The sequence below is a fragment of the Salvia splendens genome, chromosome 16 (genome assembly GCF_004379255.2).
Source record: "Salvia splendens isolate huo1 chromosome 16, SspV2, whole genome shotgun sequence".
Lineage (NCBI taxonomy): Eukaryota > Viridiplantae > Streptophyta > Magnoliopsida > Lamiales > Lamiaceae > Salvia > Salvia splendens.
Genome location: NC_056047.1, coordinates 20,382,435 through 20,526,613, shown reverse-complemented (window position 1 = coordinate 20,526,613; position 144,179 = coordinate 20,382,435). Strand labels below are relative to the sequence as shown.

General features: G+C 38.8%; 10 protein-coding genes, 1 long non-coding RNA gene and 1 pseudogene across 19 annotated transcripts; 5 read left to right on the top strand and 7 right to left on the bottom strand.

Moving 5' to 3' along the window:
• Positions 1–18,024: 18,024 nt before the first annotated feature.
• Positions 18,025–20,462, bottom strand: LOC121771984. The gene is made up of 2 exons (XR_006044230.1): positions 19,122–20,462; positions 18,025–18,314 (listed from the first exon to the last, which is right to left on the bottom strand). It is a non-coding gene; the product is annotated as an uncharacterized LOC121771984 (long non-coding RNA).
• Positions 20,463–22,905: 2,443 nt separating this feature from the next.
• Positions 22,906–26,782, top strand: LOC121772536 (ABC transporter F family member 5-like). Its single transcript, XM_042169672.1, has 9 exons — positions 22,906–23,939; positions 24,689–25,030; positions 25,148–25,288; positions 25,393–25,572; positions 25,666–25,821; positions 25,930–26,031; positions 26,123–26,251; positions 26,341–26,445; positions 26,524–26,782. The coding sequence occupies exons 1-9, from the start codon at positions 23,028–23,030 to the stop codon at positions 26,617–26,619; spliced, it is 2,163 nt and encodes a 720-aa protein (XP_042025606.1). The 5' UTR covers positions 22,906–23,027; the 3' UTR covers positions 26,620–26,782.
• Positions 26,783–28,270: 1,488 nt separating this feature from the next.
• On the bottom strand, positions 28,271–29,777 carry LOC121771152 (probable WRKY transcription factor 51). Its single transcript, XM_042167938.1, has 3 exons — positions 29,460–29,777; positions 29,200–29,340; positions 28,271–28,591 (listed from the first exon to the last, which is right to left on the bottom strand). Exons 1-3 carry the CDS (start codon positions 29,705–29,707, stop codon positions 28,432–28,434), a joined length of 549 nt encoding a protein of 182 aa, XP_042023872.1. The 5' UTR covers positions 29,708–29,777; the 3' UTR covers positions 28,271–28,431.
• Positions 29,778–33,589: 3,812 nt separating this feature from the next.
• LOC121772231 (protein SLOW GREEN 1, chloroplastic-like) lies at positions 33,590–36,124 on the top strand. The gene is made up of 4 exons (XM_042169246.1): positions 33,590–34,325; positions 34,985–35,131; positions 35,327–35,407; positions 35,762–36,124. Exons 1-4 carry the CDS (start codon positions 33,648–33,650, stop codon positions 35,927–35,929), a joined length of 1,074 nt encoding a protein of 357 aa, XP_042025180.1. The 5' UTR covers positions 33,590–33,647; the 3' UTR covers positions 35,930–36,124.
• A 1,263-nt stretch (positions 36,125–37,387) lies between these two features.
• On the top strand, positions 37,388–46,084 carry LOC121770731 (putative pentatricopeptide repeat-containing protein At5g08310, mitochondrial). Of its 7 annotated transcripts, none has more exons than XM_042167492.1 (10): positions 37,388–37,557; positions 38,577–38,676; positions 39,369–39,458; positions 39,633–39,667; positions 39,824–39,919; positions 40,842–43,094; positions 43,218–44,082; positions 44,683–45,117; positions 45,493–45,588; positions 45,682–46,084. In XM_042167492.1, the coding sequence occupies exons 4-7, from the start codon at positions 39,635–39,637 to the stop codon at positions 43,242–43,244; spliced, it is 2,409 nt and encodes an 802-aa protein (XP_042023426.1). In that variant the 5' UTR covers positions 37,388–37,557; positions 38,577–38,676; positions 39,369–39,458; positions 39,633–39,634; the 3' UTR covers positions 43,245–44,082; positions 44,683–45,117; positions 45,493–45,588; positions 45,682–46,084. The 7 variants fall into 7 exon arrangements, with proteins under 7 accessions (XP_042023426.1, XP_042023425.1, XP_042023431.1 ...); XM_042167491.1 differs by adding an exon at positions 39,096–39,160 and having other exon boundaries at positions 43,218–45,117; XM_042167497.1 differs by adding an exon at positions 39,096–39,160 and having other exon boundaries at positions 39,810–39,919; positions 43,218–45,117.
• A 2,386-nt stretch (positions 46,085–48,470) lies between these two features.
• LOC121770937 (tRNA(His) guanylyltransferase 2-like) lies at positions 48,471–52,311 on the bottom strand. Its single transcript, XM_042167713.1, has 14 exons — positions 52,218–52,311; positions 51,764–51,922; positions 51,563–51,694; positions 51,442–51,486; positions 50,985–51,154; positions 50,754–50,839; positions 50,544–50,654; positions 50,082–50,341; positions 49,866–49,997; positions 49,746–49,790; positions 49,489–49,658; positions 49,244–49,329; positions 48,911–49,024; positions 48,471–48,823 (listed from the first exon to the last, which is right to left on the bottom strand). Exons 2-14 carry the CDS (start codon positions 51,865–51,867, stop codon positions 48,641–48,643), a joined length of 1,638 nt encoding a protein of 545 aa, XP_042023647.1. The 5' UTR covers positions 51,868–51,922; positions 52,218–52,311; the 3' UTR covers positions 48,471–48,640.
• Positions 52,312–53,943: 1,632 nt separating this feature from the next.
• LOC121771149 (glucan endo-1,3-beta-glucosidase 8-like) lies at positions 53,944–56,006 on the bottom strand. Its single transcript, XM_042167935.1, has 2 exons — positions 55,575–56,006; positions 53,944–55,109 (listed from the first exon to the last, which is right to left on the bottom strand). Exons 1-2 carry the CDS (start codon positions 55,910–55,912, stop codon positions 54,014–54,016), a joined length of 1,434 nt encoding a protein of 477 aa, XP_042023869.1. The 5' UTR covers positions 55,913–56,006; the 3' UTR covers positions 53,944–54,013.
• Positions 56,007–58,921: 2,915 nt separating this feature from the next.
• LOC121770616 lies at positions 58,922–62,642 on the top strand (annotated as a pseudogene).
• Positions 62,643–62,922: 280 nt separating this feature from the next.
• On the bottom strand, positions 62,923–80,973 carry LOC121771783. Of its 3 annotated transcripts, none has more exons than XM_042168662.1 (26): positions 80,814–80,973; positions 80,162–80,349; positions 77,948–80,062; positions 77,226–77,301; positions 76,866–76,988; positions 75,578–75,833; positions 75,033–75,506; positions 74,773–74,958; positions 74,157–74,447; positions 72,570–73,214; positions 71,888–72,272; positions 71,646–71,788; positions 71,166–71,336; positions 70,737–70,949; positions 69,383–69,937; positions 69,226–69,285; positions 68,774–69,096; positions 68,007–68,430; positions 67,180–67,650; positions 66,950–67,066; positions 66,579–66,700; positions 65,757–66,462; positions 65,160–65,414; positions 64,682–64,864; positions 64,129–64,470; positions 62,923–64,040 (listed from the first exon to the last, which is right to left on the bottom strand). In XM_042168662.1, exons 2-26 carry the CDS (start codon positions 80,340–80,342, stop codon positions 63,291–63,293), a joined length of 9,567 nt encoding a protein of 3,188 aa, XP_042024596.1. In that variant the 5' UTR covers positions 80,343–80,349; positions 80,814–80,973; the 3' UTR covers positions 62,923–63,290. The 3 variants fall into 3 exon arrangements, with proteins under 3 accessions (XP_042024596.1, XP_042024594.1, XP_042024597.1); XM_042168660.1 differs by lacking the exon at positions 80,814–80,973 and adding an exon at positions 80,777–80,793; XM_042168663.1 differs by lacking the exons at positions 77,226–77,301; positions 77,948–80,062; positions 80,162–80,349; positions 80,814–80,973 and adding an exon at positions 77,069–77,160.
• A 10,226-nt stretch (positions 80,974–91,199) lies between these two features.
• Positions 91,200–92,408, top strand: LOC121770327 (putative ETHYLENE INSENSITIVE 3-like 4 protein). The gene has a single exon (XM_042167076.1). It carries the CDS (start codon positions 91,200–91,202, stop codon positions 92,406–92,408), a length of 1,209 nt encoding a protein of 402 aa, XP_042023010.1.
• Positions 92,409–93,814: 1,406 nt separating this feature from the next.
• LOC121770325 (glutathione S-transferase T3-like) lies at positions 93,815–95,721 on the bottom strand. Its single transcript, XM_042167075.1, has 2 exons — positions 94,901–95,721; positions 93,815–93,896 (listed from the first exon to the last, which is right to left on the bottom strand). The coding sequence occupies exons 1-2, from the start codon at positions 95,719–95,721 to the stop codon at positions 93,815–93,817; spliced, it is 903 nt and encodes a 300-aa protein (XP_042023009.1).
• A 20,711-nt stretch (positions 95,722–116,432) lies between these two features.
• Positions 116,433–119,128, bottom strand: LOC121771317. Its single transcript, XM_042168099.1, has 3 exons — positions 119,049–119,128; positions 116,782–117,624; positions 116,433–116,674 (listed from the first exon to the last, which is right to left on the bottom strand). Exons 1-3 carry the CDS (start codon positions 119,062–119,064, stop codon positions 116,646–116,648), a joined length of 888 nt encoding a protein of 295 aa, XP_042024033.1. The 5' UTR covers positions 119,065–119,128; the 3' UTR covers positions 116,433–116,645.
• Positions 119,129–144,179: the final 25,051 nt, after the last annotated feature.

Below are 144,179 nucleotides of genomic sequence, written 5' to 3'. Positions count from 1 at the left end.
TTCTATATTCTGTTTTACTTTGGTTTCTGATGTTGGTGTTGGTTTACTGATTTCAGATGCTTTTCGCAATTGACTGTTGAATTGGAGTTGAGATTGGTTGAATCTGAGTTTGTTTGTTGAGGAATTGTTTGAATCGGAGTTGAAGGAGATGGATCTGAATGTGGTTGAGATTGGATCGGTTGGATCCGAAGTGGATTGCGAGTTAGAGTTGTGGATCTGATACGTGGTGATTTGAATTTGCATGATTATGGCTATTTTTACTGTTGCTTTCGATTACTCGACCCAGTAATTTTAGATCTGATGATATTCTGCTTAATCGTAATGTTTGATGTCCGATTTGAAGTTGCTCTGTTTTGATGCTCTGTTTCGTTCAAGTTCATTTTTATTTGTTGAAGAAGATGAAGATCATTGGTAATTAGAGTCTAGATTCGTCGTTTGTCTGCTTTTGCAGCTTTATTTGTCGCAGTATCTAAATTGGGAATCTGTCCCACTGCCTTTTCATGCTCTTTTGTCTAACCATTTTGGGAAACTTTTTACTTGACCTAGTAGTTTGATAAACCGACTGTAGTCAATTTCAAATTCTCAGATCATGAACATGTTTGTGTTTCTCTGTTCTTAGGTCTAGTACTTGAAGTGTTTTTAATTCTCGTGACCCAGTAGTTTAAATTTCTCGACCCACTTGTTGCGTTGCAGCAGCCAACCCTTCCCAAAACCGTCCAAATGAATGCTAACTCATCCGTCCTCGTGGGATCGATCATTTGCTTCTCTATACTAGCCAATAGTGTAGTGGGTTCAGGTTTTGAAGCGGAAAAGTGTGTGTCCCACGACCAAATTCTAAAGGTTCCACGATCTCCTAGACCTTGTGATCTAGCAAATCCTCTGGGCCTAGGGGTTTGTGATATATCAAGTGCACAATACACTCTTAAAACTGTTTACTTTCAAGTACTGTTGGACATGGTCTTAATATCTTGTAACAATCAATGTTCTCTCCCCTTTCACAAGAAGCAATCCGACCTTCTTCTCAATTACTACTAAGCTGAACTCCCAGACGGTGGTAAGTCCCCATTTCTCTCTGTGTTGTTAAAACTCTTAAATCTTATCTCATATCGACTTGGTGATGATCCTAGATCATCAATATAAGTATGGATAAGAGCACTCACAATGGAGGGCCGATGGAGGGGCCTTCCCCACCGGCCTCCATCGCCCCACCACTGCGGCGGAAAGGCCATCGATCGGCCACCTCCCCTCTCCCCCAAAAGGCCAATGTATCGGCCTTGGCCAATCCAAATGGGGCGTCGATCGGCCCTCCATTGTGGTGAGAGGGCTGACGATTGGCGCTATAATCTTCCTTTTTTTTTGGCAGAAACAGAAAGATAGAGAGAGAGGAAGAAACGCTGGAGGAAGAAGAAAAAAAAGGGGGTTGTTGAGGAAGATTAAGAAAATGGAACTCTATACCCTTATTTATATTTAAACTATAAATTAGTGGGCCAATAATTTTATTAAATTAATGGACTATATTTGAGATAGCCTAATTTTGGTTTTCATTTAACTAATTAATAAGTTTCACATATTTGAGATAAATTAAAATTTATTTCATGTACTATAATTTTACATTTTAATTTAATTAAGTTAATAACATATTAAATATAGAAGTGCTAAAAAATTAAAACAAAATAATAATGACGTGGAAAGGGAAGGGCCCTATGGGAGGGCCTTTCCATTGTGGGAAGATAGGTCCTTTCATATGATGTTGTGGAAATAATAAAAAAAAAAAGGGCCCAACCATTGCTAATGCTCCTAGCTCATCAATATAAGTATGGAAAACCTCACCCCCCCCCCTCCTTAGAGCATCTCCAACAAGGAAAGGTAAATGAAATAGGTATTTTATCTATTTACCTTCTCATAAAGTGGAATATACACTTCCAAAAAATAACACACTCCAAAGAAAAAAGGTATATTGGAATGTAAATCATTTTTTAAAAATAAAATAATAGTATAAAATGCATTAAAAGACATAAAGTGTAATGCCTTCTCAAATACATTTCCCCTTGGAGAATGATTTTTCATGAAAAGAAGGTAAATATGGTAGTTATAAGATTATACCTCTCCAATGATAGAGAGGTAAAGATACCTCTTCAAAATGAGAAAATGTATAATACCTTCTCAAATACCTCTCCCCTTGGAGAATGATATTTCATGGGAAAATGGTAAATATGGTAGTTATATGACTTTACCTCTTCATTTACCTCTCCCCTTGGAGATGCTCTTATAAGACCTTTTAAGAGCATCTCCAAGGATAGAAGGTATATAGAAAAGGTATATCATGTTACCTTCTTAAAAAGTGAAATATGCTTATCTAAAAAGTAACATATTCCAAAGGGAAAGGTATATGGAAAGGTATATTATTTTTAAAAATAATATAATAGTACAAAATGCATTAAAAACATAAAGGTAATACCTTCTCAAATACCTTTCCCAGGGGATAATGATTTTTCAGTAAAAGAAGACAAATATGGTAGTTATAAGATTTTACCTCTCCATTGATGGGGAAGTAAAGATCTCTTCAAAATGGGAAAATGTATAACACCTTCTCAAAATACATCTTCCCTTGGAGAATGATTTTTCATGAAAAAAGGTTAATATGGTAGTTATATTAGTTTACCTCTCCATTTACCTCTCCCCTTGGAGTTGTTCTAAAGGGTGAGTGGCTCATTTTTAATACGATGTCAGAGCGGGTCCAAGTTGATGATGAATTTTATCATTTTATCTTTTCTCTTGCCTACCAACGTGATAGAAGTCCGATGTGTCATTCCTTCCCACATGTGAGAGGGCGTGTTAAAAACTCTTAAATCTTGTTCCTCTTCGACTTATCCTAACTCTTCTATATAAATATGGATAACCCTCCTCTTATAAAGCTTTTTAAGTAGTGAGTGGCCATTATTCATAATTTTTTATGTGAATTTAATTGTTAACTATTTTGTCTTGAAACTCATTATCTTACATTTTTTTGTAAATTTATTTTCGAATTGCTTGGTATTGACTTTGTTCAATTAGATTAACTCATTGTCGAGGGTAGTGTCATGTCCGAGTCTAGGCATTGAAGGCATATGTAGGTGAACAAAGTAGGTTCCTAATTTGTACCAATGTTTATCGCAATCTTTTGCTATAATATGACCTTTATTTATTATATGTTGTTTCTAGGTGGTGAATTTGTATCTTGGACGGTACTGAAGGGGTACAGGTGAGCATGATCATAGAAGTTGGACTGACCGGGAAGAGGACACAGAAGTGATCACATTGAATTAAGGACCTCGTTGCTCATAGCTGGAAGTCTGACAATAGATTTCGAACCGAGTATCTTAGAAAGTTTGATGATGCTATGAAATAACAACTACCATCCTCTGACATCAAGATCAATCCACATATCATTTCGAAGATCATTGTGTGGAAAAAATCTTGCTCGTCATTGGTTGGTATTCTCAAGCGGAGCGGAGTTGGATTCAATATGAAGGGTGACTGAAAGATAGACTGTGATGACGATCAATAAGATCAGATTGTGAAGGTAACCTACCGACGATGCTATATGGGAGCATTGTTTGTAGTCTTCTTCTATTTTTCAATGTAGAATAGGTGTATCACGAGCTCAATTGAAAAAAAATGCTATGAAATTTCTAATGGCTTATCTTACCAACAAGTAGAAGAGTGTGGATGAAACACGCTTGTCGTTAGTGTGAGTGTGTGTATAATAAACTTCTAGATCGAGCTGTCAAGTCCAATGAATCCACTAAACACTAGGTCTAGGAACTCCCCCTAGCTCAAGTGGTTGAGAAGGGTGGCAAGGATATGGCACCTTCCTGGAGGTCTTGAGTTCGACTCCTGGATGGCGCGACTTTGGGATTAATTTCCCTATGGGCCTGTTCAAGGTTGTTTCCTTGGGGCTTGGCAAGCTTTCGAGCCTGGACGCGTCTGAGGGTGGCAGGTAGTCTACCGGGGCTGAACTCGTCGGAGGGAGTGCAGTCTACGAGCCAACATTGGCTAGTTCACGCCTGAACCCGTCGGAGGGAAGCTAAAGTATTCGAGCCACGAGGGGCTGTGGCGGGCTAGTTCGCTTGCTGAATGTATCTCGAACTCCTATGTATGAAAAAAAAAAGAACTCAAGGCGACGCGGAAGACTCTGTCGATGGACACACAAACTTTCGCATTCAAAGATCCCTCAACCCGTTATACTATAGACTAGTATAGAGAAGCAAGGGGTCGATCCCACGAAGATGGACACGTAAGAAAGCATCTAGAGATTTTTGGTTAGAAAACGGCTGCTACCACGCAAACTTGGGTTGAGATATAACTACTTCTAGACCTAAGCACGAAATTAAACACTAGACCTAGTAAAATGTAAACAGCGTGCAGACATCGAACATCCTTAGATCTAAGTAATTTTAAACTTACTTCCTAGACCAAGCAAACAATTACCAACTATAGCTAAACAGAACGCAAATAGAAGTGGCAACCAAAATCAACTCCATAGTTCCCGATTCACCCAGATCTACTTCGATCAACACCAGATTCTAACGATTCCACCCAAACTCAGCAACCAACACGAAACTCAAACATCCAACTCAGTAATCACAACAAACTCAAAATAATGAACATCCATAACCAAAACTCAACAGCAGCTCAAATACGGAAAATAGAAATTGCATAAACTACAGAAATTTAACCGAAAATAGAACCGAGCTTCTAACGACGAAGCTCGGTGAAATCCTCAGCAGTCACTAAAATAAAAACGGGAAATTGTTTCTTCGCCCTCTGCAAGGACGGTATTACGCCACAAATGTCGAGAATTAGAAAGCAACAGTGACGGCAAACGTAACCCCCTTCGAAACTCCGAAAATCCCCTAAGTATGCAGAAGTGTGTGAGCTAAGAACCAGAGGCCTAAGTGTCAAAAGTCCCCGAGCATTGCATGCTCTCTTCCTTATATAGATGCGGTAGGATCTTCTAGAAACCTTCACAGAAATCTCCCTTCTGCCCTTCAGTTTCACGATCCCTCCATCTAGTCATTTTCCTCCAAATTTGCTCACTTATTCGCCGTATTTGCATGGTCCTTGTAATTCATCTTCTTTGTTCCTCGACCTGGCAAATTCTTCTGCACACTTGGCTTAAAACATGTGTTAGACCCTATAATTGTATTAATTCAACCCCTAGACCTATGCATGAAATTAGCCTTATCAAATTGCTCACACTTAAACCATGCTTGTCCTCAAGAATGAAAGACAAGAAAAAAGATATAAGGCGAATTTCGATGCACAGTTCCCATGAACGACTCTACAAACAAGACACGAACAAAACACAAACTACTAGACCTAGACATACTACAGACTCACAAAGAGAAAACAAACTTTTAAAGAAAACACAGAGAAAACACAAAGGCATGAACTAGCTTCAACTTTTAAGCAGCCGTCCCCACAAGTTTAAGGTCTATCTGATTCGTCTACAATCTCCAAATCCTCCCTTTTCCTTCTTCTACCTAATCGGTCTGTCAGTTCGTCAAGATAGCCTATTGATTTCCCACTTGTTAGATTCACTCGATCACTCATTCCTCACTAGGGATGTTAGGATCGAATCACTTTTAAGTCAATGTTACACCACTGATGCGTCGGGTTATGAGAGTTTCTCCTTTCTATAATTCTCCTTTCTCTTTAAATTCCTGGGTCAGATTACTATTGCTTCCTGCCCTTAGGTAATTTTTTTTTCTTTTTCTATTCCCCCATTTTTATATTTTCCCCTGGACTTCGTCCAGCTTATACCTCTGAATTCTGTTTATTTAATTCCTCCTCTGGACTTCGTCCAGCTTATACCTACTTTTCCTGAACTTCGTCCAGCTTATACCTCCAGAACCCAATTTTTATTTTTCTCCTTACGACTCTTCTCCCTAAGCATCAAGTGGTGGCCCCTTTTATACAAGTTAGCTCACAATGTATAGGCTTATAACTCACATTTATGGTGGCGCTTCACAACTAGGTCATCTAAGGCAGCCTCTATCGTCCTTACTTCATTCAAACCTAATTCAGCTTATTAAGGAAAAAGGCCTCAAAGTTGATATGCATCCTATCTTCAATTGCTCTCACTAAGGGGATCTTGCCTTATTATATTCACTGGCTCATGCGTCACACATAAAGAAACTAAACCTGAACTAAAGACACCTAATCACATAAGAACACAACTATACGACTCCCTCCCCCTCCCACTTCACTCAAGCTTGTCCCCAAGCAATTCCTGTGAAGGGGGGAAACAGGGAAGAACAAACAAAACACAACAAAACATAAAAAAAACATCAAGAACAACAAACGTGAAAAAAAAACAAACACACTTCTCACACTTAGACCGAGCACCGGGCTAAGTGGGAGAAAGTACAACAGAAGAACAACCAAAACATGCCAGAAAAGAAACACAAATTTCTCACACTTAGATCAAAAATTGGGCTAAGTGGAAGAAGACATATTCACAGGCAAATATATACAAAATATGGCATGCTGGGAAAAAGAACATATATAAACGAAATGAAAGAAGAAAGGAAAAATAGAAAAGTAAAAGTTACTTGTTCATGGGGGATTCAATTCGGAGTCTGGCACCCGCGGGAGCCAGACTTGGGCGTTACGTAGGGTCGGGTCACCTTTGCTTTCTTCCTTGCCGGCGAATCCGGCTTCTCTGTCACGTCCTCACTCGGTTGCTTGGTAAATGTCCTCTTCACAATTAAGGTCTTTGATGCCGACGGGGCTAGCAGGGGTTTAGACGCGGGCGGAGGATGCTGGGGAGGTTCACTTCCTTGCCCTGTCTGGGTGGACACCTTGCTGGGTCCAGTAGGCAGTTTCGCCTGGGGCTCGGAGAAGTTCTCTTTCATCCATTTTGACATCATCATCATTAACTGGACAGCCTCCTTCATCTGACCGTTGTGAGCCGACGACTTCCCCACCAATTCAGTCACACGATCCCGTACCATCTCTTCTCTGACCATCCTGATTTCTGACCTCATCCATCCCACCTCCTTTCTCATCTCCTCAACTTCAATCTTGGCTGTGGACTCGACAACTTTCGGTTCTCGCTTGACCTGGGGTTCCACTCGGCCGACTTCGTAGAAACACACCTCCTTCTCGTGCTTGTACAACAACCCCTTGTTAAAAAAGTAGTCAACGTTGAAGATTTCGGGAGGCTCACACATAACCACCTCAGGGGCCGATTTGGCGATCTTCATTATCGTGTTTCGCTGAAGATAAGCCCCTAAAAGGTGACACGTGTACATGTGTCGGGAAGGGTTGGCGGTCATTTGATGGCATGCCTGGGCTAACAAGTAGCCTAAATGCACCCGTACTCCCTTAGCCATGCACCAAGTAAAGTATAAATCCGCTGTTGTCAAGGCCGAGTTGGCAGTCCCCGTGAGATTGAAGATGATGAAGGTCTGAGCAAATCGAAGTATGCGATTCTCTATATGAAACCCTTTTTAAATACTTGTCTTAAACTGTCCCACCTTCGGGTGGGTGATGAACTACCAAGCTGATTGCGGTTTGAACCCAGGCGTAAATTTCGGCGCTCCAACCATCCGATCATTCCATTGCCCCTCATCATCCTCCGTACGCGTAAACAGTCCCATTCAGAGGGACCATTCGCGGATACTCATTTCGTGCTCTTTGGTGAACAGACGGAAGGTGATGGAATCGGCGTCCAAGTCAGTGGTTGATTTCAAACGGAATGTAGAAAAGAACTCTCGTGCCAGTGCCGCCGGGACCTCCACAGAACTATGCTACAACAACCAATCGAACCCGATGGCGTCAATGAACTGCCGGAATTCTTCATCAGAACCTATCTCTTTTAACTCCTCGGGATCATATCGTTTGCCAGACTTGGCGAGCTTACCCGGGCCACTCCGTTCTTTGTAGGTCGCCGCCTGTTTGGGGTCATCAAACTTCCGCATCGAGCCAAGTAAACCCTTCGTAATCCATACCTCCGCAGGTTCGAAATTTAGTTCTTCATCCTGCTCCTCTTCAGATTCACTAGACGAAGGAGGGTCGGTAGGTTCCTTGGTGAAGGGAACTTTAGTTGGGGCTGGGAGCGAAGCTGCCTCAGACTTGCTTCCTGAGATAGGCTTGGCCTTCTTGACCCGGGAAGCAGCGGCTTGCTTTCCCTTCCTCTTCCGCTCGGCTGCCAGACGGCGTTCCTCCTCGGCACTCTCCTCTTCTCCAGGTCTAGGAGAGTTTCCCTTCTCAGCTGTTGTGGTTGCTGGACCCAGCACTTCCCTTGCAGTTTGCTGGTCGGAGTCATCAATTTCGTCCAACAAGCTCCGACGAGCTTGTCTCCTGGATTCCCGTCTGTCCAACGGTGAATCCGTCCCCTCCGGGACATCTGTCAGATCCACAATGAGATTAACCTCGTCCTCAACGGGTTCGTGTACTTCTTCAGTAATAGGGGCATCTACCTCCCCAGACAACCCAGGGGTTGCCCCCTCAATATAAATAGGGGTTTCCCCCTCAGCAACCTCCTTCTCAGAAATTAGGGCATCGCCGCCCGCCATCCTTTCCGGGGTTCTCCCCCCAACAAATTCTTTAGAAATACAAGGGGTCGCCCCCTCCAACTCACCAACAGGGGTTTCCCCCTCAACCTTATCAGTCGGGGTTTCCCCCTCCAAAACTTCACCAGAAATAACAGGGGTCTCCCCCTCAACCTTATCAGTCGGGGTTTCCCCCTCCAAAACTTCACCAGAAATAATAAGGGTCTCCCCCTCAACCTTATCAGTCGGGGTTTCCCCCTCAGACAACCCAGCAACAGAAACAGGGGTTTCCTCCTCAAGATCACCAACAGCAGAAACAATAGGGGTTTCCCCCTCAACAACCGTCATCTGTTTCATCTCCGCAACTAGATCTGTCCCTTGTTCCTGCTCTTCTCCCACCGCGACTTCTTTTTCCGGTTCGCCAGTAAACGGGTCGACTTCTGCATGTACGGTAGATGGTCGGCAAATCGTATCCTCTGGAACTTGCGGTTGTCGTGGTGGATGTCGATGTGGCGGGCGTGGCCTTCCCCATCATTGTCGTGAGCAGGGCGAAAGCTTTCATTGCCTCCTCCGGACCGCCAAATTTCTGCATCAATTCTGCCATGAAAGTCGCCGCGTTGGAATCGGTAGATCCGGCGGTGCTTCCTGCATTTGATGTGTTCTCCATTGCCTGAATCTGAAAATTCCTCAAAAACTTAGAAAGAATTTACGGGTTAGGGTTAATGAATGTTAGGTATCGCGAGAGAGAAAAATTGGGGATTTTTTTGTTTTGTGAGAGAGAGAATTTGCTTTTAGAAGAAATAAGCGTATGGGACGAAAGAAGTAAAAATGGGTAAGGGCGCGTACGGTTTTGCAGACGGTTGCAGGCGTGATGTAGGCAACCGTTCGCCTTCCCATAAAGTAATACTTGAATTTCAAAACTGTACCACTTCCCTCCCAACCTAAGTTTCTCTGCCCCATGTAAATGCCACTCTCAGGCAAAAACAAACGAAAATGAAACGCCAGACTCCCAGGTCAAGGATTCAAAACGTGACAAAACAATTTCCCTAAGGAGTCTGGTGATTCGAAAATATTTTTGGAAGATTAATTTTTTCTCTTTGTTTAGTTTTTTTTTCTTTTATAAAAATAGCTGAATATTTACACTTTCAATTGAGCACTCTCTAGATTCTCTGGTTCAGTGAAAAGATAAGAAAAGAAATATTCCAATTTACCTGACCCAGGAATTCATCGAGAGTATCCCCCCAGACCAATTAAGCGATAATAGGGTGTGCGCGTAGTGGCACTTCCTCCACTACACTCAACTCAGAATTATCCCTAAAAATCTTCACCTAATGACCATTAACAACAAAAGGAGTAGGTTTAAGGCACTGCCCTGGATCTCCACAGCTCCGTTTGCTCGAAGACTCACGATAGTGTAAGGCCCAACCCATTTGGACTTCAGTTTCTCGGGCATCAGCTTGAGCCTGGATTGAAATAGGAGAACTTTCTGCCCCACTTGTAGTTCCTTGACCCGGAGATTTTTGTCATGCCAAAGCTTAGTCTTCTCCTTATACCACATCGCAGATTCATAAGACTCAAGCCTTAGTTCCTCCAGCTCCTGAAGCTGCAGTTTCCTCTCTTCCTCACAAGCCTGAGGGTTCATGTTAATCTCCTTGACCGCCCAGTATGCTCTATGCTCCACTCCTACGGGCAGATGGCACATCTTGCTAAAACCTAATCTATAGGGTGACATTCCGATAGGCGTTTTGTATGTTGTCCGGTAGGCCCACAATGCATCTCCTAGCCTCTTACTCCAGTCCTTCCTTGACGGATTCACCGTCTTCTCCAATATCGCCTTTATCTCCCTGTTGGAGATCTCGGCCTGTCCATTAGACCGAGGATGATACGGGGTAGAAAGCCTATGGTGGACCCCGTATTTCCTCATCAGAGCCTCTATTGTCCTATTACGGAAGTGCGTCCCTTGGTCAGAAATAATTGCACGCGGCACTCCGAATCTATTGAAGATGTTGGCTCTAAGGAACTTGGCCACTTCTTTGGCCTCACAAGACGTGGTGGCCTTTGCTTCTATCCACTTCGAAACATAATCTATAGCCACAAGTATATAAGTATTCCCATATGAAGATGGAAATGGACCCATAAAAATCCATTCCCCAAACGTCGAAAATCTCGCAAACAATTACTGGGAATTGCAGCATTTCATCTCTCTTCAAAATTCCTCCCGTCTGTTGGCATCTTTCACAGTTTTGGCAGAATTCGAAGGCATCCTAGTGTAACGTAGGCCAATAAAAGCCATTATCTAACACCTTCCTTGTTGTTTTCCTCGGTCCAAAGTGACCTCCACACGCTAGGGCATGGCAATGATTAAGCACATCTTTCTGCTCCCATTCTGGAATACACCTCCTAATTACTTGGTCGACTCCCATTCACCATAAATATAGGTCGTCCCAAAAATAATACTTGGCTTCGCTTTTCAGTTTCATCTTCTGTGCCCGGGTGATTGATTGAGAGCTTGGTACCTCTCCAGTGACCAAGTAGTTTGCTAGGTCTGCGAACCAAGGTTCAGTGTTTAGATGGCATTTTCCTTTCTCAGAATCTCCTGGACCTGTTGTTGCCATCACCATTTCCCAACAGATGGGTCTAGGAAATGTTCCTATACAGTACAAATGCTCCTCCGGGAATGCATCAGGTATAGCTTCATCAGTCTCTCCTTGGAAAATCCTGCTCAAGTGATCAGCTACTTTGTTTTTTGTCCCCTTTTTGTCTCTGACTTCCCAATCAAATTCCTGCAATAGCAACACCCAACGGATTAATCTTGGCTTGGATTCTTTCTTCGCCAGCAAGTACTTGATAGCTGCGTGGTCAGTGAAGACTATCACCCTCGACCCCAGTAAGTACGGGCGAAACTTCTCAAACGAGTATACTACCGCCAGCATTTCCTTCTCTATGGTGTCATAATTCTTCTGGGCCTGATTGAGTGTTTTTTATGCATAAAAAATCACATAGCTTTTCCCATCAATTCTTTGACCCAGCACTGCCCCCACTGCGTAATCGCTTGCATCGCACATTATTTCAAATGGTAAACTCCAGTCAGGCGCCCTGATAATAGGGGCTGAGACTAGTTTATCCTTCAGTAGCTGAAAAGCTTCCTTGCACCCCTCGTCGAAAACGAAGTCAACTTTATTATGCGACAAATGGGTGAGTGGTTGGGCAATCCTCGCAAAATCTTTAATGAATCTTCTGTAGAAACCCGCATGACCTAGGAATCCTCTAACTTCTTTCTGATTTGTCGGGTAAGGTAATTTTGAGATCACATCAACCTTCGCTTGGTCTACCTGTATACCCCTCTCTGAAACTACATGCCCTATGACAATTCCTTCAGGGACCATAAAGTGGCATTTTTTAAAATTTAGAACCAAATGCTTTTCCTGGCACCTCCTCAACACTACATCCAAACTTGCTAGACAGGAGTCAAAAGAATTCCCATACACAGTGAAATCATCCATGAAAATCTCGATGCAATCCTCCAATAAATCCGAGAAGATACTCATCATGCACCGTTGAAAAGTTCTCGGTGCATTACACAGCCGAAACGGCATCCTTCTATAAGCATACGTTCCGAAGGGACACGTACATGTAGTCTTCTCTTGGTCCTCGGGATCCACGTAGATTTGAAAGTATCCACTGTACCCGTCAAGGAAACAGAAGTATTGTTTGCCTGTCAAACGCTCCAGCATCTAATCAATAAAAGGTAAGGGAAAATGATCTTTCCTTGTCGCTTCATTCAACTTTCTATAATCGCTGCACATCCTCCACCCAGTAACTAGTCGAGTGGGCACCAGCTCGTTCTTGTCATTCTTGACAACCTGTATTCTTGACTTTTTTGGTACCTTATGGACTGGACTAACCCATTCGTTGTCGGGTATGGAGTAAATGATTCCCAGCGAAAGCAGCTTCAAAACTTCCTTCAAAACTTCCTCTATCGTGTTCGGATTTAGCTTGCGTTGTGGATCTCTACATGCCTTCGCACCTTTCTCAAGCCTAATGTGGTGCATGCAAAGATCAGGATTGATTCCCACTAGGTCGGAGAGAGTCCATCCTATAGCCTTCTTGTTTCTTCTGATCACATTCAGCAATTTCTCCTCCTGTTCTTTGGTCAAGTTGTTGTTAATGCTAACGGGAAAAGTCTCATTCTCTTCTAGATAAGCATACTTGAGGCCTGGTGGGAGCACTTTCAGTTCTTTCTTCAGGGTACTTGCCTCCTGGGGCTAGGGATTTTTCTCTGTTCCATCAGGTATCATTTCTTTCCCTGACCTAGAAGAAGCCTCCATGCTCGCCACATGGGGTGTCTTCCTTGACTTAGCTACTCCTGGATTTTTACAAAATTCCAAGATTGCTTTAGCCAGCTCTTCATCTCATAATTCACTTATGTCCATTGTTTCACATCATCCAGCCACTTCTCTGTCGATAGAGTAACTCATCTCCGAATTTTCAATCTGTTCCTGCATCAATTCTGTCTCAAGATATTCCTGGACAAGGGGGTTAATAAGCTGGGTACAAGAAATCTTGCACTCTAACTATCACATTCTCAAGCACTCCTTCAGGGCAAACACACGACCTATCCGCTAGCTGGATTACCACTTTTGTATCTACCATACTTACTCCTACCAGTTTCTTATAAATGGAAAACGGTAACACATTTATTGATGCCCCTAAATCACACATTGCATGCTCAATTTGTACATCACCAATGGAAATGGGTAAGGTGAACATACCTGGGTCAGTACATTTTGAAGGCATCCTTCATTTTTGAATCACTGCGGATATGTTCTCGCCTATCAGGATCTTCCCACTGGGTCCTGTCTTCCCAGCTATAAATTCCTTAATGAACTTGCTAAATACTGGTAACTTCAAGGCTTATAAGAATGGCAAATTAATCTCCAGCTTCCCAAAGATGTCCATGAAGTCTACCGGTTCTTCCTTCTTTTTCCTAGCTTCCCCTCAATGTGGGAACGGTTTCATTTGTTTCTCTGCACCCGTAGAACCTCCAGCTGAAAACTCATCCGTTCCTTTTCTCGCTACCACATTCTCTACTTCCGGCTCTGGGTCTAGGAAAAATGGCTCAGCCACACTAGGTAAAGGTTTCTCCAAATCACCTTCCTGAAGGTCATCTATATTCCTAGAACCCCCTACTTCCAAATTCTCGAACTCAGGAGTTAGATCCTTCCTTACATTGTCCTTCACGGAAGGCGTTTCTTCCTCCTTCCTCATCGCTGGACCTTCATATCTTCGCCCAGATCGTAAAGTGATCTGACTGATGTTAGCTCTGTCTGGCAGCCTTACTGAGGCAGGGATCTTCCCTTCATTTCCTCGCATCTCGCTCAAGGATGTAGCGATCTGGGACATTTGCTTTGCCAACATATCCATTGCTGCCTTCTGTTCTAATTGAGCATCCTGAAGCTTATGCACCACGTCATTGTTGGACTGCAAGTTGTTCTGCATATGCAGTTGAGAACTGACTAAATCATGTACCATATCATCTAGATTCCTTGGTGGTTTAGGATTAGACTGTCCTGCACTTGGTCCTGGACCCAGATGTGGACCACTTCCTTGATTCTGGCGGAAGTTTTCTTGACCTCCTGAATTGTTGTTATACTGATTTCCCGGCCCTTGATTCCCCTGGTAGGTAGGTTGGGGATTTTGATAATTCCCGGTGTAATTCCTTTGATGTGGCGGCACATAAGAGTTCCTCTGATTTTGATTCATGTTCCCCCAATTAGAGTGATCTCCCTGGTTCCGGTTGTTCCAGCCATTTTGCCCCTCCTGATTTCTCCCAGACCAATTAGTCTGTCTTTCTGGTTGATGCGTCAACTGAGTGTTCTGTTGTGGAGGTGGCTGGTTCGGATCGTTGTCATACCATCTAAAATTGGGATGGTTTCTCCACGGTGCAGCCCTCTGTCTTCCTGGGTTCCAACTTCCATCTGGGTTCCAACTTCCCATCGCATTAGCCTGGGCCTGGTAATCTCCTTCGTGAGGATCATAATACTGTTGTGTAGGAATTTCTCCTGGACCTGGAGATTTATCCTTCACTTGTGCAGCTGGCAGAGTGGTTTTCTCTATTGCATTCAACAATGCTTTCTCGAGCCTATCTATTCTTGCCTCGACTCTCTCGTCATCCTGCTCCCTCAGGGCATTTGCTGATCCTCTCCTCATAACAATTATCGGGCTGTCGTATGCCTTTTTAGCATCTATCAACTTTCCCAGAATCTCTCTTGCCTCGCTACCCCTCTTCTTCGTAAAATCTCCTCCGCTCGAGGAGTTCATCAAATCCTTCGACTCGGGGTTTGCTCCTTCATAGAACAAATAGTAAATCTCTGCCTCGATCATTCTGTGATTCGGGCAGGCGTCCAGCAAACCCTTGAATCGTGACCAATATTTGCTCAACGACTCGTCGTAATCCTGCTTGCACTCCACTATCTCCTTCTTCAGAGCATTTGTCTTGTTGGAGGTGATGAAATAATCTAGGAACTCCAATTTAAAGTCCCTCCATGTGCGGATAGAATCTTGGGGTAACCTCAATAACCACGTGTTGGCTTCCCCCTTCAAGGTAAAAGGAACCGCGCGCAGGCGATAGTCCTCCTCCGTTGCATCATTTGGGCTCTTCTGAATGCTACACAATTTGCTGAATTCATTTAAGAACTCGTATGGGCACTCATTCCTACGCCTAGAGAATGTTGGCAGAATGTCGAGCACATTCGTCTTGATCTCAATGGCCCTCTGGCGCGGATTCATCACTATAGCTTGGGCTGGCTCGCCATCAAGATGGGCCGTGAGCGAACCAATCTCCGGATCTGGATCGACCACATGTGCCATGTCTCCTATTTCTGCCTCTTCTGTATCTGTCTCTGAAGATGATTTGGGATCCTCCCTTCCTGACGAACTCCAACTCTCGTCGCTTTCTGAACCAAACGAAAATGGATCTCCCGTTGATAAACCCGATCTGGTGGTGACCGTAGATGCTGTTTTCTTGACTTGCCAAATAAACTGCTCGTTCCTCCACTCAGATGAGTCACCACAGTGTCCAAACCGCGAGTCTTTGCTCATAAACTGAAAACAAAGGAAAAGAAAGAAAAATTAAGAACTATGTACACCAAAATTCTCTAAACACAATCACAAATTACGCCTTCCATCCCCGGCAACGGCGCCATTTGAAACACGCTTGTCGTTAGTGTGAGTGTGTGTATAATAAACTTCTAGATCGAGCTGCCAAGTCCAATGAATCCACTAAACACTAGGTCTAGGAACTCAAGGCGACGCGGAAGACTCTGTCGATGGACACACAAACTCTCGCGTTCAAAGATCCCTCAACCCGTTATACTATAGACTAGTATAGAGAAGCAAGGAGTCGATCCCACGAAGATGGACACGTAAGAAAGCATCTAGATATTTTTGGTTAGAAAACGGTTGCTGCCACGCAAACTTGGGTTGAGATATAACTACTTCTAGACCTAAGCACGAAATTAAACACTAGACCTAGTAAACTATAAACAGCATGCAGACATCGAACATCCTTAGATCTACGTAATTTTAAACTTATTTCCTAGACCAAGCAAACAATTACCAACTATAGCTAAACAGAACGCAAATAGAAGTGGGGACCAACTTCCAGAAATATCAAGTACGGAAGAAAAGCTGCAACTAACAAACTAAGAACCTAACTAACAATGACATACATAACTTCAACTAAATCAAACATGAAGATGAAGAAAACAGAGCACATACCGGGATTCGAACAAAATGTAAAAATTCGGACGTCGGAAACTTGCAAACAACCGGAAATAAAACAGATCTACGTATACTAGGCGGAATGAAATGAAAACACGAAAGCTAGGCATAAATCTCAATCACTCTTCAGATCCAACATCGGAAACTCAATCCACTCCGGATCCAAGCAAACCGAACCCAACAGCAACCAAAATCAACTCCATAGTTCCCGATTCACCCAGATCTACTTCGATCAACACCAGATTCCAACGATTCCACCCAAACTCAGCAACCAACACGAAACTCAAACATCCAACTCAGTAATCACAACAAACTCAAAATAATGAACATCCATAACCAAAACTCAACAGCAGCTCAAATACGGAAAATAGAAATTGCATAAACTACGGAAATTTAACCGAAAACAGAGCCGAGCTTCGAACGACGAAGCTCGGTGATATCCTCAGCAGTCACTAAAATAAAAACGGGAAATTGTTTCTTCGCCCTCTGCAAGGACGGTATTACACCACAAATGTCGAGAATTAGAAAGCAACAGTGACGGCAAACGTAACCCCTTTCGAAACTCCGAAAATCCCCTAAGTATGCAGAAGTGTGTGAGCTAAGAAACAGAGGCCTAAGTGCCAAAAGTCCCCGAGCATTGCATGCTCTCTTCCTTATATAGATGCGGTAGGATCTTCTAGAAACCTTCGCAGAAATCTCCATTCTGCCCTTCAATTTCACGATCCCTCCGTCTAGTCATTTTCCTCCAAATTTGTTCACTTATTCGCCGTATTTGCATGGTCCTTGTAATTCATCTTCTTTGTTCCTCGACCTGGCGAATTCTTCTGCACATCTGGCTTAAAACATGTGTTAGACCCTATAATTGTATTAATTCAACCCATAGACCTATGCATGAAATTAGCCTTATCAGTAGAAGTTGACAACACTCGAACAACGCTGACCAACGGAACCAAACATTCACAAACTCAAAAAAAAGTCAACATCGATACCGCTTCTGTTACATACACTAATGTATATCCCAATCTGAAATAGAGATGTATCATGCATCGTAATAGAATCATACTATGAAATTTATAAGACCATCTTCAGCCATACAACAAATCTTTTTTTTTATGTAAAAAACTACTCTAATCATAGTTCAAACTCATTTATGCATTTTTCAACATAATAACACCAAAATATATGGAAATGTACTTTAAACAGCCCCAAATCTTCTTCTCTAATCATACTGCACACTACCTCTTCTATCACTGTTGTTCAACTTTAAATAGCCCCAAAACAAAAAAGATCTTTGAAAGGACAACCAAGAGGTAAAAAAGTAATTGCATGAGTATTAATTGATATTTAAACTCCATACAGATACATAATCGTAGACATTTTCACTAAAAAAACCATATGATTACAAAGAATTGACTCAAACTACACTACAACAATCTAAAAGTTACATAGAAATAAAGGAAGTACAACTTTTTTATCATCATAATGATATCACTTCCTCGTCATAGTTTAACGTGATTATCATTTGTTTTCTATAATTAGCTGTGACGCCCCGGAATTTCGTTCATTTCTTTCGAGATAAATCGAATTTATTAGCTTAATTAAATTTCGTTTAGAAGGCGTGTGAACGAAGAATTTCTGTTATAATTTCCGACTTTGGAATAAATTAAGAACTGTTGTTGGGGTAAATTGAAGTGCAAGGAAATTTTACTTCAATAATAAGAGGGGAGGAGATCTTTATAAAAAAATGCTTAGAGGAAAATTTAAATACAAAGTAGTACATGCCTCGATTTCCACACAGTGAGAACAAAATAACAACTCACCCTACTCTAAACTTTGAGAGGAGCTAACATCAAACTAGTAGCTAAATTGGGACTTGGTCAAAAGCTACTCAAAGTCTAATGCTTAAACAATTGCTAAACTTAGTAATGAAACAAAGTAAGTGATGTAGCAAGATTCCCCTCTTCTCTTCCTCCATATCTTCTCGATTTCCACCTACAATGAGACACCAATAAGGGTATCAAATTTTTGGCACATAAGAAAGGGAAAAGAAGACTCAAGCTCAATTAAGGAAGTAGGAGTAATAGGCAAAATAGAACAGCCAAGAGGCTGCAGTGTTGGCTGTGAGATCAGCCACGATTGTCCCATCCTAACTTTGCATCAATTGGGAATCAAACCAAGCTGCCACAAAGTAAGGGAACTCAACCACAAGCCAAAAAGAATGGAAGAATGGAGTCCCCTTTATCGAGGCTCAAGGAGCCAGCCAAGAGAGGGAATCTATTTCCCAGAATTTCACCAAATAGGCAACAACAATTGGATTAACACATAGTAGAGATAAGCTAGCAGTCCCAAAATAGGAGACTTTGCCCCCAAGTTTCAAACACAAGAAGCCAAGGCATTGGCTTATAAATACCGCCGTCCCCCTTCCCCACTCCACATCCACATTCTGTCAAATTTGCACAAGGCAAGGAGTGCGACGGAGTGAGGAGTGAGGAGCGGTGGCGTGAGGCGGTGGCAGTAAGAGGATAAACCGAGAGGATTCATCGAACTGAGGTAAACCCCATAACTACAACCTTTCGCATCATGTAGATCAACCACAACACATAGCCATGAACATAGAAGCTCAGTAGGATCCACCACGATAACAAGAGCAAGCATCTTAGATGGAGTCTCATCAACGAAAGTAACGGAACAACTAGGAAAAAAAATCCCAACATAGTAACCACATACCAATACTTTCGATCAGACAGAGAACTACATAATAAGAGTTTAACTTGGATCTTGAACATAGCTACTGCCCACCTTTTGAAACATAGTGTATGCCAAGTAGTAAAAGAGAACTTAGCTTGGCAAGGGAGGGCAGCGGAGCTCTTGTCGCTCGAACCGAAGGCGGCGAAGCCAACGGGCAAGCCGCTGCCACGACGGCGATGGGCGGAGACCCGTCGGTCGGAGAATGATGTCAGAGGAGGCGGCACTGTCAGGAACGGCAGCGCACGGCGGCGGCGCTAAAGGCCGAGAGAGTGGCCGAAGCTGCTGCGAATCGACGAAGGGAGCGGAGCGGCGTGACAGCCGCATGCACTTGCGCAACGGCTACGCCCTAAGGGCCTGACCGAGTGACGCGACGGACGGCGGCGCGAAGTAGAGGTCTGACGAGAGAATGGCACGGGGCCCCGATGGCGACGGCGGAGGAGCCACGTGTTCCCGGAGAGAGAGCACGCGCCGCCAGGGACGACGGCATCAGGCAGCGATGCCGTGGCAGAGGCGACGCCTCCTTTCCGCCAATTATTTCGCCAGAATGAAAGGGAGGCCACTCTGGGCGCGAGTTCGCCGGAGAGAAGGGGCGAAGGCGGCGACTTCTCCGGAGAAGCCGTGAGGAAACCGCCGCTGATCCTGAAGCTAGGGATTCATTTTCAGAATTGGGAATCAGAATGAGACAGAGGGAGGCACGATGAAGGGAGTATAATTAGTAGGCTGAAATTAAATGATTTGGGCCCAGAAGTGAATAAAAGAAAAAGAGAAAGAGGATGGGCTGAATTTTTTTGGCAGTTGGGCCACCTAATTAATTGAAGTAGTAAGGCTGCCCAATACTTTAAGGAAATGGTTGGGCCGAGATTTTAGTTGTTGGACTTAGAAAATTAATTATGTTTGGATGGAATTAATTTAAGAATCGAGTTGGAGCTTGATTAATTAATTCCCGAATAATTTATTAAGATTCCGAAGATGGAAAGTGAGGAAGTGGGAGACGCGAAGGGCCGACCGGCGTCGCCCCGCGACGCCATGGGCGGCCTTAAGAAAAATCCTATAAAAGCCGAGACTAAGACGTAGGTGCTATCCTATAGGATGCATGCATTCTTTTTCAGAAAAATAGTTCAAGTACTAATTAGCGTGCTACGCTATTTATTTTCAAAGGATAAATTGCACAAGGGCAAGTGAGGCCAAAGCGAGTAATTGAGTTGAGGAATAAGCATAACATGTGGGCTTTCTTTTAATATCCATCACTATAGTGTGGATATAAAGCAAATATTTTGAAGTTATGAAATATCAACCTTTCTCAAAAATAGAGATGTGATTTATTTTAAAGTTGTTGTCATGCCATAAAATGTTTGTTTTCGAGACATGTCTGTGAGGGCTATATGCCGAGAGTTTGGCGATGCCAAAACAAATTTGGGTAACGAATTCGGTTCCCAATAGGACAGCAAATCCTATTCGGAATTTCGTGCGCGAGCGCTGTGAGCCATCCTAGAGAGGTTGGCCGGCGAGGGTGCTTGTTGAAGGTGGCCACCTTCACGGCACACTGGATTCTCAGACATGGAGGAATATATCAAGAACTTAGACTGCAGTCGGACTTTTAAGATCACAAAAGAATTTAGTATGCTCGGGCCTTTTAAGAAAACCCTCGTGTGATATTGTTGATGGATGACAACTTATATTTGTATGTTTTGTTTTCGGCACGTGTCCACTGAGTACTCCTGTACTCAGCCCTCTATGTATTTATAAATGTGCACGTTGAACGTCAAGAGGAAGGAATATTGATCGGAGTCGATGCTATTAAATAATCAAGTGGATTTCTCTACGATTCGTGTCTTCATACACGAAGTCGTTTAGTAAGGACCTATTCCGCTGTACTTTTGTCAAGTGAGAATTTCAAAGTCTCACCTTCGAACTCTGATTTAGTTGATATGATGAATCATTCTAATTTGAGATCTTGTAATCAAATACTTGGCTTCTAATTTGTGGTATCAATTGATTGGCCTTTCGGCAAGTCCCTTGAGTTCTTTCCTCGTTTCGTTAATTCCGCTTATTAGTAACGGATTTTCCCATTTTTACTATCATTAGCAAAGGACGGTCGTGACAGTAGCATATCAAAGTTTATACATTGCGAACATTATACTATTTCCAGTTTATCATCAAACCCCAACATATTATTTATTACATAGTTGAACTTTACTCATAGTAATGCCATAATTATGTACCCTATAGTCTATAGCTATAAGATTAATCGGTTTTAAGCTACAATAGAAATCCAAATGAAGAAAAAAATGGAAATAACTATGATAAGATTATTATTGTCTTCACACAAAAGAACAAATTTAAATGGTGTCCATATCTTAACTAGTCTTCTTTCTCATGCACACCATACAAATCTATGCAGGGAAAATAGGAATAGATATCTCTTTACAAATGTTATTCTTAACTTCATTGTAGCATTGTGTTGAAAATTAATACTCATTCCCTTTCATTATAAATGAGATAGTTCTTTGAGTACCTGATTTAAAAAAATAGTACTCCCTCCGTCTTATGGTAGAAGTCACACTTGAGAAATGACACGGAAATTTTAGGAGATGTTATTTTGTGTGTTAAGTGGTGAGAGAAAATATAATTTTATAATTGATGTGAGGATGAACTTTTTTCAAAAGAGAAAATGTGACATCTTTTATGGGACAAACTAAAAAGGAAAGTGTGACATCTAATATGAGACGGAGGGAGTAGTATTTTAAAAATTAAGTGAAGAAAAAATAAAGTATGAAAGTGACTAAAATAAATAAGTACAAAACAGTAAAGTAATAAAAAATAAAATAGAGAAATAAAAAAATACTATAAGAGAAAATAATTATATTGTTTTTTCTAATAAATGAAATAAATCATTTTAAATAGAACATCCCAAATAAAATGAAAAATAAGGGGCAAAAGAAATGGACGAAATATTACATTTATATCAATTCACTCGCATAAATAACAATTCTACACTATGTCAAACATATCGGCTAGACAAATAAATAAACTACAATTGTCATCGATATTCATACAAAATGAATATTACACATATAATGTGTGACGCAAAATAGAAGTGTATATACTCATCTCTCTAAATATACGAGTGGTTGAAGCACCATACACGAATTTCTTCGTAGACGTGGCAAGAAAATGTGAGGTTGCAATCTCAATTTGGTTTTACACCACAAAAAAACTTTTATCTATAATCTTCATCATCCACATAATTTTGCCAAGCCCCAAAATTTGTCTTTTGCAGCATCCCTCCCCTCCGAATAGATATATAAATTTATTCTTCAAGAAAATTCGAATTTCCCCACATTTTTTTGGATGGAGTATTTTTTGGGCAAAAAATTGTATACAAAATTATCATTAGTTTGATTCAATAAATAATTACTCATGCTCTAGATGACTTACAATCTTATCCATGAGTGTAAAAAATATTTGATCCAACTGATTAAGCTTTATATTATCGTCTTACGAAATGTGATCAATTGCTAACTCTCTTAAGTGGCTAACTCATTAACATAATCTATTACCAATAGCAAAATAATGACATTAAAATATCAACACATACTTTTGTTGACATTTTAATATCATCATGTTGTCATTTGTAATATACTGTGTTGATGAGTTAACAGACTTAACAAATTAAAAAATTAGCAATATAGCACAACCCATTATCTCATAATATTAATTAATAGTACTATTATTGTATTTTCTTCACCAAATTTTTTTATCAAATCTTCTATTTATGAAAGGACATTTTTACCCCTAATTGAAAACATCTTCTTTAACACGTCTTCAATTCCGCAGAGCAGAGAAAGAGGGCGTTTCGCGGCAGAGTGAAAAACGCAGCTTTCTCTTTCCTAAAACTCTCTCCAACACTAATTATATCATAATTCACACTCTCAGTTACAATTTAGAGAGCGAGAAATGGATTTAGCATCAAAGCTCCAATTTTTAGACCTCCGGTCGACTTTCCTCGCCGGCGCAGCGCCGCTCTCCCACTCCTTCCCGGCGGCCCTCCGCCCCTTCCATTGCTCCTCAACCACCACCATCACCGCCGCTGCTTCCTCCTCAATCAAAGCCACCGCAATCAGCCCTAACAATCACTTCAAAACCCCCCTCCGAATTTCCCCCAAATTCCAAGCCATCGCCACCGAAGCATCCACCTCCGCCAAAACCCTCGAGGAGGAGAAGGCAGATATAGAATCCCTTTTATCAGAAAACAACCCCGACGCCTCCGAGATCAGCTACAAGCGTGGCGGGAACAAGAATTCCACCGGCGCCTCCTCAATTTCCTCCGGCGTTAGGTTAGAAAACGTCAGCAAGAGCTACAAGGGCGTCACCGTGTTGAAAGATATTAATTGGGAGGTGAAAAAGGGGGAGAAAGTGGGGCTAGTGGGCGTTAATGGCGCGGGGAAAACGACCCAGATGAGGATTATAGCGGGCTTGGAGGAGCCCGATTCGGGCAATGTGATTAAGGCGAAGAGCAACATGAAAATTGCCTTCTTGAGCCAGGAATTCGAGGTGGTGTCGACGAGGACGGTGAAAGAGGAGTTCTTGAGCGCTTTCAAGGAGGAAATGGAGGTTGCGGAGAGGCTGGAGAAGGTGCAGAAGGCGATAGAGAAGTCTGTGGACGATTTGGAGCTGATGGGGAGGCTTTTAGATGAGTTTGATTTGCTGCAGAGGAGGGCACAAGCTGTGAATTTGGATGAGGTGGATGTGAAGATCAGTAAGCTGATGCCTGATCTCGGGTTTTCGCCTGAAGATGGGGACCGGCTTGTGGCTTCTTTTAGCGGTGGTTGGCAGATGAGGATGTCACTGGGGAAGATTCTGTTGCAGGTATAAAACAAGATTGTTGGTTTGATTGTTTGTTGTTGGGGATATATAGGTTCTGAAATGATTGTTTATTTCGTTGATTGTAATTACAGGTTTATATTTTTTGAGGGTTGATGGTTTGCTGCGTTGGTTTTAGCTAGTTCGAAGAATATGCTGCGGGTGTAGATGAATTGTTGATTTGATTGATTGTAGTTTAGGATTTGTAAGTTTTGAAATGTTATGCTTTGATTGTGTTGGTTTAAAAGGCTTTAAGCTAGTTCAAAGATTCTACTGCAGTTTTGATTGTTTAAACTTGAGTATTTATATGTTTTGAATATCGATGTTTTGGTTGTGTTTCTTTTAGATAGTTCAAAGATTCTGCTGCAGGTGTAATTGAATTGTTAATAGTAAGTGTGATTATTCATATTCGAGGGATTATAGGTTTTGATTTCTTGATGCTTTGATGTGTTGGTTTTAGCTTGTTTTTAAAAATTTTGCTGCAGGTGTAAATGAAACTTTGATATGATTGTTTGTAGTTGAAGATTTTACAGGTTTAATATGTTGATGGTTTGATGTATTGGTTCTAACTAGTGCTTTCTATCTACCTATGAATTTATTTGAGCTGTCACAACAATGTGTTGTGCTTCTAATTACTATCTTTTCTCATTTGAAACTATTGGTGCGAGATCGTGAGTGTTGGTCGATTGTGTATTACTATTTGTTGTGGTTTTGAAATTGTACTTTTGTGATCATATGCGATTGTGATGTTGCAGGATCCGGATTTGTTACTTCTGGATGAACCGACAAATCACCTTGATCTTGACACAATCGAGTGGCTAGAGGGCTATCTGAATAAGCAAGACGTGCCAATGGTCATCATATCCCACGATAGGGCTTTCCTCGACCAGTTATGTACGAAGATTGTGGAAACCGATATGGGAGTTTCCAGAACATTCGAAGGAAGCTACTCAGACTACATCATCGCCAAGGCAGCGTGGGTTGAAACTCAGCTTGCAGCATGGGAGAAACGACAAAAGGAAATTGAGCACACAAAGGACCTTATAAGTAGGTTGAATGCTGGAGCAAATGCTGGTCGTGCTTCTACCGCTGAAAAGGTCACTCTTTGATGTGTTTGTACATAATGAACTTTCTGCTGAAACTCGAATTAAAAGTTTTATTTTATGTCTTTATCATATTTCTCACAATGCTGTTTGAAATCCATGTGTCAACAGAAGCTGGAAAAACTACAGGATGAGGAACAAGTCGAGAAACCATTCATTCGGAAGCAAATGAAGATTAGGTTCCCAGAGCGTGGAAGAAGTGGTCGTTCTGTCGTGACAGTAAAAGGTCTTGACTTTGGTTTTGAGAACGAGGTAATTAACTTACTTGATATGAAATGAAAGTGCTTATTATCTGTTGATTATGGAACATCGTCTTGAACTTTTGAACATATTTTATTTATAATTGCTGCCACCAGGTGTTGTTCAAGAACGCAAATCTAACGATTGAACGGGGAGAAAAGATCGCGATTCTTGGCCCTAACGGGTGTGGAAAAAGTACGCTACTTAAACTGATTATGGGCATGGAATCACCGGATGGAGGGGAGGTTCTGATTGGTGAACACAACGTGTTACCAAATTATTTCGAGCAGAATCAGGTTTGCAACCTGCTCGGCTTGAATCTGCATTACTCATTTTTATCGTCTCCTGACTTTTGTTTGGCTAATTGGAGATGTCCGTTTTGATTTAAGGCGGAAGCGCTTGATTTGGACAAAACCGTGCTGGAAACTGTTGCTGAAGTTGCAGAGGATTGGAGGCTTGACGACGTAAAGGGTCTACTCGGCCGTTATAACTTCAAGGCGGACATGCTCGACCGAAAGGTCTCATTTCTGAGTGGTGGTGAGAAGGTAAGAAGCTTGTTCACACTCTTCTATCACATATTTTGATTTGTTATAGTGTTTGAATGCTCTGTTTAGTTACTATAGTAGTCATTGCACGTTTTCCTTGTATTGCAGGCTCGCCTCGCCTTCTGCAAGTTCATGGTGCAACCGTCAACTCTGCTTGTTTTGGATGAGCCGACCAATCATTTGGATATACCTACAAAGGAGATGCTCGAGGTGTGGCTCCTCGAGCATCTTTTTCAGTTCGCAGTCCTTTCCATCTTCGAGTTTCTCTAGCTTAAATTTTTTTTTGTGTGTGTTTTAATAGGAGGCAATAAACGAGTATGAAGGCACGGTGATCACAGTTTCGCACGACAGATACTTCATAAAGCAGATTGTGAATCGAGTCTTAGAAGTCAAAGACGGGACCCTACAAGACTATGCAGGAGACTACAATGTGAGTCCCGGTTTAGATCTTTCGTTTCTTCATTTTCTAATTCGTACGAATGAAACGAGATCTAATACAACGTTCTTGATAACCAACAGTATTATTTGGAGAAGAATCTCGAAGCGAGAGAGAGGGAGCTTGAACGAGAGGCGGAGATTGAGGAGAAGTCACCGAAGGCAAAAGCTAAATCCAAGATGTCTAAGGTATGAGAGTTTGGCATGATCTCGGTCGAGACTTGTTCGACATTGTCCTAACACGCTTTTATGTTGTTGGCTGCCTAGGCGGAGAAGGAAGTTCGTAAGAAGCAGAAGATGCAGGCGTTCCAAGCTGCGAAACAGAAATCGAAAGGTACCAAGAATTCTAAGAGATGGAAGTGAAGACAAGCCTCACTAGATTCTTGAATCTGAATTGCATTTGTATATATGCAATACATAGAATAGGTCCATTGATTAGCGATTATTGGAATGAAAGAAAATTTTTATTGTCGGACGGACCAAAATAGTAAAAAAATACCCTTATCGTGGGACGAATGGCGCATTATTTTTTATGTTTTGTTATTTTTCTTTCTTTTGTTTTATAACTTTTTAAAATAAATTTATAGTACACCTTGTGGTTTTGTTTTTACTTCAAACACAACTGATAGCAACACCAAGTCACTCTCCTTCTACTATAGCCACAAAATCAACAACATATGCATTCTCAATTAAAAACTCTATAGGAACAAAATCTAAATTAGGGAAATGTCTCCTCCAATTCACTGACCTCACTACTACGCATTCATCAAGAAACAAGCAAAATCTCCATGAATGAAGGCATCTTTTTTTATGAAATTGGGACTTCTAGATTCCAACCAAAAAACCCAATTGACAGAGGGAACAAATTCAACATTGCAAAATCCCAATATGATTTAGATTTTTGACTATAAATAATACCCCTAATATTTGTTTCAATATATGTGTTTTCACATTTGTAAAGAATAAATCAAACAAATTTAATGATATTTAATATTCCCTTCTTCCACAATTTAAATTTTCATGTTGACTCTGTCTCTGCGAGTTTTAAGTTAATGGGACGCGGATTGCACTTTTATATAGTTTCATAATAAAATATGAATAAATGAATTAGTGGATAGTGGGTTCCACTTACCAATAATGAAAGTAAATGCGACTTTAAATTGTAAACGGACCTAAATGACAAATGTGGATATTATTTCATGGATAGATGAAATATAAAATTGATAAAGTAAGATAGTTAGAGAGAAAACATGGATGATTTATTATTACTAAAACATTAGATTCACTTCATAAAAGAGAAATGTTACTATAATAGATATTCCGTAGAAATTAATTTTAGGGATAATCCAAAAAAAAACTAGTACCTTCGATATAATACGTTCACACTACAAAATACTTATTTTATAGGGACAAAAATGCAATAACTTACGTTGGAAAATTTTAAAAATAACTATTGTATAATTTAGAACGCAAAAGAAAGTGTTTCTAAATGAAGAACAAATTAATTTAATCTTTTTGTTTTTTTAGGATGCTTCTATTTGCGTTCTCTAATTTTAGTTTGGACACTAACAATAGCGACACTTTTTGAAGCATTGGTGGTATATTTAGAAACACAAATTAGCATCCTTAATTGTATTAAAATGTCTTGAACGGTTTTTTTTAGTGTTTGTACAAATATTACCACCAAAAAATATATATTAGGAAAAGAAAAGATAATGAAAATAATATTAGTGGATAGTGTGGTCTACATTATAGTAGTATTTGGTGAGCTTAAATATTTATAAAGTTTACCATTTTAGTAGACAAATTTAAAAAAATAGTTCATATTTTTAAAGGAAGGATGAAGTAATAACCGGATCTTAATTGAATAACTTATGGATTGTAAATTCCCGTACCATGTAACCTATTGAAATGTTATTTAAATTCATGTGATTAATCAAAGTTTCTCATTAACGACGAATAAATAGTTGGTGGGACTTGATTTCGATACATCAAATGGAATGAATCTATTTTTAAAAGCAAGTGGGCAAACAAAATTACATAGAAAATATATATAGGGATCTCAATTAGCATATATACGTTTTAAACAGATGCACAAAGTATTGGAGAGAATCACATTATTGCACATACAGTTACATCCAAATTGGAAGGAGAAACATAGTTTTATTTGTAAAATCAAAGAGAAAGTGATTGTGGATTGCAATAAAGCACACAAGTAGGGCTCTCATGATTGTGCACTCCTTCATAAGTTGTTATCACGTAGCTTGAATCATTTCCATCTCTTTCTACCCTTTTCTTCACACTGCATTCTCCATTTGAACATTTGAAGTAATTCCTGTTGTTAATTCATCATATCACTTGCTACTGCATATCAACACAATTAACTTGCACTATACATATGGTATTTTTGTTTCTTATATTTCATAATTATATTAGCACTAATTTTCTATCATGTAAATATGTACTAATGTGTATGTATATATGTAACAATAATTTACTTTGTTTTTATGTATTTATATAAACTTGCTATACATACAAAAAACTCAAGTTTTTTTTCTTTGAAAGTTGAAACTATACAAAAAGACAGTTGATCACAAGTTAAACAGATCTTTAAAAGGAAGCTAATTAAGGAAGCGACAAAGATCATATTAAACTGATAATTGGCAAAAGATCATATTAAACTGATAATTGGCAAAAGATCATATTAAACTATTTGCAGATATCTAATAAAATTTACTATAAAAGGTTTTATGTCTCTTCTTTGACAATTATCACTATAAAATATGCACATATCGAAACATATATTCATGAGATATTGTTGCATTAATATGAGAAATTGATTTTAATAATTTGTCTCAACTAAGAAAAATAGGGTAAGAGAATAGAGAAATTAAATTTGATCAAATATAGCCAAGAGATTTGATCATAAAATACTGATTATACCTCAAATTAGGACTGCTCTTGACCCTTTTCTTCCCATATTTTCTCCATTTAAATCCATCATCCATGATTTCAAGCTTTGATTTGGTCCTAAATGCAACCCTATAATCTTGTTTTTCCGTGTTGTACTTCCTCACTATTCTTCTACAATACATGAAATTAACCAAAATAAGTACAATTAAACAAACAAACAAATTAATTTACACATATCCACCCAAGGTAATTTCAAGAAAACTAAAGAAAAGTGAAGGGATTGAACTTGCTTGTTTCCCATTGAGCTCGAAGATTCATCGTGAACACTGTTCGCTACATTATCCAAAACACTATTGTTCGGAGAGAGAGATCTCTCCTCCGACATGAGGTAATCGGAAACATCTTTGAAATACAAGGCGTCATCGGCTTGGTAGTGAAAGATCTCCCTATCAAAATTAGGGTTAGGGTTAGGGTTTGGAGGTTTTTGAAATTGAGGATTAACATTTAGTATGGAATCAAAGTTGAAGTTGAAGGACATGTTGATGATCAGAAAATTGAGCTTGTGGAAAATGTAGCGTTTCCATTCGTTTTTATAAATACAATTTCTGGAATTTGTTTGTTTGCAATTTTTGTATTTTTGATTGCGTGAAGAAGCTTCATGGACCCTTTCCTAGAGGCATACAATGAAGGTGCTCCAAAGCTAGGTGGCACTAGCTGAGTGGTGTAGATGACGTCATTGGATGACATCAGCATTATCACTAATTGGATGGCGATGGAAGAATTAATAGGACCTAGAATTTCTTTAATTTATCAAGTCACTACATAGGAGTATTATTTATCCAAATAGTCCTAATTAGCCCAATTTAAGTGGCTAAGTTAGGACATAAGTAAAACTCTCTCCTTGTAGTATTGTATGAGTATTTTTTTCACGTGAAGCCATAGTAATCTTATTTAGTTTGTATATGGTATAGTACCTTAATTAAAACAGCATAGAGTTAATAACGGAAATGAAAAATATTAGTGGTTGTTACTTAAAATCGACTTTTTTTCTCTCCTACAACAATCTCAAAATTTTGAGACCGATTTAAATTATCTTTTAAAAAAAATGTATTAAATTAACGACATTCTAATTGCATATGATCATATGAAGAATTTGAACATATTTGGTTGCATGATCATATATTTCGAAAATCTTTAAAATATCAGCATATAAATAAGTCTATGTTACGCAAAATATCAGTAATAACGATATACTATAACTATCTTAGCTTTAATAGACAATTCTACTATTTTTTAAAAAAATAATTGGAAAATATTGTCACATAATATGCTTAAACACGAATAGATAATAAATCTAATGAATATTAATTTTGGTTCTTAGTTTTCATTTTAGATATAATTTTGGCTTGATTATAACTCCATAATCATAATTCTCAAGGATAAGTTGCTCGTAGTGAATTGTTAGATGTTTTGTAGGAGAATGAATTTCATTCTACATTAAAATACAGAAATGTGAATTTAAATGTATATATATAGTACTCCTTTCGTCCCTCAAGAATATGCACTCTTTCCTTTTTAAGTTCGTCCCACAAGAATATGCACTTTCTAATTTTAGAAAGTCTTTTCTCTCTAATGAGGTGGGACTCATTCTTCACTAATAATACTTTATTTACTTTTTTTTCTCTAACTCTCTCTTACTTTACCAATTTTACATTAAAATCTGTGCCGACCCCAAAGTGCATATTCTTTGGGTACGGGGGAGTAGTTAATTAGTTTCGTTTATTGGATGTATGCATCTACATTACGAGCACAATTATTCTCCAAACACTATTTTTAGCCTCCGCTGACATATATTCCACTCTCAAATCTGATAAATCATGACCAAATCAATAAATACACTATTTTTTTTGGGGAATGAAAGCAGGCAAAACATGGTTTATTAACAATAGGGCTAATAGCAAAAACATAAGTACATCAATTCATCACTACCAATTTTGAATGTGGTGAAAAAATACACAAATTTTTAGTATAGTCAATTTTTCACTATCAAGTATTCCATTTAAGATATCTACTTTCCTTTTTAGTTTGTCTCACTAAGATGTCCATTTTTTTTGTCCATTTAAGATATCTACTTTCCTTTTTAGTTTGTCTCACTAAGATGTCCATTTTTTTTGTTTAGAATTGAATCCCTCTGTCATCTCTCCTCATTAAAATGATCAAGTATACATTTTTATTACTCACCTAACAACTCCTCTTAAAATCGCGTGCCACTTAAGAATGTGGACATCTTGAGTGGGACGGGAGTATTATATAACAAATTAAATTATATGTGACGTGCCCAAGTACAGATTTAAGTGATATGAAAATGATATGATAAAATTAGTGTTAAAATGATAAGTTAACATGTTCATATATCTTTGTTTTGATGATTAATCAGGTATATTTGTTTATATGAAATTTGAAATTTTTATATACTTTTGATCAAACGGCATCGTTTTGGTTTAGTTAGAAATCTTGACCTGCCACAAATCAGACCAAGGCGACTTCGTTTAGGACATTCTAGAATGTCACCTTAGATTTTATTTGGGCGAAAATTTCTTGGAAAATTGGTTACATGCTAAAAGTTTATGTATTTTTTCACCATATTCAAAGTTGATGGTAAAGACCTGAATTGGCATTTAGTTAATGCGGTATATTTTTTTTATTATTAGCACTTAATTATATTTATATTTTTGAAAGTGAAAAGATAAATAAATAAAAAATCATACTTTGAGTTATATGCAATCTAAGGAAAATTTGGTTATAATTTATGAGATAAAACATAAACCAAATGGCAAGACAAATTTATGGAAGTGAGTGGTCATTTGATGTGAGGTGTAGCACATATTATCACTTATGAAATTAATTAATTGTAATACAAATTCTCCGCAACTTCCGTTTGAATGGCAAAGTCCCACTTAAATAATCACTAACTAGTTGATAAAACTAGCTATAGGTCAATGGATGTTATCGAATTATTAATGTTGTCAAATATGGAATCACTGATCATAATAATTTATTTTTAGTGATCATGTTTATTGTCACAATAGAAAGTACACGGAAATGTGGTGGCTGCTAAAATTCCTATATGCTGAAAATGACCAAATCGAAGAATTTTCTCCCTAGTCTTCACGACCCAAGAACCTTCCTCCCAATAAATATCTTCAAAATTAAACACCACACTAACTTACTACTATAAAATTCTACATTTTTATTCAATTATCGACATTACATCCATGTGGAGAATAAAACAAAATTGTGCTTTCCGTTTCAAATGTTTATCAATCCCAAGTTGTTGATATGTCACAATTAATAGTGGGATTAATATTACATAATTTAACAGAAAAGGTCAACACATCGAATTGTTTAGGATATCTTATACCGATTAATCAACGATTTTGTGTTGGGCTATAAAATGAACAAGGCAATCGAACTGAAAGAAATGACGAAAACAAAAGTTGATGCTTAATTCAAATAATTATAAAAAAAATGTTAAAAATATTAGTAACGGTCTTTATAAATCAAATTAATCGAGTGTTCACAAACCCAAAATTAACTCGATTTTTCAAAATTGGAGTGATTGAAATTATCATACATTAATCTTAGTCGTATCTAATCTTTTCTTTTTGAAATCAGTTGGATCCAATCTAAGGCTCTACTTAATACATGCAATTGAGAGTATGAAATCATAATTGAAGCATTGGATTCCTATTCTAAGGTTTGGTACTCATTATAAAATATTTGAATTTAAAATTAAATTATAATTTTAAATCTCTCAATTTCACAATTTGAATTTCATATCTAATGTATATAATTGAAATTCTAAATAGTTAGGATACATACAATATAGACGGTACACAAATTACACAGTACACACTGTCCACACACTATATACATATTACATAGTACACACTACTAAAAATAAACACATTGGACATGCACATTAACACATTCTTCAAATATGTAGTGTTTAGTGTGTGATTGTTGAGTGTGTACACAAATTCTTTTCTAGTGTATATTTTTTTTGCCATAATCTATAAATCTAAGAAACTCTATTTCAAATAATGAAACTTATTTATCCACTTTCGTTATAAAATGAACTAGTAGTGTCATTAAAAACGTTATCCATTTTTTTATATATACAATGAATTATTAAAGAAAAAATAAAAGTAGATTTTGATTGAGAGAATAGAATAAACAAAAGGAGGATCGGTTGAGTTTTGAAGCCCAAGTGAGTCTATATGTTATTCACCACACCTTAAACAGAAAATCCTAGACAAGCTAAATAATTTATTAAATTAACTAAAATAGAAGAATTTATATATGCAACATTAATTTGTACGTGAAATAAAATAACCAATAAAATTTAATTAAATTTTCAAACGATTCCTATAATTATCCATTGCCGCCATCTCCGCCGCCGGTGGCAAGAAAAAATCATGTATCTACAGTCTTCAGCCGCCATCTCCGCTGCCGATTTAGAAAACAAAATGGCTGCTTCATCTCTCTTCAATTTCACTCTCTCAACTCACAATAACAGACCCAAATCTCCACGCCCCTCGATCAGAAGCCCCTCCTCACAATCCCTAGTTCTCATCCCCAAATCTTTATCTCTCCATTTCGCCGCGAAATTTCCCAATTCACCTCAATCAACCACCAACCCTTCAGTCCCAGCCCTCTTCTCATCTCCCCAGAACAAAATATCGAGCTTTCTTGTAGCAAAGATTGCAACTTTATTGTTGGGGTCACTGATTTTCGCTGGCTGTGTGAGGGGAAGGCCTGCTTTGGCAGAGGCGGTTCAAGAAAGTGAGGTCTTTCAGGAGAAGAAAGATGCCCGAGCTAGTGATGACGAGGGCGAGGAGATGTGCGAGAGATTGTTGCAGGAGAATCCAAGAGAAGTTGAGGTGTTGAAGATGGTTGTGAATGTGAAGATGAGGAGGGGGAAGAGTGGTGAAGCTGTGGAGAATGTGGAGAAGTTGATTGAGTTGCAGCCTAGTGAAATGGAGTGGAGGCTGCTGCAGGCGCTTTGTTATGAGATGATGGGGGATTTGAATAAGGCTAAGAGCTTGTTCAAGAACATAATCAACCAGAAACCTCTCTTGCTTAGAGCTTTGCATGTATGATGGCTTAGGTTTGTTAGAGATGCGCATTTAACTGTTTTTGGTGTTGATTTGATTGTGATTGTTACTGTTCTTGGTTGAATTTGTGCTTGGAAGTGCTGGTTTGATCTTGGGTTGAGTTATGATGTTGGATGATTTGAAGAATAAGTGTTTTGGTATACTATGATGCAATCATTGGTTGTGTATTTTGTGGTGTAGTTGTGATTGTTGATGTTCTTGGTTGAATTGTGGTCTGGTTCTATTGATATTAGTGAGGTGTGGATTGGTTAGGATGTTGAAATCATTGATTGTGTAGTGAAAGGTGGATATGTGTAGGATGTTGAAATGATCAATTTTAGTCGAGGATTAAATCGGGTCGGATGTTGAAATGATCGATTTTAGTCAAGGCCGTAGATGGGGTAGGATGTTGATTCTTGATAGGATGTGTTGTGATTGTTATTCTTGTTCGATTTGTGCTCCAATGTCATCTCTGTTAATGGGAGAGGCAGGAGGGGAAGGCTGTTGAAATGATTCTTGATGATCAGTTACACATTCATATTGTATTGTTCTAGCCAAATTCATGCTATTTCGATAGTTTAATTTGTGACTTCACTGTTTGCTGCTTCTAATGCTATAGATAAGCGAAACAAATCTTTGTGTTGCCCTTTCTTTGGTAGGGTCTGGCAATGGTGATGCATAAGAACCAAGAAGGAGCAGCTGTTTTTGAGATGCTAGATAGGGCTCTAGAGGTTGCTCGTCGGGAGAATAAAGTCAATGAAGAGCGAAATATAAGAATTTTAGTTGCACAAATGCATCTAATCAAGGTGACAATTTGTGGCATTCTAGTCTATTGTAGTTTGATTCGCTTTTTAGTTAAAACTATCGAAATTGTCGTTGACAAGGTCGTGTCCATGAATAAAACAAGAAAAATATTGATGTTTTGTGTCTTGGCAAAAATTAGGGCATTTTGTGTGTGTGGAGAACTTGATGCTCCGTTGTTTCCCTTGTGGTTACTGCAGGGAGACTTGGAGGAGGCATTGAGGAACTTTCAAGCTCTCATTGACGAGAATCCAAGGGATTTTCGCCCGTATCTTTGCCAGGTTAGTCAAGTAGCTGTCCCTATACCTTGCTCGTTATTTCATTACTATTAATGAAACATCAAAACTTACCATTTCTATCGCTCTTCTTGCTAGGACTATATTAGTCGATAATGATTCTCTCGTGGTAGAATGAAGCTCGATTTCTTGGTAGATTATAGTAAAACTACTAAATTTTTTTATCAGCTCATGAGCTCCATCTATCAGTATAAACATTTGATCTGAATTAAAGCTGAGAAAGAATAAAAAAACTTCAGATCATCGGTGATAAGCATATTCTGTTCTTCGCCTCTTGGCTTCGTGCAACGAGCTTTAATTTAGAATCTTGCCTGATTCTCTTTGTGAAATGTGCTTCAGGGGATCGTATACAGTCTGCTGGACAAGAAAAAGGAAGCAGACGAGAGCTTTGAGACGTACCAAAGCCTCGTCCCAGAAGAATTCCCAGAGAGAGGGTTCATGGATGACGTTGTTCTAGCAGCAAGAACGGAATCGAAGCAGCAACTTCAGAAGGATCTTCAACGCTAAATCAAGATTAAAAAAAAACCTGATTTCTTGTGAATGGCAGAAGCTTGCCATGAAGGAGACTCGTGTAAGATGCCGTTTTTGGTCTGTCGTGTTTTGGTTGTGGCTCGTTCCAGGAAGCCTAGAGGCGCTATCTAGACTAGCGCATTGGACATCATCGTTCTTCTTGAAATGGCATTTTCCAGGCTAGTAGTGCAACGCACTTTGTTTCCATCTGCAATGTTTACAACGACACAGATGGAAAATTTTGCTTCCGTGCAATAGTTTGCAAACCACCGATCACCACGAAGAGAACATATTCTTGCACACCGTTGTGCATGCTCTAAAAACCGCCCCTTTTCTCCCAAATCAGTACTATATTTCTCTAGTTTTTCCTTTATCTATAAAATCATTGGGCTAGGTTAGGGACCAAAGGGTCTTGATCACAAGCTTATCCGTCAAGCTAAATACTCTGATTAAATGGAACTCCAATTTATTTTCAGCTCTAAAGAGTATTGAGTTGTTAATTAATTAAAATTGTTGCTGGTTTAATTTAATTTTTACCAAGATCATTGTAGTTCAAGATAGAGTATTTATTTTATTGGAATAAATTTTAATTAACTAGATTTATGCACAATAAAAACATTAGTCTAAATACCTCGAGAGAATATAATTTAGCTGACCTCAACTAGGACACGATTTAATGCAATAACAAAGGTCGGGCTAGTGGTATTAGTGAGACTGAGATGCGCATATTTTGAAAGCCGCCATGGAAGTCCATCACATTGATGACAAAAAAAGGCTTTCAAATATGTCTTGACCTAGGAAAGGTTTGTCACGTCAATAAGTGGTCGGATGGCCTGGATTCGAGCGCAAGGTCAAGATTGGCCCAAAGGACACAAAGCACACTACAGCGAACAATATTAGACAAGGGCAGCTTGGGGTCCACATCTGTGGGTGCGAACAAGAGGGTGAACCAAGAGATGAGGCGATGTCCAATTGGCACGAAGACGACGAAGAGCATAGGCAAGAGAAGAATTGTCGGCTCGGGCAGTGCAACGACTCCGGATCCATTGGGAATTCAGGATGTGAATAGAGGCGTCATATATAACGTTTTTTTATAAATTAGAGTGGAGGTGTCTTACCAATTGAGCCGCGCTTCATTGTCAGACGTCATGTATAATGTGTTGTAGAAAGCCTTGCACTCATACACGAGTATAAAGTATTATAAGCGCACAAATAATGTGAGATGTTTTCCAAGGTTCTGAACGATTTCGGTTTTCAATTATTTAATCTTCAATCTGTAAAGATTTTTAGATATGCATTTTTTTCTTTTATAGAATTTTTATTATGCATATTTTGTTTTTCATATTCTGATTATGTAATACTTCTATTTTATCATTTTCTTATTTTAAGTGAGTTAAAGATGTGTATTAGTAGGTGATCCCTTCCATTATTTAATTTATTACTAGAATATTAGTAGTACGTATGATATTCAAAGAGTAATTAAAATTCGGAAAAAATCGTTTCATTTCCACACCGGCGCGACGATGACTGGTCTAAGCAACTGCACGGCGCCGCCTCCGCCGGGTTCTTCCCCAGCCGCCGCTGCTTCTCGAGGGTAGCGTCAGCCCTCTCAAGTCCGCGCCTTGGTATGACGTCATACTTCACACTCCAAGTAGATAAATTCAATTCCATAAAAAGATGTTTTTACTAGTTTTATTGAATTAAAATTTTGATTGATTGGGAAATTTGTTATTTGATCAGCTGTTTCAGCTCTTATAGCCATTTAATTAGTGTTATCAGAGCTTTAATTTAGTATTCCTCTGCTAATTTGCTCTGCGAAGTTATCTAACACCTTCAGTTGGAACTTAAAAAAGTTATTTGCATCAGTTATTGCGCGAGAAGAAAAGCCATTTGATTCTGTTACGGTTGAAATCTAATTCTGAAATCTCAATTTTTGAAGATATGCATCAGAGGCTGCCAATAGAACAACCAGTAGTGAGCAGTGTGAATGTGTAGCTTCTTCCTTTGGTGGAACAATCTGCTTTAATTATTACTCATTCTTGTACTCGTTGCTTATATTCATCCATTTTCCTATATGAGAGGATCCTTGGTTCATGGAGAACTAGTTTCATAAAAAGATGTTTTTACTAGTTTTATTGAATTAAAATTTTGATTGATTGGGAAAATTGTTATTTGATCAGCTGTTTCAGCTCTTATAGCCATTTAATTAGTGTTATCAGAGCTTTAATTTAGTATTCCTCTGCTAATTTGCTCTGCGAAGTTATCTAAAACCTTCAGTTGGAACTTAAAAAAGTTATTTGCATCAGTTATTGCGCGAGAAGAAAAGCCATTTGATTCTGTTACGGTTGAAATCTAATTCTGAAATCTCAATTTTTGAAGATATGCATCAGAGGCTGCCAATAGAACAACCAGTAGTGAGCAGTGTGAATGTGTAGCTTCTTCCTTTGGAGGAACAATCTGCTTTAATTATTACTCATTCTTGTACTCGTTGCTTATATTCATCCATTTTCCTATATGAGAGGATCCTTGGTTCATGGAGAACACATTTTGTATATTAGCATTCATGCTTTCAAATCATGGGCATCTTAAACACATTTACACATTACACTGGAATTCTGTCTAAGTCACTGTATTGACTTTGTAGATACTTTTTGCGGAGGGTTTTATAGCTGGTGGGGCAGCTGGTGTTTTAGTTGAAACAGATTTATATCCTGTTGATCGATACAATAAAGACACAGTTGCAGGTCATCTCTCAGTGGCACTATTTTCATAAACGAAGATATTAGATTGTTTTGGTCTGTTAGCTAAACCTGCTAGATTATTGTAAACAATTCTTATTTCATAGATTTCTCTTGATTATGCTAAGTCAGATCCTGGTGGTTGCAAAGAGTATTGTCATATTTTGGAGGAAAAAGGAAAGATGGTTGTTAATGCGTAATGCTATAAAATAATCTAAGGCTTGCATTTCAACTGAAGCTGTTTGTTACTTATTTTTGTTAAGATTTATCATTTTGACTCACAACATGTGCCTTATGTTATGCTAAATAAAATGTGAAGACCAAGTTGACGAGAATTTCGTTAAATAAACTCAGGCTCATGCTTCTGAAAAAGTTTCCTATATAATTACCTTTTATTGGCTTTAAGTAATTTAATTGCTTTTCAGACTGCATGAGGTGGAGGTCAAATAATTCTCAAAGGTTTATATTCTGGCCTTGCTGGGGTCTTACCGTAAGGACTTATCTAAATCTTTTGGTTTAATAATTAGAGAATGTAAAGTTGTGCAATACAGGAATAAGTTTGTTGAGTTCACACATTATAATTCATGCTATTTGGTATTTTTTTTATAGTATGCTACACGTTTACATTCTGGCAAATATTAAAAAAGCATGTGCTGCATTTGTGCAAATTGTGGAATGATTCAAAGATTTTTGGACAGTGCATCTGCTGTGTTTGTTGGTGTTTATGAGCCTGCCAAGCAAAAGCTTTTGAGGACCTTTCCAGTGAACCTCAGTGCTGTTGCCATCTGGTAAGCTGCACTGTAGTAGCGTATTACTTGTTATACATTAGCATAGCCAATAGGTATATGATTACATGTCAGTTTCCTTTGTCTAACGTTCAAAACTCTTAACCCAAAACAAACTTGCCATATCAATATCTTAATGCGAGTCACTTCTTGTCATTGACTGCTGATGCCTTGCAGGCATGGCTGGTTCTTTCATTCGTGTACCCACTGAGGTAAATGTTTAACCAAAAAACTCTTCTTTTTATTATTTTTTCCTTCTCTTTCTTCTTTTAGGAATGTTTTTGTGGATCTTTTACTTAATCAACTTGTTTTTTGTCCTTGTATATTTAATGTTATTGCTGTTGTTATACCTAGTCTTGATGCTTCAGGTTGTTAAGCAACGAATGCGTACGGGTCAATTTACTTCTGCCCCTAATGTTGTCCAAACAATTTTTGCCAAAGAGGGCTTTAAAGGTCTCTGTAAGGTATGGCGTTTTATCATATTTATGATTTTTTTTATGAATCAACTCATGCCTATTATTATAATATATGCACATATATTAAATCAATCACAAAGTCAAGTATATATCAAAAGCATGGAATCTATTATTATGAGAAATACTATAAAACACCAACAAACAGTTCTTATTTCATTTTAGTAGCGCTGGTGCTTAATTTATATTTCTAGAATTATATTGAGAACTCCAACCTTAGAATTCTAGAACTAACAACATTAGATTAGCTGCAAAAGTAAGTCGGCTAAATCAAAATGTGGAGCCTATAAATATGTGTTGTAGGAAGAGGAAGAGTGGGGGAGTGGAGAAAGATCCGGGACATTTAAACGCGCGCACACATTCATTAACACACACAGAGATTAGAGAGAGAGTTGGTATTTGGGAGCGTGAGAGTTTCCATATTTGAAATACTAGGATTTTTGAGTCAACAGGAATTTGGCTTGGGTAAAAAAGTTGTGGGTATTTTCATCCAAAAATTATAAATTTGCACTATTTTGCATTTTACGAGTTCTCAGCTTTGTCTGTGATTTTAAAGAGAGTTTAACATATTAATACATTAAACAACATATTTCAACGTTTAAGTGCATATCAGTATAAAATTGGATGGATTAATCAAAACTTCAACATAACCCATCAAGATAGCGGCTCCTATTTCTCACTATTTAGTAATGTTGATAATAGGTGCAGATAAATCGGATGCCAAAATATGATATCCCTACTGAATTGGCGCCATGTTTAATGTAACTTCAATAGTGAGAGTAGTTTACAAGAGCAGTTAGCACAGGAAAATCCCAATTCAATTAAAATAGCCATGTTTTGCACACTTCGTCTATTCAATTCCATAGTCTCAACACTCTATTCTAACACAAATCCTATCACTCACCTGTTTCAGAACAAATACTTCTGCAGCAGCAACATGAAAACAAATACAGTTGAAGATTCCCTCATCTCCACTTTCACAAAAAGACCCTTCTGCTTGGAATCCCCTGAGCTTCAAGAATTGAGCTCAAAGCTCACTTCCCAACTGGTTGAAACCGTCTTAAAGTCATTGAGGAACTGGAGATCGGCTCAGCTATTCTTCCAATGGGCTTCCAATCAACGTGGTTACACGCACAACTGCTATGTGTACAATGCCATAGCTGAAATCCTATCAACTGCTCGACAAAATGCCCCACTGAGGGAGCTTGCTTTAGCTTTAACTAAAACACCGTGTTATTGGTCACCAGGGGCTTTTGGATATTTTCTCAGGTGTCTAGGTAGTCAGGGTTTAGTTGAAGAAGCTAATTCGTTGTTTGATCATATGAAAATGTCTGCACTTTGTACTTTGAATGGCTATAGCTATAATTGTTTGTTGGAGGTTATTGCGAAAAGTGGTGATGTCGGTCTATTGGAGCATAGGTTGAATGAGATGAGAGAATTGGGTTGGCCCATCGATAAGCATGCATTGACACCGGCTTTACAATGCTATTGCAATGCCAACCAGTTCGATAAGGCAATTCTGGTTTTCAATGATTTGACTAAAAAGGGATTGGTTGATCAGCATATAGTGGCTATTTTAGTTCTGTCTTACAGTAAGTGCGGGGAAGTTGACATGGCGTTTGAGTTGATTGAGTGGGCTGAAAGGAATCTTAAAATTAGTTTGAATGAGAAAACATTATGCATTTTAATCCATGGCTTTGTGAGGGAGGATAGAGTGGATAAAGCTATACAACTGTATGATAAAATGAAGAAACATGGATATTTTCTCGATGTTTCCATTTATTATGTACTAATTAGAGGTTTATGTAAGAATAAGGAGATAGAGAAAGCCCTAATGTTGTACAAGTACATGCGGGTGTCAGGAATTCCTCCTGATGTGCAAATAATTTACCAGCTTTTGTCATGTATACTGGATGAGAGAGACATGATTCAATTGCTTGAAGATGCTTTGATGGATTTGGATGCGGGGAGAAGGCTTTCGTTGTTTAGTTCTATTTTGAAAGATCTCATTAACGGTGGATATGATGATAAAGCTTACTGTCTGCTGAAGGCAAGTATAGGTTCTGGTCTGAATGAAAACAGTCAGGGAGGTGTGATATCTTTAACAAAGGTAAAGCTTGATTCAACTTGTTTTGAAATTGTCATTGGTGGCTTATGCAATGCTGGTAAACTAGATATGGCTCTAGACTTGTTCCATTCTATGGATCGATATGGTTGCACTCGTAGTGTTCTACTTTTCAATAATTTGATTCAGTGTTTGAGCAGTGCCGATAAGTTGAATGAATGCTTTAATCTCCTCAATAAGATGGAGACAGAAATCCACCCTACGCACTTCACCTATAACTGCATACTTGGATCCTTGTGTAGACAACTGGATGTTGTCGGAGCTATTGATTTGTTGAGGGAGATGCGTTCTTGTGGGCATGAGCCGTGGATTAAAAACTATACGTTGCTTGTTAAGAAGCTATGTGAACATGGAAAGGCAGATGAAGCATATAGCTTCCTTACAGACATGAGCAAAGAAGGATTCCTCCCTGATATGATTGCTTATTCTGCAATCATTGATGGCTATCTGAATGGCAATGAACTAGACCGTGGTATGGAGCTATTTAGAGAGATTTGTGGACAAGGTTATTGTCCTGATGTAGTGGCCCATAACACTATCATCAAGGGGCTTTGTAAGGCTAAAAGGATGAATGAAGCTGAAGATATTCTGAAAGAGATATTTGACAAGGGACTTGTCCCATCAGTAGTTACATACAACTTGTTAATTGATGGCTGGTGCAAAGAGGGAAATGCTGATCAGGCTGTTTTGTGTTTTTCGATGATGATAGAACAGGAAGTGGAACCAAATATCATTACCTATACAACTCTAGTAGATGGATTGTGCAGTTCTGGAAAACTGGAAGACGCTCTTAATCTTTGGATCGAAATGGAGCATAAGGGATGTCGCCCTAATAGAATTTCTTACATGGCTCTCATTCATGGGCTTTGCAAGTGTCATCGACCAGATTGTGCTCTGGTCTATCTGCAGGAGATGGAGAATAAGGATATGTTACCTGATCCATATGTTTACCAAGCTTTAGTAGAAGCTTTTTCATCAGAATCAAACTTGGCCATGGCTCATAAAGTACTGGACAAGATGTCCAAGCTTGGTTCCTCAAAGGTAAATTTTAGGATTCGTTTGTTAAAGTGAGCACACAATAAGAGATCGACGGTGCAGAGGAACCTTATTAATTCCATTTATATATATATATATTGTTGATTTTACTAATTTATGTTACTGCAGGTATTCTCACCCACCAAAAAGAAATAGGCAGACAGAATCTTGAAGGTTACTGCAGTTTATACAGAGAATGGCTGTAGATGTTCTTCACTCTTTATGAAGCAACAGTTATGGGTTGGTTGATTGAGCTGTTTCTTTCCCATGGTTGATTGCTTTGAATGACTATGAAAGTTATTGGAAATGGAGCTATTTATGTCATTGGTTACCGTTTTGGAGATTAATAGCCATGAGCCTAAGTTACACATGTCATTTATTTGTGGTAACTGGGATATTCATTTAAGAAGTGTGAGCAATTGAATAGATTTTAAAAAAAGGAAAAAAGGAAATGCATAATATTACTATGTCGTACGGAATAATATGAATCTCAGCATAGTTTGCGTAATAATAATGCATGCATACATTCTTATTTTATTAATTGGTCAATTGATTTGTCAAATGGCAACATTATATTAATACACATTTTCTTTTGCAATTGCTAATTTACCCTTGTAGTAAAACATACTACTATGTTCTAGTACTAATTTAATAATTTTTTATATCCATTTCATATTAATTTATCTACAAGTCCCAATACTTAATTTCTATAGTGTTTTAGTCATATAAACTTTATTATTCATCCTTTGCAATTATTATTTTTTTTAATGTTGAATTATTTATTGTTCAATCCCCACTCCCTGATTTTCTAATTGGAACGGTAAATTCCATCTAAGTCCAATTTTAGGGTGTTAAAAAATGTTTATATTTTGAAGAAAGTTGAGTTACTTGTGATGTTTGCTTTTTATAAGCATCGAGTTTTAGGTGCTGATGGCTGCAACCGCTCCGTTTACATTAGCTGTTGATGCAAAGAGCTCTCCTGCATTATCATTAGGTAATTTGCATCAATTTCATCTATTATTTGCTGAAACCAAGTATTCTGCTCTCCACATGTTCTTTTTGTGCCATCATTTGCTAGTATGTGTGGTTTGAAATCGAACCAAGTTTTTGAATTTATCATATGGTTGTTGATGTTTCATACTTACCTTTTTCTGATGGATGTGTTTAGTGAAGTAACAAGGTAGAGAATTGATTTTAAGGGTTGTTTCATGCAGCAACGATTGTAGAGGTGTTTTGTGATGACAATTTGAGTTTTATGATGGATGCCTTCCAACTGAGTTTGTGAATTAGTAATAATTTGTTTCTTGTTGTTTTGTATTCATCTATTTGTAATTGGTGATTTTAGTGAAGCAACAAGTTACAGAAATTATTTCTATGATTGCTTCATGCAATGATGATTGTAGATGTGATTTTGTGATGAAAATGTAAATTATATGATGGATGCTTTCCAATTGCACTTTCCAAACGCGATTGGCAATAAACTATAATTGAAAATTTGTTTAGTTTTCATTTTAGTGTTAACACTGTTTTAATTTAGTATTCTCTGGATCCTAATTGAATTGCAAATTTTGTTTTTCGGGGTTATTTTAACAAGAAAATACAAAACCTTTGGTTGGAACCTGGAAGGTTCTTTGCATCAGTTAATGCGTGAGAAGAAAATCCTTTTGACTTTTGCGACTACAATTTGGTACGGTTGGGATCTATAGTTCTGATCTTCTCAATTTAGAATATATGCATCAGAGGCTGCCTATAAAACAACCAGCAGAATCAGTGTGAATATGTAGCTTCTTCTTTTGGAGGACCTCTCTACTTGAACTATGGTTCATGCTTGTACTCGTTGATTATATTCAGCCATTTCCTATTTGCGACAACCCTTGGTTTATGGAAACACATGTTACTATTTTTTGTGGACATCCCAAAGATTTCGGACAATGCATCTGCTGTGTTTGTTGGTGTTTATGAGCCTGTCAAGTGCCAAGCAAAAGCTTTTGAGGACCTTTCTAGTGAACCTCAGTGATGTTGCCATCTGGTAAGCTGCACCACATTAGCTTATTACTCCTTGTTATACATTTGCATAGCTTATAGGTATGTGATTACATGTAAGTTTCCTTTGTCTATCATTCCAACACAGTCAACCCAAAACACACGTTTGAAAATATTTGAATGCGTCACTTCTTTTATTGGCTGCTGGTGCCCTTGCAAACATGGCCAGTTTTTGCATTCATGTCCGCACCGGTAAATGTTTAACATAAGAAAAATTGTTCTTTTTAATTATTTGTATCCTTTTTCTTTCTTCTTTAAGGAAAATATTTGTGGATGTTTTACTTAATCAGCCTGTTTAATAATTGTCCTTATATATTTATTGTTATTGCTGTTATCATGCCTAGTCTTGTTGATGCTTCAGGTTGTTAAACAACAAATGCGGACATGCCAATTTACTTCTGCCCCTAACGGTGTCCGGATGAATGTTGCCAAAGAAGGATTTAAAGGTGTCTATGTGGTATGACGTTATATCATGTTTGATATATTTATGTGAATCAACTCATCACCCCACACACTTCTTCTATAACTGCATACTTGGGTCCTTGTCCAGACTACTGGATGTTTCCGAAGCTCTTGATTTGTTGAGGGAGATGGATTGTGCAGTTCAGATGCTCTTAAGCTTTGGATCGGAATGGAGCATAGGGGATGTCGTGCATAGCTCTCTTAGTGAGTGTCGTCGCCCAGATTGTGCTCTGGTCTGGTCTGGTCTATCTGCAGGAGATGGACCAAGCTTTAGTAGGAGCTTTTTCATCAACTAAAAACTTGTTTAGGATTAATTTGTTAAAGTGAGCAAAGATTGATGGTGTAGGGGGACATTATTAATTCCCTTTATATGTATATTTGATTTTTCTAGGTAAAAAAAGTAGGCAGGCAGAATCTTGAAAGTTTCTACAAGGAATTACTCAAGTTGTACTTCAATCTTTTTGAAGCAAGAGTTATGGTTGGTTGATTGAGTTGTTTCTTTCCCATGGCTTATTGCTTAGAATGACTATTAAAGTTATGAGCCAATTTTTTAGATTAATAGCCATGAGCCTAAGTTCAGCGTGTCATTTATTTATGCCGATGGGATAGTTATTTGTTTCACAGTGTGTGAGAAAAAAATAAACACAATCATGTCATTTGTACATTCTTTTTATTTTATCAATTGGCAATTAGTTTGTAAATGGCAACATTATATTTACACACAGTATTATTTTAATCATATATAGTCTTTACATTTATTATTATTTTTTAATGTCCAATAATTTACTGAGTTATACTAATTCGGAGATTTTATAATTTGAATAGTAAACTTTCAAATTTAAGGTGCTACAAAGTGCTTTGTATTCCCAAGAATATGAATAAATAACTTAAATCTAAATGCTTTAAAAGTCTATACACAATACTCCATCCGTCCCTGAAAGTTTGTCTCATTTTTCCATTTCCATCTGTTCCACAAAAATTGTCTCATTTCACTTTTTACTGTTTTTGGTAGTGGACCTCATATTTCACTAACTCATTTCTACTCACATTTTATTATAAAACTAATATATAAAAGTGGGACCTACATTCCATTAACTTTTTCAACTCATTTTTCATTATATTTCTTAAAACCCGTGCCGGGTCAAAGTGGGACAATATTTGGGGGACGGGGGAAGTATATAGTATGTAGAATTGTACTAAAATGACTATCCAAATTAAAATGACAATCTACCACTAATGAGGACTCTTAGATTTAGGAACAGATTCAACTTTAGCCTGTCACGTGGCAGGCTTGCATATGAATCGCGGATTGCATATGAATCGCGGATTGCTTGATTATCTCTGACTTCGTATCACAAATTGCTTGGAACAATATGTCGAGTTGCTTGTTTATGTATTGCACATTGCTTGCATAAGTTGTCATTTTAACTATGGTGTCACCATAGTGTTCTGATTTCATCACAGATTGCCTGGAACCATATGACGAATTGTATGTCTATGCACCGCAGATTGCTTGCTTATGTATCACAGATCACTTGCTAAAGTTGTCAAGTTATCATTTTAACTATAGTGTCACCATAACGCATCATATTACATGATATTGATAGAAATGCAACCCTAGTAATTAAATAGATTAAAAAACGTTGTTGAGATCTCGATCATTGATTTCGTTCATTATACAAAACTATAAGACAGGACATATATAAATTTATCTTTTTGTAAAGATTTTATTATGAATTGAATTAATTTTAGAATCTAACCCGGAAACCTAGGAAGCATATTTAAGAGTTTGGCAATCCAACTCACCTCGTCTATGTTTCTTAAACACTAAACCATTAGGTGATGACATTGATAATAATCCAAAAATGTATTAATCCATTTAGAGAACTGAATATCAAAATTCAATAAATATACACTACATTAAGGGTGAATAAAATGAAAATAAAATTCTCATTCTGAGATTTGCCTACATGGAATCATTGTCTGGCAAACAATACTGTTTAGCTTGGAACATGTTAATATTGTTCGTGTTGTGACAGAATAGAGCAATTGTGTAATCAAGACAAACAGAAACGTAAAGAAGACACGGATTTACGTGGTTCACCAACGTTGTTGGCTACGTCCACGTGCAAGAAACGGAGATCAGATTTTATTCAGAGTGTTTTCAGATTATGACTACAGATTTCGGATCGGATCTCGGATCACAGAATTGTGTGTCCTACTCACATATAAATAGTCACACATGAGATCCTACCCTTATTAGGAAACATAATCTGAACAGATTCAAGGTATACTAACAGTTTGTCGATGCATCAACGAAGCAAACCTCACTCCACATCGTGATAAAATCATAGTAATAAATCAAAAGTTCATGTATTATTATTGTTGAATTGTTTTCTTCATATCTTGAGTTTGAAATTTCATAACCTAATTCTAATTAGAGTACTTTAGACTACTATTCTCTTCACACAACAGCAATTGCAAATTGGGTAAATAGCCAATAAAATACCCTTACTTTTGGTCAATTCAGATTTTTAGCATGATTAAATTTTTCGGGATGTCTATGTCATCTTACCCCGGTTCCACCGGACTTATGATATTGTAAAAAAATAGTAGTCGTACTACATAAATTTTGAACGTGATAAAAAAAAATACACCAACTTTGTGTACAATTTACATTTTCAATTATAGTCCAATCTATTTTTTCCGATGACAAGTAAAATGAAGTGGACCATCAATTATCATGTCGTCCATATTGAAGTTGTGGCCTCCCTATGTCTTTAAAATTTAGTACTAGTTTTTATTTTGACAAATCAAGAGACAAATTATGAAGTATGTTAACTAGAAAATTAATCTACTCACTAGTAACATTGATAACGAGGCAAAAAAAAATAAACTTCCATCAAGTTTAGTAACAGATTAAATTATGATGAGTGTGCCAAAAACAAACATGTATACTAACTGATTTTTCCGAAAGCAGAAATGAATCAACTCTAATCATGCATATATTAAGCAGTGAAATTTCAAAATTTGCCACCGAGGAAGTTTCATGGCAGATCATTCTTGCCGTTGGCCATTTGAACCGATTTAAAACGATCCACCTTCTCGTCTAGTATCTGAGGGTGCGCTTCCCAGAAGCCTGTCTCGATTATGTTGCAATGTCCTACAACAAGTATCCTGCGCGACTTGCCAGTAGCACCACCTTCTTCGTTGTCCACCATCTTCGTCTCCTACATAAACACAGGCTCCAAGTTAGCCTTGATGCTACAGATAATTAGTGATCAAATGAAGTTTTCTGAAGCAGAGAGAGTCTTCACTTTGTCCCAGAAAACAGACGATCCCAGGCAGAACATCGGTGGTAATGTGCTGTAATAGTTGAGGATTCCAGTGAGTCTATCAAGAATTTCATTTTTCTCCGGAGTTTGAGTCCCCTGCAAATTAGAAATAAGACATGAGAGGATATGAACCAATCTCTAAACTAAGAAAAGGTTTGAAACTTCAGTTGTCAGTGAACAAACATAGAGAAGAATAGAATGGACATGGTCGAAACCTCTAAACAGCATTGAATAATCCACGGGATCATCATCAATTATCAATCACAAGGTCGTTTTAAACTATATAGTGATTAAAGAATCCGAAGGACTGACTACCTTCAAATCACTTTGTGCATCGCTCTTGCTCTTTCCGGATTTCACGAGCAACCAGAAGCAAGTATTGTAATGATTGTTGATGTGACCTGCAAATAACGAGTAATGATTATACGGTAGATCTTTTTTCTTTTTGGTATACATAGACGGCATTATGATTCTTTATACATATATTAGTAATGGAGCTTCCATTTAATTACAGAAGTCGTAGCAGAAATAGGATTGAGGGACTGATAAACTAAGCTTACAATCAACTTGTCTCCATGCAAGATAATCCTTAATGATCTCACTGGATGGGTAGCAAACAGCACGACCATCAAAATATGGTAGGTGTTTCATCTCTTTTTGCGGGAAAAACTCATTCCATCTCATCGTGTACGTTGAAGAAAAGAAAGATACAACAGAAGAAACTATCTCACTGCACCAGAAGTGAAGGTATTTTAAACTACGGGGAGGATAAATCTGAACAGAGGCAACAAGATCGTAATAGGAGTAGAAGAGATACCTGGCACATCTTTGATATAACTGGGAGTCTTTCTTCAAAACAAAGCTGAGAAAGTTCCAAATAACTTGTCAAACACATACACACATTGATAAAAACAATGATGAGAAACTGATGAATGACCTGTACTCATCACTAACACCGTAAGCAAAAACAACATCCCTAAACTCTTCCAGTACAGCAACAGCACATGCATTCATTAGATTGAGAGCTTGTGCATCATTTGGCTTCTCAAATTCATGAATGTCGGAAAACCTACAATAATCCCAACAAAGTAGAGCCACTGAGTGCTATTGTCTGACCCAATTTGGAGCTCCACTTGAAGTAAGTAGTCATTACCTGTGGAAATGACAGCCATCAATGCGAACAACGATCCAGGTGGACAACATCAATCTGCTCTCGTATTGGAAAGATTTGACATATTCAGGTCTAGTTTTGTTCAAATTATCACAAAATTGGTCCAGCTCTTCTTTCGAGAGACACGATTTTTCCTTCCAGAATCTTTTTGATGCAATATTTTCTGAGTGAACTCTTAAGACTTTCCTCCTAGTTCTTTTGACAGGGAAGCCATCATCTTTGTACTTCACAATATCTTCAACCTAGTCACAACAAAGAGAAAGTTAACCAGTCTAAGTTGTATTAATCACGCATCTTCTAGTTAAACACAAAAATCGAGCCATTCTTGCTCATTTGAAAATCAACAAGCACAGAGCCATAATATTAGGCATCATAGCAGCTTCAGTTCAGCATAGATCTATGGAAATGAGGAAGGGGGAGATAAGAAAATGAATTAGCAACTACCTCTGTCTTGAGAGTGCATGTACCTTGGCGAAACATCTCCGGAATATCTTTCTTGTAGTTGATGTTAAAACACTGGTAAAGCAATTCATTTTTGTCTTGTTTAAGAGACCCCTGAAATCGCTTTTCTACTTCAATGTACCATTTTCAACAGAAAAATACACAATACAAACAAATAGAAAAATAGCAAAATTCAAACAATCTCAAGTCTACCCTCAATGTGGCTTGTGCTTCCTCTTTACTCTTCCCACTTTTAATCAGCTGCCAAAGACAAGTATTATACTGATTATTTGTGTGACCTGCCAAAAGGATAATAAATTTCAATTTTCTACATAGCAAGACCCGAGCATTGTATATAGTTCAATGACAGATGTCATTCGCATGACAAGAACTAGAAATTTATCACTTAGATTTGCACCAATGTAAAAAGTAAAATTAACTTACATTCATATTGTCGCCATAACAGATATGCTTGAAGAACCTCCATAGATGCACAGAAAATAACTCGAGCCCGAAATGAAGGGGCACATTTCAAATCTTTCTGAGGGAAAATAGCCCTCCACTTAGTAACATAAGTGGATGAAAAGAAAGACACAATAAGAGAGAGTATCTTGCTGCAAAGTATACTTTTAGTCAGCAATTATGATCATGGGTTATGCTTCAATCTCATTTGCATAGAATAAATAAAACTTAAAATTTTTATATTCTAAATTAGAAATTTAGTTTTCAGGGAGATCAAAGTCCACTTGGCCATTGAAGGCATGAATTTATACAGAATTTTTTGTAATATCACAACAAACATGGAAATATGGAATATTGCTGCCTGCCAAAGTAAATGACACATCTTTTATTTAGAGATAATGATCCCATTTTTTAGAAGTAAAAATTCTTTTGAATTCACCTGCCACGCCGCTGGTAGAACTTGGTTTCCTTTTTGAATATGAAACTGCAAACGCCCATATAAAAGTATCTTAGACCAAACAACGGAAAGAGATTTTTTTGTAAAATATGCTATTACTCACCTGTACTCATCACTGAAACCATACGAGAATATAACATCTGGAAACTGCTCCAAAACAGCATTGGCACACTCATTCATCAACTCCAATGCTTTCTTATCATTTGGTTTCTCAAACTCATGCACTTCAGAAAACCTACATGATAGGACTCATCATCTTAAAGAACTGTGAAAACTCGTCTACAAACTACGCTTCAAACCTAACCTGCAGAAATCACGGGCATGAACACGGACAATGATGGTGTTGGGCAGCATGATTTCATCATCCACCTCAAATGACTTCACATATTCGTACTTGCTATTCGCCATTTCGTTAAATTAGCACACTTTAATCTTGCAGTTAATCCGAATTTCCAGCTTATGGCTGGATCATATACACAAGGCCGGAATTGTAATCGTGAGAGATTGTAATTGTGAATGTAGTATTCACTGAACTTAGTTTATTACTAAGAAAATTACAATCAAATTTGAAACATAAACACAAGAAGATGAAATTCACTGAATCGCGATAGCACGGAGGGTTGCAGGCTATGAATTATTTTTTGGAAAACTATGGGGGTTAACGCAAAACGCTGAATTACTTTTGAATTTCAGAAAATTACAATTAAATTCACTTTGTTTCTGTATTTTCGAATTGAGAAAGAAGATGTGTAGTGCACCTGATTTGCGGAAAATTTGTCGTCTGCAGAATTTTTGAGAAGAAGAAGAGAAGAAAAAGAGCGGTTTAGGTTTTCGAGTGAACTTAAAAATTTGTTCATCAAAAATGAAGTTCTCAATTTAAAAAATTATTAATCAACATTTTAAGTTCTTCTTCACTTTTTTTTCCATTTTACTCGGAATACTTTATCTAAATTTTTTAACATTTTAAGAATATATAAATAGATAATAAATGAAATATAAAAACATTTTTTTGAGGTATATACAACATATGTTTATATGAGAAAAAATTCCCTAGTCTAGGTATACCACATGGCAATGTGATGTGGTATGCCCCACCAATATTATTTTGCCAAATGGAAATATATAGCATACATGGCCAAATGCTTATAATGGTATAATATGATGTTTTAAGGAAACTTTTACAATTCTCATATAAGTATATATAATCATATATACACACAATGTATATACGCAAGCTCCATCTTTTTTACTTTTAGTCAAGTAAATATGTTTTTGGCTATGTTTATAATTAATAGATTATTTCTTTATATATATTTTAGTCTTCTCTTCGTTATTTTATAGTATTTGTTTTTTATTGTTAAGTAATTATAATAGACTACATAATTATGTCTACTAGAGTTTTATCTTCTTAATTTTATAGTTGATGTTAAACAATAATCTCATTTTAATTGTATGAAATAAGATTGTAATCCTTAATTTGAATACCGTAATTAATAGTACAAGTAGTATTTTATTTTCTTAAATTTCATATTGAATTTTATACTAAATATTTTGTCTATTGTATAAAATCCATCATATCATCTTATATTATTAGCAATCTTAATTAATACTATTTTAACATAACACATTATCATATCATTATATATATATATATATATATATATATATATATATATCTTAATTAATATTTTAACATACACATTATCATTATTTAAAATAATAAATCTATTGTGTGCAATGCTAACAAATTTTAAATTATGCATACATCAAATAAAAAAATCCATTAAATAAATAAATTGAATTTATGTATATATATCAATATAAAAGAAAAGCAGTAAATTGTTGGTGCGATACGATAATAATACCATTCATTTTTTTAGTATACACATTAAAAGAAAATGCATATCATTAGGGATAGTTTCCTTAATAAATGAAAGTGCATTTTTATTTCCAAATTGTTTATGCTTCTAGCTGGAAGTACATGACATGTGTATTTCCATTTGGCAACATAATATTGGTGGGGCATACCACGTCATATTGCCATGTGGTATACCTAGACTAGGGAATTTTTTCTCATATTTATATACTACTAAGCCACAACAATGTGGTTGGTTGGTTGGTTGGTTGATTGAGCTGTTTTTTTCATGGTAAATTTTGATTTATATAGATTTTGAACAGAGCTATTTTTGACCATTTTCAGAGCCATAATCCCCAACAAAGTTAAGGTAGTGAATGTTATTGTCTTACCCAATTTGGTGCTCCAAATGACTTCCCTCAAAGGTGGAAAATATCATGAATCTACTACATATTGGAAAGAATTGATATCAAAGCAACTCCAGATCAGCATAGAAACAAAGAATGAGAGAAAAGAAAAGAATTAGCAATTGCCCCTTTCTTGAGAGTGCATGTATCCATCTTTCTTATAGTTGATGTTAAAATAGTAAAGTATACTTTTAGTAGTTAGCAATCATGATCGCGATGCAATTAGAAATAGAATGATGATCTTATATCATACTCCACACCTCGTTTCAACATCACAACACAATTCTCCCGATCACAACAACAACAACGACACGAAGCAGGCCAGCACAAAACTGAAGGTCACGTCCGTCCCGACTCTCCACGCCCAATCGGTATCCAACGCGATGGGGAAGAGGCAATTTCCAACGGAAGCATTCCTCGTGACGATCTTCGCAAGCCCGCCAAAATCGCACGTTTCCACATCTTGATACATCATCTGAAACAACATGTTGTATGCGTAGGAAATCTTGGTCGAGTTATCCAGTTTACTACAAGGCCCCCCGTAGTTGAGCGCCGTGCAGTCTCCGTGGGTGCAGGCGTACTCCATGCTGGCGGCGATCTGGTCCGGGGTTTCACCGTTGCTGGCGTAGACGCACCATTTCTTTTCCAAGTACTTGACGTTCTTCGCCCCAACGGGCATCTTGCTGATTCCCGCGAAGTCCATTGGGAACTTAGGCTGCCCGTCGTACCTGTAAATGCCCCAATTGCGCTCGAAGTCACCGGGCGCAATGCTCTTCATGTTCTCATCCGTTAACCCGAAAAGGTAATACTCGATTTCCTCTTTGTAAAGTGGCGTCCCTTTACTTTTTGAGATCTTCTTTAAAAATCCGTCGTAGAATTTCTTCGCCAAATCCACCGTGGCGTATTTGTCGCCGTCGGTGGGCCATCCGATCTCGCCGACGATGATGGGGACATTTCCGCAGTTGGCTCTCCGCAGTGACCACACCAGGGTGTCCAGGTTCGCGTCCAGCACGTTGTCGTATGTGATCTGGCCGTCTTGCACGGGTTTCGCTCCGCCGCTGAAGAAGGCGAATTCGATCGGGAAATCGGGGTTGAGAGATAGGCTGAGGAAAGGGTAGATGTTGACGACGAAAGGAGCATTGTTGTCGCGTAGGAACTGCACAATCTGCTTCATCGTGGCTCTGATGTCAGGGCGGAAGTCACCGGCCGACGGGCCTTTGGTTCCAGAGTCGTAAACGTCGGCGTTTTGGGGGATTGTCGCCTTGATTTTGTCGCCGTGCCCGGCTTCGTTTATCGCCTTTTGGATGTTCCAAAGCGCTGGATAAGTTGTCTGCAAGTTGGACCCGTTATAGGCTTTCAAGAATGGCTCGTTTCCGACCGCCACGTACCTGCAGTTAATTTAATTTAATTTAATTATTATGCAAAAATTATCATTTAAATCAGGTTTACTTCTGGTCTATCTCATAACTTATAAAATTAGCTTATTAAATCATTACTATTGCACATTTCGCAACTGTCTCATACAATTAAATTTTGGATGAAATTTATTAATTAAATCATGATTGTTTATTAACTTTTGGATAAATTTAGTATTATTATAATATGGCCGATTTTAGATGATTATTATATAATGGTAATGATAAATGAAGAAAAGTATAAAAATCACAACATATTACAGTATCGGACAATTGAGAAATGTACAAAAGTTAGGATTTAATTATAGACTTTTATAAATTATGAGATGAACAAGAAATCAACCAAAAGTTATGATTTAAAAAACAATTTTTCCAATTATTAATGCAAATTGTAAATGTGTTTCTTAATCTACAATTCTCATTCTCCTAGCTACTTACTTGATATCAACACCACCCTCATAGAGATGCCTAGTGAGATTGGCCTTCACCCATTCCTGAGCATGCTTATATCTATCAGCTAAAGAGGCCAAATGCAGGTTAGGAATACCAAGCATCACTTCAATTCCTGTCCCAGCAAAATGTTTCACAACCCAAGCATCAGAATCAAACAATTTAACCTTAGTAATATTGTTATCCTTTAGCATTTGTACAATATTTCTAGGGTGTAGGTTTTGGGCCGCCTGGTTTCCCCAGTTAACGCCCAGGCCCTCCGCCACACCCATCATATGCCCCACTACCACGACCACGACCACGACCACAACCCATGCCCGTTTCATCGTATAAGCTCGATCGATCGAGACAATACAATTGATATCATGTGAGGAGGGAAGCACACAAAATCCTTTATTTTTTTCAATCGATCAAACTCGTTGTAATCAAATAGATGTGTGATTTATACTAGAATTGAGTTGAGATTATTAATAGTCAAATGCCAATGTATGGTAGCAAATTGTGTGGTGAGTGATGAGGAAATGATTGTTAATCCTAGATTTCAGGAGATGGATCAAAATGAGTGAAAATCAATTATTTGTGGTTATCAAGTAGAAAAGAAAAATTCGTTATTTACTGCCTATATAACTAGTCTCTATAAGCAGCCATAGCAATGCCAAATTAAAAGTTCAACTTTTATAATCTACTCTATTCTTATTTTTTTAATTATAAATGCCATCTATCACTATACTAGTCTACCAGTTTTCCATTGACCAAAATCTCTAAAAATAAACAACTTCAGTATAACTGAAAAATTATAGGGTAAATAATCATTTAATTCAACAAGTTTGGTTAAAATATAATCTATCGTATAAAGTTTGAACTTCGCTAATTAAATTATGACGTTTCAATTTTTTAAGTTTATCCCATGAGTCGAATTTTAGGTGGAATCTTTGTTGATGTGGATTGAGATTTAAATCACGAAAAAGATGCGTGTATAATTCAAAGTGTAATCACAAAGAACTTAATTTTAATGTTGTATTGAGATTTCAAATGGATTTCAATGTAGAGAACAAAGATTCCACCTAAATATCAACCCATGGGATAAACTAGAAAATTTTAAACTTTATGATTTAATTAACGGCTTTTAATTTTTGTGGGATAGACCAGATTTTGACCAAACTTGGTGATTTAAATAATTATTTACCCAAAATTATACTAGCGAGATCAAAATTCTAAACGAACTTTATACTTTATACACTCTATCCTATTAAAAATGAAACATTTTCCTTTCCAGCTTGTCCCCTTAAAAATATAACGTTTCTTAAAATGGAAACAACATCTCTCTACTTTTACATCTTTATTACTTTATTCTCTTCTCGTTAACTCATAAAACAACATTACATAAAATTTCGTGTCGATTAGCAAATGTTTCAGTTCTAAGGCCATCTGCAACGTTGTCTCTTATCCGTCCCTTAACCGTCTCTTAAATTACTATTCTTGTGCCCCAATGTACCTTTTACTCCATCTCTTAACTAAGGGACAGAACCTGCAACCCTCCATCTCTTATCCGTCTCTTAACCATCTCTTAAATTACTATTCATTCATTTTCATTTTTTATTTTTATTTCCAACAAATTCAATCAATAAAAAACACACTTCATTAAATAAAATAAAATTACAACATAAAATAAAAAATACAACTTAAAATTCAAAAAACAAAAAAAAACACATAATTAAAATCCTAATAAAAAAACTACTTCGTCGGTGAATCATCCCCCGAAGGCGTTGGAGGTGCACTGAAGCCACCTGGAGGCGGAATACCAAGTTGTCTTGCCATAAACTCAATTCCGGCAAGATAGGCTTGGTATTGGGGAGGCGTCATGCGGGAAGTGTCCACCATTGTGGCGGTCATGTACATGGACATTAGGGAGTTCGAGGGTGCCCCCGAGCCCGAGCCCGAGCCCGCCTGGCTTGATTCGGCTCGACCCCTCCTCCCTCTAGCCGCCTTCGCCGCATTTCTCCCTTGCGGCCGACAGCGCCCACGGCGACGGCTCGGCCCACCTTTCCTCGTCTTTGACGACCTCCCAAACATCGACATGTTTGAATTGTTTGGCGGTGTCGTCGAAGTAGACTCGCAAAGCCGACCTCTGAATGTCGGCTCCCGTGGCTCCGCTTTGGTAATGAGCCGATTCACTCTTGTAGATGGCGCATAATTTTTTGACCTCTCTGTCGACTCGGTCAAAGTGAGCGCGGAGCATCATAAATGTGCGGCGGCGGGGGGACCCCTTCGGCTTAATCTCGTGGTAGGCATCGGTGACCTTTTCCCAGAAGCACTTCTGGGATTGTTGATTCCCGACGATGGGATCGTGCGAGACGCTGATCCAGACATTGTACACAGCCAGCGTTTCCTTGTGGCTGTACGGATGCCGGCCTAGATCCTCCTCTTCCTCGTCCGCCTCCGCCTCCGCCCTGGAGCTTCCACCGCCTCCGTCTCCTCCACCGCCGCGGCCTCCTTCCGGAGTGGGTTCAACCGAATAATCCTCCCGAATCTGGGATAATCCCTGCGAATACCTCGGGGCGGAGGGACGGGCGTATGCATCCACATCAAAATGGGGTGGTTGGTACCCCCCGGCGTCGACGAACCCTGGCTGCCCTGCGTCGACGAACCGGAACCACCACCCAGAACATTGTACATCCCCCTAGTCGCCGAACGCGTTGATGTCAAACCCGCCGGAGCCGCCACCGCCAGAGTTTCCGTCGCCGGACATTTTGTGATGAGAGGTTAGATGAAAATTGGAGAGGAAATGGAGATGATTTGGGAAGAATAGATGTGTAATTGTGTGTGAAATGAGGATGAATTAGAAGTATTTATAGAGTAAAAAAATAAAAATAAATAAAAAAATAAAGAAAAAACGGTCAAAAAAACGGTAATATTATCATTTTTCGATTTTTTATTTTATTTTTTTTAAAAATTTAAATTTTAAAAAAATAATTTATTGCGTCAGCATGACGATGCCCACTCGCGGGCCGGCGAGTGGCCGTCACGCATGGCGCCGGAGCGCGCCACGTCGCGCGGGCGCGTGGCGAGACCGCTGGCCATTCGTCTCGGCGGGACGGGACGCTCGGCGGGCTGGGGACGAGACGGGACGCTGCAACGCGTCTCGTCGCCGTCTCGTCCCGGCGTGACGGGTTACGAGCCACCCGCATGACGCGTTGCGGGTGGCGTAATGGGATGGAGGAGTACAACAACAACAATAATAATAATAATAATAATAATAATAATAATAATAATAATAATAATAATAATAATAAAAATTCACAAATGCATAGACTTATTTAACTGTTCCCCTTTTCTTCTCTTCACAGTCTCCTCACCCCATACAGGTGCGCCTCTCTCTCTCTCTTCCAATCTCTGAATGTATTTGATGGCAATTATGTCTAATGAAAAAATGCTCGTCTCAAGCTTTTTATCAGCTGAGTAATTTTATGCTTTGAATTTTTGTGATGTTTGCTTTTTATAAGCATCGAGTTTTAGGTGCTGATGGCTCCGTTCACATTAGCTGTTGATGCAAACAGCTCTTTTTCGCTATCTTCAGGTAATCTGCATCTATCCTTCGCTGAAACCGACTAATCTGCTCACCACATGTTCGATTTCGGCCAGCATTTGCGAAATCGAAACGAGTTTGTGAATTTATTATCTGTTTTGTATTTATACTTTTGTAATCGGTGTTATTAGTGAACTAGTAAGGTATATAAATGGTTTTTAGGATTGTAGAGGTGTTTTGTGTCGAAAATGTATGGTTGCCAATTTAGTATAGTCGATAATTTGTTTAATTTCTGGAAGCTACTGAGGTGCTTGATTTTGCATTTTACTGTTTTTTAGTTTAGCATTGCTCTGGATTCCTATTTGAATTGCTAATTTTGCTTTGCAGAGTTATCTAACAAGAAAATGCAAAACCTTCAGTTGGAACCTAAAAGGTTCTTTGCATCAGTTAATGCGCGAGAAGAAAAGCCGTTTGACTTTTTGCGACTACTCTTTGGTAGGGTTGGAATCTTATTCTGAACTTCTCAATATGCATCCGAGGTTGCCAATAGAACAACTAGTTGTGTGAATGTGTAGTTTCTTCTTTCGGAGGACCTCTCTGCTTTAATTATTGCTCATGCTTGAACTTGTTGCTTATATTCATCCATTTGCCTATTTGATAGGATCCTCGGTTCATGGGTAGCACACATCATGGGCATCTTGAACACATCATATTCGGATTCTCTCTAAGTTACTGTATTAACTTTCTATATACTTTTTGCAGAGGGTGTGATAGCTGGTGGGACAGCTGGTGTTGTAGTTGAAACAGCTTTATATCCTATTGATACAATAAAGACACGATTGCAGGTCATCTCTCATTGGCACTATTTTCATAAACGAAGTATTAGCAGCCATTGTTCCCGTTTGCTAACCCTGCTAGAGTATTGTGAACAATTCGTATTTCATAGCTTGCTAAACCTGTTTGCTAATGCATAATACTAATAAAACTATTTAAGAGCTTGCATGGCAACCACAGTTGTTTGTTACTTATTTTTATTAAAATCATTTTTCAATATCATTATGACTCACAACATCTCCCTTATGCTAACTAAAATGGGGTAGACCAAGTTAACGAGGATTTCGTTAAATATACTTGGTACATGCTTCTACAAAAGTTCTTATATATGAGTACCTTTTATTTGTCTAACTAGTATAGTTCCTTTTCAGGCTGCACGGGGTGGAGGTCAAATAATTCTCAAAGGGTTATATTCTGGCCTTGCTGGAAATCTTGCTGGGGTGTTACCGTAAGGACTTGTCTAAATATATTAGTTTAATACTTAGAGAAGGTTAAGTTGTGCAATAGAGGATTAAGTTTGTTGAGTTCACACATCGTAATTCATGCTATTTATTAGTAAGCTAAATCCACTGTCTGGCAAGTATAAATAAAAATATATTCTTAATAGCAAGTTGTGGAATGATTTAAAAAAAAATTTGGAACAGTGCATCTGCTGTGTTTGTTGGTGTTTATGAGCCTGCCAAGCAAAAACTTCTGAGGACCTTTCCAGAGAACCTCAGTGCTGTTGCTCATCTGGTAAGCTGTACCATATTTGCGTATTACTTAATACTATACATTAGCATAGCTAATAGGTATGTGATTACATGTTAGTTTCCTTTGTCTAACATTCCAAAAACACTCAACCCAAAACACACTTTACATATCAATATTTTAATGCGAGTCACTTCTTTTTATAGACTGCTGGTGCCCTTGGAGGCATGGCTGCTTCTTTCATTCGTGTCCCCACCGAGGTAAATGTTTAACAAAAGAAAAAATATCTTATTTTCTGTTATTTGTATCCCTTTTCTTTCTTCTTTTAAGAAAGTGTTTGTGGACTTTTACTTAATCATCCTGCTTTAATGCCCTTGTATATTTAATGTTATTGCTGTTGTCATGCTTAGTCTTGATGCTTCAGGTTGTTAAGCAGCGAATGCAGACAGGCCAATTTAATTCTGCCCCTAATGCTGTACGGATGATCGTTGCCAAAGAAGGCTTTAAAGGACTCTATGCGGTATGACATTTAATCATGTTTGATATTTTCTGTGAATCAACTCATCCTGTTTGTCTTAAACTATGAGGTATCTGTCCCCTTCATTCCATCTCTGTTTCTTCTCTTATGTAATTGCTGGTGTTACATCTTGTTGCATTATGAGGAGATGAACTGCTGCTTTCTCATCAACAACTACAAATATCGTTGATGCAAATTACTTTCCATGTACTGCTCGGGTATGATCTTAGCATAGCATTTGAAACTAACCAATTATCTTTATTATAGGGATATGGATCGTTTCTACTAAGAGACTTGCCATTCGATGCTATTCAGTTCTGCATCTATGAACAACTTCGACTAGGTTATAAGTTAGCGGTAATGACTCCCTCTCTTAAGGCTGTTTAGTTGATAACTTATCGGTATGACTAATGCTGTTTTCGCATTTTCTATATATATCCCTGACCAGGCTAAGAGAGACCTGTAAGATGCAGAAAATGCTGTAATCGGTGCATTTGCTGGTAAGTTGGCTTCCACGAACTTACCAGCATGAATTTACATGATATTCACTCTTCTGCCGTAGCATTCAAATTTCTAGTCTTATTATTTCCCTTTGCTTCGGGATTGAGCATGTTAATCATTTACTAATGAACAAGCTACTGAAGAAAGAGAATACCAAACATAGAATGTATTTGAAAGACACTAATTTGCACAAGTTACATTTCTTCTAGTTGAGAACATGAGACAGCACAGAATCGCAGTGTTCCACTATCACTCGTCGCATCGGCTAAAGAGTGAACCAAAAGAATGAAAAATGAGTGGCAAAATGCAATCAACGAATGCAAGTAACATTTCTCAATTAGAGCTCCGGTATGTATGTTTTCATAATCCCCTACTGTCTTCTGTATCATCTCAGGTGCTCTGACGGGAGCCATAACCACTCCTCTGGATGTGATTAAGACTAGGTTGATGGTTCAGGTATAACTACGCGTCCTTTGAATCCGTGTATTTGATGTTTTTCCTGCTCGATTTTAACCCATGTTTGCACACAGGGATCAGCGAACCAGTATAAAGGCATCTTTGACTGTGTACAGACTATCGTCCGAGACGAAGGCCCTTCTGCGCTACTCAAGGTATTACCTTATAAGCCCCTCGTTCTCCTCTAGAATGGAAATCAGAAATCTCATGTTTCAACATGCACTTCTTTGCCTTGGAATTATTTACACGCACAAAACATGACCCTGATCGATTTCTTTGCCTTATAAACATGTTTTGCTAACAGGGAATCGGGCCAACAGTGATGTGGATAGGCATCGGCGGCTCCATCTTTTTCGGAGTTCTTGAAGGGACGAAGCGGCTCCTCGAACAGAAACGACCAGAGAATCAGGCGCGTTCAAAATTAGAGTAGCTCAGACTTTTAATTTATTGTTACAGAATGATTTTTGTTAGGCCTTTTTCGGAGAAACAATAAACAACATATAAAAACCACGCGTTGGAAGAGTTCTAAAAATCCCCGGCCACTATCAACCCCAAGAAGCTTTATTACATTTTCATGTTAGCGAATCGTGAGATATACTTCCTCCGTCCCACAATAAGAGTCACATTTTGTCATTTCAGTTCATCCCACAATAAGAATCCTATTTCACTTTTATTATAAAACCGATATAAAAAGTGGGTCTCATATTATTCCACTAACTTTTCCAACTCATTGTTCTTTACATTTTTTAAAATCCATGCTCATACCTGACTCCTATTGTAGGACGGATGGAGTATGTAACATTAAAACAAAATAATAAAATAAAAACATTTTATTATGCATAGAACGATATATACATATTGTACACGTTTTACAATGTCGCCAAAAAAAAACATGGATGCTTCACTCTCAAAAGAATCAACTTGCTGCCTACAATAGAACCACATGTCAAAAAAAAATACAATTTCCTCATCAGCTCTATCTACCTGCATCGTTTTGCACAGCTCTAAACTACTTCAAATATATGACACCACAGAGCAAAAAAAACCCCGAAATCGAAATGGAACCACTCGAGTAGCCTTTAAACTTCATGTGTTCGAACAGCGCCTGAATAGGCTCAGTTATTGATTTGTACTTACCATGCACGGAGATGGGTGACTGCTCGTTGCGCGTGGAGGGAAGCTACATCAGAGGGAGGTACGCCCCTCCATGTCCTTTCCTCAGGATAAGGGGTCCTGCATTTTCCGGGACCTTGTCCAGTTCCCTGTTGGTTGTTTCGATTATGTCATCAAATCCAGTGGCTGACGCAGCAAGATGTTGTTTTAACCTGATGTCTCTTGTCCTCCTCAGCAAGCATCTGAATGATCTACCAAGATACTTTGCCCAATCTGCCGGCAGGCCTCCTCCGGTGAGCCACACCGAGAACTGGGACTGGTCTCCACGGGCTTGCATCTCGGACCGATAGAATCTTGCAAGTTCAACTAGCATTGATGGCTGGAGAGGTAATACAGCGACAAACTCAGCTACAAACTGTTCGGTGAGCTCGGGGTTGAGCATCTGTTCCCAGAGAACCAGAGCCCACTCGCTCGGCTGGTTGAGGCCGTAAGCTTCAGCAACTATTAAGGCCTCTTGAAACCGAGACTGTTCTACTAATATTCTCCGTGCATTAGTTTCGGAAAGATTGAGCCATTTTGTGTCTGGCATTCGTATCTGCAGCGACACAAGTGATGCCTGAGCACAAGATTTGCGAGTTTTGTTGCCAGCATCGATAGATGAGTGCACTTCTGCAGCCTCAATGAAATAATGCATGGATTCAAGGAGCTCTTCGTTTTGATCCTTGTCGTAACGAAGAAACCACTGCTGGGATAATTGTTTTGCACGTAACTCCAGAAGTGCAGCGGTTTCGTGCTTCATGTCAAAGTGATTATAGACCTGCAGGAGAAGTAGAGAATGTGTCTTTACCTAGAGGATGGTCCAAATGTTAATTTCGAATCATAAAGGAACAGGGTACAGCACGAACCATGGCAAATGCATCGAGATCACTTGGGTTAAATTGCTTGAGTGATGTCAGAACAGCCATTCGAAAACCCCTAACCGCCTCAGCAGTTCCACTGTTGACATCAGCAGCTGCGGAAAATTTTTGAAGGAGGAGATCCAGTTGGCCATTCTCGATTAGTATCCCAAGTATGAAATTAAGAGCATGGAAGTTTCCAACTCCTGTTATCAAGCGCGCAAGACACGAGAAATCGCCCTCCCAGACATAAGCTTCTACTCTGGTTGCAGCAAGAGCTACGAGCACATCAACGCCATCAAGGCATGCTGACAACTTATAGAAGTGATGGGATAGAATGAGAAGCTCAACCTGCATCAGTTTGTGAAGTAACTAAGTTACCATCTAAAACAGAACTGATGAAACGACAATTGAGGATAGTTGCATTGGAAGGGAATCCCCGTTCACATTTAGATTTAGTAGAGCAGAAATGTATAAACAGGGATCATGGTGATTTTGAACATCATTAATTGATGAATATTTCACCACGACCTTAACCTTATTGGAGGAGAATAAAAGTTACCTCGCATGCGTGGGGTATTTCTTGCCCTGTGATTACTAATCTCATCAAAGCATGGCCAATTTCCGAATCAGAAGGACAAAGCTCAGCCCATTTTAGGAAGTCAGAAATTCTCCATAGCAGTGGAGCAGGTCCTTCATCCTTCTGAAAATCCATATAACCCCCACGGTGTGCTGCTAATAGACCCTGAAAGATTTCAATAGAATGACATTAGATCTCAAGAATTATACTAATACATTGCTGAACCTGTAGGCTGCGAACGATTCAATTTCAATGAGTAAAGAATTTGAAGCCCATTTGACTTGTCATATATGTGATATATTAATGTCATGTGTTGACCAGAGAAGGGATGCTTTTGCATTGTAAAACTGAAAAATACAAGCAACCACTGCAGCTTCTTATCTCAAAATCATACAAATATTATACAGCAATGTTTATTTTTTATTTTTAAAATAGCATTAATAACAAGCATCAGATTCACCTTTAGAAATGATTCAGCGAGAATTTGGGCAATACTAGCAGCTGGCATTGAGTGTGTTTGAACTAAAAGATGGGCTTCCTCAAAAGACTCTTGCGCTTTGAGAGATAGCAATTGCAGCAGCTCTATTGGCTGTTTGTCGAATGCCTCTGAAAATGTTAAACCAAGCACATTTGCAGCTTTCACAACAGAGATTATCCTTCTGCATATCCCACGTCCGCTACCCTCCTTAAGTAGACTTGGGAAACTCTCCAGGGTCTATGTAATGCAATTGAAAATTAAAATGAAACTTTTAGTTAGCACTATGATATAGGAAACACTAAGAAAAAGGCTTGAAGCAAGAACAAGAGATAAAAACATGAACATCATACAGCACCTCTATGACCTAAATCCAAATATCATGAGACAAATAATATCTCAAGCCAACACCGCAGATCTAACTTAGCAGAAGTTGCATTGGGATGCAGAAGTCACAACGTTCTTGCATACCAGAGAGGGGAAAAGATTGACAATCACTAATGTCTGAGTGAATTTGCAGGCAAGCTGAAATGACTGTGAATTTCCAATAATAATTATAAAATAGTAATACACAGTTATTACCTGCAGGGGATCAATCACTTGCTGCTCAGTCAGAAGATTGCATGACTTCATAACAGCGAATACATCATCGTCCAGCATTGGCATTGACACTTTCATGCTTGAAGTTGAATGAGCAGCAAGCTTCAAAGCCGCATCGACAATAAAAAATTCAGATGGCATGTTGTCTGGAGAAAGTTTATTCTGCAGTTGTCTAGCAGCTGTTATGTGTCCAAAGTCCAACAGTGAAAGAACAGCTCTATTGAGCTCAGCAGGTCCAACTCTTTCCTCCCACCTCGATAACGAGGCATCAATTTTTGAACTTTCATCAACTAAATGTGTCTCATCTCTAGGGTTGAGAGGTATAGATTCAGAGTCATGCTTTTTGTCTCCTGAATCAAACAAAGGTTTTCTTGATGACGCAAAGCCTTTTGCTCTCCTTTTTGTCTTTAAGCCGCCGTCGCCAGTTTGAGTCATCCTAACATGAGGCTGACCATTTTCTCTATCATTCCTCTCAGAAGATTTGAGCCTAAGTCCATTCATATGATTATCCATTTTTGCAACAATGCTTGCTGTACGGTCCATTAAATCAGAACTCTTGCCAGCTCCAGGCTCCCGGGCGGGTGAAATTAATGAATCATCACCTTCATTCTTTACCAGAGCTTCTGATTCCACAGCTAAGAGCCACACTCTAGTTTCAATTTCGCGTAGAAGGTGTGGTGGATAAACCCTGCAGATATCATTCATGTTTAGTACCACAATCATTCAGTAGAAAGCAAGATTAAGAAAATATTTACATGAAGACACAAGGACAAAAAAATTATTAATTAAAAAATGAAAGCTCACGGGTTTGACAAAGTTGTCATTCCACTCAACCACTGCAGAGCAAGTAGCAAAATCTCATGAAGTTCTTTTGCTGAAATATCTTTTTCCACAGCTTCAGCATGTTTTAAGAAGAATTGTCCAGCCTACATATACACAGAGGAGCACAGTTCATTCAGCTAATGATTTGCTTACTCAAATAGAGATACATGGCAGCAGATGCTGGCAGCCACATAAACCGGTCCTACAAACCCCTTTTCCAACCACTGATCTTACCCCACCCCATCGATGACAAAAAATGAAAGAGTCACAACAAAATAAAAGATATATACCCCACAATGAAGGATTATGTGATGTTAGCCATTCCTTTAACCTCAGTTGTGAAATAACCTTACCTGCAATGCTGGGAAGGAATATCTGATGAAAAGTGTCTGGCAGTGGCTCCACAAAGCAACCCTCTCTTCTGGGATATCCCAAAGAAATTCCTTCCACTCGGCAACCATGGCTTCAGCCTGACAATTACAGAGGAACGCATGAACATCTATTTGAATAAATTATAAATGAGATACTCTTGAGATCTTCTTGCATTTATAAATGGAAGACAAACGATAAAAAATCATGTTACCTGCATTTCAGTTACATGATTGGCTGCAGATTTCCAACGTGATTCACCACTGGCCTCTAACTTATTTGCCCAACAGCGTGCTTGTTCCCAATACCCATTCTTTTCCAATGCAGATAGAAGTGAAGCATCATCAAACGTTTCATTTCCAAGGAGGGGGCATTCATCACCCCTCATAGAGGGTTCAGCCATATCTATTTTCCAAGACAATTGGCCATATCGTGCAGCAATAGACCCTCCATCACCAAAGTCAGTAGCAGCAAGGAGCCTTAGCAAGCATCTTTTCTCGTATGGGGATGGGCAAGTTAAAAGGATGGCATCAGCAGCTTTGACAGCAGTGGAAGTTGTCCACGAGTTCCCAACTTTCCCTTCTCTTTCCCAATTAGGTAGTGCAAGAGGGGACTCTTCCTTAATTATGGTTGAAAATAATCCAAGATGTGCTGAAGCCTCTGAGAGGAGCATGTGTGAGAAAGCCTAGGGAAGAATAATAAATCAATTAAGCAAATGGTCCAGCTGAACACTGCTGAACACTGATGGAGAAAATTGAAGTACTGTGGTGTATATAGTAACTTAGGTTCTTATCTGTATATTACGAAAGAATAGCTCAGATGATTTGGTAATAACAACCACTTAAAAGTAAAAAGGTCTTCAAAAGAACAAGAGAACAACAAGAGGAAACAAAATAAAAACTGTCACATTTTACATTTCTTGTTCAGGCATTATAAAACAAGACTATATTTTTGTACTGATTCTACTTCCTAAAATATAGTACAATTTTCCAGCTGACACATTCTACTTATACTGATAAACTGTATTGTACACTAACTAACCTGAAGAGCACGGATGAAAGGTAACAGTGAGCATGACGGTAGAAATATTTCAAAAGCTTTTAGCAGAGGAAGGAACAGGTGCTGCTCACAGAGGACAGCCACCATTCTTGACAGAGTGTTAGCCATGCTATTAGAGTCAGTCCAAAACTTGGCATCTTCATCACCTATTTTATCACTTCCCTCTTCATGAAGAAAACCATGAGTATTAGAAAAAGTGGAGCTTTTAGAACTTATAGAATCTGTTGATGTCAAAGAATCCAGTGGAACAGGTTCCTGAAGGCGCCTACGCTTCGCGTTTTTCCTATTATAACGAAATGTTATGGTTCTAGCACCAGGAGAAAGGGCGTTGGTAGCCTCAACAGCAGCTCCAACATTTTTTGAAATTTGAGATGCAATGTCATTAACTTTAATGGCGGAAGTCTCCCTGACAAGACATGAAAATTTGCATTATATTCTCGAAATTAAAGAAAAGAATCAAGAGACAGAATAAGACTTGGAAAGGTTCAAAATTATGATGTAGAACAGTAAAATATAGAGGCATAGTAGAGAAAGTAGTAGTTTTTTTTTATTATTCAACATAGGCCACATATATATAGTACAAGAGACTAAGCTAGGCTATGTCACATCACCGATGTGGACCAGAATACATATAATATATGAACATATGATATGGAAAGATCCACGAGACTGATTTAGGGAAATACTTAAAGCAAAACAGAAAATAATTTTAAAGAACTTTGCTGATGAGCAAGGATGATAATGGAAACCTTGCTGCAGTAATTTCCAGCCAAACTGTCAGGCAGGACAATGGGGAGACATCAGGAAAGCAAGAAGCAACCATAGCCAGAATCGACCAGCTTAAGTTCTTTGCTTTCAATAGAAGAGCCTCTCCAGGTCTTTCATTTCTTTCACATCCCGCTATAATTCCAAATAATTCCACAGGCATGCAAAGATTCTCATTTGACAGATAATTTTTGTCCTTTTCTCCAGTATCCATATTCATTGGTGCAGTTTTTTTCCTGGACTGCATGCTTCGCAAGACTGTTGTAATGTGAGATTTTAAACAGGGGTCACTGAACTCCTTTGATGCCTGATACATGGCAGACAAGGTAAATATGGAATGGCATCATCTACTATCATTTAAAAGGAAAAGGACAAAGTAGTCAACCGCAGGGTTTATTTGTTCTGGACTACATACATTCTAGGATATGAAGCTTACCAGTTGCATTACTGTTTCAAAAGTATATTTCCCAATTTGAACTTCGGACAAAAAGCCAACCTGTTTAAAGGTTGGTAACAAAAATGACGTCACTCTTAGCCACCAAAAAGACATTAATCAACAGATCAAGAATAACGATACAGAATAAATAGCATACCCAGTCGTTGTCCCTTGCTAATACAGCAAGATATTTAGTGCTTAAAGGAATGTTATGCATCTGACAAAAGGCTGTGACCAATTGCCAGTGCTGGCTTGTGGCTTTCTGTTGAGACCTTAGCTCAGCTCCATCTCCATTTCCACTTGACAACCAAGACCCACAGGTCATGCTATTGGATGGCAATGGAAGACTTGCCTTTTCCAAGTGCTGAAGAACAAGCAATAAAGCTCGTGACGGTTGATTCAAAACACTATTGTTTCGGTCACCTTTCTGCATTATGCTACTAGAATATTTATGAAGATAATCATCTGCCAGTGCTCTAGCTATAGATTCTGTTACGTCTACTTCAACAGGCGGCTGAAGAAAAGCAGGGCTCCTAGGTGATAGTTGCATATGCTGATTGTTCTCGGCAGACTTGTAGAATGAAGATATTCTTTTCAGGGCAGCAATATCCATTCGGAGAGTACTAGCAGATAAACCACATAGTTCCAAAAGAAAAGCGCATGAAGCCACCAATGCAGAGTCATCAAAATGCTGAATAGCAAGGGGTATGACCTGAACAACAGAAGACAGACAGAAGTGAGGGCCAGATTGACACCAGAACAAGAGGGTACACCAGATAATTATCCGAGTTCTTATACTGGTTTTACTGTGAATGTTTGAGCAGACACTTATGTCAAGAGAATATGAAGGTTATACGAAAGTAAAAACAAAGGATTTTCCGGGGGGAGGAAATAAAAATATTCAGCTAACATTTCAACATAGCACCTCCTCATGGATTCCCTCTATCATAACGCTATGTCATTGTTGTAGTTAGATCTATCGAGCTGGTTTTCTATATGCATTAGAATTCTAGTTCCTCCACAAATCTAATTACAATATGACAAAATGCACTTATTACATCCTTTACAGGTGAAAAAACTTGCTTGCACAATCAATATTTGGAATAAACACTAATGCAACTTTAAAAACCTGTGTCCACTATCCAGAGAACATTGACATATCAACCTTTACGGGGCAGGCTGAGAGGGAGGGAACACCAGATAGTGAACTATGGTCAGAAAGTTACATCTCTAATCATTTACAACAACGTCAGTTTCAGTGATTTCTACCATGACTTCTAGATTAGATTATAACTCCATGAACTACAAGATTTCTACAGAGATGACTAACATGTTTACAGTATTAGCATAAAGCCATAAACATTCTTTTTCTCTAGAGTTTAGCATATTTAATCATTATTTCATGTTCCATCTGAGCTAAAACAATAAACATGCAGAAAATATCAGTTGGTTTTCAGGTTCATCTTATCAATGATAACTTTCTTTGCTAGGCATGATGACTTAATTCTTACAGATGAAAGAAGAGACTCTTCACTCTCAGTTATTGGTGAGAGAAGGATCAGCACATCCGATTGTATATTCGTTTGCCCAGTTGATAGAGATTCAGGTTGGTCCCTATCCTTATTATCAGATTTCAATTTATGGACCCTTGCTGAAAGGAGATGGTTTAAAGCAGCTAATGCACGCCCACGATGCAAATGGTGTTCAAGTCCAACATCAGCTCCCTGAAGACAAAGCAAAATACAATATTGCACGATATTAGATGGAAGAAACAGGATCAATATGATTGAGAATAAATTTTTGCTATGGATTCATGACATTCCAATACTTGGATACAAATTTTACTAGGTGTATTTTGAAAAATGGACTATCTGAAGCATCTCAAAATTGGAGTTTTCCAGTATGCATGACTGGATTTTCAAGAAACATAGATCAATTACCTCTAAAGAAGATGAATAGAGTTCCTCTTCTATATGTCTCTGGATGACAGCTTCCCAGGATGTGGCACTAATCTGAGCATGACCACTTGAATTTACGACATAATAGATGTCTCTTAGAAGAGAAAGTTCTTCAGTCTCTGAATCAGCTAATGATTGCCAGCCAACTGGGCCCTGCTCAGATAATAAATAAATTAATAATGTTAAGAATATTAGTATCCCACATCGGTGATGTGACATAGTCTAGCTTAGTCTCTTGTACTATATACATGTGGCCTATGTTGAGTAATGAAATACACCTACACCTACACCTACAACTATTCTCTACTATGCCTATATACTTCTCCGCATATATCTATATTTTACTGTTCTACAAATAAAAATGTAAAAGAAGAAGAGAATTGGAGTAGATTATTTGAACTCCCAATTCATGATATGTCAATATCTTATATAAGTAGATAACCAGTGCAGTGTCAGAATAACCTGCACATAGAGCTGAATCAATCTCCGTACAGCCTTAGGGAACCAGCATGGAATCATCTGAAGAATTGAAGTATCTCGTAGGGAAGAGAAAAATACACCTTCTCTCCAGTTCAAGTAGTCTAACAACTCAGAATATCCTGACACTATACCAAAGAATACAGTTATAAAGGGAAGAGAATATGGAATGATATTCAATGGTGCAATATCTCACAGGAGAGTAGAGAACAAGCTGAAGAACTCACTTTTTGTCTTGAGATTGCGGCAAGTCGGATCTTGACCAAAACATGCTGCTACAAGGGTGTTCCATAATGTAGGGAACCGATGAAGGACTGGTCTAAGGTTCTCCAAGGTGCATTGAGCAGAGCTACAGTGTCTTTTTACACTGCCACTACTAAGGCATTCTTGTAGAGGAGCAGGAGCGAACATCAATGTGGCTAAAGCAGCCATTTCCCCTGCTCCTTCTGCAATGTCATCAACAGCTTGGATGATGTCATCCATCTCCACAGTAAGTTTATTACCTGGAACAGAATTTAGAGCAGCAACCGCACGAGCATTCGAAAATGATGCATCATATTCTTTTCCTTTAACCCTCATTAAGAGCAAGCACTTAACCCACTCATTATCACCCTGAAAATACAATCAGTATGAATAAATATCCTCAAGTTGCTTGATGTAGCATTACCCTATCACAAAAATAAATTATCAAAATAAAATCTGAGAAATACACAATAAATTTGCACAAATCTCATCAAGGGCATAACTTCAAAGGGAAAAAGTTATGTAACAGCCACAATCTACTAATTGGCAGATATTTTGCATGTCTAAGAAGCAAACTATATTATGTAACATCTAAGACCACTACATGCATCTCTTAACCAGAGAACCCAAACTGAATTATAAACAAATAATAAGTGCTGAACTTACTGCTGCATCCAATAAAAAGGAAAGGGAACTATGGTCAATAGCCAGTTTGTGAGTGTCAAGATAAATGTCCAGAAGGTATAGCAAGTTATACTGGGAGCAGAAATGTACAACAACTTTATGTAGAGATTGCATTGCATCTGGATCAATAGATGCATCACCAATAACTAGTAACTCAGATGAACCATCATTTGCTCCATCCAGGAAAGAAGTGTCATGTAAATCACTCATAAAACCTGACCGGGCCAGCAAAGGTACAATATCTGATACTCGGTCCCAGTAATCCACCAAAAAGATTAATTTGTGTGCAAGCTGCTGCTCCATTAGCCTCCTTAACCACACAGAAGATGACCTGTTTGTAGGAAACCTGAAAAGTCTGATGTTTTGCACATTCATGCATACAGTGTCCAAGTCTTCAAGGAAACTTGAGTATTTGTTGAATTCAGGGGGCTCCTGACCATACTCAATGGATGAAGCTGGACGTATATCATCCAAGCTTATGCTAAGGCTTCCAGGAGAGAGTGCATATGGTGGAACTACCTCTAGTAGCTTTGAAACTTCTAACCAGTCATTATGGCATACATGATACTCAACTTGAGATTCCCACAAGACATTAACACCCATAAGAAGAGGTTGGTCCAGAAGTATCTGCACAGGAAGTAAAGATGCTAAAACTGAACAGTAGTTCCTGTGGGAATGTTTTCTATCTATTATTGATAACAGAACAAAAATACTGAAAATCTACATAGTTTGGCCCTTTGAATCATGAATAACATTTGCATCTGCATTCTCAGTCACATACTTACAAAATGGAATAAAAAATTCACAAAAATGACTCACTAAGAAATAAAATCAATTCAAGATATGACACATGTTTTATGCATATTTCTTACGATAAACCAAGTTGGGACTTGGGAGGGAAAAGAAAACAAAACCTCCAATGATACAAACAGAAATAGCTAGGTCTAGGAGGAATAAAAAGCCACCAGCCATGACAAATAGTGGATTGTTTCTTTGAATCGGCACATGCAGAAGTCTGAATAAATACTAACATGGCATGCATAATTTATCCTACAGAATTAAAGTTAAGCTATTTAATCTATGTGGTTCTTTCCTAAGACTTTTAAAAGACAAGTTTTCTGTTATATCCTTCGAGTAAAGACATTATACCATCATCAAGATCGTCTATGGCAGTTCTTTCATTTTCCAATGCAAACAAAAAGACATTCTTTAGGCGTTTCTAAACATGTGTTCCTATCTAAGAAGGAAGAAAGGTTTTTATGCTGAATCAATCTGTTAAATGCCTCAGTTATGCCTTAGACAACTACACATCTTCAACCAACTCCACGAGATTCTTTGAGAATATATAAATTCAACATAATCATGCCTTTATAAATGCAAAGAATGTTCTGCAACATTAATTGCAGGAAGCTTATGGTCACCATTTATAAACTGAGCCAACTAAGAAAGATATACACCGGAACACACAATTATATACAGTAGCTGGATCTTAGTCAAGCCAAAAAGAAATTAATGGTATAATTAGCCATGATAAAATATTTATTTTGAAAATTGCATCATCTTACTTACACGGTCAACAACTCTTTGATCCCAGGCATCCGACCAAGCTGCAGCAGCAGCCCAATAAGCAGCATGGCTGGTGTCATCATCTACTTCAGCAGCGATAGAATGTTTGTCAATGGTCGTCCATGAACCCAAAACAACTCCATCAATCTCTCCACATGAAATGACAGGATTGTCAAATAGTGGGTGCAATAAGTGCAAACTTATCTCCCCAAGTGGTTCTTCATTAGATGTTCTCTTAAGCCCCTTTCTCCTGGTAGCTAGTGTACTGAAGAAACTACTGCAAGGATACACCCTCTTTGGGGGGGAATAAATTACTGTTAGCTCATTAGAAATTACTGCCAAAAATGACATCATCCCAGAGCATAAATGCATAAAACCCATCTCTTCATGAAAACGCAATAAGAAATCCCCATTGAAAAATGGCATAAAATGGTGTAGACATGCAAACTAACCCACTACTAGTCAAGACAAGGTGTTAGCTTTCTTTTCAGGAAAATACTGTAATAAGGCTTCTTTTTATTTGATTTAATAATTAATTCTGAATTCTATACAAAGATTAGGCATTATTCTCGGATACAAGATCTTGGAAAGTTATATTTCATACAACGAACTCACATACCTCTACTAATGATAACATTTCCAATATCTTTAACTCCTGTGGCCCAAGGTATGCATATCTTTTCATCTCTTCTGCAACTAGCACCCGCAGAGATCTTCTGACAGTTCCAAAAACTAACTGTTTCAAGGTTGTTTCAACATCCTCCCCAAGCTTTTGCAATGTTGTTGTACCAAGCCCAATCTCACCCTATCCATTGCAACTTGAAAATAATTAGGACGCCTGTGACACATTATTTCAACTTTAATATTGGATCAACTAACCTTTACAAATAAATCATATGCAATTGCTCTTCCAGCAATCCGGACATCATTAAAGGTATCACGAGTTTCTGTGTCCGGTAACAAATTGTTCACATGATGTAGATGCAAGCTAAGCACGGCTAGAGGAAGACGGCCAGAAAGCAATGCATCACTCACAACCGTTTTAATGTCCATATTATCAAGCTCCCAACGTGCTATCATATCTTTTGGATTCTCTATTCTAGAAGTTCTTTTTCCATATGTGCTTCCTTCAGAAACTAGGATAGCCTTATTAAAGTTCTGAAAATCTTGGAAATCAGCACCAACTGTATCCACAGGCATCAGAGCAAGGTTCTCTTCATTACTCAATTCAGTTCCAGTTCCACGTTGATCTGATCTAATCAGCGATGAAGTATCTTCCAGAACAGCTGGATTCTTGTATTCATCCTCCAATCGACCAGTACCAACCGTGTTCACCAACCCAGCATTAACCGTCTATAACACAAGAAGAGTAGTCATTTATAATTATTCTCTACATAAAAACAAGCAAACCATTAAGAACTTACCAATACTTGTCCTGGTCGTCTGAATTTTTCATTCAACTGCTGCTGCAAACTCCGAATAACCACCAAATATCGTGCTGCTTCAGCAAGGGTTCTTGAAGTTCCCTCTTCATCATGCTTTTTTTCTGTCAACTCCAATAGAGTATAAGGGCCTTCATTACTTCTAACCTCCAATGGCTTCTCGGACACTTTCTTATGATGCAATAGGCCATATTTACGTATGACCCTAATTGCATAATTGGTGGCCAATGCTAGAAGCCTGCATTACAGTCACTGAAACCTAGTTATGGAAATATATCAAACTCCCTCAGTCCCACGTTACTTGAGGCGTTTCTTTTCGGCACGGGATTTAAGAAAGTTGTGTTTAGTGAGTTAAATAAAGTAGATGAGAGAATAAAGTAAGATAAAGAAGAGAGAGTAAAGTAAAGTAAAAGAAAGAATAATGTAGGTGAGATTAGATGTTTTGTTTTTAGCCAAAAAAAGAAATGACTCAATTAACCTGGGACAACCCAAAATGGAATACGACTCAAGTAACTTGGGATGGAGGGAGTAAAATTTGTTTGAGCACATTAAATGTGATAATCTTATCTACTAGTAGCATCTATGCAGGTGGTGCCAAAAAGGGGAATTTGATTAGAATCAGCTAGCATAATGGTACAACATTGAAAGAAGTCAAGAAACATATGATCACTAGAAGACTTGATGCAAAGATGAAGCAGTTCGCCGACCCCTCCCCTCACTCAGACCATATGCAACAGATTTAGCTTTTATTATGAGTTCTCTGAGCAAACATATATGTTACATCAAACAAACTTACAGTTGTGGAACATGCATTTTGATTTTGAAACTATAATTATGAAAGTGCCTTTACAGAGGTGTCAGATATCTGTGGCGGCTATAAGCTCATTATTTAATAGTTAATGTCTGATTAGGCTGCGATTTGTATGTCTTAAACTTAGATGAGGCACTTTGGTGCTACTGGAGAAAAACTTGACCAGTTATACTTCATTCAGGTCAATGGTTCAGCCTTGACACCTAAAGGTGATGCTTGTAAGGTTGATGGCTTCTATATTGCAGTAATGGAGATCCAAGTAGGAAAAGCAACCTCATTCAAACTTGAACTGCCTCAGTCTGAAGTTCAAGATATAAGTTTACAATACATATTTTTAAATATTACATGAACCATCATCTATGGAACCCTTATTACTAATTAATGCAAGCTTAAATCATATGACACTAATATTTCAGATATGTAAGATACTGCAGCTGATAAATCAGAAGTACATCATACCTTGATGCAGCAGAAACCTCACTATCGTTGCTTACTTTATTGAACATCAGATAAAAAGCTGCAAGGAGCAACCTCAAGATCCCTTCCACTGCCATATCAACCCTCATAAGCACTTCCAGAGAGCTGGTTGTCAAATTTAGAAGCAAAATTTCAGATTCTCTATCATAGCACTTCATCCTTTTTCACGAGTTATCAAACTATACCTAGATTATAAAACATAATGCATCCATTCAGGAATACCAGTGATGTGCAATTCTCACACTCACAGTAACTTCAGTTTTTTCGTAATTTTCACATCACCTGTTATTATCATACTGATTAAACTCAAGTAAAAGAAGCCACAGAAACATGTAACCTTACTTCTCAATTTCATCAAATTCAAGGTAAGCCAAAGCCAACTGCAAGTGACGGATCCGAGAAATCCCCAATACCCAGCCTGTAACATTTGAGTAACAGATGTTAGAAATATTGTTCTGTACTATGACTTCCCTCATTAACGAAAAGCAAACTTCTTATCACATCCACGATCACATATGACTCCTAACTAAGAGGAGTATTACAAAAATTGGAATTGGCAAAACCAAAGCTTAAATGTGATGATAACACATTCAACTTTTCATCATCATCCAGGCATCTATCAGAGATTCAGAAACATGTAATGTAGAAGACTTTGACAAATCTTTGCATCTAGAAGAGGCAGCAGCAAAAGTTCTAGCTAATTACGTAAAGTTACAGATTACATCAAGGTCTCCTAGTAACACAAACCATGTCCGCCCTGTCACTTATATAAGAAAATGGAAAGTGTTAATGCGCACATATATAGTAATAACATGAAGAAAATGTGAGCATCAAACTGCCTTGATCTACTATGACATACTCCCCGGGAACAGAAATAGCTTACCACTCAGAATCAAAAGTTAAATTGGGCTCTAAGGATGATATAAAAGGGGCTGATCTGAAAATACAAAGCATTTGTGGACATCCCAAAGAGCGAACTAGAGAATCCCTTACGAGAGAGAGAGAGAGAGAGAGAGAGAGAGAGAGAGAGAGAGAGTTCTTAATACTTTTGAGGATATTCTTACCATTTTCCAAGCATAACTTTTCTGCAACTTCAAGGCCTTCATATAAAAGAACTCGATCCAAAACCTCCACTTTCCATGGTGAGAAGGGTGTTTTAGTTCTAACTGTTCCCATAAGATCACCTGCCCCATACATTATGCTACTAGAACAATTTGGTATATGATATCCAATTGCCTCAACAGGAAAGAAATTTGGGGTAGTTGAAATCGAGGGAAGAACAACCGAGAGACCTCTTCTGGTCAACAAATATAAGCACCCATTGAAATTGCAGCCAACAGCTTCATCAGAAGAGGTCTCCCCAGTAGGCATGACATAATTTATATCATCATTCACAACAAAATCTAATTGTAGATTGGTATGCACAACTTGACATCGTCTCTTCTCATAACTATATCTCTTAATAAGGCGAGTAACTCCAAACTGAGAACAACAGATAGCATCATCTTCACTGCATCCAAAAGGGGGTATAAAAGCTTTCCTTATAAGGCAAGATGGAAAATCAGAAAGCAGTAGCTTATTCTCGTTCAACATATGGGTTGCATTAGAAAAGGTCATAAGATACGAGCCATTGTTACCCTTTGATTCCTTTATATGACTATTTTCGTTTATAAGATTCTCTTTACCAATGAAATGAGAATATCTACCATAACCTGCTAATCTACTAATACCATGAGCCTTTGATGTATTAGAAAGTACCCTTTGGTATCCAATCTCAGCACCCCCTACCTCCCAACCCATTAAAAGTCCAAGATCTGAATAGTATTGATAAGGGAGGACGTCTTCTAATGAAAATTGTTCTTCAAGTACATGGTTATCAGTAGGTACGACATAGATTACACCAGATTCATCCATCACACCTAACAATAAGGAATGAGGAAATACAAAGAGCCTTTTAAACTTTCTTCTGATGGTAAGACTACCAATACAGTGCCAAGAGCTTGAAGAATAGCCAGGTCCATTTTTCCTAAAAACATCAACAGATGCTATATACTCACCAGTCATTGCACCATACAATGAGATTGTGCCAGATGTACTGAGACAAATAAGAAATCTATCAGAAAACCTGAAGTCTATCCACTCAAATGGACCTGTATCAAGTTTTTCATCAAGCTTTGCTGAGTATAGCCACTGTATTCCCCAGTTCACTGTTCTGGCCACTGAAACCAGATTTTTCGTGTAGTTTCCATCATTTAAATTGCCAGTATCAACAGCTGTAGAACTAGTATTGGATAGAGCAAAGCCAACTAACTGATGCAAATTGTTAGAGAAAACTTTGGTGCACTTATACGGACCATTAGTGACACCACTTTTCAAGCTAGATACACTATCCCCTGCAAGTGATGTGGCAGGTGAACTAGGATCTGTATCTGATCTATTGGTAGTGCATCCCATGATTGGCATGCTGGGATTTGTTTGATTACCTGGTGATGTATCACCAAGAGACACGGGGTCGGAGAATGGTGATTCCTGGTCATATATCCTAAAAGAGACAACTACATCATTCGGAAGTAATGGCATCTTTGGGTACCTAGAATAAACGTAACCACCAGATGTTACGCTTTCAACTTCAGTCAAAAACGTTTGCATCCATATCTTTGGACTAGCTAACCGACCATCCCTATCTGGGGCTTCTGCATTAGAGGTCCTTTTCCTGGTGGTCTTATCATGAGATTCTACTTCTTCATGAACCTCAATATCTGGAGATAAGGTTCTCGAGGGGCCCCACTCCATCCACTTCCCTTGCCCAACATCCCTTGCTTGCTCAGGTTTTATTACTCCACTAAATTTACCAAACTTAGAAAAAGCATGTACAACTACCCCTTGTCTTCCAGAGACAAAAAGTAGCTCTTCGAATGAAGCCCCCTCATGCTGATCAAATGTGTCCCCGCAGAGACCCCATGCCACTGAATCTACATCAGATATAAAAGCACCAGTAGATTCTTCAATACTAACTCCTGAACCCGATGTGTAGCCAGTCTTTCCATCCAAATCTGCAGTGCCAGGAGAGCCAGAGATACTTTCCCTTGGCCCTGATATACCAGGCTTACTTGATTCTAGTGGATCAGCAACTATTTCATCAGAAAAACGTTCAGAATCATTATCTCCTATACATCGACCTGGTGTAGACAATAAATGAACACAACAAATTAACACTATTCTTTGGAAATGTAAGTGTTATGCCTTTAAGATTAACATCGAGTAAGTTATGAAGTCACCTTTAACTAGGGGAAACCATAATGCCTCAGAATCATAAGAAAGTAACAACAACGACTTTCTCGTTGGAGATATAAAACCCTCACGAAAACTAGAAGGGGTATATGGAAACTCAGAGGGACCCCATTTCCTCAACTGCAGTACTGGGAGACCATCCTCGATATGACGGGAATCAAGATCCATAGACTCCCTGCGTTGAAAAACAACCAACCAATTGATTAAAAGTTAAAACCATCCATTGACAGCTAAAGAACAAACCATAAAACTCTCAAATTGCATCTTGCGAGTTAATATTGAGCTCCTGAACCAGAATTTCTTCATTCATCATAACTTAACTTGAACTAGGTATTAAATTCAAGTTTAATCAATACACAAAACCAACACTTGATCATCGAAGTAAGCAAAATAAGTTCAATTTTCAGCTCAAAAAACATTCAAAACAAAATCACAATTAAACGTTTCCACAGCATCACTCCTTTCCAGCTACATAATATACAATCTGCTCACAATCAAATCGCCACAAAAAAAGAAACGCAACTGGTAATTAAACCCATTCATCGAGCTCAAGCAAGAATCTGAGAAAAATAAATTAAAAAGAAATATGCATTAATACGCACATAATCTGTATGAAACAGTAGCAGCTGGGGAGTAAACCTGATACGACGACGTTCTAGATGATCGGTTTCATCAAGGCAAATGTAGTCTTGATTTTTCTCTTCCAGTTTCTGAGATTGGAACAACGGAAAATCGAAATTCAGAAAATTTGGGGGCACGATGTCTTGATTTAATTAATTATTATTATTGGTGTAGTTTAGTGTTGGGCACCTTATTGAAATCGATTTTGGGGTAAAAGCAATTAAGGGGGAAGCTCTAATATAGACGACGTCGTTTCGAGAATCGTCGTTCATGTCCACCTAGACTAAAATTTGTCACAGAGTGAAATTGACAACCATATGTAAATTTATGATATTATACGGTACTAACTTTAAAGTTTGTGAAAAAAAAATAATACTTTCACTGTCTTATTACAAATGAAGTATTTCTTTTACATTAATTTTAAGAAATTAATAATAAATACTTCATTCCTCCCATAAAAATAAGGACACTTTCTTTTTTCATCAGTCTGATACAGATATGCATATCGCATGATATGCATACTTAGTTAAGTTTAGTTAGGATTTATTATTATTATTTAAATTAAGTTTGTTAGGATTTATTATTATTTAAATTAGGATTAAATTTGTTGCTATATTTTCTCACTTGTAAGCCTATAAATATAAGTCTCCACAACGATAAAACCATATCTTTGGAGAGATCAATATTCTGGGCGGTTTTACGGTGGCCTCCTGCATGAGGATTGGCCTCCTTGTGAGGATTATTTTCTTGTCTTTCTTTTGTTCGATTAATTCTAATGGTGTCAGTTTTTGTTCTTTAAATCTTTGAGCTTCTTTCTAGTTTATATTCTTGTTCGTCAGCCTTTACTCCTATCAATTTGGTGCGGTGAACAATGGTCAATTCTCGGACAGAAGCCACACTTGATGTGGTTGGATTGGAGAAGGCTATAGCAAAGATGGAGAAATTCTCGTTGGAGTTTCGAGCTTCTCATGCTTCACTAGTGATGACCTTTCCAACGTTAGATGGATCCGAGGCTCTCGCGTGGCTCGCGCGGGCAAACCAATATTTCCTCATCAACAAAACCCCATTGGATAGACGTGTCGACGTAGCCATCAACGGCATATCTGGTCCAGCAATACCCTGGCTAAAATTGCTCCTTATGCGTTGTTCTTCGTTGTCATGGGACAAATTCACGCAAGAGTTGTTGCGACGCTTTGGAGATGCTGTTGTTTGTGTTGCCAAAATCCAGCCAAAAATCACACCCACATCCAATGATAGTACCGCAGCTATCCTACCCACCGTGACAGCACCATTGATGTCCTCTTCCTCTTCTCCACCTACAACAGCCCTGCAGGAGTTACCCGCTATTAACACTTCAACAAATCACCCCGATCTCGATACCACGACATACAATAGCACCCCACTGCCCTTGCCCTTGCTAGAACAGCATCCCATTCCACCTCCATTTTGTATAACTCTACCATCTCATATCAGACTGCCTACACCAGCAATGGTGACAGCACCACTGTTATCCTCTAGCCCGCCTACAACTACTAAGTAGAAGAATACTCTACACGCCAGCCCACCCAACAGTGCCAAACAGAACTCTGCTGACCTACACACAGCAGCAAAGTCAGCTGTTGTTTCCAGCTCATTTCCCTTGGCAGCTATGGCGTCAACAAATCCACTTGATGAGTTGCCATTTGCCGCACTACCGCCTGCACCACCACCACCACAACCTCATCATCAGGACGTTCTGTTACGTGTGGTTCCACCTTCTGTTGTTGAACCAACTTCTCTGCTGCACTCCAGCCCTCCACCACAACCACAACCACAGTTTGCGACAATTCCTAAGTTGTTGTCCGCCCCTATGCTACTGCCCCTGCTGCAACAGAAATTATTTCTGGCACAATCGAGCGTTGATATTCCACAGTTTCAGCCTCCCTTCTTCCCTTTGCGGCGACATACAGTTCCTGCGGCTGCTGCAGAGCAGGGCACACTCATGTATCTGTTTCTTCTTGTATATGAGTACATTCCTTGGTTCAGCTTTGCACCTCCTGTCCAGTAGCATGAATGGGAGCCTCCACCGAACAAAGTAATTGGTTTCAATTTTGAGCTCAACCTTGAGGGCAAGGTTATTTCGAGAGTGAGGCAATTGATACAGATATGCATATCGCAGGATATGCATACTTATGTAAGTTTAGTTAGGATTTATTATTATTATTTAAATTAAGTTTGTTAGGATTTATTATTATTTAAATTAGGATTGGATTTGTTGCTATATTTTCTTACTTGTAAGCCTATAAATATAAGTCTCCACAACGATAAAACCATATCTTTGGAGAGATCAATATTCTGGGCGGTTTTACGGTGGCCTCCTGCGTGAGGATTGGCCTCCTTGTGAGGATTATTTTCTTGTGTTTCTTTTGTTCGATTAATTCTAATGGTGTCAGTTTCTGTTCTTTAAATCTTTGAGCTTCTTTCTAGTTTATATTCTTGTTCGTCAGCCTTTACTCCTATCACCGTCCCACAAAATTATCTCATTTCATTTATGAAAAGTTCCTTCAAACTTATTATTCATATAAATCAATTTATTTACAACTTATACCACTAGATTCATCATTAAACACTAACAATAATATTGGTATCACTATCCATTAACACTATTTTAGCTATTTTTCTCTTCATCTCTCTTACTTTACCAATTATGCATTAATTCTCGTGCCGTCCCAAATGTTCTTATTTTTTTGGGACGGAGGGAGTACTAGTTAACGTGGTAAACAACTAAAGTGAGTCTCACTTTACTTGTTTACCACGTTAACTATTTATTACCATTATTTTCACAAAACACATGCAGAAAAAAAAATATTTCATTTCTAATTGTACAAAAAGAGTATTTCATAACATTATATTGGTTTTCTTTACATTATTCTATCTTTTAGTTTACTTGTTTCTTATTATTTTCACAAAACATGTGGAAAAAAATGTTTCATTTCTAATAGTGCTTGTCTGATAGTGCAGATAAAGCCAAGATATATGAATTATATGGTCTTATTTGATTGTTTGGTAGATAAGATGAGGTCCATCTCGCCCCGCATAGGCTTGAAGTGAATTAGTTCAAAGGGTGAATTATTTAACAACCCAAAAGAGTGAGATAGCTATCCATCAACCAGATATGATACGAAATGACTAAAATTGCCCCACCCTTCCAATTGAAATTGATGTGAAATTTAATCAATCAATCTCCAATTCTAGAAAATAGGATTTTTCTCCAACGATTTTTTCATCTGAATTTGATGAGAAATTTGATCAATCATCTCTAGTTCCAGAAATTAGGGCAAGCAAACATTTTCAATTCTAGAAATTAGGCAATTTGTGATCACTTCCTTCCTTGAAATTGTTGTTTGCTAAACTGTTGATACCTTTCGTTGGTTCCTCCAGGTCTCAATCCTTAATTTTCTTGCATTGTATTTGATTTACAACTATGATTCATCTTCCCCGTGATAGCCTTAGCATGCGGCGATGGGAATTCAGAGGATTTGAGATTTTTTTCATTTCATACTTTCTCTCAAAATAATTAGACGATGCATCTCTCAAAATAGTAGATACTAGAATAAATTTTAATCTAATAGGGTTAGATTACTAATTTTAGTTCTTTATCCCAATTTTTATCTAAATAATTAACAAAAAAATTATTACATTATTTATCCTAAATTTTATCTTAATCTATACTAATAAAAAGTGTCAATTGGTTGAAAAGATTGTGCAGCCCTTAGACATGCACAAACCGAACCGGCCCGGCGGTTAACCACCGGTTCATGAACCGGAACCGGTTTGTTCACGGTTCAGGCGGGCCGGTTCAGGGTCGAGGGATTATTGAACCGTGAACCGGCGGTTCAATGGTTCCAACGTCGGATTCCGGCTAGGGGCGTAGGGTTGCAGGCTAGGGTTGCGGTTCAAACCGGCGGTTCCGATGACTTTTCATGTGGCAGGTCGTAGGGTGCAGGTCGTAGGCCTGAAAACCGGCGGTTTCAGTCAGAAAACCGTGGACTGAACCGCCGGTTCAGGCGATAAACCGCCGGTTTCGGCCGAATTTGAAATTTCAAATTTTTTTTTATTTCTTCCAATTTTACTCCTATAAATACCCCACTTCCCACTCATTTTTACTCACCCCATTCTTGTGTTAACAAGGATTTCATTCTCAATCTCTATTTCTCTATTCTCTCCTCATTCTCTCTAATTGCTCAAGTTGTTTACTAGTTACTAGTTACTACTTGCTACTATATTTGTTGTTGTGCTCGTAATTTACCACTTATTCCATACTCCATATTCAATCCATACTACTTTCATTTATCACTATGTCTTCTTCTCGTGGTGGACCGGGACGTGGTGATCGGGACAAAGGAATTGCCCAAGATCAAAGCACTAGTCGTCCCTCAAAATCAAGGCGACCTAGTCGCTGAGAAGTTACGGAAGAGGTTTCCTGAGTGGCGGCTGAACGCATGCAAGTAAGTAATGAAAAATTATTTTTACACTTCATAATTTGATAAGATTGAGTTTTTTAATTTTTTTTGTGTTCCTAATTAAACTTCAACTTATATTATATTTATAAATAGAAGAAGATCATAGGATGGTCATGCTACTCGCTGAAATGCATCAAGGTGGGGGTGGGGGTGGGGGCGGTGGTTCCCAACAAAATGACGAGTACGACGTGTCTATATCGTTGGGCTCGGACAACTACGATGATAGATCTCATTCTCGTATTCCGTCTAGCACCGACAGAAATGAGGAGATGCCCTCCCTCCACCCACTAACACGACAAAAGCTTTGAAATCTGATATTTTTGTCAAACACTACAAGAAGGTCCCAGTGGTGATTCCAAGTCCTCATGATCCGCACTCTCAAGCAGAGACATCGGCGTTTCATGCGTATTGCAACTATTGTGATAAAGTCTACAAATTCTTGAGTGGTGGGGGATATGGCACCCTCCGTCGCCATTTGGTGACAAAGCATCCGGTAGAATGCGGCACTACCTCTACCCAAACCCAACTAAACTTCGAACCCGGTGGCTCGGGTTCGTCAGGTACGCCTCTTTTTAAATATGATAAAAAAAATTCTGATGTTATGACTAGATGGGCGGCAATGAAGCATTTTCCTTTTAACATTTATGATGACAAAAAATTTGAGGTTACTATGCAAAGTGGTTTAAACGTAGCTATCAAAAGAATATGTAGAATGACCGTTCAACGATCTACCGTTAGGCAATGTTTAGAGAAAAAGGTTGAATTATCACGTTATTTAGTTAACTTGGGCCACAAAGTGAACATTTGCTCAGATGTGTGGACTGATTGTTTTAACGGCCATTCATACATGGGCATTACGGTTCACTTTGTGGACAATAGTTGGACTTTAAACAAGCATTTAATATGTTTTAGAGAATTTGAAACTCCACACACTGCACCCGAAATTGCTTCTTTGATTATACAAGTTTTGAATGAGTTTCAATTATGCAATAAGATATTTTCTATTGGTTTTGATAATGCAACTGCTAACACCGCAAGTATTAGCGATTTGATTGCGGCTTGTGCTCCGATAATTGGAGGTAAGTAAAGATGCATATGTCATATTTTAAATTTATGTGTACAAGAAGCGCTTGAATTATGGCAAAAGCATGTTAGTCCTATCAGAACTGCAATTAGATTAATCCATCAAAAGCCGGCTATTGGCAAAGCATGGAAGAAATATTGACATCAAAAGAATGTTAGATATACGATTTTACTATGGATGTGTCTCATAGATGGAATTCGACATATGATTGTCTGAATTCTACTTTGACGCATAAAGATTCTTTATGTGATTTTTATAGAACCTATCCCGTTCATGATTTATATCTTTCACATAGTTGTTGGGAACATAGCGTGGCTTTATTTAAATTGTCCAAATATTTCAAAAATGCAACTGTTGAATTATCGGGTGTTTAATATTGCACTGCTGTTCGTGTTTTAGAGCATTGCATGTATATATCACTTGGTTTTAAAACTGCAATGAAAAATGCTTCCTCTTTACCTGAATTAATGTGTGTTTTATATTATATGATTGAAAAATGACTTAAGTATTTCAGTGAGATTCCAACCGTGTTTTTTATTGCAAAGGTATTGGATCCAAAATGGAGTTCTATTGATCTTTGCCACCTTCAAGAAATCCAATCTGATACCAGTGACGAATTTGGAGTAGACCTCTCAGAAACATTTCAAATAACCCTCCCGGACCGGTCCATTATCCAACAAACCCTCGAGTTTAACTTGCGCGCTCTCTACACCGAATATGAAACCAAATATAACACTACCCTCCAAGTCATAAGACCCCCCCTCCTCCACAACATAACTATGGCTTCGCATTTCAAGCCGATTATGATGACCCCGACACGCAATCTTAATTAGCCGACCTATACAGCTACAGCACCGGCGGAAGGTCCTTAGGTATGGTGAGTGAATTAGATTTATATTTCGATTCATTGTTTTCCTTTGGTGATGAAGGTCCTACTCCTCCCGCCCAAATCGACGTCCTCGATCGGTGGGGAACCCACGAGAAAGATTTTTTCCCATCCTTGCGTCAATGGCCAAGGAGATTTTTTCTGTTCCAGCTTCCACTGTCGCTGTCGAATCAGCTTTTAGTGTTGGCTCGCGTGTGTTGGATGAATCAAGAAGTAAGCTCTCGACGAAAAATATAGAAGCCGTGATGTTACTTGATAATTGGGCCAAAGCTGACGTCCGAGAACAAGAAAATGATTGGGATGATCGTTAGGAGGGATCACAAGATGAATTCACCTGGGATGAATCGTAGGCCAACCGTCAACCGCTGTCGGCCAAGCCAAATAGGTAAGTAAGGTAAGAGAACTACGTGGGCTTTGATTCCCTAATGCAAATGAACATTGGGGATACGTAGGCACCTCAACTTAAATTTTAAATTTAAGTTGAGCTTAAGTCCTTTTTCCTTTATTTCTTTTTTTTTTCCATTTGTTCCTACTTTAAAAATATGCAAATACAATTACATAATTGTATTCGTATATACTCTAGTCGATGAAGTAGATTTCTCTATACGGCTAAATCAAAAACCTTTTGACAATTCTTCTATAATTGTTGATTGTTAGACTAAACTCAACATTTAAAGTTGAATTGCTAAAGGTGTCTTTAATTTAGTTATGTAGAAAGATCTTCTTCGCCGATTAAGAGTATATATACTTATAAGTTTTTTTATAAGAACTTCTACGTCTTTTTTGTCATTTGTAATTCGCTTCGTTGTTGACTAGTAGTCTCGTTTGTATTTAAATTTTTGTTTAAGACTTCAAGACCTCAAGATTTTTTCGATTTGTAATTGTTGTAAACGTGTAATTTCAATAGAATTGCAATTTTCATCGTATTTTTTTGAATTTTATATACACACATTTCATACATAAACAAATAAAAATAATGCAAAAAAAAATGGCCGAACCGCCGAACCGGCCCGGAACCGGCGGTTCAGGCCGAAAACTGGCGGTTTTTTTTAACCGGAGCCGGAACCACCGGGACCCTTGGCGGGCCGATTCCGGTTCATGCATGTGATGAACCATGAACCGCCAGTTCATGAACCGGAAGCGGCGGTTCCGAACCGTTGTGCATGCCTAACCCCCACCATGGAAGAGGGGCCAATCATCATCCCTCCAACCTTCACCCTAAATGGCCGATCAATCGGCAATGGCTGGGTCATGCTCGGCCCCCATTGCGGTAAATTATTTTATTTTTTTTAAAGAATTATTTTTAACCTTCTATTACCTCCATATCCCATTATTTACTTTCGCCCTAAATTCTCACTCTATTTGATATCAACAATTGAAAATGAAATATAAAAATAATGCTAACGTGGAAATGTGATGGGAAGTGGGATAGACTTTGAAATAGGCCATTCCATTGATTGGAGATAGGTCTTATAGATAAAATGCTGATATAACAGGACGAAATGGAGATAGACTCTTCCATTACCAATTCTCCCAAGAAGAAGTATAATACGAATTGCCTTTTAGTTTCTTTAACTCTTTTGCAAAGCCCAAACAATAAATAGACTAAAGTTCATTTTTGGTCCCTTACATTTGACTAAATAAACCTTTTAGTCCTTTACATTAAGTTTGTGACCTTTAGGGCCATACACCAAATATATTTTTTTAATATTCACAATTAATCAGCTTATGTGACCTTTAAATATATTTTTTTAATATTCACAATTAATCAGCTTATTAACAATGCTTTAATCTGCATGTGTTGTTGATCAGAACAACGCAACATTTTTTGAACTAATGTTCTGCATGTTAAATATGTAGGTTGCTTGCTTTTCAAATTATGTTTTAAATAATAAAGAAATGCGGCTGACATTTAAATTTGATACCACCAATATCTCTTTTTGGTAACAAAATAATAGTACTATAATTAATAATTAAATTATTTAATATTAAACTGATTTGATTGGATTTAACATATAAAGGGTAATAAACCCGACATTTCTTCACTATAGAATATCTCTAAATACACTAGTTTAAGAATTTCACATGTCATAATTCTTACTTTTCCAACATATCAACCCTCTATACTCTCTCTAGTCCGAGATAAAATTCCCTAGTCAAGGATTACCATAATGACAATCCTATTTGATATGTCATTTCATTAAATATTTTACAAATAAAAATATATATATCCTTAATTCCAATCAGATACATAAATTATGGAAACAATTTAAATATAACTACACACTATTAAATTAAAGAGTAAAGGCCAAAAATGGTCCTAAACATATGACGAATTTACGATTTTTATCATAAACATTATCTTTTGAATTATTTTGTCCTGAACAATTGGAAATGGGCCACATTCAGTCCTTTTTGGACGGCATCGTTAAAAATGACGGTCAACACTAGTTTAGTCAAAATAATTATTTTAAAATAATATTAAATATTCTAATCTAATCAATTAAAGTGAAATTAAATAGGCAGACGCATCTCCTTGCTTATCATCTGAGATGAAAGCATTTCGTAAATCTTCTGCCGTCGTTCCACGCCCCAGATCTCCAGCTCCACCACCACCAATCGTTCTAGCACCACCACCACTCCAACCCAGAAGACAACAACAACAACGAGAACAAGAACAACATCTCCCTAAGCCTAAAGCGCAGCGCGGCCGTGACGAGAGCTACAACGGCGGCGAGGTGTCGCGGCGGCCACAGGGGCGGTCGGCGGGGTCGAAGAACATGCCGAAGCCCCCCATCATCATCACCCGTGACAGGGCCAACGCGCTGCGGTCCCAGGGCCAAGTCGGCGGCGACACCGTCACGGCCCCCTCATCGCCTCTGGCACCGTCGTCATCATGGCCGCCTCCTTCTGCAACTCCGCCTACGAGTCTCTTCCTCGAGGAATAAGAGGCACCGCGCCCAAGTGAGGAGCGATCCCAATGCGGCGGAAAATCAACTTTTCCGATGAGAATTCAGCCAATTGATTGGATCCCGAGTGACGTTGTGAAGCCACCGATGTTTAATTCTCAGCTTAAACGGTTGTTTGAACGTTCGTACACCAGCGTCCTCCGTATTTCGTCCGAGCTCGGTCTGTTTGGATAAAATGGTTTAGACATGGAGGATAACAACGAGCGCCCTCCGCCGCTGTGAAATGTTCCTGCAACCGCTGCAATTGCTTCAACGGCAATAGCAATGATAGCTCCGACGGCGAGCTCGATTTCTTCTCCGATTCAATTTCCGCTAATTCCTTCTTAGGCGACAGTTTGCATACATATTCTTGGATATCAATTTCAGCTATTTCCTCCTTCAGCGCCATTTTAATGGTTTAGATAAGAATTTTAATATTTTTTGAAAATAATTATTTTGCCTAAACTGGTGTTGACCGTCATTTTTAACTGTGCCATCCAAAAAGGACTAAATGTGGCCCGTTTCCAATTGTTCAGAATGGAATAATTCAAAAGATAATATTTATGACCAAAATCGTAATCGTTTAGGACCTTTTTGCCCTTTACTCTAAATTAAATAGAAAGTTTATGCACATTTATAACAACAATCATCTGTCGTGTATTTTTGTTTATGAAATTTTTCATACTAGTATTAAAACTAACTTTTAGATCATCTAATAGACAATGGACTGCTGACCTGGAATCCAAACTTGCCACGTGTCAAGCATGCAGCCTCCTTCCTCTTCATAGAATTTTCCTATTTGCTAAGATAAGCCGAAATTCAAACCAAAACACAAAATCTTGCATCAATTTCCTCAAAATCCTCACATCACCACGTAATATATAAATCCAACATCCCCCTTCAAATCTCGTAAACCACAATCTCTCACTCTCTCTTCACTATAATTACAACTTCCAAATTAACATTGTCACAACGGTGGCGGAGATGGTCGAGATCCACGACTGTGCGGCGGAGACAGAGCCTCCGCCGAGCAGCACGGCCTCGGAGCAGGACGCCCCGAGCGACGACGAGGTCATCAGCTACGCGGACCTCAACCGCCGCATGTGGAAGGACCGCATGCGGATGCAGAAGATGAAGGCCACCGCCGACGAGCCAGGCAAGGCGGAGAAGCTCGAGCTCTCCCGCCGCAAGAAAATGTGCCGCGCCCAAGATGCCGTGCTTAAATACATGGCCAAGATCATGGACGTCTGCAAGGGCCAGGGCTTCGTCTACGGCATCGTCCCCGAAAAGGGGAAGCCAGTCACGGGGTCTTCTGACAGCCTCCGTGGCTGGTGGAAGGAGGAGGTCCGCTTCGACCGCAACGCCCCCAACGCGATCGCGGACTTCCTCCCCCAGGTGGCCGCGGCCGCAGCCGCCAGCCCGGACTCCTTCATGCACATGCTGCAGGAGCTCCAGGACACGACGCTGGGGTCGTTGCTGTCTGCGCTGATGCAGCACTGCGTGCCGCCCCAGCGCCGCTTCCCGCTGGAGCGCGGCCTTGCACCGCCGTGGTGGCCGCGCGGGGACGAGCTCTGGTGGGGGGACCAGGGTGAGGCTGCGCACGAGCACGGGCCGCCCCCCTACCGCAAGCCCCACGACCTCAAGAAGGCCTGGAAGGTCAGTGTTCTCGCTGCAATTATCAAGCACATGGCCCCGGATTTGGAACGGATGAGGAGGCTCGTCAACCAGTCCAAGTCCTTGCAGCATAAGATGACTGCTAAAGACACCGCCACGTGGGCGAAGGTCGTGAACCAGGAGGAGGCCCTGGTTAAATTAACCCAGAAATCGCTCTGTATTTCTGATGAGGAGGAGAGTGAGGGGTCGATGAATGCGAATGAGAAGCGGCCGTGTGAGTTTGGGTCCGGGCGCCGGGCTGGGAGGTCGGCGGCGGAGGCGGGATTTGGGGATAGTAATGAGGATGAGAGGAATAGTATTTTGCAGGAGTTGAATCTGTGTGATTGGCTGGAGATGCCGTTGATGGAGAAGAACAGTGTTTATGAGGTTGACGGAGAGAGTGGCGGCGGCGGTGAGGCTTCTGGGAGTTTGTGGACCATTGATGAGATCGAGCGGCTCGGGTTAGGGCCCGCGGTTTACGGGGATTTGGAACCGGCGGGTTCGGTTTGGGACATGGGGTATCATGACATGGTAGATTGAAGGGTGAGACTTTTCAATTTTCACTCAACAGATACATATATATATATATAGAGAGATATATAGTGAGAATATGGATCATGGATTAATTTTAGATGTAGAATTGTATGAGAGATGTAGTGTGTGTTTTGTGAGAAAGAGAGATAAAGATATATATATATATATATATATATATCCCTATATATATATATATATATGCATCATGGATTAGTTTTGAATACTACTATGTGTTTCTCATCATGAATCTAATCTATACTGTGACACAGAGAGAAAGAATGGCAAGAATTCGATCCATATGAATCATCCAAGAATTATGCTTCAAGTATTGATCATCAAATGAAACTAGAAATACACCAAATAATGCTTTGAACCCCCAAAATCATAGCATTAGTCCCGATTTTAGCAATTATTTCTGCTTATATATCTGTTATGTACAATTCGCTATAATAATTCAGTAATATTTTTATTTCTATCATTTGTATAAGGAATAATCATTTATTATTTATCCTTTCATTGGTTTCACTCTTGTTACGTATGAATGTAATATTGCCTATAATCTTTGTTATTTATGATTTTTAATTATACTCATATTTGATCATTTATAGTAGAAAAAATTATATATTTTGTTTTATTTAATAATTTTAAAAACTCTTCTGGACTACTAAAATTTCAATTAATAATATCTATTTTTAATAGTTAAAAAATTTCAAGTAATAAAACAACAATTATCAAATTTTTATGGCTCACTTGAAAATAAATAATTGAGATGATAAAAAAAATTGATTAAATATTAAATATTTAAATTAGTGTAATTATATACCGCACCCCAATCTAAAATTTTTGGATCCACCATTTATTCATTAATTATTTGGACTTAAAAAATTAAAATTCAACCCTGCAACTTCTAAAAGTTTAATGGGATTCTTTTTTTAACACATGCACTAATGATATCTTCTGTTGTTTATATATACTCGCACCGAGTACACTATTTTTGTGTATATATATAAAAACATGGTTTATGTTTATATTTTGCAATTTTGAGAGGAAATTTGTTTATCAAATATTTATTTTTCACTACACAATAAAAGCTCTTTAGCGAGCACATATATGTTTTATGTTGTCGTAAACATGATCATATGAATTAATTTATGAGGTAACTTATCATTAAGGGTTGCTACTCTGATTGAAGTTTACTGTGCTTAACCTTATAAGAACGGAAGAAGAAAGTGAAAAGGAAAGAAATAGGACCCTTGAGCTGCTAATTAATGACTATAAATTTTTGCCAGAGTTTGATTTCAAACAATATATGCTTGATGGATTCAAATTTGATAATTTTGGTCACTCATCAATGCAGATTTGACAATTTTCAATGCCAAGAAAGTGGTTGTCAAATTCGACATTCTTCTACTTCATAGACTAATCGACAAACTCATGGTTACAGAAGATCTTTTAGTCAAAACCTTGTACAAGTAAGCTATTAATATTCTCAACCTACATATGGACAATCTACAAGGAACTATTGTTAGTTTTGATCCAAAATCAGACTTCAAGAAAAGCCCACTAACTATTTACTTATGGGCTTTAAGGAAAGCCCACTAACTATTTCCATTCGAGGAGGTTAGATTGGTTTCTGCCACAATTTTACATACTATTTGTATAAAATGAGATAATGATAATTTTTTCCTTTAGTAAAAGGGTAAAACAAACATTTTCAAGTGTGCCACAAAAATAGAGTGTGGAAATTGGGCAAGAAAAGAGTTACATTAGCCAACAATAGCAAGTGACTATTGCTTAAAATTACACATAACACAACCTAATAAATCATTATCTCAAAAATTAAACTACCAAATTACTAATACAAATACCATGCAATAAAACATAGGATGTTTAATATGATTCAAGAAGAGAAAACATCATAATATTTATTTGGAAGGTTGCACCCTTTTAGTTCAATCATAATTCAATTATACGATTACCCTTTTACAATTATCACCAGATTTAATCATAAATAATTTGGGTTTATTGTCATCAAGGCTTTTAAACATGAATGTTAAGAGCATTCTTAACCTTGGCCCGGATTCATATCCCAAGTCCCCTCCACGTCATCATTCCCCTAAATTTGAGTCTCAGGCCACAACTGCTCTAACCCTACAAGCCTCAACCCGGGCCACAACTAATAAATTGCATTATTCACAACTTCAATATATTTTACTCGTACATACAATACGTTGAACAATTCAAACTAGGAAAATACATTGTTCAGTAGAAATTAAAATTACAAATCCTAAACAAAGCAAATTAAAAATCCTAGAAAATAAAAATACAAGTCATACATTTTTTTTAAAAAATGATAAAACTACTACTTCTTCATTTGTGCGCGAAGGTAGGCGATCATCTCATGGTGCAACTCGAGATCGAACTCCGACATTGTCGAGGTATCCCTCGATGTCAACTCCGTCAGCTGGCTCATCCGCCAGGTAATAATCATCTCTGACATAGAATCGGAGATCTTATCCAGAGACTGATTGGGCGGCGGTGGCGGCATAGCGAAGTAGCTCGCAGTTGTCTTCCCATTCGCTTTCCTCTTTAACATCTTTGTTCCCATTGGATGACTTTGAGTGCTAGGGGATGAGAAGAAGACGTCGTCGTCCGTCACGTTGAGGTCGATCGTCGGACCTCCTTCGTTCGAAGAGTAGTTTCCGGCGGTGGAAACTTTGGTTCTCTTCGACGCCCCACTTGTTGTCGGTTCGGTCCCACCAGTGTACTTCGGGCTCTTCTCGACAATCTTCCAAACGGCAAAGTGCTTGAAGTGCTTCTTCCCGTCAGCGAAGAACTTCGCCTTGGCCTTCTCCAAGAGGTCCATCTCGATGTGCCCGCTCGGCCACATCCGGATTACGTTGGTCCACTTGCCATTCCACTTGTTCATCTCTTTCTGGACCCGACTCCAATGCTTGCGCAGCTTCACGTAGCTACGCTCGAACGACCCTCTAGGACAACCAGCGTTGTACTTCTCCACAATCCGCTGCCAGAACACCTTGCCGCTCTGCTGGTTGCCGATGATAGGATCCTCGGAGACGTCGACGAAGTTCTTGGCTAGCCACAATGTCTCGTGCGGACTATACTTCTTCGGCCCCTCATCATCCGCAATCTTGCCCTTGCCCCTCCCTTCAGCGGGCTCCATATCACTAATCTCGTACTCATCAGTGCTAACTGACGATGTTATGTCGATGTTGCTAGCCACCCTCGGACTAGGCGTCGTATGCGATGGGGGTGATGGCGGCACGTACCAATTGTTGGCGTTGACTAACTCGTTCATTGCTATTAAACCACTCCATAGAAGCCGAAAATATGGGAATACAAGAGGATTGAAATGGGTAAAGTGGGGAAGAATGGTGGCCAAATGTTCAGTATTTATAGACAAAAATTCAAAAAAAAAATTAAATTTTTGGGGACTTGCGGCTCGGCCCGGAGAGCATCTAACGCTGGGCCGGGACGCGTTTGTTGCGGCCCGGGCACACTTAACGCCGGCCAGGCCGGACCCTGGGAGCGTCCCCAGGCCGCAACTGCGGCCCCGGGACCGGCCTGAGCCGGAACTTTCTCCCCTCCAACGCCTCGCACGGGCCGGGACTCACTCATTGCTGCCCGGCCCCGCGCGTTAAAGTTAAAGATGCTCTTATATATCATGAATTTTTCAGGGATAAAAGGGCATTGGAAATTGATTTATTAATCAGCGAGTGCTTTGCCCAATTATTGTAATAGAATAGTTTTATTTAGCTAAAGCCTATACAAACCTAACAAATAGAGGCTGTCGAACACAAAACACAAAAATAATCTATGCATAAAGACAAATAATTACATAAAGAAAAATAAAAAAATATTTACACATCAGCTGCACAATTCCCGTGAAATAATCTATGTATAAAGACATTTATAATTACATTAAGAAAAATAAAAATAATAATTACACATCAGCTGCATATTTCTCTCCTAAAAGGGCAGGAAGGCATGCACAACGGTTCGGAACCGCCGGTTCCGGTTCATGAACCGGCGGTTCACGGTTTATCATATGCATGAACCAGAACCGGCCCGCCAAGGGTTCCGGCTCCGGTTAAAAAAACCGGCGGTTTACGTAGCGGTTCAAAACTGCCGGTTTTAGGCCTGAACCGCCGGTTCCGGGCCGGTTCGGCGGTTCGTCCAATTTTTTTTTGCATTATTTTTATTTGTTTATGTATGAAATGTGCGTAAATAAAATTTAAAAAAATACGATGAAAGTTACAATTTTATTGAGATTACACGTTTACAACAATTACAAATCGAAAAAACCTTGAGGTCTTGAAGTATTAAACAAAAATTTAAATACAAACGAGAGTACTAGTCAACAACGAAGCTAATTACAAATGATAAAAAAAGACGTAGAAGTTCTTATAAAAAAAACTTATAAGTATATATACTCTTAATCGGAGAAGGAGATATTTCTACATAACTAAATTAAGGACACCTTTAGCAATTCAACTTTAAATGTTGAGTTTAGTCTAACAATCAACAATTATAGTAGAATTGTCAAAAGTTTTTTTGATTTAGCCGTATAGAGAAATCTACTTCATCGACTAGAGTATATACAAATACAATTATGTAATTGTATTTACATATTTTTAAAGTAGGAACAAATGGAAAAAAAAATAAAGGAAAAAGGACTTGAGCTCAACTTAAATTTAAAATTTAAGTTGAGGTACCTACGTATCCCCAATGCTCATTTGCATTAGGGAATCAAAGCCCACGTAGTTCTCTTACCTTACTTACCTATTTGGCTTGGCCGGCGGCGGTTGTTGGTTGGCCTACGATTCATCCCCGGTGAATTCATCTTGTGATCCCTCCTGACGATCATCCCAATTATTTTCTTGTTCTCGGACGTCAGCTTTGGCCCATTCATCAAGTAACATCACGGCTTCCATATTTTTCGTCGAGAGCTTACTTCTTGATTCATCCAACACACGCGAGCCAACACTAAAAGCGAACTCAACGGCGACAGTGGAAGCCGGAACAGAAAAAATCTCCTTGGCCATTGACGCAAGGATGGGAAAATCTTTCTCGTGGGTTCCCCACCAATCGAGGACGTCGATTTGGCCGGGAGGAGTAGGACCTTCATCACCAAAGGAAAACAGTGAATCGAAATATAAATCTAATTCACTCACCATACCTGAGGATCTTCCGCCGGTGCTGTAGCTGTATAGGTAGGCTAATTGGGATTGCGCGTCGGGGGTCATCATAATCGGCTTGAAATGCGAAGCCATAGTTATGTTGTGGAGGAAGGGGGGTCTTATGACTTGGTGGGTAGTGTTATATTTGGTTTCATATTCGGTGTAGAGAGCGCGCAAGTTAAACTCGAGGGTTTGTTGGATAATGGACCGGTCCGGGAGGGTTATTTGAAATGTTTCTGAGAGGTCTACTCCAAATTCGTCACTGGTATCGGATTGGATTTCTTGAAGGGGACCAAGATCAATAAAATGCAAATTGATATAATAAAAGTCTAAAATCCTAGGTACCGACTAATTTCCATTTTGGATCCAATACCTTTGCAATAAAAAACACGGTTGGAATCTCACTGAAATACTTAAGCCATTTTTCAATCATATAATATAAAACACACATTAATTTAGGTGAAGATGAAGCATTTTTCATTGCAGTTTTAAAACCAAGTGATATATACATGCAATGCTCTAAAACACGAACAACAGTGCAGTAATAAACACCCGATAATTCAACAGTTGCATTTTTGAAATATTTGAACAATTTAAATAAAGCCACGCTATGTTCCCAACAACTATGTGAAAGATATAAATCATGAACGGGATAGGTTCTATAAAAATCACTTAAAGAATCTTTATGCGTCAAAGTAGAATTCAGACAATCATATGTCGAATTCCATCTATGAGACACATACATAGTAAAATTCGTATATCTAACATTCTTTTGATGGCAATATTTCTTCCATGCTTTGCCAATAGCCGGCTTTTGATGGATTAATCTAACTGCAGTTCTAATAGGATTAACATGCTTTTGCCATAATTCAAGCGCTTCTTGTACACATAAATTTAAAATATGACATATGCATCTTTGATGAAAATACTTACCTCCAATTACCGGAGCACAAGCCCGTCAAGCCGCAATCAAATCGCTAATACTTGCGGTGTTAGCAGTTGCATTATCAAAACAATAGAAAATATCTTGTTGCATAATTGAAACTCATTTAAAACTTGTATAATCAAATAAACAATTTCGGGTGCAGTGTGTGGAGTTTCAAATTCTTAAAACCTATTAAACTCTTATTTAAAGTCCAACTATTGTTCACAAAGTGAACCGTAATGCCCATGTATGAATGACGGTTAAAACAATCAGTCCACACATATGAGCAAATGTTCACTTTGTGGCCCAAGTTAACTAAATAACGTGATAATTCAATATTTTTCTCTAAACATTGCCTAACGGTAGATCCTTGAACGGTCATTCTACATATTCTTTTGATAGCTACGTTTAAACCATTTTGCATAGTAACCTCAAATTTTTTGTCATCATAAACGTTAAAAGGAAAATGCTTCATTGCCGCCCATCTAGTCATAACATCAGAAAAAAAAATTGATAATATTTAAAAAGAGGCGTACCTGACGAACCCGAGCCACCGGGTTGGAAGTTTAGTTGGGTTTGGGTAGAGGTAGTGCCGCATTCTACTGGATGCTTTGTCACCAAATGGCGACGGAGGTGCCATATCCCCCACCACTCGAGAATTTGTAGACTTTATCACAATAGTAGCAATACGCATGAAATGTCGACGTCTCTTCTTGAGAGTGCGGATCATGAGGACTTGGAATCACCACCGGGACCTTCTTGTAGTGTTTGACAAAAATATTAGATTTCAAAGCTTTTGTAGTGTTAGTGGGTGGAGGGGGAGGCATCTCCTCATTTCCGCTGGTGCTAGACGGAATACGAGAATGAGATCTATCCTTATTGTTGTCCGAGTCCGATGATATAGCCACGTCGTACTCGTCATCTTGTTGGGAACTACCTCCCCTACCCCCACCTTGTTGCATTTCAGCGAGTAGCAAGACGGTCCTATGAACTCAATTTTATGAAACTATGAATTGTAAAAATAATTTTTCATTACTTACTTGCATGCGTTCAGTCGCCACTCGAGAAACCTCTTCCATAACTTCTCGACAACTAGGTCGCCTTGATTTTGAGGGACGACTAGTACTTTGATCTTGGGCAATTCCCTTGCCCCGATCACCACGTCCCGGTCCACCACGAGAAGAAGACATAGTAATAAATTAAAGTAGTATGGATTGAATATGGAATATGGAATAAGTGATAAATTACGAGCACAACAACAAATATAGTAGTAAGTAGTAACTAGTAAACAACTTGAGCAATTAGAGAGAATGAGGAGAGAATAGAGAAATAGAGATTGAGAATGAAATCCTTGTTAACACAAGAATGAGGTGAGTAAAAATGAGTGGGAATGGGGTATTTATACGAGTAAAATTGGAAGAAATAAATTTTTTTTTGAATTTCAAATTCAGCCGAAACCGGTTGTTTACAGCCTGAACCGGCGGTTCAACCGTAAACTGTCGGTTTCTGACTGGTTTTTAGGCCTACACGCTGCACCCTACGACCTGCCACCTGAAAAGCTCCGGAACCGGCGGTTTTCGTTAGAAACCGCCGGTTTTCTGCAACCCCAGCCTACAACCCTACGCCCCTAGCCGGAATCCTCCGTTGGAACTGTTGAACCGGCGGTTCAAACCGGCGAACCGCCAGTTTTGAACCGCCGGTTCACGGTTCAATATTTCTTCGACCCTGAACCGGCCCGTCTGAACCGCGAAACCGCCGGTCCGGTTTCGGTTCATGAACCGGCGGTTCCGAACTGCCGGGTCGGTTCGGTTTGTGCATGTCTAGTGGGGGTTGATCGGGGCACCGATCATGGGCTCGGGTGATTGGCCCCATTGCTAATACTCTGATTATTATTTTTTACTTTTAAAATTACCTGTTGTTGAATTTTGTTAGTGGGGAAAAAAGACGAATAATATTTTGATCAGTAACTTGTAGATTATTGCAGAAAGTGTAATTTGTTTGTGTGTCAAAACTAGTAGTTATAGATTTTTGTGAAGAAATAATAAAAAATGTTATTTCCACTCGTCAACTAAAAACTATTTTATACAACTAAAAACTTTTCAAATAGGTTTATTTATGTATTTAATTAAAATATATTAATAATATGGATACTTTAATTCAAATTTATGAATATTGTGGTTATATATTTATGATTTGTGTATAATTTTTTTACTTTTTTGAAACCATAAATGTAATTAGTGGCTACTTTAATTGAAATTTTAAAAATAATAGAAAAGAAATTTAAATATAAAATAAAAAATGAGGTTAAAAGCTAATAAGTCTTTTTAACTTGTCCACTTACTACATTTATTATTCTAATATATAATTAATATATCAAATTATTAATATAAATTTATTTTAATTGTACAAAATTTGATTATTTATCATCACTCATAATCATATATCGATTTATTGCAATGAAGAAATCGACACATGTACATAGGCTCTATATATAGAGATAGCTATGCATATTTAATGATTGGAAAATTTTATAGTTAATTTCCAAATATAAAGTTCCGATGTAAGAATGAGTGGAATTGAAATCTTTGTCGATAAGTAATTTCCAAATATATAGACTACTTTTGAGACTGACGTCCTCTATAACCAACTTCCTCTCTATCTACTTTTTCTTATTTTTAAAGTACTAAAATAAATTATCCAAGACATTTAACTGGTTGATCATGTGAATATCGGGCCTAATCTATTGTTACAAAATTCATAATTTAGCTACAAAAATATGAAATATTTCATTTTCGGTATGGAATTTTGTATAGTGTTATGCGAATTAATGAAGAAAGAGAAAAAAGTAAATATGGTGTTATTTTCATTTTTAGAAATGTTTCATTTTTAATAGAATAATTCAAAAAATGAAAATGTTTATTTTAATAAGACAGAATGAGTATATGTTTTAATAATGAATTGGAATATTGCTAGTATTAGAAAAAATATTGACAGTGAAACACTTGACATATAGTTTTTTTTTATAATTGATTTAGACGGTGGAATGATAAGGCCATCCGCATCACGTCTTGATGTTGTCTCAGAGAGACGAGACCGCATTGAGACAGCGATGCGGGCTCCATCTCGTCCCCATCCCGTCCCCTATCTCGTCGCGGAGAGGCGCCCCGCGAGACAGCTCGCCACGCGCATTGGCCAAGTGGCGAGCTGTGGTTCGTCCGTGACGCCCACTGGCCGGGTGGGCGTCGTTTATTTCAGTTGAAAATGTATCTTTTTTAAATTCATAAAAAATTTGAAAAATAAAAAAAATCCTAAAATTATACTAGCTGTTTTTTTTTACAAATTTTTAATTTTTTTTGTATTTTTTTAAGCTCTCAAGCACTTCTATAAATATCAAATCATTCCCACAAATTAATCCACAAAAAAAACTCTCTATTCTCACTCAAACACTCTCAAACACTCTACATTCTTCATCTCAAACATTATTATTCTCTCAAATTTAATCCATTCATGGATCCATTTTAGCAAATGCGTCGAATAATGGAAGAATCGCTTGAAGAAGATCGACGTAGGGAGGAGGAGGAGGTCGCGCCGCCTCAAAGGCGATCCCAGATTTACATCCATCGTAACCGAGAGGAAGCCGCAGTAAGGTTAGTACGCGATTACTTTTGTGAGAACCCGGTATGGGGAGAGACCTACTTCTGTCGCCGTTTCCGCATGCGGAAATGACTATTTCTGCATATCGCAAATACATTGGCAGCCCGGGAAGAGTACTTCCAAGAAGGGTTCGACGCCGTTGGCCGTCCCAGTCACACGACGCTCCAGAAATGTACTGCAGCAATCCGTCAGCTTGCTACTGGACAAACGGCGGATGTGTTCGACGAATATCTGCACATTGGGGAAAGCACTGGGAGAATGTGTTTGATGAACTTCTGCAAAGGCGTCCGGGCAGCCTTCACCGACGAATTTCTCCGGAAGCCAAGCACCACAGATTGTCAGTTTCTGCTCCGACTTAACGAAGAAGTGCACGGATTCCTCGGGATGCTTGGCAGGGCCGATTGCATGCATTGGCAATGGAAGAATTGCCCTGTGGCGTGGAGGGGGTCATACACGAGCGGCCACAAAGGCACCCACCCCACCGTTATACTCGAGGTCGTTGCCGACTACCGGCTATGGATTTGGCATGCGTATTTCGGGGTCCCCAGATCGAACAACGCCGTCAACGTGCTCAACCAATCCGACCTCTTCGGCGAAGTTTTGAATGGTATAGCGCCGGCCATCAACTTCATCGCTAACAACCGCCAGTATAAAATGGGGTACTATCTTGCCGACGACATCTATCCGAAGTGGCCAACCTTCGTGAAAACGTTCAACAGGCCGATGAACGAAAAATGGGCTCTTTTTGCGCAGAAGCAAGAGGCTGCTCGCAAAGATGTGGAGAGAGCGTTCGGGGTTCTCCAAGCTCGATTCAACAGTATCAAAGCCCCTGCTCGTACGTGGTTTATGGAGAATATGGTCAACATCATGTATACGTGCATAATCTTGCACAATATGATTGTTGACGATGAAGGACCTGAGGCGGGAAATTGGTTCGACCCTGAAACCCCGAGAAGCTCTACCGCAAGTAGTCCGCCTCGCAGTGGAGTGCATCCGTCTTTGCAAGGGCGGCTGTCTGTTCGGGCAAGGACACATGATTCTACCGGCCACACCCAACTCCAGGAGGATCTAATGGAGCACATTTGGGTAAAATTTGGAAACCAGTAGACGCACATGATCGTCATTAGACAACTCTTTCTTCTGCTTCTTTGAGTTATGAGATTTTGAATTTAGAGAGAATGAGCGGAAGAAATTAAATTATGTATTTTTAATATTTTTTTAGATTTTAATTATGTTGTTTTTTTAATTTTTTTAGAATTTTAAGTTGTAATTTTAGTTTATTTAATGAAGTGTGTTTTTATTAATTGAATTTCTTGGAAATAAAAATAAAAAATGAAATTGAATGAATAGTCAAGGGATGAGATGGTTAAGAGACGGTTAAGAGATGGAGGGATGCAGGTGTTGTCTCTTAGTTAAGAGATGGGATGAAAAGTACAGTATGACCCATAAATAATGAAGAGATGAAACGGTTAATAGACGGATAAGAGAGAGCGTTGCGGATGGCGATAAATTTTCTATGTCTTGTCCCTCAATGAAATGGTAAAACACCACCCTAGCAAACATTATGTTCTTTTCTAGTGTGGAGCATTTTGATCACTTAATTATTAAGTTTCACAAATTATTATGTTACAAAAAGTCTGAATTCTCTATACAGCAAACATTATGTTCTTTTCTAGTGTGGAGCATTTTGATCACTTAATTATTAAGTTTCACAAATTATTATGTTACAAAAAGTCTGAATTCTCTATACATCATGTTCAGAATTAATTTTTTTTAGTGTATGGGATGTCTGAATTAAAATTTGAACTGCAGAAAACTAGAAATCTTTGTTAATAAGTAAATAATTTATTATTTAGTGGGGAATAGAGCCAAGCATAAAATTTTGAGACTGAGCTTGGTATTTGCATACATCCAACTAAGAATTCAAAATTCAGTGTATTCCTGTATGTCATAAATAGGCCCACGTTTTCAACGATTGCGTGCGAAATTACTATACATAGCTAGCACAAAGTTCAATCTTAATTGACTTACTATAATATGTTTAAAATATATCTATGAATCATTTAAAGAAAAAAAAATACACATTGACAGATAAGCATTTATTAATTTATTCGGGTTGCATGTTAAGGGCAGTTTGGTAAGGCTACATAAAGTAAAATAGTTAAGTTATCAACTTTAAATGGGTATTTGATAGCCTAGATAAAATATAAGCGTGGCTCATGTTAAATATTATGTCTGATCAAAGCAAGCACAAAATAGCTATCGCATTCTAATAATCAATGAAAAATGTGTGATCATATAAGGCGGACACCCCAATAGCCCCACCCTTTTTTGTCCACAACCCCAGTTTTTTTGTCCACAGCCCCAAAAATTTATTTCCGCCACTATAGTGGACACTTCCAATAGTCCCAATCTTTTTTTCATTTATGTTAATTCAATTATAATTAAATTTATCGGACTATACGTAATTAGAAGAAAACGGCTATACGTGAAGAAATTAAACACTAAATTTTCTTCGTATTAAAGTACATGAAAATTTATACAACGAAAATTTAATCTAGTGCAAATCACAAAGGTGTTCACACTGCGCCGCCTCCCCTACGTATCCAAACATCTTCAATCAAATCGGCCTGGAGTGTGGTATGTGCTGTGGTCCTGCGCATATCAGTAAAACGTTGGATCAAATATTCATTGCTCCGTGGTAGGCCCATCTGGATCGACGCGGAGGCAACACCGTGACTTGTACATGTGCCCTCTTCCGGTGCCCAGCGCTCTGCCGCAAATCCTTCATCTTCTATTATCATATTATGCAATATGATACATGCTAACATAATATTCGCGACATCATCTTCGTACCAAACTCGTGCCGGGCACCGTATAATGGCCCACCGCGATTGGAGGACACCAAAGACCCCCTCAACATCCTTCCTAGCACCCTCTTGTTTGCGCGCAAAATATTGTTTCTTCGGTCCAACAGGTTGGCGAATTGTCTTGACGAATACGGGCCACCGCGGATATATCTCATCTGCCAAATAGTATCCCCTACTGTACTGCGTGTCGTTGGTTACGAAGCTGATTTCTGGACCCTCCTCCCGGCACTTATCGTTGAAGAGCGGCGATGACTTAAGAACATTAATGTCGTTGTTCGAACCTGCCATATTGAAATACGCATGTCAGATCCGCAAACGGTAGTCAGCAACGGCTTCCAGAATCATCGATGGATGTTTGCTTTTGAATCCAGTTATGAACTGGCCTTTCCAGGCCACAGGGCAGTTCTTCCACTCCCAATGAATGCAATTGATGCTTCCTAACATTCCTGGGAACCCGTGGATCGAACCGTGCATATCCAGCAGTCTCTGACACTCATCAGGGGTGTGCTTCCGTAGGAACTCCCCACTGAAAATTTCCCAGATCCCTTTACAAAACTGCCTAAGCACCGTTAGGCTAGTCGTCTCACCCATCTGTAGGTATTCATTGAACAAATCGGCTGGTCCGGCGTAGGCAAGCTGCCGGATTGCAGCGGTGGACTTCTGATGCGTAGACAGCCCGATCCGGCCAGCGCAATCAGGCCGGAGGGTGAAGCACCGGTAACGCTCAACAAAATTCGTCGCTATATGGTTGAAGAGACGTTGCGACATTCTGAATCGCCGGCGAAAAATCTCGAGTGGATAACGGGGTTATCCACAAAGTAATCAGCCATTAGACGCTGGTGCGCACCAAGGTGGTCTCGTTGGATGGTCCGCCGATGAGTAATCGCACGAGGGATCGTGGCCTCCGCCTCCTTCGCCAAGCGCGCCGCATCCTCCTGGGCGGCCTGGTGTTGCACCTCTTGAATCAGAGAATTCCACGCATCATTCCACAAATTGTCCATTTCAGTCCACAAATTCTAGTGAGAGAAAGTTTGAGTGATGAAGAGTTGGAATGGAGTGAAAATAATTAATGGAATGGAGTGTATTTATAGGTGAATTAAATTGAAATAAAAAAAATTATTTTCGCATCTGGACCGGCGCGCCTATTCGCCGCGTCCGCCCCGAAGACGCCGGATGACCGTTCGCTCCGAAAATGTTGTCCGCCTCGGGGCGGACGTGCTCCCACTATAGATAGCCCCGAGTTTGCCCCGGTCGGGGCTATAGCCGCGTCTGGCTTATAGTGGACACCCTAACCCCCCCCACCCACCCACCCACCCACCCACCCAACTCACTACTGCTATTCCGCCTGTCTCTCTTCCTCCTCTCTCTTTCGCCGTCGTCACCTCATAGATCGGAGAAGGACGATGACTACGGCGTCGGCGTAACGCAGTTCTCCATAGTTGTCATCTTTTTTTCTAATTTGATGTGACGGAGATGTTGATTTGGGAGTAGATCTAGTAGAGAGATGATGATCCTGACGGAGATGGTTGGATCTAAATTTTATCGGTTGCATAGCTTAGATATGTAATTGCACAATTGTGAAATCTGAATTTCTTTTTGTTTTTTTATATTTTATTTTTATGTGTTTATTTTTAAAAAAATTTATATTATATTTCAGTTTAAATTCTAAATTTTTTACTAAGATCATAATTTTTACTTTTTGTATGGAACATAATTATGGCTTTTTACAATATTATTGTAATTTATCAGTATTTGTAGGATTTCAGCTATTTAAAATTTTATTTATTTTATAAGTACACTAATTAATAAAGTTTGCTTTTGTTAAATATTCATGCTAAAATCATTAACTATGTTATAAGTAAATTCAATTAACAAAAAATAAATATAAGAAGGGTATATATGTCTTTTCACATATATAACTAAATTATCTAATTTCATATCTTAAGTCTTATTTGAGTTATCACATGTTAAAGACATATCGCATACCAAACATCCCTATAATGTGCTGCACATAAGATGTGAGTTAGTATTAAATCTCCGATCTCATGATATATGACCAAATATCTTTCATGTTCTTTTTTTTCATGAGAGTTGAGGTTTAATTAAATCACCATCATTAATATTTTATGTCGGATCTTCTTTCTCTCTCTTTCTCTAACACTTTTAGAAAGTAAAAATTAAAAAATACTAATATGAAATTCTTAAATATGGAATAAAATTTAAAATTATAAATTTAATTATAAAAATAACTTGTAGCTAAATTTAGTTTTGATTCTGATTCGATTATTTTTTTTAATATAAAAAATTAAAAAATTAGAATTAATTAAAAAAATTTAGTTTTAATTAAAAAAATAATTTTTATTATTAAAAAAATAATCAATCACAATCAAAATTAAATTTTGATATAAATTATTTTAATAATTAAATTTATAAATTTATTTTTATAATTAATATATTGGGGGCATTTTGGGTGTATAATTGTGATGAATAGTGGAAAAGTATGATAAATGTGATTACACCTTAGGTCAGGGAGTACCAACGATATTTTTAAAGTTTAGGTACCATTTGCGTGCAAAACACATAATTCATGGACCATTTGTGTAGTTCATCACTCTTAATTATGTCTTGAATCGTATTGTGTTGTGTTTAAACTTACTCTTCTCTTTTAGCAAATGTTGGTGTATCCGTTCAATTTCAATAGCTTTGAGTGATGTTGTTCTTGATCAACCTACTTCATGTGTAGTATTGAAGGGGTTGGCAGTGGAAGCACAAATAAATCAGAGAAATAGATCTATTTAGCAGATTATTTAGACAAATTATATTCGTAGAATTATCACATGTATCGTGCTCATAACTTGATTAAAACATGATTTTGATTAATTGAAATGTAAAACATGCTTTTCTACGGAGACGGAATAATACCTTCTTGATTCTCCAAAGAATTGTAGATGGCTCGCTACTTTTCTACGTGAAGATCTTCAATACTAGACCATAGATCTTCAAACTGGTTCCCAAACTGTATTCTGAAAGCAGTGTGGGCTGATCTTATCAGAACACTAAGACTTAAATAAAGAAGACAGAAATTCCTCACGGAGTAGGAAAAGGACAAAAATTTCGTCCACTACAGATTAGAGAGAGGGATGAAAATTTAGATCACAAAATTAATTATTTATTTCTATCTCTTCTTTATTATCCTATTTATATTAAGTTGCATAATGGGCACAGTCAGGTCAGGGATCTATGGAGGTTTGGATGTGGCATTTCCAATTAGCTCTTCTAATTAAATTGAACCCACAATTTAATAGAAGCTTATATTGGAATATTATTATCAGCCACTGCAGTAATAATATTGCACTGCCCATCCAAATCCGAAATTACAAGTAATCTGGGTTTCCATTTTGTTTAAATGTTTATTTCCCGCGCTTAAGATATAAATATCCATTAATTAATTAGTGTCTGCTATGGACTTAATTAATTAACATCTTATTAATTTCAAGAGTGGACTTAGCAATAAACACTTATTTATTATTCATGGAATAATCAAATTCCAAGTAGCTAAGTTCAGAATAATAAAACTTTATTTCGAGCTCCTCTTAAGGACAATTATCAAACGAGACTCACCAGACGCGCGATTCAACATAATAGCAATCCTAGCACTGCAAGATATTAATCACCACTACCCAAGATATTAGGATTATTGAGTTGCAAAAAACCTGCACCATTTGATAAGTCAAAGTAATGCATAACCAATACCGTATGCTCAATGCTAACGTATGTTGATTAAGAAATACTTCATCCATCCGCGAATAAGAGTCCCATTTTTTCCATTTTAGTCCGTCCGCAAATAGAAGCCCCGGTTCACTTTTACCATAAATGGTAATAGGGTCTCACCTTCCACTGACTCACTCCACTCACATTTCATTTAAAACTAATATATACAAGTGGGACCCCTATTCCACTAACTTTTTTTCACCCACTTTTCTTAACAATTCTTAAAACCCGTGCCACCAAGAAATGAGACTCCTAATGGCGGACGGATGGAGTAGTTATTTATCAAGACCTCGTCTTGTAGGGGTTGGCAGCGGAAGCGTGCATTCAATTGATCACATACTATCTTGATCTATTTAGAAAATTATTTAGACAAAATCTATTCGCGTAATTCTCATATGTATCATGCTCATAACTTGAATTTAATCATGCTTTAGCGTAATTGAAACCTAAAATATGCTTACTACGGAATTAGCCAATTTACCTCGTTGATTCTCCAAAGAATCGAAGTTGGCTAGCGCCTTCTCCACGTGAAGATCTTGAGTACTAAACCACGGATCTTCTGACTGGTTCCCGGACTATAAACTGATATCAGTGTGGGCTGATCTCACCAGAATACTAGGACTTGAATAAAGAAGACGGAAAATGCTCACGGGGATAGCTGAAAATCGTCCCTCTTCCAGAAAGAGAGGGGGACCAAAATTATGATGGTAATTAAGTCTGTTTTCTGTCTCCTTTATTCTCCTATTTATAGTAAGTCACATATTGGGCCCGGTTAGGGATCTATAGAAGAATTTAGATATGGCCTCACACAATTAGCTTCTTACTAATTAAATTGAACTCACATCTTAATATAAGCTTATATTAAAATATTACGAGCAACCACTACAGAAGTAATATTGCACTGGCCACCCAAATCCGAAATTACAAGTATTTCGGGTTTCTATTTGTTTGTCGTTCATTTCCCGTGCTTAAGATAGAAACGTTCATTAATTAATCAATATCTGTTATGAATTTAACTAATTAACATATTATTAACTCCAAGAGTGGACTTAGCAAGAAACGTTTAGTTATTATTCATAGTGTAATCAAACTCCAACTAGCTAGGTTACGAATAATAAAACCTTGTTTCGAGCTCCTCTTGTGGACGTTATCAAACGAGACTCACCTCGCGCACGATTCAATATAATAGCAATCCTAGCACCGATAGATATTAATCACCACTGCCCAATAAACCAGGATTCTTGGGTTGCCAAAAACTCGCACGATTTGGTAAGTCAAAGTAATGCATAATCAATACCGTATGCTCAATGCTAACGTATATTGATTAAGAAATTAATTATCAAGAACTCGTCTTTCAGTAGATAGCATAAAGACTCGTATTGCCGTTAGATCCAATTCAGTGCTATACCACACCAATGCCATCTTATTTCAGTAAGGCTTAGAAATATGCGGACTGACATTGCAACCTTTCACGACAGGTAGTCTAGGCCTATCTAGGTTGTGAAATTCTTATTTTTCTTTGTTCAGAACTGATCGTGTTACCTTAAAGTGGACGACGCCCACAACCGGTCTACTAAAACAAAGACTTAGACTTTGTTACGTTGCTTATACTTTTAAATATGCAATAAATATTCATTAAATGTAAAACATATCAACATTATGACAAAAATAATCTGTTGCATCCATTGGAAAATAAAATATAGAGTTTTACAGTATTCAATCACTCGAAAGGTGATTTCTATTATACAAACTCTAGCACGTCTTTCAGTAGATAGCATAAAGACATGTCTTGCTTTTAGATCCGTTCAGTGCGATACCACACGGTCCACACCAATGTCATCTTATTTCAGTAAGGCTTAGATATAATCAGACTGACATTGCAACCTTTTGCGATAGGTAGTCTAAGCCAATCTGGGTTGTGAAATTCTTCTTTTTTCTTTGTTCAGAACTGACCGTGTTATCTTAAAGTGGACGACGGCCACAACCGGTCTACTAAAACAAAGACTTAGACTTTGTTAAGTTTTATATACACTTAAATATATAATAAAACAACCATTAAATATAAAATATAACAATATTACGACAAAAATAATCTGTTTTATTCCTTGGAAAATAAAATAAAAGTTTTTATAGTATTCAATACCTTGAAAGGTAATTTTTAGTATACAAACTTTAACAAGTATTATTTGTTCGTTTTTGTAAATCAAGATGGAGGTATGTTTTTTAAAAAATAAAATATTCATCTTGATTGCGGTAGTTATGAATTCACTTGATAAATTCGTTTGAATTGTTCCTTTTAATATATTTCTACTTTGTTAATATTTTTTTATCTTTGTAGAATATTGGGATATTGACGATGCTTTATTAAATTGTTCACATTGTAGTGCATTCTTTTGATTAGAGAAACGTCTTGGAAAATCAAATAATGCCACTAATCCAAGATATTTTGGTTGATGTATGAATGGAAATATCCAGATTCCTAATATGATACCTCCTCCTCGAGCATTATATCTGTTAATGTTCTCTAACGACTCGAAAAGTACTCACTTTTCTAAAAATATCCGATCATATAATTCCATGTTTTGCTTTTCCTCAATGGGAGGTAAAGTTAATAATAGAATAAACAATGGTCGTTCTCCACTCGTTTTTCGTTTGCATGGCCAAAAGTACCACTTAATGGGTAGTTTGTTGCCAGAAGATGGTTGCCCCCCAAAGTTTGCTGAGTTGTACATTTACGATACGGAGAATGAGATCAATAATAGAATAATATCAATGATAATAGTAGCGACAATTCCACTGTTAATGTTGTTTTCAATGAAGTTTTTCAGAACATATGAACTATTGATTTGCTGTTGTTTTCTAAGTTTGTATTCCTATACATGAATATTTATATTTTGTTGATCATATTTGTTAAACTTATTGTTTATTCCGATTATCTGATTTTTACTCTTTGATCCTTACTCACACATATATTCTTTATTGGTATATCTTACTCAAATTAAATCATATTGTTTGATCATTAGTGTCACATCTTATCTTTGTCCATAATTTTAATGTTTTTCTTCACTTAGATCATAAAATGAAATGGTATAAAATCGTTGCCGAATTTGAAATGTTTCATTCACTAGGGAGTAGTAAATTCTTTATTTAGGATGGGGCTAGATAAGTAGTAGTATATTTTTGTTTTTGTAAATCTTCATATTGCTTTGAATTCTTATTTCCTATATCTTCGTTATATATTGTAATACATTATTTGAAATTTTTATGGCCCGTGCACAGTACGGGTTTTAGCGTTAATACTAGTTTTTATCAGGTCCATCTTATTTTAGATATCTTGAGTTATCTTAACATGTCTACCGAACGGCACTTTTAGTTGCTAATAACCCTATAATTGGGTAAAAGAACGTTCTTGTGATAGACTATTAAATAAATTTACCCCCATCAATATAAACTACTAGCAGGTAATATGAAAAAACTACTACTCGACGTTCGATTTCACACTTTTGATTAATACTTGATCAAATTAATACTGTACAATAGTATTTAGATTTAATGGAGATTATTTCAAAATCTTCTGGACTCAATTTTTTTTATTGTGGGCCTTATCAATTGGGCCCAAAAATTAAACCATAGTATTTAAGGAACTAATAGCTTAATGTAAAAAAATTTAAAAGCCCAATACCCCATGCTCAACTCTACTTCATTCTGTTCATAAACGGACAACTATTAGAAACCAATATTAACACTACTAAATCAAATATATTATGAACAAAATAAAAGTAGTATATTTCAATGGGTTCATTAATATTGATGTAATTAGAAATATACAATTAAATATGGATCGAATTATCTCACCTAACTTGTATATATAAGATGTAAGTGTTGGAATCAAATTAATGATTCACATAAATCATACATGTTGAATAAGATTGATAAACAAGCGGAAGCGTACATGGATTCGGATTCATGATGTGATGTTCTTGATGATTCGTGAAGTTGGTCTTCCAAGTGTCAACGCTTTTACAGAGAATATGTTTTCTGTATTCTGTAACATTGATAGGAATGGGAATCTATCGATGTATTTATTATGTTGCACTTGGGGACCATAACCCCGTATTTAGAGAACGAGTCCCTAACTTCATTATAACTCTAATTTCACCCATAATAAAATTAAAGCTATCAAAAGTAGTATCTGCACAATAGTCCTCATACTTTTATAGATGATCGTTTGACCCTATAAGTTATATTAACTTAGTAGATCACGTAATCGGGTCATTCAATAAATAGTCATAAATATTATACAATCTTTAAGACTATTATGTTGGACCATATTAAAATGTTCCAACAATCTCCCACTTGGGCCAACATAAAAGTCACCAAATGATTGTACATTACTAAAGTTGCGCGCTTACTATTTATATTAATCATCTTTACCGATCCGGTCTACTAAGCATGTTAATATAGAACCAAAGAAGTTTAAGTCACAACACGTATACATGACTAAACTCATCAGTGATCACAAATATCAACACATCCAGCAACACAAATCAAAATATGAGTGTGCAGCATGAAAATTACATGCTATGTGATCTTTTGCATGTCTATTTCCAACTGGTCCTCTGAAACTATAGTGAGATCAGAAAATACCAAAGCATAATTCAAAGTAACTAAAACCATAGTAACTAAAGTGTGCACTTAATAATTGAAATTCAATATCATTACATATATGAACATAAACTCCCACTAAACCAAAGTATCACAAGGTCGAACACCCATGTGAAATACATGCTCATGAAAGACCGAAGGCGGTAAACCTTTAGTGAAAGGATCCGCAAGCATGGAAGTCGAACCTAAGTGTTCAATTTGCAATTGTCTACTCTGAATTCTATCCTTAACAGCAAGGAACTTGATGTCAATGTGTTTGGACTTCGACGAGCTCCTGTTGTTGTTGGAGTACATGACTGCGGACTTATTGTCACAATATAACTTGAGTGGTCTTTCAATACTGTCCACAATTTGCAGTCCTTGAATAAAGTTCCGCAACCATACTCCATGTTGTGATGCCTCAAAGCAAGCTATGAATTCTGCTTCCATTGTAGAGGTGGCTATCAATGTTTGTTTAACACTTTTCCATGATATAGCCCCTCCGGCTAGCATGAACACATAACCTGACGTGGATCTACGACTGTCTTGGCATCCCGCGAAATCCGAATCAGAATACCCAATGATCTCAAGCTGATCCGATTTCCTATAAGTGAGCATATAATCCTTTGTTCTTTGCAGATACCGCAAAACACGTTTGACTGCTTTCCAATGATCCATACCGGGATTACTCAAATATCTACCTAGCATGCCTACTATGAACGCAATATCCGGACGCGTGCATACTTGTGCATACATAAGACTTCCCACAGCCGATGCATAGGGAAGTAATTCCATTTCCTTTCTTGCAAGCTCATTTTCGGGGCATTGATTTAAACTGAATTTATCACCTTTAGCCACAGGGGTATCTCCTGGTCTACAATCTTTCATGCCAAATCTTGCCAACACTTTATCGATGTAGCTCTTTTGTGATAATCCAAGTACACCTAGGGAACGATCCCGATGTATTTGGATTCCTAATACAAAAGAAGCATCACCAAGATCTTTCATTTCGAATTTTCTTGAAAGAAATTTCTTGGTGTCACGTAATAAATCTACATCGTTGCAAGCAAGTAGAATATCGTCGACATATAGAACTAGGAAAATGAATTTGCTCCCACTGAACTTATAGTATATGCATTCATCAACAGGATTCGTCTCAAAACCAAATGAGACGACAACTTGATGAAATTTAACATACCATTGACGAGACGCTTGTTTAAGACCATAGATGGATTTCTTAAGTTTGCATACCATCTTCTTTGGGTCGCCCGACACAAAGTTTTCAGGTTGCACCATATAAATCGTTTCTGTAATGTCGCCATTAAGAAATGCTGTCTTTACATCCATCTGATGTAGCTCCAAATTAAAATGAGCCACAAGTGCCATGATTATTCTGAATGAGTCTTTCATTGAAACTGGAGAGAAAGTCTCGGTAAAATCGATGCCTTCTTTCTGAGTAAAGCCTTTAGCTACAAGACGAGCCTTAAATCTTTCCACATTGCCTTGCGAATCCCGTTTGGTCTTAAAAATCCACTTGCAACCAATGGGTTTTGCACCTTCAGGCAATGGGACAAGATCCCAAACGTCATTGCTTTGCATAGACTTAATCTCTTCAATCATAGCATCGATCCACTTTTGAGCATTAGGGCTTTCAATGGCTTGACGAAAAGTGACTGGGTCATCTTCCATCACTCCAATGTCTACCTCATGCTCTTGGAGATATACAATATATTCATCTGTAGATATTGCAGGTCTCCTCACTCTAGTGGATCTTCTTAGTGGCACTACTTCGTCATGTTCTTGAGGAGGTTGAGGTTGTTCTTCATGTTGTTGTTCGGGAGGCGGAACAGGAATTACGAGAGTGTCGTCTTGTTCTGGAATGAAGGGAAGTGAAATTACTTCCTCTTCAAAGACAACATTCTTCATACCATCTTCCCCCCCAAACTCAACTTCCTCAAAGAATCTTGCATTATTCGTCTCGAAAAATGATCTAGTTGTGGGATCATAGAACTTGAAACCCCTTGACCGCTCAGGATAACCTACAAAGTAACAACTTACCGTTTTAGAGTCCAATTTATGCTCGTTTGGCCTATAAGGCCGAGCTTCTGCTGGACAACCCCAAACATGTAAATGACCTAAGCTGGGCTTTTTGCCCGTCCACAATTCATAAGGGGTTACGGCAGTTGCTTTAGTAGGTACACGGTTTAGGATGTATGTTGCGGTCTTAAGTGCCTCTCCCCAAAGGGATTCTGGCAAAGTAGAATGACTAATCATGCTTCTAACCATATCCTTGAGGGTTCTATTTCGTCTTTCAGCAACACCATTCATGGTAGGACTACCAGGCATTGTGTACTGGGGAACGATTCCACATTCATCTAGGAATCTGGCAAAAGGTCCTGGACGTTGTTCACCTGAGCCGTCATATCTACCATAGTATTCTCCACCACGGTCAGATCTGACGTTCTTAATTCTTTTGCCAAGTTGATTTTCAACCTCGGCCTTATAACTCTTGAACGTATCCAGTGCTTGAGATTTTTCACTTATTAGATATAAATAACCATATCTGGAATAATCGTCTATGAACGTAATAAAATATCGTTGACCATTCCAAGAAGCAGTAGGGAACGGTCCACAAATATCTGTATGGATAAGTTCTAAGACGTCTGTAGTCCGATTGGCTTCAAATCTCCTAATGTTTGTTTGTTTCCCTTTAATGCACTCAACACAGACTTGAAAGTCTGCCATATTGGGAATGGTAAGAATTCCATCTGATATAAGTCTTTCTATTCTCCGTTTGGAGATATGACCCAGACGTTTGTGCCAAATTGTGGCAGAATTCTCACTCATTAATTTACGCTTTGTACCTTGTGAGTTCACATGCAGGGCTTCATTAAATGAAGTAATAGTATTAAGCAAATAAAGATTATCACCATAAGAAAGAGAACCGGTGCCAACCAAAGTTGAATTTAGATAAAGACTAAATTTACTATTTCTAAATGAACAAGTATAACCGAATTTGTCCAATACAGAAATAGAAATTAAATTCCGTCTAAATGACGGTACAACAAATGTCTGTTCTAAATCCAAATAACAACTAGTTTTTAGTAATAATCTAAATGTGCCTATTGCCTCCACTTCAACTTGTTTGCCATCGCCCACATAGATGAATCTTTCAGCATCAATCGGCTTTCGGCACTGGAGGCAACCCTGCATGGACACACTTATGTGAGTAGTAGCACCAGAATCTAGCCACCAAGTATGTCCAGGTACAGAAGCTAAATTAACTTCTGAACAAACATAAGTGAAAGATGTACCCTTCTTCACGCGCCAAGCGTGATATTCTTCACAATCATTCTTCTTGTGTCCATCTTTCTTGCAAAAGAAGCAAACTGAACCTGATCTTTCCTTCTTAAACTGTTTTGCAGATGGACCCGCAACATTTCTGGAGGAATCGGGAAGAATCCTCTTCCCCTTAGCGAACTCGGAAAGAATCCTCTTTCCTTTGTCCTTTCCTCGTTTACCCCTATAGCTTGTTGCTAAGTGAGCACTTTCTGTCTTACTTTGCTTCAACCTCTCTTCCTCTTGAACACAATGAGAAATCAACTCATTCAATGACCATTTATCCTTCACAGTATTGTAACTAACTTTGAAGTGATCAAATTGATGAGGAAGAGATATCATAACCAAATGCACTAATTGATCATCACTGATCGTCAAATTAAGTGCCGTAAGCTTTGAAGCAGTGTTTGACATTTCCATAATGTGCTCCCGAATTTCCCCTCGGCCATTATACCTCATAGTCACAAGTTTATGCATCAATGAAGCCGTTTCGGCCTTTTCATTGCTTGCGAAATTCATATCAATGGCCTCGAGGAATTCTTTAGCAGTTGCTTCTTTTGGGACAGTACCACGAAAGTTTTCAGGGATAGCATGTTGCATAATCATAAGACTCATGCGATTGGAGTGTTCCCACCTCTCAAAATTCCGTTTATCCTCATCGGAACTTTCATCAGTAAGAGGGGCGGGTTGCTCCGTTCGAAGTGCATAGTCTAAATTTGCAATCCCCAAACCAATCAATACCTTGCTTCTCCATGATGCATAGGTATTGCCTTTAAGTACAGGAATGGAATTTAGAAAACCAATAGCAGATTCTTGAGCTAGCAAAGAACAAATATAACAAGTAGGACAATAATTAGCTCACGGAAATAATAAGTAAATAAATTAAATAATGACAATTCCCATTTCAAGATGTCGGCACAACATTAAAATTTCATCTTTGGACAAAATAATAACTCGCAAGTGACATCTTAATACATAGTAATCAAATATAGATAATCATTTCCTGTCAAACAATAAGTCTTCCTTTGGGCCGACTTAGTGTCCACAATGACTTAAGGATAATCTCATATTATTACCACAAAGTACACAAGAAACACGGCCAAATAACATTCTTCCTTTGGGCCGATTAACTATTTGCATGTATTTCAAGTATACAAATAACCTATACATTCCAAATAAATTAATCTACACATCAGAGCCCACTTTGGCGAGTTAATGCTTTAATTAACTCATTTAGAATAATAGACAACAAAAACTTAAGTCATTATTTAATTAATTACTTAAAAACCAAAACAATTAATTACTTTAATTGTATTACAGTTTTAATTTTTGGGCTATTTTCTAAACATAATAAATAAGCCCAAAAGGAAAACATTAGCTACTGTTCTCAATTGAAAAGAAATCAACAATTTAAGTTAATTGTTAAATAATTGAGTTACAAAACGTAATAGCAACTGTCGGCTATTAAAATGCATTTGAAAAAATAAATAAACTTTTGTTGGCCAATTATATTTTAGAAAACGACCAAATCACTTTCGTTGCAAAACATCACAACTATTCAGCCCCAAGAAACTGAATTAAACGTAAACAGACGCGCTGTTTCACAAAACAGGGCCAACGTTTCACCGCCTCAACCGCCGTCAACTGCTCCGACATCGTCGGGACTTGCCGACTCTCCGTTCGTCGGGACTTGCCGACTCTCCGTTCGTCGGAATAAAAGAATGGCGGTCAGAGAATTTTGGAAACAGGAATGCTCCAGCAAAAAAAAATATATATATATATATATATATATATATATATATATATATATATATATTTGACAGATTCAAATTTTGACAGAAATCAGTTTTCAGGCCCGTTCTCGAATGCAGAAATTTAAGAATCCAACATGAAATTTGATGAAGAAGAATTCCACCGACAATTAAAATTCAATTTGATTGATTAAATAATCGCACACAGAACAAGAATTCCTTAACTATACTTATCATATCTCGATTTGCGTGCAGTAAAATTGAATGAATTGAATCAATCAATTTCGGATGAATTGAACAAATTTAAACACAGTTTCGAATTTTCATCCGAACAGATCACATAGTTATCGAATCCAAAACAAAATTATAAATCAACTAATTATCAATTCGTTCCAACATGTATTGGCTCTGATACCAATTGTTGGAATCAAATTAATGATTCACATAAATCATACATGTTGAATAAGATTGATAAACAAGCGGAAGCGTACATGGATTCAGATTCATGATGTGATGTTCTTGATGATTCGTGAAGTTGGTCTTCCAAGTGTCAACGCTTTTACAGAGAATATGTTTTCTGTATTCTGTAACATTGATAGGAATGGGAATCTATCGATGTATTTATTATGTTGCACTTGGGGACCATAACCCCGTATTTAGAGAACGAGTCCCTAACTTCATTATAACTCTAATTTCACCCATAATAAAATTAAAGCTATCAAAAGTAGTATCTGCACAATAGTCCTCATACTTTTATAGATGATCGTTTGACCCTATAAGTTATATTAACTTAGTAGATCACGTAATCGGGTCATTCAATAAATAGTCATAAATATTATACAATCTTTAAGACTATTATGTTGGACCATATTAAAATGTTCCAACAGTAAGTCCATGAATTTGGTCTGTAAAAGAGGCTATTTGTGGAGACCAATAGAGGTGAGTTGCAAGGGCAAATCCAGGCATATGAGTTTGAGCTTAGAATCCAAAAAGCTCAACAATTTTGTATTTTAACATAAGCTACTACTATTACTCTAATTTATTTTATTCCTTTCACATTATACGAGACATATACTAGTACTACTTTTTCAGGGAGTATTTCCGTTTGTGTTTCTCCAAGAAATATTAAGTTTTACAGAACCATATCTTAAGGGATTGCCATATTTATACTTAAGTAAATGATAATTTACCAAAACATCCAAGTGTTAAGGGAACAAGAGCACGTGAGGCCTGAGGGGATGTATTTTCAATGGTTTGGTTTGATTAGAGTAATGAAAATTTGAAGAAACTTCCAAACCAGCCATTGGATTATTATCATTAATATTTATATGTAGAGAGATGCCACCACCACGTGGTCCCACGTGACCCGCACGTTCTTATAGGCCTTGTTTTTCATTTTCTCGTCCCATTTTTTATTTATTTCTTTTTGTATAAACATTTATGACCCGTGACTTGGTCAACAGGCTTAACCAAATCAAAATACTCCTATTAGTACTACTCCCTCCATAATTCCACAAGATAGGGATACAAAAAATTGATAAAGTATTATTGGAGAATGAATCTCATTTCATTAGGAAAAAATACTTTCTGAAATAGGAGTGTATATACTTTTAGTTGCAAACAAATTTGCACAATTGATAAAATAAAAGAGATAAAAAAAATTAAATATTGTTAATGAAGAATAAGTCTCACTTCATTAAGGAGAAAAATATAAAATGTATATTCTTGTGCGACGGATTAAAAAGTAAAAAATGCATACGGGTGGAACAGGTACATGCCTATTTATGTAGTTATGTGCGAATTCCTAAAGCCCCATTTGATTTAAACTTTTAGCTCCTTTTGCCATAAATAATTCTATTCCATTTTCGATATTATAACTAAAAGAAGTTTATCCTAACAGCTTTTATAAACTAAAATACTAGCTCTATTATAATTTATACTATTATTAAAAGTCATATATTTTTGCTCTATAACAAGTGTCTTACTTAAAAATTTGATAGCATAATCAGGGCATATATTATTATTATTATTATTGTTATTATTATTATTCAATATGTTGATTTTTTGTGTAAGTAGTTTATTTATACATGCATAGTTATCATGATGTTATAAAAAAATTCGTATAGTGTATAATTTGGCTGATCGGTGACATCTAATAAAAAAAGGACATAATATATAACATCAGTTATTAGTTATGAGTTTAATACAAGTATGATTTAATTTGGAAGAGTGATGCTAAATGGCCATAATGTGGCCGGCCATAAAGAGTTAATTTAGTTCATTTACATGTATAAAAAAATTAGAATTACCGATATAAACTTATATGTGTGTGAATGGACTTGTGAGTTGATACTTATCTTTGAATTCCGTTACGTAAAATACATTAATATCACGAATTATTGTATACATTGAGCAACAATCAAGAAATGACAGTAGTAATAAGTTGAGCAATAACTACAAAAGAGCAACACTAACATGTTGAGCAACATATAATGAAGATGATATAAAAGTAAAATTAAGTAGTATTAAACCGAAAATTTAAAAAAAAATCATTTTTTTAGTTATATAATTAATTTATGGTTGGCCATGACGTCAGCATTATTCAATTTGGAATGGTAATAAAGTGGGTAGCAAATTCTTGATCATTCAAAATGCTAAACTAAGCGGTGAGCGGGTCCCACATGCTGGCGTTCGCACGTGGGGCGGAGCTAAAAGTCTTCAATAATTCTGCTGCCCCATGCATTGCCCATATACACATTGACACGTGCGAAAGTGGGAAACTAAACATCTCAACCCGCTCATGTGTCAACTCGACAACTCAGTTTCTAGCCAATTTGGATTTTTAAGATACCTTGATTAATTTAAGAGAATAAATAAATTTATTTTGAATATGAGGCCCAAAATTGGGCTCATTAACAAAATCGATGAAAGGGAAAGTTGGTGGTTATTAGATGATGGAGTACGTACTAAACAAGCCCAATAGCAGTGACGGCCCATCAGCCCAAAGCCCAAGGAAGAGTATCAGTTCGGCATTACCAAAGAGTTCGGCCCTAGCCTACAGCTCGGTAAAAGCCGACCAATCAGTTCGGCATTACCAAAGAGTTCGGCCCCAGCCTACGGCTCGGTAAAAGCCGACCAGTCAAGCTCTACTCTCAGATCGGCTAAAGCTGCTCGGCAATAGTTCAGCAGTTCGGTCTCAGTATTCGACCGAACTGGAAGATAGTCAACTCATGCAGGATCACATGCAGGATAGTGGACCAAGTACAGAGATAGTGGACTCATGCAGGATCTCATGCAAGATAGTGGACCCATGCAGGATCTCCATGACCTCCACGACATCCACAACCATCATTAGTGGTGATGCAAGCCACGATCTTAGTTCAATGTATAAATAGAACTTAGATCAGATAGAAAAAGGTTAAGTTCTAAAGAAGCTCTCTAGAGATAAAAGATCAAATAGCAAGTCTGTATTGTAAGCTGTAGAAAACAGATCAAGCAATACAACTCTGCCCTCTTTTCTTCCCGTGGACGTAGATTTACCTCAGTAAATCGAACCACGTAAATCTCTGTGTCGTGATCTGCATCTTCCTGCATTCATCACCATCAAAAATTCGCCAAACCATCACTGGCGCCGTCTGTGGGAAACAGAGAACCAAATTTGTGATAAAGCGAATTTTTGACCCTTTTTCCACCCCAAAAAAATGCATACCAGATCACATACTACCCGTAATACCGTTCGTGAAAACCATGAGGAAGCTAGTCCAGCCCGCAGGTCCGGAAAACAGCCTCGGGAGACAGCTACTTCCAGTTTTCACGATGAAGGAACAAGCCGCTCAAAAGGTCCACACACCGAGTCTTCCCAGCAGCCTGATTTGAATGAGGCTGTCAAGCTGTTCTTGGCTGAGAAGCAGGATGAGTTCTTAGCCTTCCTGCAAAAGAGCCAAGAGCCAAAGACGAAAATGGTGGATTCTCCTTCCTCATCCAGACATGAAAGTCACTACCGCAGTAGTGCCGTGTCTTCCAGGAAGAAGAATCCTCAACCCCGACATGTTCCTGTTCCTCCTCGGTATCGGAATCACAGATCTCCATCTCCTCCATACCGAAGAGATGTCGGGTTCGCCATGTACGGAGCATTGAAGACTCCGTTCTCGGACGATATCACCCGAACTCCCTTGCCACAGAACTACCGAACTCCGTCGATGACTTATGACGGGTTAGTGGATCCTCATGATTTCTTGGGACGCTATCAGTATAATATGGCGAACCAAGGTCTCAATGAGGTCCACATGTGCAAGCTGTTTCCCGAGCTGCTTATCGGGAACGCAAGAAGGTGGTTCGATAGCCTCCCCCAAGGCAGCATTAGATCTTACCGAGATCTAATGGATGCTTTCCACAGGAGGTTCTTTCAGAAAGCGGAAGCCCGGATCACTTCGGCTCAGCTGCTTTCTATACGTCAAGATCGCGACGAAAAGATCAGCGACTTCATGACGAGATTCCACAAGGAATGCCTACAAGTAGATGATCTCAACGATCTACTTGTCATTTCGGCATTCCAAAATGGAATCCTGCCCGGAGCTCTCTACAGAAAGCTCGTGGAATGCAGTCCGCAAACAGCTCAAGAGATGTGGGACATTGCGGACCAGTTCTCCCGTGCCGATGAGGCAGACCGTCGCAAACGGTCTTTAGACAGCTCATCCCGAGGAGACAGGAGGAAGCCCGATCATAGCGATCAGGGACATCCTCGCCGAACTCCTTTTGGCGATCAGGGACATCCTCGCCGAACTCCTTTTGAAAGGATTCAAAGGACTCCGGTGCAAGACCGATTGGGGCCACGTCTCAATCCTGAGAAGCCGCCCGCTCAGTTCGTACCATTGAACAAGTCAAGAGCGGAAATTTTCGAACTGCATTCCGATATGTTCGAAAAGCCAAGGCGGATGACGAAATCGGCCGCGCGCCGATTTCGTCATCAATATTGCTCCTTCCATCAAGACTACGGTCACGATACCGAGGAGTGCCGACATTTGGCTGCAGGTATTGATGCCCTTGTGAAAGCAGGGACGTTAAAAAAATACCAAAGCAAGCAGCCGAAAAAGAACAAAAAGCATGGAGGTGCGAACTGCGCTCCTCAGGATCCGAAAAGGCAACAGGATCCCGAAGACGATAACGAGCCGCAATATGATGGAGTAATCCTAACTATTGACGCTCTCCCTGCCGGGAAGACTAAATCGTCTCGGAAGTCATAGAGCAGAGGTTTAAAAGCTCGGTCTCCCACCCACAAGCAAACGGACTGAAGCCGTGATTCCGGTTGAGATCGGCATACCCAGTCCCCGAACTCTAAATTTCTCCTCAGAAATGAATGATGACGGACTGAGAGCCGAACTAGATCTGGCCGAAGAAAGAAGAGAATTGGCCTGCATAAAAGCAGCCAAGTACAAGGAGCAAGTAGCCCGGTATTATAACCAAAGGGTGAAAAAGCTGCAATTTCAAGTGGGAGATCTCGTCTTGAGAAACAACGAAGTAAGCCGAGCAGAAAAGCTGGGCGAACTCGAACCCACATGGGAAGGTCCATATCGGGTGTCAGAAGTCCTCGGCAAAGGGTCTTACAAATTGACTCACGTGTCAGGAGCACAAGTACCCCGAACATGGTACGTTTCCAACCTCAAAAAGTTCCATTTGTAAGAGACAGTCCGGTCAGTCAGTCTTGTGTCTAGTTCGGTCCTAGGGGTATGTGCTTTCTTTGTTTTTTACTTGTGTTTCATGTTTATTTATGTGCGTTTTGTTTATTTATGTGCGTTTTGTCTGTCTATGTGCGTGTCGTCTCTTACAAATGTTACTGAGGTATCTTGTTCTTCAAAGGCTGATCCCCTTTTTAGAACATATATAAGCCAACGATTGTGAGTCCAAGCTTCTAAGGAGGATACAAGACCACAATTCGGCTTAAGAAACAAGCAGTTCGTTTGAAACGAACTGCAACAATAAGCCAACGATTGTGAGTCCAAGCTTCTGAAGAAGATACAAGACCACAATTCGGCTTAAAAAACAAGCAGTTCGTCTGAAACGAACTGCAACAAATGGATAGTCCGATCCACGCGATAAAACTCGCCGAATTAGGACAAGGGAAAGTCCGATCCAAGCGATAAAACTCGCCAAATTAGGACACAAGCTTAGTCCGGTCAAAGAAATTTATTTCATCAGACCAAAGACGAGTCCGGTCAAAGATGTTTATTTCATCAGACCAAAGACGAGTCCGGTCAAAGATGTTTATTTCATCAGACCAAAGACGAGTCCGGTCAAAGATGTTTATTTCATCAGACCAAAGACGAGTCCGGTCAAAGAAGTTTATTTCATAAGACCAAGGACCAAGTCCGGTCAAAGAAGTTTACTTCATAAGACCGAGGACAAGTACGATGAAATTTTTTCGCTAAGCTGTAAATACACAGTGTTAGAAGCGAAAACAAAATTTCATTTTTCAAATCTTGTTCGGCACACAACTCCGCTACCCTACGAGATGGCGTTACGCTATTACAAAGGACTATTCTACTGTCCAGGGTTGCTAAAGTTGAGCCATCTATTCACAAAATCCTCGTGAAGCTGAGTTCGGGCGTTCCAGGCAGCTGCAGAATAAGCAGGTCGACGAGATGCTCTAATCGACCTGCCACCTCTTCTCTGAGCCCGGGAAGCCCTAGCACCTCGGCGGCGAAGAGTCTCTTCACGAAGCATTTGCCGATCTTGCTCACTCATAACCACAGCTCCTCTGCGAACTTCAGTCCGTCCTCGACTTGACGTCTCTGGTTGTCCCTGAGTTCGTTGCTGACTTGGAGTAGGGTTTTGAGCAAGTGAATCAGAGGTTTGAGCTGGAGTACTAGCATCTGTTGACGGGAAATGCCTGAGGAATCTCTCAATTGAGGGACGCCGGGAAAGAACTATGTCGTACCGAGAAGCCCAGCGCCGCAATGATTTCACGACTTGTTGGCAAGCCGAGCTCTCCAGCGCATTGTTCCTCCGGAGTACATGATATTCCTCCCACAGTTCGTCAACTCGTTCTTGAACTTCAGAGATGGTCATTCCCCCACGCCTGCAGATGAAATCCTCATACGCAGTCCTCTCAGCGACGGCAGTGTTCAGCTCGGCCTCCAGATCCTTCTTTTCGGACTCTAAGTCCTTATTATCGGCCTCCAGCTTCATTGAACGAGCCAAGAGTTCGTCATTCTTCATCTGGTCAGCTATAGCTCTTTTCTCAGCTTCGTCTAAAGCCGAAGAGTACAGCCGCTTCCAGTGAAGTACCTCCAGCTCCTTGAGAGTTAAGAATACAAAGCAGCTACGTCAGTTCGGCATTTCAGCTTACCGAGCAGGTAGTAAACCACAACAGGAGTAAGAGAGTACGAAAAGCTATACGAAGACACAAGGGTAGACAGAAGAATTTTTTCATACATAAGGAAAAATTTTTTTTACACAAGGAGGGCTTCAAGGCCATCTTACAAGAAGGAAGAAACTAAACTAGGAGAAGGGAGACGAAATCATACTCCGCTAGCTTCGTCTCCGCCTTCTCGGTGAGGTTCAGCTTCCTTCTCCTTGTCTGCTTCAGCCTCAGCCTCGACCTCCCTGCTCTCCCCAGCCTGTTCGGCGCCACCGTAGCCGATCTGATGCGCCTCCTGCTCGGCCTGCTCATCGCCGGTCTGCCGCTCATGCTGCTCGGTCTCACCCTCTCCATGGAAAATTGGAGCGGGTGAAACTGACCCTATGGAGGCAAAGATAGCCTCCATGTTCTCATCGCGGTCAGCTCGGCAACTACGAACTTGGTCTGCAGAAAGCAGGACCGAGGACGAAGCAAGCTCCTCAAGCACCGGCAGACTCTGAAGCCGAGCTGCTATCTCTCGGCAGTACAGCGGCAGGATGACTTCGGGACCCTGCTCGGCTTTATCGGTCATCAGTTTCAGCAGATCACCGACAAAGGCTGAAAATTGGTTGCTCAGAAAGAGTTTCTCCGCGAAAGCACGGAGAACCTCCCCTTGGGCAACCACGGCGGCAGCATCCCTCCGTTTTGTCTGCTCTCGCTGAATGACGAGCTGGTTTTTAGCAAACTGAGCTTCATCCTGGGCCGAAATCCTAGCAGCTCTGGCTTTCTCAAAGTTTGCCTCAGCCTGCTCGGCCCGGTGACAAGCAGCCGCCAACTTCCTCTGCATCTCAGCATAGTCGTTGGACGCTTTGGAGAGTTCGACGGCGACGAGCTTGGAGAGCATATCGTTCCTCTGAAAATGGAAAAAGCAAAAAGTCAACAGAGGGGCTACAAAAAATACAGAGGAAAAAAGCAAGGCCAGAAAATCAAGAAGAGAATTCACCTCGGCGAAGTCCGTGGGCCATAAAAAGGGCTCACAGATATGTTCCGAAGGAGGCGCCAAGACCACGTCTTTCTCTGGCGCTCTCGGGGGTTTCTGGGTCTTCTCCTTCCTACTTGCCGAAGTCGACTCCGGTTTCTTTGGATCCGAAGAGATCTTTTGCCTCTTCGGATTCTTCTCGGCATCAGGCGCCGAGCTGGTAGCCTTCTCTTTCTCCGGCTCCTTAAGCTCGGAGGATTTGCGGCTAATCTTATTCAGCATGTACACTGCCAAAAAGCAAGAAAGCAAGGTTAGTTTTCGCCGCTAAAGCAGTAAAGCATAAAAAAGAAATCCTCACCCTCAGTTTCTTCGTCCGAAGACGAGATATTGAACACGAGGTCGCCCTTGACGAGCTCAGTTTCCGAATACTGTTTCCTAATCATAGGAATCTTATTGAGCTCGCCCTCGAGCTCGGCCAACGGTTCTAACCGAGGATGGGGAATCACGGACTTCGGCCCTCTCCAAGGAAAGCCCGGAGCCGAAGTCCTATTATAAAAAAAGAAACGGTTTTGCCATTTCGGCCACTTGGTTTTGCAGAAGGCCCTAAAAGGCTGTAAGGGGATCAAGTAAAACCAAGATCCCTTCCTTTTAAACTGGAAAAAATTAAGGATTGCCCGCAGAGACAGATCCTTATCTAGCCTACGGAGTTCGGCAGCAAAAGCCGACAAGTGCCTCCAAGAATTCGGAGTCACCTGACCTAAAGGGAGTTGAAAAAAATCAAGAAGCTCTACAAAAGGTGGGGGAAGAGGGAAACGAAGCCCGCATTCTAAGCAGGCTTCGTAAACGGTGGCATAACCCTCCGGCGGGTCGTTAGCCCTATGATCATCGTCGGGAACCACCGCCTTCCCCCCGGGAAGAAGATATTTTCCGTGTAGAGATATCACGGTGTCCTTACTCAAGACGCTGTGAAAGTATTCTACAGTCTTCTCCCCGGACTCTTTCCGGCTAGAAGACCCCTTGTCCCCTTTCCTACCGCTACCTAACTCAGAAGAAGAAGAAGAAGACATGGTTCTTACTCTTTGCAAAATCTGAAGAAATTCTGAAGAAATTCTTGAAAGCGGAAGGAAATTTTTTACGCAAAAGAGAGAGATTGCAGAAGAAGCAATAGCAAAAGTGTTCAACTGATGAAGAAAGGACGTATTTATCAGATTCGGAGAAGATTTCAAAATCATCGCACCGTTTCGAATCCCACCTTTTCAGGATTCAACGGCCGGATTTTACTGTCGCATTTAATGCAGTCACGCGCAAGGCACGTCCCCTGACGTCAGCCTCCCCCGTACCTTTATCCAGAATGCCGAAGTGACTCGCTTCGCCGAAGTGATTCACTTCGCTTTTCGGGGGGGTAGTGATGGAGTACGTACTAAACAAGCCCAATAGCAGTGACGGCCCATCAGCCCAAAGCCCAAGGAAGAGTATCAGTTCGGCATTACCAAAGAGTTCGGCCCTAGCCTACAGCTCGGTAAAAGCCGACCAATCAGTTCGGCATTACCAAAGAGTTCGGCCCCAGCCTACGGCTCGGTAAAAGCCGACCAGTCAAGCTCTACTCTCAGATCGGCTAAAGCTGCTCGGCAATAGTTCAGCAGTTCGGTCTCAGTATTCGACCGAACTGGAAGATAGTCAACTCATGCAGGATCACATGCAGGATAGTGGACCAAGTACAGAGATAGTGGACTCATGCAGGATCTCATGCAAGATAGTGGACCCATGCAGGATCTCCATGACCTCCACGACATCCACAACCATCATTAGTGGTGATGCAAGCCACGATCTTAGTTCAATGTATAAATAGAACTTAGATCAGATAGAAAAAGGTTAAGTTCTAAAGAAGCTCTCTAGAGATAAAAGATCAAATAGCAAGTCTGTATTGTAAGCTGTAGAAAACAGATCAAGCAATACAACTCTGCCTTCTTTTCTTCCCGTGGACGTAGATTTACCTCAGTAAATCGAACCACGTAAATCTCTGTGTCGTGATCTGCATCTTCCTGCATTCATCACCATCAAAAATTCGCCAAACCATCATTAGACAATTTTTTGGATTGATTTACAAAAATCTGAGTTTGATATTAGCTGTTGTTACCCTTTGTATTACTACTGACTATGTAATTATGAATCTTAGTTTGCTCGTTTAATTAAGTTTAGTTTGTTGTGTATAATCCATTCATCTATTACGTATGCAACTATGTTTGTGAATTGTGACTTTAAATAGCTTATTTACGTGAAGTATCATCCAACATTAATCAATTTTGAACGCAATACGAATATGTTACTCTTTAGAATTATTTTTAATAGAAGAAAAATGTGAAGGATAATCTTGTCGTGAAGACGTGAAGTAGCTCAGCCTAGGGCATCCACAACTACTATTAAATGGTATAATCGACATATTTAGAGAGGAGAGAACACTATTGATTTGTATTGAATGGGATAATTTCTCAATTGTATAGAGGACCCTTTAAATAGGGTGTAGGAGACCATGTATATGGTAAGATCATTGATTACACAATATTCTATCAATCTCCTAATTTGTGTAATTGATTCTAATTGCAATCTTTCCTTTTCTAACACCCCCTCAAATTGAGTGGTGGGGTCTCCAATACTCAATTTGCAAAGAGCATCTCCAAAGGCTCACGTATTGACTGCCTTCGTCAACATGTCGGCAAGCTGATCTTCTGAGCGAACAAATGGTAGCTCAACAATTCCCCTTTCAATGTTTTCTTTGATAAAGTGCCTGTCCACCTCGACATGTTTGGTTCGATCGTGTTGAATCGGGTTTTCTGAAATACTTATGGCGGCCTTGTTATCACAGTATAGTCGGCACTTCTTTCTTGGAGAGAGACCAAGTTCCTTCATCAGCCTTCTTAGCCACATTATCTCAGTTAGTCCACTTTTGATACCCCGAAACTCTGCCTCAACACTGGAAAGAGCCACCACTTTTTATTTTTTACTTCTCCAAGTCACCAAGTTACCTCCAACAAAGGTAAAATACCCCGCGGTGGACCTCCTATCATTCGGATTCCCGGCCCAATCAGCATCCGTGTATCCATGAATCTCAAGGTTCCCATTTCTAGAGAATAGCACTCCATGTCCCGTTGTCCCCTTCAGATATCGACAAATTCTGAGTGTTGCCTCCATATGATCCGTCTGTGGTTTATGCATGAACTGACTCACGACCCCTACGGCGTAGGCAATGTCTGGCCTAGTATGCGATAGGTAGATAAGCTTTCCAACTAGTCGCTGATATCGCCCTCGATCGGTCAACTCGGCTTTATCATCAATCTGCAATCCATGATTAACTGCTATAGGCGCATCAGTCGGTTTACACTCTAGGAGCCCCGTTTCTGCAAGAATGTCCAGAATATATTTTCTTTGTCTCAAAAAGATCCCTCTTTGTGATCTCAACACCTCGATCCCAAGAAAGAATTTGATATCCCCTAAGTCCTTCATCTCAAACTCCTGAAACAGATTCTTCTTCAAGTTCTCAATTTCTTCCAAGTCGTCACCTGTGATAATCATGTCATCGACATATATGATTAAGCAAGTGATTTTATCTCCTCTCCTTTTCAGAAACAAAGTATGATCAGAGTTGCTCTGATTGTATCCATAGCTAATCATTGCCCCGGCGAACTTCCCAAACCATACTCTTGGGGACTGCTTCAACCCATATAAAGTTTTCTTTAGCCTACATCCTTCCCCTATCTTGAAGTCTGCTGTGAATCCTGGAGGGGCCTCCATATACACCTCTTCTTCCTTTTTTAGCTCACCATGAAGAAAGGCTTTAGTCACATCGAATTGATGTAGTGGCCAATCTTTATTTGCCGCCACAGACAATAAGACTCGAACTGTGTTCATCTTGGCCACTGGAGAGAAAGTTTCTGAATGATCTACCCCATATGTCTGGGTGTAGCCCTTCGCGACTAGTCGTGCTTTGTACCTCTCAACTAAGCCATCTGGTCTCCTCTTGATAGTGAAAACCCATCGACATCCTACAGGCCGTTTCCCTTTGGGTAAGATGCATGTTTCCCAAGTGTTGTTCCGGATCAGTGCATCTATTTCCTTTTGCATTGTCTCTCTCCAGTGCTTATGTTGCATAGCCTCTTCCCATGACTGTGGGATCTCTTCTTCCTCATACAGTCCATTCTCAAATGCTTGAGCCATTTCTATCAGATGACTCGTAACTAGGCAAGCCACAGAGTAGCGAGCCTTCCTGTTAATCCTCTCTGGTGTATATCTTTTTGGCGGAACTCCCCTGTTGGCCCGGGGTGGAAGGATGTACCCCCTGTGTCAGGGTCAATTCCTTCAACTTCTTCTACCCCACTGGTTTCTTCATCCGTGTTCACCACATCGTGGCCTGCTTCTTCATCTACACTTACATCATCAGTAGCAAAGAAAACTGGAGAAGCAGGGTTATCAGAACTTACATCAGATAGCCTCAACGGGGAAGTAGTTGGTTGTGTGTCACCTTCAGGAACGGGATGTCCTACTTCAGAGACCTGCTCAGCGGGATCGCTTACTGCTGCCTCTGTTAGGTCCGCTGCAGGATTACTTGGTGTTGGCATTGGCGTTGATATCCAACTTAGCGGGTCCTTATTATTATTCTCCCCCTGACTGCTAAGGTGGGTATAGAAGTCTTTGGTTTCAAGGAAATTGCAGTTCATCGTGACAAACATGCGGTTAGTTTTATGATCAAAGCACCTATAACCCTTTTGGTTTACCCCATACCCCACTAAGACACACGTAATTGCACAAGGAGACAGTTTGGTTCGTTCATGTTTTGGGGTATGAATAAAAACGGAGCACCCAAAGACTCGTAGTTCAAGAGTTAAAGGTGGTGGAATTTTAGTGAAGGAGGACAGGGCTTGGAGTGGTGTTTGGTATTTGAGGATACTTGTGGGTAATCTGTTCAAAGGTAGGCTGAGGTGGCAATAGCTTCTGGCCATAAGTGTTTTGGGACTTTTGACTCAATGAGCATAGACCGGGGCATTTCAATGAGGGAACGGTTTTTTCTTTCGGCTACACCATTTTATTCGGGAGTATAGGCACAACTAGTTTGATGAATCAGACCATTTTCTTGAAAAAATTGTTTTATGGCCGAATTAACAAATTTTCTTCCATTGTCTGATCTCAGAATTTTTATAGAGTGTTGGTACTGGGTTTTATGAGGTTAAAAAAGTGTGAAAAGTGCGTATAGACTTCGGATTTTTGTTTCATGAAATATACCCACGTCATGCGAGTGCAGTCATCTACAAAAATTAAATAGTATCTAAGATCCTGCCCCCCAATAAAAGGTGCGGGCCCCCAAACATCAGAGTGGATTAAAGAAAAAGGGAAATCAACACGGGTATTATTCAAAGGATAAGAGGTTCGGTGGCTTTTGGCCAAAAAACAAGTTTCACAATACTCATCATGTTTAGAAACAAAATTAGGAAACAATAATTTTAAGTAACCGATAGAAGGATGTCCCAAGCGCCGATGCGAAAGCCAAGCTTTCCTATCAGCAGACCCGTGAGTTAGCATGGCGATCCCTTTTTGAGCTATCTCGTCTACATAGTACAACCCATCACGTTCAGTGTCATGTCCAATTATTTCCCCGGTTCGGATATCCTGCAACAGACGGAAACGAAGTTGCATCAATAATGTGTAATTTAACTCCTTCGTGACATGGCTAATAGACAACAATTTATGAGACATTGAAGGAATGTAAAGGCAATTAGATAATTGAAGGGTAGGTGATATTTTCACAGTTCCGACCCCCTCAACTTTTGTAAACTCCCCATTAGCTGTCTGAATATGGGATTTATGAGGTTTTTGAATCCCTGTAAGATCTGAGGCATCATAAGTTATCGTATCATTTGCCCCACAATCAAATATCCATCTATTATTTTTCTCATATCCACTAGATACCTGACACGCAATTCCATAATTTCTGAGGGGATGAAATTGATTTTTACACAAAATTGGGGTATCTATGGAGTTATAGGAAAAATGGGGTAATTTCCGGCATTTATTAGGAATTTGGGGTAACTTTTGGAATTTCTTTGAAGTTTGGAGCTCCCTAATAAAAGGGCCCCCAAATTTCTCTTTACCTGAAACCCTAGGCATTGTCTCCGTCTCCTCTTCTTCTTCTCCATGTAATTCCTCACTCCAATCGGCGATGATGCTCCCACTCCTTCCGGCGACAAAATTTGTCGTCCCGGTCCTGTTCGCCGGTTAGGCTGTGGCGAGGTCGGCCGGATTTGCTGGCTGGATGGCGCCTCCCATCTCTTGGCCTCTGACCGCTGCGGCGGCATGCCCACTGCGGTTCCAGGGTGCTCGCGGCGGCGGCGGTTTGCCGTGCTTTTCTTCCCACCAGTCGGGATATTCGATGAGCTCAAAGCATGTCTCCTTCGTATGTTTTTCCGTTTACAATAGGAGCATACTAACTTCGATTTGTCCTCCTCATCGCTCCGATTTGTATGTTTTCTCCCATTTCCGCCGCGACCACCACCCTGCGAGCCAGCGGTATGGTTCTGCCACCCTCGGACGGCGAGACTCGCCCCGATTCCATCGGTGGTGACTGCTCCACCATTGTTCGCCGTCTGTAATATTCGGAGGCGTGTCTCCTCCTACTGGACTAGGTTGTATGCGAAATCTACTAAGGGAAGTGGATTCAATTTCAGTATTTCCCTATTGGTTGATTCATACTTGCTATCAATTGCATAGACAAATTGGCACAATCTCTGATCTTGTATGAATTTGTTGTGGATTTCAATATCTTCTGGGCACTTCATTGGATTACTCTGTTTTTGATCAATTGAAATCCATATTTCCTGCAACTTGCTCCATATTTCGTCTAATGAATTGTTCCCCTGTCTCAGTGTACTTCCTTTGAATTGGAGATCATACACTTGGATTCTGTCTCCTCTGCTTCCATATGTGACGGCCAACGCATCCCAGATGTGTTTGGCCGTCGGGTGTTGTGAGATTCGACCGACTAGTTGAGATTCGATGTTTTGAGTCAGCCATGTAAACACACAGTGATCAGCCTGTTGTGACTGCGTGAAGGCTGGATCGGTTCATGGTCGGGGAGGTGGAACTCCGGTCACGTGAGATATCATTCCCCGACCACTTATCGCTGCCTTCATGAGTATAGACCAGAGAGCGTAATTCTCTCCGTTGAGTTTGTCCCCGTCGATGTGGAGGGGTTGTGTGTCGATTTTGTATGACACAACAACAGTTTCTGGTAGGTTGTTTTGGTTTTGGTTCATCGCAAAACTATTGCGCATGAAATTGGCAAATTGCCAGGCAAATTCGTCCGTCATGGACTGGATGGTAGTGTCTGTTAATTTTTTATCTTCTTTGTCTGACATATTGCTGGTACAGGTACAGGAAAGGGGCCGAGAAAGGTAACACGGGAAAGAGCCGAGAAAGGTATCAAGGACGATGATGATACCTTTTCTGAGTCCAAACCCGCTCTGGTACCATGTTAAATGGTATAATCGACATATTTAGAGAGGAGAGAACACTATTGATTTGTATTGAATGGGATGATTTCTCAATTGTATAGAAGACCCTTTAAATAGGGTGTAGGAGACAATGTATATGGTAAGATCATTGAGTACACAATATTCTATCAATCTCCTAATTTGTGTAATTGATTCTAATTGCAATCTTTCATTTTCTAACAACTACGATTCGGGCCAGACCTTAAGTCCATGCCACATCATTATTCTACTCATTTTATAGTATCACATCCAGACTTCACCCAGACCACAGACATTAGATTGTAATATTCATAACTACTGACTATTTTAATGGTAAATTAAAAACATGGAGCAATTATTACACGAAAAATTCATTATTCATTTGGGAAATTTAAAATTACAAACCTTAAAAATTAAATATTACAAGTAATTTAAAAATAACAATTCCTAAAAAAATAAAAAGAAAAACAAAACAACTTGTTCGAATGATGGAAATGATGTAGAACATAAATGAAAATATGGTGGAATGATATGATTTAATTATAGGCAAAAATTTTGAATTTTGTAAATAAAATAAAGGACTTGGGATCCGGCTCGTGCACCTATAGTGCTGGGATGAGTTGCAACTGAGCGCGTCCCTAGCCCTCTCCACCGCCCCCAATCGCGGCCCAGCCCCAGCCACACTACCTCCAACGCAGCCAGCCTCGAGCCGGACCACAGGTGTGATCCAACCACTCTTCCACCTCTAACATTGTGGATGGTCTTAATATAACTGAGCTTATACAGTTTAATTTATGCAAACACATATTTATATTGAAAATCACTATATTTGACAATTTAGAAATATAGTACTAAAACCTAATGGTCCTAACCTAGCTAATTTCTTTTTAAAAAATAGTGCTAGTACCAATCATTTGCATGTCATAAAAATGGTCTTATTTATAAATGATGTCGATTTTAATGAGAAATTGACTGAGAAAAGTAGGTAAAATAAAAGAGATTGAAAGAAACAATGGGTAAAGTACGAGAAAGAAAAATTTCCATATTTAAATATAAAACTAATTTTTGTGGACATCCCAAAATGAAAAAATTTGACTATTTTCCGTGGCTAGATGGAGTATAAAATTAGAGGGAATAGTTAATTGGGGAATTGTTTTCATTCTTTGTGGGACCTCTTAAAATTGATTTAGAAGGACTATTTAAATCGCACTTTGTCATATTTTCTGTCTATTTTAAGGTTATTGTTAATTTTTGTAAATAAATTTATAATACTCCCCCCATCCCATAAAAATATGCACTCTTTTCTTTTTTGTCCGTCCCAAAAGAATATGTACTTTCCAATTTTAGAAACTCATTTCACTCTAATTACTTTTTCTCTCTACATCTCCCTTACTTTCCCAATTTTGCATTAAAACTCGTGCCGAACACAAAGTGCATATTCTTTGAGGACGGAGGGAGTATTATTTTGGTGTTTATGGTGTATTTTTCTTTTTAGTTATACTCTATTAAAGATGTCACTTTTTTAGTTTAAAAAAAACTCTCATATTAATATAAAAGTTATATTTTTCTTTTTAGTTCACACGCAATATAAAACCTTCTAAAATTATGTATAAGTCCACAAATATGGTATTTTAAGGCAGAGGAGTATATACATAAAAATGTGTTGGAAGATATCAAGAATATTAGATACTAATTAGAAGATATCAAGAGAAGATATGTGAGTATATTTAGCCTAAAATAGAGGAACAATTAATGTAAATTAGGTTTACCTTTTGTAGATATAGTATAGCCTATATATCTATGTAATGTATTATCGTCTAAAGCAGATTGAATGAGAATGATAAACATTACCAATCCCTTCGTTTAACATGGTATCAGAGCAGGTCACCGACTGTGGACAAATTTAACTGACCCAGCAGTATATCTGGACTTAAAAATTTAGGCCTAGTGGTCCAACCGATCGAAAAAAATTGGGCCGATTGTCCAATCGATTAGAAAAAAGTCCAACCCCTCAAAGGTTCACCTTGAAGGGTTTGAGGGAGGGTGTTGGCAATTGAAACTAAAAATATAACATATAACTGTCCCACATCGGTGTCAAGATAAAACTGAAACTAGTATATAAGTCTCATGGGCCCCTCCTCCTATCACCAATTGGTTTTAGGATGGAACCCACGGATTTTTATCATGGTATCAGAGCAGATCGATCCTTGGCTCAGAAACGTTTCATCATAGCCGATTATACCTTTCCCGACCTTTTTTTTTCCAGCCAAAATCAATCCGAAAATAGAACCCATGCATCGAAATGTCAGACCCAGAAGAACCAAAACCAACCACAGAACGGATAACAAACCTGGAGGAACTAATCAAGTTCCTTACGGGACTCAACCAAGAATACGATTCAATCAGGCTGGAGATCCTGAAAGAAGACCCGACCCCATCAGTCGAGGCTGCCTACAGAATGGTGAAGAAGGAGGCGGCTCGATTGAACATCATGCCACCGGCGTCCTCTCCACCAACCGGAGGAGCTCCGGGAACAACTGAATCATCACTTGGGGGGAGATCGGACACGGGTTCTCCGCCCAAAGCCAGCGCCCTCCGAATCGAAGCGGACCTCCACCGTCGCGCCCCGCCGCTACCAGCCGCTTGGGAAACCGACCGGACACCTTGAAATTGTGGTGCTCCCACTGTGGGAAGCAAAAGCATACGTGGGAGACGTGCTTCAAGCGGGTGGGATACCCAGAATGGTGGGAGGAGCGACAGAAAGCAAGGTCAACGACAGGCCAGGCGAAATTGGCCATCGGAGGAGGCGGCGAAGGAATCCCGCGGAAAACCGACGGGGAAACTAGTGGACAGAGTACCGGAGTCCGATTGGAGGGCCAACCGGCCGGCGGCAACGTGCGAGGCGCCGGAAACTTCGCGGAACGGACAGAGGGGCTAGGCGGCGCAGATGGTAGAGGTAAAGGGTTTGATTTAAAATCAAACCCTAATTCCCACAACTCTCACTATTATTATTTTGCCCCACATGAAAATAAGAAATATAAAAAAAGACCCCACCTCATTTCATGTCGGCCCCCAGATTATCACATATCCGAAATTGAGCCCAGAATTTCCGAAATTTCCCAAATTGGCCCGAAATTTGTGTCTAGAAATCAGTTTGCCCCCTTAATTTCCGCTGCATTCCATGTTCAACATGTATCTGATAAAAAATCGAAGGGTTGGATTTTTTACTATGGAGCAACTGATACCATGACACCGGAAAAGGATGACTTTATTGAGCTTAGTGAGGTGACAAAAACATATATAAAGACAGCAAATGGGGAATTGATTACTGTTGTTTGGGCGGGGACAATTCAGATATCTCCAACTCTGCGACTTACGAACTGTTTATACGTGCCCACTTTATCTCAAAGGCTGATGTCTATTAGTCACGTGACTAAGGAGTTGAATTGCACTCTACTGATGCATCCCAATTTTTGTATTTTACAGGATATTCAGACGAGGAGGATACTTGGGCATGGCACTGAGAAAGAAGGACTCTACTACGTGGATGAGATAGCTCAACATGGTAGTGCAATGCTGGCTCACGGGTCCACGAAACAGGAAACTTGGCTTTGGCACCGAAGACTAGGACACCCCTCTCCTGGTTACTTTAAATTGCTTTTTCCGAACCTTTCTATTCCGCTTAATTTTTCTTGTGAAACTTGGGTTTTGGCCAAAAACCACAGACAATCTTTTAAACCGACAAACACTCGTATGAAATCCATGTTTTCTTTGGTACATTCTGATGTATGGGGACCGGCACCTATCGTTGGGGGGAATGGTTTTCGCTATTTTGTGACTTTTATTGATGACTGCACTAGAATGACGTGGATTTATTTCTTGAAACATAAATCTGAAGTATTTGATAGATTTACCGCTTTCTTTAAACTTATCCAAACACAATTTCATACCACTATCAAAACCCTTTGGACAGATAATGAGAGGGAATTTGTGAACAGTACCATGAACCAATTCTGTAGAGATAACGGTATAATCCATCAAACTTCTTGTGCATATACACCAGAACAAAATGGGGTAGCTGAGAGAAAAAATAGAACTATTCTAGAAATGACCCGGGCGCTCATGATCGAATCCAAAGTTCCCAAACGCTTTTGGCTAGAAGCAATCACCTCCTCTGTCTACCTCATCAACCGTCTACCCTCTAAAATCCTTCACATGAAAACCCCTCTTGATATCTTGTCCAAACAAGCCAACATTCCCAAACATTTGAACCTTCAACCTAGAGTTTTTGGGTGCACTGTTTACACCCATATCCCGAGACATGAGAGAACCAAACTTTCACCCTGTGCGACCAAGTGTGTGTTCGTAGGATACGGGGTAAACCAGAGAGGTTATCGCTGCTTCGATCCACTTACCAAGAAAATTACCACGACCATGAATTGCAACTTTTTGGAAACCGAGTTTTTCTATCATACCCACCTTAGTAGTCAGGGGGAGAGTGATCCAGGTAGTACGATGGACTACCTAAGTTGGGTTGTGCCAGTGCCAAGCTCCTCGATTGAGGACCTAACAGAACCAGAGATAGTCACTACCGCCGAGCCCGTCTCCCCACAAGAGTCATCTCATCCAAGCTCAGGCAATCCAACTCCGACGATATCCGAGGTAATTCCCGAACCAAGTCTAGTTGAGAATTCTACTGATCTTGTTGATACAGAACTTGTAAGCGAGGACAACACAATTGACGGTGACACGGGGCAGTATGTACTTCCCCATCGGACTACAAGGGGAGTTCCTCCAAAACGATACTCCCCTGAGAAGATTGGGAAGAAAAGCCGCTATGGGGTCGCAAATTTTGTGCAAGGGAATTTGACTAAAATGGCACGGGCGTTTGAGGCTGCGCTGTATGAGGAAGAAGAAATTCCACAGTCAGCAGAAGAGGCAATGAAACACAGAAAGTGGAGAGAAACAATGCTTACTGAGATGAAGGCACTTATGAAGAACAATACATGGGAAAAAGGGAAATTACCAGAAGGAGTGAGGACGGTCGGATGCAGATGGGTATTCACGATCAAGAGGAAACCAGATGGCACAGTTGAACGGTACAAAGCACGACTAGTGGCAAAGAGATACACTCAGACGTATGGAGTCGACTACGCTGAGACCTTCTCACCAGTGGCAAAGATCAACACTGTGAGAGTATTATTTTCAGTTGCGGCAAACAAAGATTGGCCACTACATTAGTTCGACGTGACAAATGCCTTTCTACATGGGGAGCTGCCAAAACCTGTTTACATGGAACCCCCACCCGGGTTTTCTGGTGAGTTTGGTGCAGGGGAGGTCTGCCGACTTAAGAAGACACTATACGGATTGAAGCAGTCTCTTAGAGCATGGTTTGGGAGATTTACTGAAGTGATGAAGAAGTATGACTATATCCAGAGTAATTCAGACCATACTCTCTTCCTGAAGAAGAAAAATGGGAAGATCACCTGTTTGATTATCTATGTAGACGACATGATCATCACCGGAGATGACGAGAATGAGATAGCCGAATTGAGGAAGAATCTTTTTAAGGAGTTTGAAATGAAGGATCTTGGTCTTCTCAAATACTTCTTGGGAATAGAGGTGCTCAGATCGAAGAAGGGAATCTTTATAAACCAGAGGAAGTATATACTAGACTTATTTGCAGAAATTGGGATGATCGATTGTAAGCCAGCAGACACTCCTATGGTTCAGAACCATGGATTGCAAATGAAGAAAGGAGCGAAGCTGACAGACAGGGGGAGGTACCAGCGGTTAGTTGGGAAGTTAATCTATCTCTCTCATACTAGACCAGATATCGCTTACTCAGTCGGGGTGGTAAGCCAATTTATGCATGCACTACAGGAAGAACACTGGGAAGCAGTTCTAAGGATTGTTCAATACTTGAAAGGAACCGCGGAACATGGGCATATGTTCGAGAAACACGGACACATGGAGATACTTGGTTTTACTGATGCAGACTGAGCAGGCAACCCGAATGACCGGAAATCGACTGCCGGGTACTTTACCTTTGTGAGAGGAAATCTTGTATCGTGGAGGAGCAAGAAACAGAAGGTAGTAGCCCTCTCAAGTGCCGAGGCAGAATTTAGAGGAATTAAAAGTGGACTGACAGAGATATTATGGCTAAGGAGAGTGATGACAGAACTAGGCCTGCGGACGACCCATTCGTGCAAGCTTTTTTGTGACAACAAGGCAGCCATTAGTATCTCGGAGAACCCAGTGCAACATGACAGGACGAAACACGTGGAGGTAGACCGACACTTCATAAAAGAGAACCTCGAGGCAAAGGTGGTGGAAATGCCCTATGTAAAATCTGAAGATCAACTGGCTGACATACTGACGAAGGCAGTGAACTCAAAATCATTCAAAGATGCATTGTGCAAGCTAAGTATCGGCAATCCCGTTACATAGCTTGAGGGGGAGTGTTGGAAGGTATCATGAATATTGGATACTAATTAGAAGATATCAAGAGAAGATATGGGAGTATATTTAGCCTAAAATAGAGGAACAATTAATGTAAATTAGGTTTACCTTTTGTAGATATAGTATAGTCTATATATCTATGTAATGTATTATCGTCCAAAGCAGATTGAATGAGAATGATAAACATTACCAATCCCTTCGTTTAACAAAATGTACTCCTAACAACCAACCACCCATTTTTTCTACAAAAGGGAAATTGTTTTCCAACTGGCCACAAAATTATTAAGCTAGTTAGCTTTAGAAAATCATCAAAAAGAAAAAAATTTAATTAATCAAAATAGTACTCCCTCCGTCCCGAGCTACTCGCTCATTTCTTTTTCGGCACGGAGATTAAGGAATGAGTGTATAGGAAAGTCAAAAATGACGGCTATAGGTGAAAATTTTTACTAAAAATGGAAAGAGTGCAAGTAATTTGGGACGCCCAAAAAGGAAATACGTGCGAGTAGTGCGGGACGGAGGGAGTAGTATATAAATTGGAAGTGATAAATGTCACGTCACCTAATGTGTCTGAGAATTCAGTTAAGAGGTCATCAAATTAGATGATTCGCATATTCTTTTCTTATTTCCGAATTTATAATAATTTAGAAATAATCGAGAGGGCCCCACAAAACTGCAACCCCAATGTGTCTACTCCCAAATATTCCAGCCCGATGATGACGTGGCGCGACACATCAAAACCAGAGATAGTGATCGAGTACGCACGCGCTCAGGGCATCATTAACCCCGTCCCCATTTCCGGCCCCAAGTCCCCTCCACGTCATCATTCCTCTACAGTTGCGGCCCAGGCCCCAACTGCTGTAACCCTGCAGGTTGCGGCCCGGGCCGCAACTAATAAATGACACTATTCACAACTTCAACCTATTTTATTCGTAAATGTAATACGTTGAACAATTCAAACCGGGAAAATACATTGTTCAGTCGAAAAAAGAAAATTACAAATCCTAGAAAAAAAATACAAATCCTAGAGAAAAAAAATTACAAATCCTAAAAAAAAATATTAAATCCTAAAAAATAAAAATTACACGTCCTAGAAAAAATATTGAAATAATTTAGAGGATAGAAATGGAGAAATTGGTGGAAGAATATTGAAGAAATGGGTATAAATGGACAAAAAAATAAAAAAAAATACATTTTGGGGGTTTGCGGCCCGTCCCGCACCGTGTAACCCTAGGCCGGGCCGGGCCGCGGGATGCTCACCAGGCCGGGAACGCGGCCCCGGGAGCGGCCTGGGCCGTGACTCGCCTCCGTGTAACGCATGGGACGGGCCGGGACTCGCGATTTACGGCCCGGCCCCTAGCGTTACCGATGCTCTCATGTCGTTGCATTCCGCGGGCCCCTCGTGCGCTGAATCCAACGGCTGAGATTGATTGCTGGGACGGCTGAGAGCCGTACAGGTGACAATCATGCTTTTACCTGTTTCCAAAAGATTTAGTCATTTAGACCTTGTTTGGCCCTTCTTCTAAATTCCTGTTTTAAAAAAAAATTTATTATTTGATAGTATTTTAGAATGTGAAATTATGTGTTGGGATAGAATCAGTGTGGTATATTTTTTTAGAGAATTATATGACCATGAGAGCGTGTCGACGGAGCAGTTAACTTTGTGTAAGAATAATCTATGTCGTTTCTTTATGTAAGAGCAATCTATGTATTGAGTGGTTACTGCTTTGTGTAAGAGCAGTCTATGTATTGAGTGGTTATCAGTATGTAGTTGCGCAACACTACATCGACTTTATTTTCTATTTGATTTACGGTAAATAATTAGTAACGGTATAATATTATAAAAAAAATAACTAGGGGCAAATTTATATCCCTTATTCCTCCGTGGATATTTCTCCCTCCGTCCCGGGCTACTCGCTCATTTCCTTTTCGGCTCGGAGATTAAGAAATGAGTGTATAGGAAAGTCAAAAATGACGGCTGTAGGTGAAATTTTTTACTAGAAATGGAAAGAGTGCAAGTAACTTGGGACGCCCAAAAAGGAAATAAGTGCGAGTAGTGCGGGACGGAGAGAGTATAAAAGATGCATGCAATTGTATGAACATTATGACGTGTCTTGCAGTTTGTTTGAAGTTTTAATTTGCAAATTTGGAAATAACTTTTTTAGAACTTTGAGAGCCCAATTTTGGCTTCCAATGATTCTAATTTTTGTTTTTACTCCGAATGAACTTATAAACTTATCATTTGGGTACGTACCTGTAGAACATTCAAACTATGAAAATAATTCTTTTTATTTAAACGGCCTAAGCCGTCAAACCTTTACAAGTTTGTTTTCTTGGATTTTAGCAAGCGAATAATGTAACTAAATTCATAATTTTAGTTTAGTTTGTATTGCCACATATATATAGCGTTACTTTTAATAATATTAAATCCTACTATATTTCTTTTGGATTATTATAGACTATAAATTTAAAGGTCACCTATGACTCCAATTCAAGATATTTGATTTCGGGTATTACCACTTTATCACTAGATCAACTAAGTCATCCATAATAGTATTATTACTTTTTTACTGAATATTGTTGTGTACCTTAATTTTTTCTAAATTCACTTGATAGACTATAATTTGAGGTTTGATGACATCCACGTGTCGATTACAACTTTATGATAACCATAAATATTATATAGAGGGAGACCAAATTATTAATGAGTTTGAACTTCACTGATATTTCGAGTCATGTCTATTTCACGACACTCATCACATTTATTTTAATTATCATATATATAGAATGTGTGGATGAGTGATAGGATCGACGACAAAATTGGCTGGCAAAATACTGTGATTTTTCACTAAAAAGTTTTGAAGGGACAAATCATTCTCTCCCACTTTTATAATTTTGCAAAAGGAAAAATTGTCTAACCATTTCCAGCCTTGGGGCAAATCCACCTTATATTCTAAACCATTATTAGGCTAATATTTTATTTAAAAAATTGCAATAAAAGCTTTTCCATGAGCTAAACTCAAACAATATTAGATTAGAGATAATGGATTAATATTATTTAACAATTTTAAAGAGTCTTTTTTCAATCAATAAAAGATCAATTTCAGTGCGTGAGACAACATAGTGGCCTACACACACTTGTTTTTTGGTGTATTTGTCTACGTACACACATACATTTCATTGTTAGACATGTCTCTATTTGAGAATATTAAAACGAATGACATTCATTTGAATAATTGAAGAGATTTGGTAGCTCTCTACTTCGGATAGAAAAGTTTTAATACTACTACTACTATTTAATTTATAAATTTACCTAAAACTATTACTCCAA

Bases quoted from the DNA above. Each gene is read 5' to 3' on its own strand.
- LOC121770325 (XM_042167075.1), bottom strand. From the start codon at position 95,721: ATGAACGAGTTAGTCAACGCCAACAATTGGTACGTGCCGCCATCACCC. The intron at 93,897-94,900 runs GTCAGAGATGAT...GTCCATATGTAG, and splicing joins GATAAGATCTCCGATTCTAT to GTTGAGAATATTAATAGCTT.
- LOC121770327 (XM_042167076.1), top strand. From the start codon at position 91,200: ATGGTCGAGATCCACGACTGTGCGGCGGAGACAGAGCCTCCGCCGAGC.
- LOC121771783 (XM_042168660.1), bottom strand. The intron at 72,273-72,569 runs GTAAGTTCAGCA...TTGTATTTTCAG, and splicing joins CCTTTTTATTGGATGCAGCA to GGTGATAATGAGTGGGTTAA. The intron at 71,789-71,887 runs GTGAGTTCTTCA...TCTTTGGTATAG, and splicing joins CCGCAATCTCAAGACAAAAA to TGTCAGGATATTCTGAGTTG.
- LOC121772231 (XM_042169246.1), top strand. From the start codon at position 33,648: ATGTATCTACAGTCTTCAGCCGCCATCTCCGCTGCCGATTTAGAAAAC. The intron at 34,326-34,984 runs GTATGATGGCTT...TTTCTTTGGTAG, and splicing joins TCTTGCTTAGAGCTTTGCAT to GGTCTGGCAATGGTGATGCA. The intron at 35,408-35,761 runs GTTAGTCAAGTA...AATGTGCTTCAG, and splicing joins TTCGCCCGTATCTTTGCCAG to GGGATCGTATACAGTCTGCT.
- LOC121770731 (XM_042167494.1), top strand. From the start codon at position 39,635: ATGGCTGGTTCTTTCATTCGTGTACCCACTGAG. The intron at 39,920-40,841 runs GTATGGCGTTTT...CACCTGTTTCAG, and splicing joins GCTTTAAAGGTCTCTGTAAG to AACAAATACTTCTGCAGCAG. The intron at 43,095-43,217 runs GTAAATTTTAGG...ATGTTACTGCAG, and splicing joins CCAAGCTTGGTTCCTCAAAG to GTATTCTCACCCACCAAAAA.
- LOC121771152 (XM_042167938.1), bottom strand. From the start codon at position 29,707: ATGTCCTTCAACTTCAACTTTGATTCCATACTAAATGTTAATCCTCAA. The intron at 29,341-29,459 runs GCAAGTTCAATC...CATGTATTGTAG, and splicing joins TCGAGCTCAATGGGAAACAA to AAGAATAGTGAGGAAGTACA. The intron at 28,592-29,199 runs GTATAATCAGTA...AATTAACAACAG, and splicing joins AAGAGCAGTCCTAATTTGAG to GAATTACTTCAAATGTTCAA.
- LOC121770937 (XM_042167713.1), bottom strand. From the start codon at position 51,867: ATGGCGAATAGCAAGTACGAATATGTGAAGTCATTTGAGGTGGATGAT. The intron at 49,998-50,081 runs GTAATGACTACT...GGATTATTGTAG, and splicing joins GATGGCTGTCATTTCCACAG to GTTTTCCGACATTCATGAAT. The intron at 49,330-49,488 runs GTAAGCTTAGTT...CGTTATTTGCAG, and splicing joins TGCATGGAGACAAGTTGATT to GTCACATCAACAATCATTAC.
- LOC121771149 (XM_042167935.1), bottom strand. From the start codon at position 55,912: ATGAAACGGGCATGGGTTGTGGTCGTGGTCGTGGTCGTGGTAGTGGGG. The intron at 55,110-55,574 runs GTAAGTAGCTAG...AATTAACTGCAG, and splicing joins GAGGGTGGTGTTGATATCAA to GTACGTGGCGGTCGGAAACG.
- LOC121772536 (XM_042169672.1), top strand. From the start codon at position 23,028: ATGGATTTAGCATCAAAGCTCCAATTTTTAGACCTCCGGTCGACTTTC. The intron at 25,822-25,929 runs GTAAGAAGCTTG...CTTGTATTGCAG, and splicing joins TTCTGAGTGGTGGTGAGAAG to GCTCGCCTCGCCTTCTGCAA. The intron at 26,032-26,122 runs GTGTGGCTCCTC...GTGTTTTAATAG, and splicing joins CTACAAAGGAGATGCTCGAG to GAGGCAATAAACGAGTATGA.
- LOC121771317 (XM_042168099.1), bottom strand. The intron at 116,675-116,781 runs GTACATCTTTCA...GTGTCCATGCAG, and splicing joins CGCTTGGCGCGTGAAGAAGG to GGTTGCCTCCAGTGCCGAAA.